General features: G+C 43.5%; 2 protein-coding genes and 2 long non-coding RNA genes across 15 annotated transcripts; 1 reads left to right on the top strand and 3 right to left on the bottom strand.

The window, feature by feature from the left end:
- Positions 1-8,727: 8,727 nt before the first annotated feature.
- On the bottom strand, positions 8,728-10,663 carry LOC125754999 (uncharacterized). The gene is made up of 3 exons (XR_007410360.1): positions 10,434-10,663; positions 10,051-10,257; positions 8,728-9,160 (listed from the first exon to the last, which is right to left on the bottom strand). It is a non-coding gene; the product is annotated as an uncharacterized LOC125754999 (long non-coding RNA).
- A 294-nt stretch (positions 10,664-10,957) lies between these two features.
- NIM1K (NIM1 serine/threonine protein kinase) lies at positions 10,958-75,215 on the top strand. 10 transcript variants are annotated; one of them, XM_025435427.3, is made up of 4 exons: positions 10,958-11,112; positions 58,493-59,510; positions 71,870-72,138; positions 74,441-75,215. In XM_025435427.3, exons 2-4 carry the CDS (start codon positions 59,219-59,221, stop codon positions 75,188-75,190), a joined length of 1,311 nt encoding a protein of 436 aa, XP_025291212.3. In that variant the 5' UTR covers positions 10,958-11,112; positions 58,493-59,218; the 3' UTR covers positions 75,191-75,215. The 10 variants fall into 10 exon arrangements, with proteins under 10 accessions (XP_025291212.3, XP_025291211.3, XP_025291215.3 ...); XM_025435426.3 differs by lacking the exon at positions 10,958-11,112 and adding an exon at positions 11,373-11,524; XM_025435430.3 differs by lacking the exon at positions 10,958-11,112 and adding an exon at positions 11,896-12,328.
- On the bottom strand, positions 50,621-63,100 carry LOC118354567 (uncharacterized). Its single transcript, XR_004815337.2, has 2 exons — positions 62,964-63,100; positions 50,621-51,772 (listed from the first exon to the last, which is right to left on the bottom strand). It is a non-coding gene; the product is annotated as an uncharacterized LOC118354567 (long non-coding RNA).
- Positions 75,216-84,019: 8,804 nt separating the features above from the next.
- Positions 84,020-104,727, bottom strand: HMGCS1 (3-hydroxy-3-methylglutaryl-CoA synthase 1). Of its 3 annotated transcripts, XM_035715513.2 has the most exons (13): positions 104,572-104,691; positions 103,524-103,702; positions 98,742-98,802; positions 93,624-94,081; positions 93,187-93,312; positions 92,503-92,667; positions 91,230-91,395; positions 90,115-90,285; positions 89,048-89,154; positions 87,696-87,821; positions 87,302-87,465; positions 86,312-86,415; positions 84,020-84,266 (listed from the first exon to the last, which is right to left on the bottom strand). In XM_035715513.2, the coding sequence occupies exons 2-12, from the start codon at positions 103,576-103,578 to the stop codon at positions 86,326-86,328; spliced, it is 1,689 nt and encodes a 562-aa protein (XP_035571406.1). In that variant the 5' UTR covers positions 103,579-103,702; positions 104,572-104,691; the 3' UTR covers positions 84,020-84,266; positions 86,312-86,325. The 3 variants fall into 3 exon arrangements, with proteins under 3 accessions (XP_035571406.1, XP_025291208.1, XP_025291209.1); XM_025435423.3 differs by lacking the exon at positions 103,524-103,702 and having other exon boundaries at positions 104,572-104,725; XM_025435424.3 differs by lacking the exons at positions 84,020-84,266; positions 98,742-98,802; positions 103,524-103,702 and having other exon boundaries at positions 85,818-86,415; positions 104,572-104,727.
- Positions 104,728-111,508: the final 6,781 nt, after the last annotated feature.

Raw genomic sequence — 111,508 nt, 5'->3', positions numbered from 1 at the left:
TGATTTCCCACAACTGGTGAGGTCATGGATTCAGATATAACAGGAATCGGAAGTTGAGTTTTTAAGATAAAATTTTATTAACATTTCTAAGTCTGTTCTGTTTGGTAGTTGAGTACTTACTACAAAGCTTACATACATATTTTTTTCTTTCTTTGAAGTTAGAAAATACTGATGATAGAGTTAAATTATATTATGTGGGATTTTCAGCTTGCCATAAGATGTCCATGTTCCTGAGTTGGTTGTAGTTTTTTGTTTGTTTTTTTTTTTAAGATTTTATTTATTCATGAGAGACACAGAGAAAGAGGCAGAGACACAGGCAGGGGGAGAATCCGGCTCCATGCAGGAAGCCCGATGTGGGACTCGATCCAGCGACTCTGGGATCATGCCCTGAGCCAAAGGCAGACACTCAACCACTGAGCCACCCAGGCGTCCCTGGTTGTAGTTTATTTTTTTTTTTTTTTCCTGGTTGTAGTTTAAAAAGAAAAAAAAATCCCTGACAGATAGTGGTTTCAAGTATGTAAATTACTAGTTAGTATCTAGTGAATTTTGAATGCTGAAAATAGCTCACGATGTGCCCTTTAAGCCAAGGTATGAAGTGAGATTTATTTTTAAACCTAATCTTTCAAGAGCTCTGACCAGAAGGGAGAGATCAGGGACAAGGCACAACAAAGTATTAAAATTAACATTTGAGTTCTCAGGTTTGGCAAGGCCTTTCAAAACTGGTTTAAGGGGTAAGTATAGATAATTTTACTTTCTTCAAAGGGTATAAAGGCCATATCAGTGTACCCTGAATACCAGTTAGTTTGATTGCATAAGAGGGAAGCTACCCACTGGTAGCTCCCATAAACCTGTCGATTTGCAGTTTGCAAAACATTTTACATATAATAAAACAACTATGAAAAACCACAACATATATTTAAGAACTGAACTGAATATTTTATTCCTTCCATTTTACTCCTAGTGGGGTTTTAGGTCTACAGTGACAGCTGGGCCTTGGAGTGCCAGACACACTGGTCATCACAGGAATCCCAAGTGCACTGCAGAACCGTAGGAGAGCCTCTTTTGTCTCCCCTATTCCACTGTTCTAACAAACAGCAGTACTTTTATTCTCTAGTACCAACTGGGTGTCCAACAAGTCACTTCTGACACCAGCCAGAGTTAGCATAGACTCTGTAAGTTAAATGAGCAGTGCCACAAGACTGCCCTCACTTCAGACAGTAGCCAAAAATGAGGTATCCAGGATATCTGCACTTGTGCCCTGTCAGCTACAAATTAGGGGTTCCCACCCTTGTCAGGTTCAGTACACTAGAACAACTTAAAGAACTGAGGAAAGTGCTACATTTACTAGTATAGTTTTACTCTAAAGGATACAACCCAGGGGCACCTGGCTGGCTCAGTTGGTAGAGCATGTGACTCATGATCTCTGGGTTAAGTTTGTGCCCCGAGTTGGGTGAAGGAATTACTTTAAAATGTCTTTTAAAAAATGCCAAATGGAAAAGATGTATAGGGCAAAGGGAGTTGGGGGAGGTGGGCAGAGCTTCTGTGAACTTTTGGTGCTCTACTCTCCCTACACAGGATGTGTTCACCAACCTGGAAGCTCTCTTAACCCTTTACCTTGTTTACTAAATTTCATTACCTAGATGCGATTGATGAAATCATTGGCCATTGACTATTGAACTTACTCTCCAGCCTCTCCCTGGATATCTTGGGGTGTGGCTGATTATTCCAGCCCCCTAATCATGTGGTTGCTTGCACTGGTGACCAGTGCCAAGATCACCTCATTAGCATAAACTCAGGTATAGGCAAAAAGGAGCGTATGACAAAAAACATCTCAGGAAATTCCAAGGATCTTAAGAGCTCTGTGCCAAGAACCAGGGACAAGACTGAATATATATATTTTTATTATACCTTACCTACAATCCGATTCAAAGGAAAACTAAACTGAACCCTAATAGGAATACATTTAAAACCCAGAAGTCAGGCAGCCCCGGTGGCGTAGTGGCTTGGCGCCTGCCTTCGGCCCAGGACATGATCCCACGTCCGGCTTCCTGCATGGAGCCTGCTTAAAAAGGCTGACTTCCTCATACACTATTGAAAGGAATATTAGTGTGGAAATATATGTGCTTCTGTTTCTGCTACATTCAACTTGAAATTAAAGATTTCAAGACCGAAAGGGTCTTTGAAGTTCTAGACTATTTGCCCATGTTATAATTGGAATAAGGCAACAGTACCGAGGCCTAAATGTAGATCAAGTCCACAAGAAAATCAAGTATGTTTTAATGTACATCTTCAATTGAACATGAGTTGTTTTAAACACATTATCGGAAGGTCATCAGTGTATTCACATGGAAATAATGTTTTATAACTATGTCATACAAAATTAAAAGGAAATGCCTGACCTTAAAAGTTTAGCCTGATTCTGTTGGAGAAAACTTAGCTTCACATTCCTTAGGTTTAACACTCTTAATTACATCAAGAGAGGAGGGGAACCTAAGCTTAATATTTTTCAGATATGATGTGCTGAGCTGTGCTATGGCTCTTACACCATTTGTCATAAAAGACTTAAAATGAGAAGCGGCAGGAATTAAAATTTAAACCCTCCCCACCACCACTACCAATTAATACAATCCTTTGTAGTTGGAGACCTAGAAGTATATTGCTTTAAAAAGGTAACAGGAAAAAAAAAATAATAAAAAAAGGTAACAGGGCAGCCGGGGCTCAGTGGTTTAGCACGGCCTTCAGCCCAGGGCCTGATCCTGGAGACCCAGGATCGAGTCCCACATCAGGCTCCCTGCATGGAGCCTGCTTCTCCCTCTGCCTCTCTCTCTCTCTCTCTGTGTCTCATGAATAAATAAAATCTTTTTTTAAAAAATTAAAATAAATAAAATAAATAAAGTAAAAAGGTAACAGAGGCTGTCATAAATGTATCCTGACCTTATGAGGATATCTTAAAGTTACTCTGCTGTATGAAGATTACTTCATTAATCCTGTTGACATGGTGAATAGGAAGGCAGGCTGTGAATTCAATATTTTTTCTTCTCACTTTTCCTAAAACCTGATGTCATACATAATTATTCACCTGAAATAATGCCCACCTTGATGGTCATTGTTACAAAAGACAGTCTAGGGGCAGCCTGGGTGGCTCAGCCAGCGGTTTAGCGCCACCTTCAGCCCAGGGCATGATCCTGGAGACCTGGGATCGAGTCCCACATGGGGCTCCTTGCATGGAGCCTGCTTCTTCCTCTGCCTGTTTCTCTGCCTCTCTCTCTCTCTCTTTGTATCTCTCATAAATAAATAAATAAAATCTTAAAAAAAAAAAGTCTAGGATAGAAAAATAGCATCATGGGCAGTCCCGGTGGCTCAGTGGTTTAGCGCCACCTTCAGCCCAGGGTGTGATCCTGGTGACCGGGATTGAGTCCCCCATTGGGCTCCCTGCATGGAGCCTGCTTCTCCCTCCGCCTGTGTCTCTGCCTCTCTCTCTCTCTCTCTCTCTGTGTCTGTCATGAATAAATAAATAAAATCTTTTTTAAAAAAGTAGCATCATTTATGAATCACTTATCATATGCTGAACATTTAATCATCTCAGTGACCTGAGGTAAATATAAATGAGGGAAAGTAAGAGAAGGAGATGAGAAACTGGTGAAGAAGGGAACCAGTATTTGAAACCAAGGAGCTTGACTGCACAGACTACAGTCTTGACTAAAATACAGTTAACCTTTGTATGAGCCTTCTTTTTGGAATCCACATCAGCCCATGATGGGGTTTGGGGTGCAGGGTACAGGAGATCAGAAAAGCTGGCAAGATACATGCAGCAAATTCTTCTGATGTCTCCTTGCCCTGACACTACACCATCTAGGCAGTGGTTCTCCCACTTAGTGCATGAGAATCTTGTTAAAACATACATCGCTAGACTTCACACCCTAGGCGGCTGATTTAATTGGTCTGGATTAGGGCTCTAAAAATTGCAATTGCATGTCTAACAAGTTCCCAGCTAATACTAACACCCTTAATCCTGGAACCCCTGTCAGTTGGGGAATAACGGACATAGGGCACTCCAAGGAAGCACAGGATGAGTAGTCTTTCTGATGGTCTTTTTCTATAGTGTAGACAGGTGCTACTCTAAAAATATTTTGTTACCTATTGCTCATGTTTATCATTCAAGTAAAGGACTGGACGAAGGCAGCTATCTTCGGTTTTTTTCATTTCAAGCAAGAACATTCTGCTTGTTCTCAGTAAATAATTACTTCTCTGTTTCTAAAATGAAAATGCCACAAAGACAAGAAGCACTGGAGAATAGAGAAATTAAAAGCCAAAGTATCAAAATAATTGGCTAGGAATACTTATGCTGCTTCCAAGTAACCCAAATATACGTAAGACACAAAATGTTAGCTAATATCTGCTGAGAAGTAAATGCCAATATATGAATTCACTTGAGAGAATAGCTGATCATTAGTTGTGGTTTTGCGGTCTGGTAGACTGCCTGCCTATATTTGTCAGGACATAAACTGTCCTGTGAAATAATTGTTACTAGATATAGCTGGGAAAATACTACTGAGGAAATACTATGGGTTCAGAACCCTGCTCCAGTTAAAACAGTGCTCATTAAAAACTAAAGATTCAGGGCAGCCTGGGTGGCTCAGGGGTTTTGTGCCACCTTCAGCCCAGGGTGTGATCCTGGGGACCCGGGATCAAGTCCCACGTCGGGCTCCCTGCGTGGAGCCTGCTTCTCCCTCTGCCTGTGTCCCTGTGTCTCTGCCTCTCTCTCTCTCTCTCTCTCTCTCTGTGTATTCTCATGAATAAATAAAAAACTAAAAAAAAAAACTAAAGATTCAGACAAAGGTAAATGATTTATTTTTTATTTTTATAAATTTTCGTAAGATAATTTTACTTAAGTATCCGTGGGCCCAGGGCTCTTACGCTGTTCTTCATTGCTGAGTTGTAAATAATACCCAAGTGCCAATTATAAGAACATATTACACTAATTACTACTACGGGGCTACACCTTCAAGAAAAGTTTGGAGTACAGTTGCTACTGTAAGTGAGAATCTCAGGGACTCAAATTTTATAGTGAAAATTACTTTTATAATGAAAATTTCTCAAGATCACAATTTGTTTTTTTATTTTTCTTATGTTTTTTGTATTTTACCTTTAGGAAGAAAGTTCAATATTGAACTAAAGGATGCAACGGGGAGATCTGAAGTGAATTAAATAAAAATATTGAGAATATTGGGACACCTGGGTGGCTCAGTGGTTGAGCGTTTGCCTTTGGCCCAGGATGTGATCCTGGAGACCCAGGATCGAGTCCCACATCGGGCTCCCTGCATGGAGCCTGCTTGTCTCTCTGCCTATGTCTCTGCCTCTCTCCCTCTCTGTGTCTCTCCTGAATAAATAAAATCTTTAAAAAAAAATTAAAAAAAAATATTGAGAATATTGATAGAACTTAGGCTCACTGGCAGAGGGAAATGTAGTGGCCCTTCACTCAGCCACTGAAATTTGCAACCTCTTTCTTTTTCGTTTTGTTATTTATTTTTTTTTAATTTTTTTTTAATTTTTTTTTTATTTATTTATGATAGTCACAGAGAGAGAGAGAGAGAGAGAGAGAGGCAGAGACATAGGCAGAGGGAGAAGCAGGCTCCATGCACCGGGAGCCTGATGTGGGATTCGATCCCAGGTCTCCAGGATCGCGCCCTGGGCCAAAGGCAGGCGCCAAACCGCTGCGCCACCCAGGGATCCCTTCGTTTTGTTATTGATGTTAAATTACACCTACTCAAGTAAAAGATTTACATATTTTAGGAAATAAAGTAAAAAAAACATATCTTAGGTAATAAAGTAAAAAAATATTCTTTAGGGACACCTAGGTGGCTCAGCGGTTGAGTGTCTGCCTTTGACTCAGGGCATGATCCTGGAGACCCAGGATCGAGTTCCACATTGGGCTCCCTGCAAGAAGCCTGCTTCTCCCTCTGCCTATGTCTCTGCCTCTCTCTTTGTGTCTCTTATGAATAAATAAATACAATCTTTAAAAAAAAATTCTTTAGGAAATAAAGTGAAAGTTATTTTACTGGTTATTTCCATTTATCAGAAATAATGATTGTTAACATTGCATGAATATTTGAATATCTAGCTCTACACACACACATATACACATGAAAGAGAGAGGAAGAGGAGGAAGGAGAGAAGGAGAAGAAAAACAGAATTTAAAAAGGAGGAAGGAGAGAGATGAGGGGAGAGGGTGTACTTTTTTAAACAGTATTGCCATGCTAGCTTTAATTCTTTCAGTTTAATCTTGCTTGAATTTAATAAGCTGAATAAAATGGTAAAGCTCAGATAAATCTTTCTTACTGCAAGAAATATTAGTTCTTGGGACGCCCGGGTGTCTCAGCGGTTGAGCTTCTGCCTTTGGCTCGGTGTGATCCTGGAGTCCCGGGATGGAGTCCCACATCAGGCTTCCTGCATGGGGCCTGCTTCTACCTCTGCCTGTGTCTCTGCCTCTTTCTGTGTGTCTCTCATGAATAAATAAATTAAATATTTTTTAAAAAGAAATATTAGTTCTTTAAAGATTCTTACAAAGTTGACAAAGGATTTTAATAAGTATCAATTTTGATTAAATTTTAACTTGTCAGTTGACCCCCATGCTGTGAAAGTATGAACTTGGCATTCTCATACTTCCACTCATTGATTTTGTTGTATTTGCGCTGTCAAGGTTTATAAAGTCAGTGTTCAGGTTAAGCCACTGTTGAGTTACAGCTCAAGAAAGAATTAGTGAAATATAAGATCTGAAGATATTAACAGAATATAAAAGAAGTTAAACAGAAGGTAAAAATTTGGAAAACATCAAAAGACATGAGCTAGAATGAGGTCTGACATACATAATATCCAATTAGAATTCTGAAAGAAAGGTAAAACATGGGATAGGGGTCATAGTCAAAGAGATTGAGAATTTTTCTGAATTGTTGAGAGATATGCATTATCAGATTTAGGTAGCACACAGATCCTAAGCAGTATAGAGAAGACAAATTTTCTTGGAATAAGATATGCCTTTGGAGTTGCAGATCCAACTCCACAGCACTATGAAGTCTTAGAAAACTTTTACTCTACTTCCTCTCCCAAAATTTGTCAAATATCCCTATGGGAGGAAAGAAGGAAGGAGACTAGGGGTAGGAAAACCCTAATTCAGGCTCACATTCAGTAGGATAGAGTATACCAGGTAACAATGCCAGAAAATGAGGACTGTCCCTATATGCCCTAGACTAGTAACTACCAAATATGGAATCAGAACTTGAAATAGTAATAATAGCTACCACTTATTAAGCACTCATTAGAGGAAGCACTGACCTGTTTGTGGCCCGAACTACTTAAAGACTGTGATGAAAGTTGTATCCTTTCACACGTTTTTAGTGGGGGCTCCTCCTGCGAACCACCCCAAAGCCCCTAAAGTCCAGATTAAGACAACCTAATTTAACTGTTTGCAAGAAACTTTGTCATTAATTCTCACAATTTCCAGAGTACAGATGAAGGACCTGACATTAGAAGATGCTTGAAACAAAAAAATAAATAATAAATAAATAAATAAATAAATAAATAAATAAATAAATAAATAAAAAAGATGCTTGAAACCAAAGAATTCATACAGCTAAGCTAATCAGTGCCAGAACTAGGAGACAAGGTATAATGTTATGACTCAAATATCTAAACTTTTGGCCATTGCCAGTGTTTCTCAAAGCATAGAGCAAGTACCTCCTGTGTTAGAATCACACAGGGCTGTTCCTAAGAATGTATTTAACTTATTTTCTGCCAAGACAATGGAGCAGAGCTTAGAAAACTGAGACTACCTGCATTGACTAGGTCTGTTTAATCAATTCTTTCAAAAAATGTTTTTTTCTCACATTAAAATATTTTTTCTGACACATATGCCCATTGTAGAAAATAGGAAAAAATGCTGGAAAATATTAAGAAGATCATTTAAATTACCTATGATTCCACTAGGTAACAAAAAAACATTACTAATATCTAGTGTATATCCTTCTACTCAAACATATCACAAATTTGTATCATTTGGCTTTGTAACTTTTGCTTTCACTTAATATGTTGAAAATACTTCCCCATACTATTCAAAATAAGAATTTTTAACTTCTAAAAAACGCTACACTGTAATCAACCTATTGAATGGCTCTTTCTAGAATAAAAATAATGCTTTTTTTCAAGTGGAGGGAATTGAATGAGCAGTCACTAGTCCTATATGGCTGGGGATCCCAGGACTTCCAAGGGAAGGGAAGTATGAAGGAAAGGCTCTGAAAGGGAATAGGCTCTAGCAGAATGGCTGCAAGAGAAATTGGGGTCAAGGGAGCTCCTGGAATGGAATCTGGCCAATGGACTTTGGAAGTGGTCTCTGATGCTGAAATTTTCCTGTTTTCTTTCAGTAACCTTCCAAGCCACTAGAATCTAGCATCTTTGGTGCTCTACAGGGGCATGATGGGAGGGTCTACGAAAGAGTCTATGTTAGGTTGTGAGTTTGAGGCTCTTGGCTTCCAAGCAGTTTCCTTAGGAACTCCTATCCTGTATATTATGTTACAGGATTCAAGTAGAATTTTATATTTTTAAACATGTAATGTCTTACCCTATGCTTTATTGCTTTAGAAAGAAAACAAGGGGGCAGCCCCAGTGGCTCAGTGGTTTAGCACCACCTTCAGCCCAGGGCCTGATCCTGGAGACCCAGGATAGAGTCCCATGTCGGGCTCCCTGCATGGAGCCTGCTTCTCCCTCTGACTGTATCTCTGCCTCTCTTTCTCTGTCTCTCATGAATAAATAAAATCTTAAAAAAAAAAAAAAAAAGAAAGAAAGAAAGAAAAGAAAACAAGGGGCACCTGGCTGGCTCAGTAATGCTCCACCTTAGTGGAGCAGGTGACTCTAGATCTTGGGGTTGTGGGTTTGAGCCCCATGTTCGGTGTAAAGAGTACTTTAAAATCTTTTTTTCATTTTTAAAAAAAGATTTTATTTGTTCATGAGAGACACAGAGAGAGAGAAAGAGAGAGAGAGGCTGAGACACAGGCAGAGGGAGAAGCAGGCTTCATGCAGGGAGCCCGACGTTGGACTTGATCCCAGGTCCCCAGGATCAGGCCCTGGGCTGAAGGCGCCACTAAACCGCTAAGCCACCCAGGCTGCCCTTTTTAAAAAAAAAAGAAAGAAAGAAAACAAACTGATGGCATGTACTATTTTTAAAATCGCTCTTCAAAGAAAAAAAAAACATTTTTTTTTTCTTTTTAGGAAAGGGCCTCCCTTTATTTTTTTATTTTTTTATTTTTTAAATAATTTTGAATTTGTCTTTTTTTTTTTTAATTATTTATGATAGTCACACAGAGAGATAGAGAGAGACAGAGATACAGGCAGAGAGAGAAGCAGGCTCCATGCACTGGGAGCCCGACGTGGGATCCGATCCTGGGTCTCCAGGATCGCGCCCTGGGCCAAATGCAGGCGCTAAACCGCTGCGCCACCCAGGGATCCCAGGGCCTCCCTTTAAAGACAAATCTTTCTCACAGAGAATTTTCCTCTTCCACAAGTAGATAACCACTCTCATCAACCAGGGATTGGTTGCTTGCCAATCTCAAGGGCCAGTCCCTGGAGCTGTCCAAGGTTTTGTTTCTTGCTCTTCCTGTTCGTGTCCCCCTTCGTCATACAAAGAGGCAGCAAAGTAAGAAGAAGGGCACGGACTCTGGAGTCCAACTGCCTGGGCTTGAATCCCAGCACCAGCGTTGGACCGCTATGTGATCTTGAGCAGTCAAGTAACATCTCTGGGCCTCAGTTTCCTCATTTGACAAAACAGGGATGGTAATAAGAATACCTAATTTATAAGGTTATTCTGAGGATTTAATCAGTTACCGTTGTGAAAGTATGCAAGCACCTGTCAAATAGCAAAAAAAGGAATCTCTGGCTTCCCTAATTTCTACCATAAATAGACTTTAACTTATTTGACTCCTTTAGCACTTTTGCTTTTTGTAATTATTACTCTGCAATGAGGAATACAGAAGAGTATGAGGAAGTGGCAAGAGTGCTCACCGAGCTGTGCCTTAGGGTGCCCGGTCTTGGCTTTGCCATCAACCAAGCTGTGTGATCCTTGTTAACTGACTTCTCTGACCTCACGTTCCTCCTCCGTAAAACGAAGGACGTGAATTTCAGTAAATAACCTCTATGCGTTGACTCTCCTGGGAATCTCATTTTCTGCTCAACGCTCAGTTCCGGTGACTCGGCTTCCCTGTTTGTAAACTGTAAAAATATCTGGCACCTACCCTTAGCCGGAGGTTTGCAGCTGGGGAAGAGACAGGCGCTTGCAGAGGCTCCCAGCCTCAGCGCTGCCAAAGCAACGGACCTGACGCGGGCGGGGGTCCGGGCAGAGGGGGCACCGCGCCGCTTTCTGCAGAGCCTAAGCCTGCCAGACTCACCTGGGGGAACGGTCACGGTGGTTTGCTCAAAACCCGGTTCTGTCGGGAAGGTTACGGGGTCGCGGTCTCCCACGGACCCGCAAACCTTTGATCGAGGGTCTCCAGCGGTTCCGCACCCGGCGTGAGTTGAGAGCCGGGTGTGGCCCTGCCGCCGCTTCCCATCCTTGCCGTGCGAGGGCCAGACCCCCGCCTCCGGGTCTCCGACGGGTGTCCCCGCGCCGCGCACCCCCTCCCCCCGGCGCCTCCTTCCTGGCTGCCATAGAAACCGGCCTACGAGGTCCGGGCCCGCGTCCCGGCGCCCGACCGGCCCCCGGCCACCACCCCCTCCCCCCCGGCCGGCCCCCTCCCCCCGGCCCCTGGCCCCTGCCCCCCCCCGGGCGCCCCCCCCCGGCCCTGGCCTCCTCCCCCGGGCGGCCCCCTCCCCCCGGGCGGCCCCTCCCCCGGCCCCTGGCCCCCTCCCCCGGGCCGGCCCCCCGCTCCCGATTGGTCCTCCGGGAGGCGCTGCGGGGCGCCTGGGTCCCCGCCGCAGAGCCCGGGCCCGGGCGGCGGGCGGGGCTTGCGGGGGCCGCCGTGGGTCCGCCGTGGGTCCGCCGTGCCTGACAGCCCGGAGCCTCCCGCGGGCCCGCGGCGCCCGCCACCCACGCACCAGCCGCCCGGGGCTCGCGGCCCCGCCACGGAGGTAAGCGGCGGCCGCGGGCTCGCAGCCAGCACCCCCGCCCGCGTGCCCTCCGCCGGGCTGGGGGCCTGGGGCCGCGCGGGGCGTCGGGGACAGGGAGACCCGGCTCCCCACGGGGGGCGGGCGAGCTGGGGTCCGCAGAAGGGCGCCCCTCCCCTCCCCTCCCCTCCCCCCCCTCCCCGGGCGGCGGGGCGCGCGCGGCCGGAGGGCGTTAGGCGGGAGGCGCGGGCGCGCTGGCTGCGCCCCTGGGCCCCGGAGCCCGCCCGACGGCGCCCGCCCCGCGCACACCTGGCGCGGGCACCTGAGCGCGGGGCACCTGCGCGACCCCGGACGCCGCCAGCGGACGGCTGTGGCCCCCACCGCCCCGCGCCACCACGCCCCCGACACAGTCGTGCTGCCTCGGAAGACTGTGCAAGTAAGGAAGAGCCTCGGCTCCTCCTCCCGGGGGTCCCCTTCGGGAATATTAGGAGCTCCGGGATGACCCGGAAAGGATGGCAACGGGGTCTTTGAAATGTCGTGTCTGGTCAGCGTCTGCGTGCCTGACCCAACATCTGGGCAGATGGACAGGTCAAGGCAACCCAAGGCAACCTAGGGCCGCCAGGATCAGCCGGCCCCACTTTTTCCTTCCCTTCCTCCCCAACCTCGTCCTCCTCCCCCACCCTCCCCCGCTGCCCCCGTCTTCGTCCTCCCGCGTTCACTAGACAAGGGGGCCCTCTGTGAGACCCGCCCCCCGCCCCCTTGCCCACCCCGCTTCAGAATGGGAGCAAGTGAACCACATTCTAAGCTCCCACCCGTGCGATTCAGACAAGTTTGGAAATTAAACAAATCGCGTTTGCGACCGGAGACTGCGGGAATCCAGAAGGGAAACAAACAAAACCAGACCCGAAAAAATCTATTGCAAATTAAGTCAAGATTTCAAGGGAGAATCTAAAAGGACTATTTGTTTATGGCAATATGGGGTGTGTGTGTGTGTGTGTGTGTGTGTGTGTGAATGTGAATGTGAATGTTTGAAAAATCTGTATCACTCAAGCTTGCATCATCAGTATTCAATGGGATTCACAGAAGCGCTTCAAAAGATGGTTTCTGTTAGTGTTGCAAAAGCACTTCCAATTTTGGTTGCCATGGTAACCGGAGAAGTCGCCCCGCACCGTTGAGACGCTGCCTGGCTGGAACCAGGAACTGTTCTTGAGATCTCCTCCCGTCCCCTCATGTCACCATGGTAATAATAATTGAGCTTATAAGACACTTGTTTCTTTTCTTTGAAGTACTAGAAGCCCCGGGCTTGGTGTCTTTAAATCTTTATCGTTTCAGAGTTTGCAATTTGTGGAACAGAGATCTTCCCTCCCAGACAACTGAGTGTAAACACTTCCCTCCAGCCGTGGGCCCTGCTGGCCCAGCTCGCTCCCCACAGCTCTCTCCTCTAACGGGAGAGGCTTGAAGGAGGAGAGTTTGATGTTACAGGAATCCTGGCCTGGCACCGCATCTCCCTCCCCATCCAGCATTTCAATTTGGAGTCCTAATTAGCTCTCTAATTAGGAGATGGGGGGAATGTGAGTGGAGGTACCAGAAAGACTAGAATGGGGGGAAAAGCTAAGTCCTACTGTCCTGGACTCTCCTGTCCTGTGGGCTGTTGAATTTGCCTCATGGCAAATTTATTTTTGGCTTGACCACTGTTCAGTGGTAAGCCTGGAAAACCCTTCAGAGAGGCCTCCTTCTGTGTTAGGAAAAAATGTGGGTTGGATATTTAGTTTGCGGTATGTGCTTTTTTCTAATAACTGAGCTGCATTTAAAATAAAGGCAGGTTTGTATGAAATCTAAATTTCCTGGTAATAACTACAGCTAGGCGGTGGAGCCCTCTATGCTCTTGGTTTAGCCTTAGGTTTTCAATGGAGATAGATTCATTTGGGGGCAGCAGTGGCATCATTCAGATACTTTCATTAGCAAGTGTTGGTGTCTTTAAAGAATCATAACTCTTGATCTATCCACAATCCCTGAGCGATGAATCCTATAAAATTAATTTTGTACGATGATGGCACATGACTGGGAAATTTGAAAACCTCTAGACTTAGAGTTTTAAAAGAAGGGAAAAATAAAAAAATATTTCATCCTAGTAGGTTAATGTTTTCAGGCAAATATATAGTTTCACTTTGAGAAATTTAAAGATTAAAATAATGTGAAATCCAACTTCATTTTTTGAAGTTCATTACAGTATCTCACTGTTAGAGACTAAAAAGCCTTAATTCGTTGGCTGATTTCTTTCAGTTCTTGAGAGGATCAGGTGTTTATAAAATTAGCCTCATTCTATTGTATTGTCATTTCCTATTGTTGTACTAGAAAAAAAATTTCTAGAATTGAAGTTATGTATTTTGAGAGAAGGAAATATTCAAATTTCTTGTGAAGACAATAGTCTACAATTTGAATTAAGCAGATCACAGCTTCTAAAATTATTTTCTCCCAAGAACTTCAAAATAGTTCAGCCAGTATTATATGGTATCCTGAGGAATATTAACCAGTTTTACAGATGGGCAAGTTGCATTCAGAAGTTTCAAGTCATTTCAGTTAATCATTACATGGAAAGTGAAGAGACAAAAATACACCAGAGTCAGCCAAGACTCAGAGAAAAATCAAGATGAGAAGAAAGACAACAGAGGAATTGTGAGAAGAATTTAAGATTAGACAGAAAAATAAAACTGTAGGGAAAAGGAGTCTTAACTGAGAAAAGAAAACGCACAGAATGAGGAAAAAGGAGTCAAAGAGAAAAAGTCAGGTGCAAAGAGAATTGCACAGAAACAAACTCAAAACCAAGACAGGGAGCAGGAAACTAAAAGGAACTCCTCATCTTTCATGGAGAACAGGGACCTTGATGTTTTTCCCAAAAGCCCAGGTATCTCATTTAGCAAACTCCTCTGACTTGTGTCACAGAACTATGGGAGGCCTGAGTGGCAGATTGGGGTGCACGCTGGCCCACTGCCTCCTGTTGCACCCAGACCTTGAGATGAGGCAGCTTTCCCATCTGCAGGCCTGTCACATGAGGTGCTCCCAATCCTTAAGTCACCAGGAAAGCCTGTATCTCCATTTATTGGGGTCATTTAATTGAGATAATCTGTAGATGCACTTGATTATGTAATTGTATTTTTTTACTTTAAATTACAAGTTTTGATCTTTAAAAATTGCCTATCAAGTAATGCATTCATCTAATTTTATGAATTCGAGCATTTTAAAAGATTCTAACAAAAACAACAGTCCCCCTCCTTGGATACAGCCACTCTCTGCTCTTGGCTGTTTGATTACTTAACCTCCCCATTTCTGAATATTTGCTTGTGTAGCTGGTCTTGATTTATCAGTTTTAGACAGAATCTATGGGCCTTCTCTTATTGTAGGAGTGGATATAGCTCTCTCCAATCCTTGCAAATTCCCCCCCTTTATTTTTGCAACATAATTGATGGAAAGAAATCAGCCAGGGCACCATTGACATAACCTTTTATTTGGTTTCCCATTGCCGAGCATGGGAAAGCTCTTAAGAGCATCTGGCTTGGGTCAGGTGGGCTAAATGTTTCCTAAGACTTTAGCCAGTGTAGCCAAAGTTCAGCTAGTGTCGGAAATAGTTGATCATGGGTGGCCCTCGGACAAGGGAGGAGTTGCTCCTGCAGATTAGCATCTATTGTTTGCCTAATTTGGGTTTTATACAAGGGAATGGGGAGGAAAAGTCAGTGGCTGAGTCTTTTGGGATGGTAAGGAGCCAGAGCTGCAGGGGACAAGGCCTTGTGCACATCTCAATGTAAAATTCTGTCCTACAACACCTCTGTCAAGTAATATCACAATTTTAATTAAATCGATGTTGAGTTAGCATTATGATTGTATAATTATTGTTCACTGCAGAGCCAAGTTGTAAACTACGATATTTCTTTTTTCTGTACAATTTTTTTGGAGAAAAGAATTATTTTTTATTTGCTTAATTTTTAGGAATCTATTGTTATTTCTTCCCAGATATGCTAATGGATCTGTAAAACACCTCTCGTATGTATTTTCTACACAACAAAATGCATCAGATAGTCGTTAGTTCCTTCTGGGCCGCCCCTCATCCCCACCCTCCAAAACGGAGCCCTCAGGGGGATCCCTGGGTGGCGCAGCGGTTTGGCGCCTGCCTTTGGCCCAGTGCGCGATCCTGGAGACCCGGGATCGAATCCCACGTCGGGCTCCCGGTGCATGGAGCCTGCTTCTCCCTCTGCCTGTGTCTCTGTCTCTCTCTCTCTCTCTCTGTGACTATCATAAATAAATAAAAATAAAAATAAAAAAATCAAAATGGAGCCCTCAGATCCCCAGTCTGAACCAGTTCTTTTGTAGCCTTGACACACACCCACATTGTGAGATTTCCCTTCACTTCACTTCTTTGCGAATTCCTTGTTCTCTTGTTTTTCTCTCTGTTGGTTTACTCTTTCATTTTGCAAAGCATCCACTGTGGTAACTTTTTTTTTTCTTTTGTACTGCGGTAGCGTCTTAAAGAGTTATGGGAAAGTTTTGAGACCTTGCATGTCTGAAAATGTCTTGATTTTACTCTCGCACTTGGTAGTTTGAGTATAGATATAGTTCTAGGCTGGAAATTAATTCCTGCAAATTTCTGAAGGCATTGGTCCATTGTTTTTAGCTTCCGGTGTTGCTGTAAGTTCAGTATCATCCTGATTCTTGATTCTTGGCCTGAAATCTATTTTTTCTGTCTGGACTTTGTAGGATTCTCTCATTGTTTTATGAAATGTCACTAAGTATGAATTCATCTTCTATGGATTATGTTCACATACCTACTGGGCCTTAGAAACTTGTATCCTGCCCTTCTGGAGAATTAATGATATAGGCATACTTGGAAAAATCATTCCATTTTATTGGTTACTTTTCCTTGCCATATATTGATTATTTTATTGCATCAACTCAAGACTTCTAGTTTTGAATGACTTGGTTGCTGCTCTTTGGAATCATGCATGCTTCCAGGACATTTTGCATTCCATTTGTTTTCTTACCACTTTTTGTCTTCTAAAAATGATCAGTGCTCGTATTCATATGGGTCATACCCGTAACTCTACTAATAGTTTTTATACTCTGTGCATTTGCTATATGGGACATGTGTGTTTTAAAATGTAAATTAAAGCACAAAGACAGCAAATTTGTTGTAGACTAAACAATGATGTGATGGCCAAGTCTAAAATGATGAGGGGGGCAGCCTGGGTGGCTCAGCGGTTTGGTGCTGCCTTCAGGCCAGGGTGTGATCCTGGAGACCCAGGATTGAGTCCCACGTTGGGCTCCCTGCATGGAGCCTGCTTCTCCCTCTGCCTGTGTCTCTGCCTCTCTCTCTGTGTGTGTCTCTCATGAATAAATAAATAAAATTCTTTAAAAATAAAATAAAATGGGCAGCCCGGGTGGCTCAGCGGTTTAGCGCCTGCCTTCAGCCCAGGGCGTGACCCTGGAGACCCCGGATCGAGTCCCACGTCGGGCTCCCTGCATGGAGACTGCTTCTCCCCTCCGCCTGTGCCTCTGCCTCTCTCTCTGTTTCCTCTCTGTGTATTCTCATGAATAAATAATAAAATCTTTTAAAAAATAAAATAAAATAATGAGGGATCTTTCATGCCAACTCTAGGTAATCTGCAACATAAATATTTCTCTAGAATATAGTCTTATTCACCCTCTCATTTTGCGGGTGAGGTAACAAATCCAGAGATATTAACTGTGTGGCCATTTCTCCTGACTCCCACCCCCTTTTTTTAAATAGGCTCCATCCCCAGCATGGAACCTAACATGGGGCTTAAACTCACCACCCTGAGATCAAGAACTGAGCTGCGATCAAGAGTCAGGCACTTAACCACCTGAGCCACCCAGGTGCCCCTCTCTTGACTCCCTTTTAAACATTCATTCTTTCAACCCTCTGTCTTTGGCTACCTTGTCTTCTATTCCTTTTCTTTTTTTAAACTTTTTTCTTTATTATAAAGAAGGATTATACTTCTTTATTATAAACTATGTATTATAAAAGAGTACATATTCCAGAGATAGCAAGAAGTAGTGGGTAAGTCTTACTTACTTTTACTTTTTTTAAAATAATTTTTTATGAAAGATTTTATTTGCTTATTTATTTGAAAGAGAAAAAGAGAGGGAGGGAGAGCGTGAGAGGGGGAAGGAGCTGAGGGAGAGGGAGTGGGAGAGAGAATCACAAGCAGACTCCAAACTGAGCCACTGAGTCCATCCAGCACAGGCTTGATCCCACAACCAAGATCATGACTTTAGCCAAAACCAAGAATCAGAACCTTTTACCGACTGGGCCACCGAGGCACCTTAAGTCTTATTTACTTTTTTAAAAACATTTATAGTTAATATACAGTGGGTTTTTTGTTTGTTTTTTAAATTTTTTTTAAAGATTTTATTTATTTATTCATGAGACACACACACACACACATACACACACACACACACGAGGCAGAGACACAGGCAGAGGAAGAAGCAGGCTCCATGCAGAAGCCCGACGTGGGACTTGATCCCGGGTCTCCAGGATCATGCCCTGGGCCAAAGGCAGGTGCTAAACCACTGAGCCACCCAGGGATCCCAATATACAGTGTTATATTAGTTTCAGGTGTATAATATAGTGATTCAGTAATTCCACATCATCCAGTGCTCATCATGACAAGTGCACTCCTTGATCCCCATCATCTATTTTTTTTTAAGATTTTATGTATTTATTCATGAGAGACACAGAGAAAGAGAGAGGCAGAGACCCAGACAGAGGGAGAAGCAGGCTCCCTGCAGGGAGCCCGATGTGGGACTCGATCCTGGGAATCCAGGATCATTGCCCTAAGCCAAAGGCAGGCACTGAACCTCTGAGCCACCCAGGCATCCTGATCCCCATCATCTAAATCACCCATCCCCCACCGCATCTCTCTGGTAACAAACCATCAGTTTGTTCTCTATAGTAAAGAATCTGTTTTTTGATTTGTCTCTCTCTCTTCTTTTGCTCATTTGTTTTGTTTCTTAAATCCCACGTGTGACCAAATATACAGATATAGTTAACAGCACACCAGCACTGCAGTGTTTGTAGCAGCAAAGCCTACTATAGCCAAACTGTGGAAGGACTCACGATGTCCTTTAACAGATGAATGGATAAAGAAGATGTGGTGTATATATACAATGGAATATTACTCAGTCACCAGAAAGGTTGAGCACCTACCATTTACATCAGTGTGGATGGAACTGGAGGGTATTATGCTGAGTAAAATAACTCAATCAGAGAAAGACAATTATCATATAGTCTCACTCATATGTGGAATATAAGGAATAGTGAAAGGGACCATAAGGAAAGGAGGGGAAACTGAATGGGGAAAAATTAGAGAGGAAGACGAACCATGAGAGACTCTTGACTCTGGGAAACAAACTGAGGGTGGCTGAAGGGGAGGTGGGTTGGGGATGGGTAACTAGGCGATGGGCGTTAAGGAGGGCATGTGATGTGATGAGCACTGGGTGTTATACTATATGTTGGTAAATTGAATTCATTTTTTTGAATTTTATTTATTTATGAAAGACACAGAGAGAGAGGCAGAGACACAGGCAGAGGGAGAAGCAGGCTCCATGCTGGGAGCCCGATGTGGGACTTGATCCCGGGACTCCAGGATCACACCCTGAGCCAAAGGCAGACACTCAACCTCGGCCACCCAGGCGTCCCGACAAATTGAATTTAAATTTAAAAAAGAGGAAGGAATTAATGAGCTCATAAAAACTAAAAAAAAATTCCACATATGAGTGAAATCATGTGCTATTTGTCTTTCTCTGACTGACTTATTTCACTTAGCATTATACTCTAGCTCCATCCATGTTGTTGCAAATGGCAAGATTTCATTCTTTTTTTTTTTTTTTAAGATTTATTTATTTATTTATGAGAGAGAGAGAGAGAGGCAGAGACACAGGCAGAGGGAGAAGCAGGCTCCACGCAGGGAGCCCGTCGTGAGCCCGACGTAGGACTCGATCCCGGGTCTCCAGGATTGCGCCCTGGGCCAAAGGCAGGCGCTAAATCGCTGAGCCACCCCGGGAACCCCGATTTCATTCTTTTTGATGGATGAAGAATATTCTGTTGTAAATACATATACCGCTTCTTCTTTATCCATTCATCTAATGAGGGACACTTGGGTTGCTTTCATAACTTGGCTATTGTAAATACTGCTGCCATAAACATAGGGGTGCATGTATCCCTTTGAATTAGTGTTTCTGTATTTTTTATTATTATTATTATTTATTCATGATAGTCATAGAGAGAGGAGAGAGAGGCAGAGACACAGGCAGAGAGAGAAGCAGGCTCCATGCACCGGGAGCTCGACGCGGGACTCGATTCTGGGTTTCCAGGATCGGGCCCTGGGCCAAAGGCAAGTGCCAAACCGCTGAGCCACCCAGGGATCCCCCCAGTGTTTCTGTATTTTGGGGGTAAATACCCACTAGTGCAATTCCTGGATTATAGGTTAGTTCTATTTTTAACTTTTTGCGGAAACTCCATACTCTTTTCCAGGGTGGCTTCACCAGTTTGCATTCTTATCAACAATACAAGAGGGTTCCTTTTTCTCCACACTCTCACCAACACTTCTTGTTTCTTGTTTTTCTGATTTTAGCCATTCTGACAGTTATGAGATGATATCTCATTGTAGTTTTGATTTGCATTTCCTTGATGATGAGGGATGTTGAGCATCTTTTCATGTGTCTCTTGGCCATCTGGATATCTCCTTTGGGGGATCCCTGGGCCGCTCAGCGGTTTAGCGCCTGTCTTCGGCCCAGGGCGTGATCTTGGAGTCCTGGGATCAAGTCCCACATTAGGCTCCCTGCACGGAGCCTGCTTCTCCCTCTGCCTCTCTCTCTCTCTCTCTCTCTCTCTCTCAATCTGTCTCTCATGAATAAATAGATAAAAGGTTAAAAAAAAAAAAAGTAAAAGGATCTCTCCTTTGGAGAAATGTCTGTTTATGTGTTCTGCCCATTTTTTAGATTGTTTCTTGGATATTGAGTTGTATAAGTTCTTTATATATTTTGAATGCCAACCGTTTATTAGACGTGTCATTTGCACGTCTTTTCCCATTCAGTAGGTTGCCTTTTAGTTTTATTGATTATTTCCTTCACTGTGCAAAAGCTTTTTATTTTGGGACCCTGAGTGGCTCAGCAGTTGAGTGTCTGCTTTCGGCTCAGGGCATGATCCTGGAGTCCTAGGATTGGGTCTCACATCACACTCCCTGTGGGGAGCCTGCTTCTCCCTCTGTCTGTGTCTCTACCTCTCTCTCTCTGTGTCTCTCATGAAAAATTAAATAAAATCCCTTTTTTTTAAAGATCTTGGAAATTGATTTGTTTTCTTTTTCTTTTATTTATTTATGATAGTCATACAGAGAGAGAGAGAGAGAGAGAGGCAGAGACATAGGCAGAGGGAGAAGCAGGCTCCATGCACCAGGAGCCCGACGTGGGATTCGATCCCGGGTCTCCAGGATCGCGCCCTGGGCCAAAGGCAGGCGCCAAACCGCTGCGCCACCCAGGGATCCCAAATTAAATAAAATCTTAAAAAAAAAAAAAAGCTTTTTATTTTGATGTAGTCCCAATAGCTTATTTTTGCATAGTGGTTAAATCTTAATTCTGAAAATAGCATGTTGCATTTGAATCCTGGCTCTGTGACTCACTTACTATGTATGTGGCCTTGGACATGTAATTTGATCGTTGTGCCTCATCTTTCTGGGGGTAATAACAGCACCTATATTCTAGGATTGTTTTAAGAATTAAATGAGTTGGTTCACATAAAGCTTCTAGAATGGTGCCTGGCACACAATAAATGTCATTGTTGCTAGTATTATTGTAATAAAATACAGAAATAAATGTTAAAATGAAAGAAATAATCATTTATAATTCTATCTCTAATCCTATTTTTTATTTATTTATTTATGATAGTCACAGAGAGAGAGAGAGGCACAGAGACAGGCAGAGGGAGAAGCAGGCTCCATGCACCAGGAGCCCGATGTGGGATTCGATCCCGGGTCTCCAGGATCGCGCCCTGGGCCAAAGGCAGGCGCCAAACCGCTGCGCCACCCAGGGATCCCTCTAATCCTATTTTTAATCCCAGCTAGAGAGATTACCATGGTTAACATTTCAGAGGGTTGTTTTTTGATAGTTAAAAATAAAGCAAAAAAAAAAAATTCTTGAGATATTGTACACAATTTTATTTGTTGTTCTTTTCACTTTATGTTTTGAGGTTTTCTCTCATGTTGTTGGATAGTCAGTATCATTCTGTATGGTATATTTGTTTTCTGTATTGATCCTAACCCAGAACCTTACAAATTACATTTTCAGTAAGCACTAATTGTCTGGGAAGACTACCCTTTCTTCTGGACCCTTTGGGTTTGGTTCAGGTGTAAAGAGAGATTCTTCCATTACGAATTTGTGAAGCCCCCCCACTCCCCCACCCCACCCCCGGTTGTAAATGCCACATTTCATTTGTTTTCCTGACCTCCATTTCCTTACCTTAGCGCTTGTTTACTCACAGGGGCAGATTCCTTCAGGCCTCTTCTGCTTCAGGAAATTTTCCTTATACATTCACGACACCCAAGATGTTCTCTGAACGCCCACTCTCCTGTACACATCTCTAGCCAAGCGCTTTGTACATTGTATTTAAATGACCTGGGGCACCTGGGTGGCTCAGTGGTTGAGCATCTGCCTTTGGCCTTTGGCTCAGGTCGTGATCCCCAGGAATCAACACCTCCCCCATCCCCACATCAGGCTCCCCACAAGGAGCCCACTTCTCCCTCTGCCTATGTCTCTGCCTCTCTCGGTGTGTTTCTCATGAATAAATAAATAAAAATCTTTAAAATATATAAACGGTCTTTGGCACAAAGTAAGTAGGCAGCACTTAAAAATAATGTTTGCAGGACTGGACGTTCCATTGATGCTGATGGAGAATTCCATTGTAGAGTGAGAGGGTAACAGCCTCACATTGCTTAGGGTGGGAGTGAGGGCAAGAAAGTAGGGGAGAATCATCTGTTTGTCATCCTTCGTCTTTCTAGCAACATCTGTTCAGTGGGATTTCTGTGACACGCACAGCTCCTGCTTGTGAGACCAGATGAAGCAACAGCATCTGCTGTGTGTGAGGCACAAGCTCTGAGGTCAGATGGGCCTGAGCTGGAAATCAAACTGATATGTGTTTTATTGCCTGGATAACTTTGGACAAGTCCCTAAGTTCTTAAGTTTAGTTTCTTCATCTGAAAAATGAGGGTAATTGCAGGCACCTTTCAGGGCTGTTGTAAGGATTAAAGGTAATACGTATCAATTAATTGGAACAAAACAATGATAGCTATTCTAAGTTAAAAATGCTTTTGGCTGCAAGGAATAAAAGAACTTGTCTGCTTAGCTACAAGAAGTTTATTTTCACATAGGAAAAAAGCTCTAGGTAAGGTGTATTAGCCCAGGCTGCTGTAAAAAAAAAAATACTATAAACTGGGAGCTGAAACAACAGAAGTCGATTTTCTCACAGTTCTGGAGGCTGAGATGAGGGTAAGATGAGGGTCCTGATGAGCGCTGCCTTCCTGGCTCTCAGATGGCCACATTCTCTCTGTGTCCTCACATGGCAGAGAGAGGGGTCAGGCGGGGGAGCTCTCAGATCTCTTCTTGTAAGGACGTTAATCCCATCATGGAGACCCAACCCTTGTGCTCTCATCTAAATGTAAATTCTGTCTCCAAATACCATCACCCTGGGGGTTAGGGCATCAACGTGTGAATTCTGGGAGAAGTACAATTCATACATAGCAATAGGTTATGTTAGCTTTGTTTGAACTGCCATCAGAGACCTAATTTATTGCTTTTTGCTCTGCCATTCTTCCTCTTGCTCTCAAAGTTATCATTTCCTTATCTTTAGGTGACCACTACACCTCCAGACAAGGTCCACACTGGAAGAAAGGGAAAGGGGCTGTGCTGCTTACTTGGTTTAAGGCCGAGTCTCCTTACTTGGCATTGTTGTATAGGAACCTTTAGGAGTGTTATACCCTATTTTATTTTAGTGTTATACCCAAGTTACCAGAAACTTCTTGTTAAGGTCTTATTCTCCAGAATTATGTCTCCTGGCCAGCCCCAGCTGTGTGTGGTGGGGGCAGGGGGGCTTTCCAGCTTTTTTTTTTTTTTTAAGATTTTATTTATTCATGAGAGACACAGAGTGAGAGAGGCAGAAACACAGGGAGAAGGAGAAGCAGGCTCCATGCAGGGAGCCCGAAGTGGGACTCGATCCCGGGTCTCTAGGATCAGACCCTGGACTGAAGGCGGCGCCAAACCGCTGACCCACCCGGGCTGCCCTGCTTTCCAGCTTCTATAGCAGAAGTCAAGGAAGGGAGAAAAGAGTTAGAAAGATGTTCATTGAACCAGCCTGTAACTTTTATTTTTTTTTTAATTTTCTTTTTTTTTTAATTTTTTTAAAATTTATTTATGATAGTCACAGAGAGAGAGAGAGAGAGAGAGAGAGGCAGAGACACAGGCAGAGGGAGAAGCAGGCTCCATGCACCGGGAGCCCGACGTGGGATTCGATCCCGGGTCTCCAGGATCGCGCCCTGGGCCTAAGGCAGGCACCAAACCGCTGCGCCACCCAGGGATCCCCAGCCTGTAACTTTTGTCACATTGTCACTTATTGATAGAGAGCCCATATGTCCCCATAGGCCAGGGACAGCCCTGGTTTACACCTGTTGTCCCAGTGTGATTATTAAATAGCAACTCCTTCTATTCTCAAAATTGTCCTGGATTGAATGACAAATTCTATGTTCCCTCTATTTATTGAGTACTTGCTATTTAATGTAGGCTCTCAGTAAATAGTGGTTATTAATAAAAAAAAGATAGAATGCAAGCATAAGATAAATAATAAGCCAAGATCACATGTGATGAATGCCTGTTTGGTACAGGCAGCCAATGTGTTGGGTTTACAGGAAAGAGAAATGGGTGAATCTGTAAATGAGTTGGGGTGAGCTGATTAGGGTAGAGATGAAGTATAGGGGGAAATGTGACACCATGGCATGGAAAATAAATGGATTGGGTACAGTTCGGAAGATAGGAAAGTTTATGTGCCAGAGTTTGCTTTGAAAGGATGAATAATAACAGGGGCACCTGAGTGGCTCAGTCGGTTGAGCATCCAACTCTTGATTTCAGCTCAGGTCATGATCCCAGGGTCATGGGATTGAGCCCCACATCAAGCTCCATGTTCGGTGTGGAATCTGCTTGTCCCCCTCCCTCTGCCTGTCTCCAGGCTCATGCTCATTTGCTCTTTCTTTCAAATAAATAAATAAATAAATAAATAAATAAATAAATAAATAAAATCTTAAAAAAAAAAGACTAGCAATAAATAAGTCTTAACACTGCCTTTGTTTGAGTGATGAACACCTTGTAATATATGGGATACAATACTAAGATATTGATTTGGCCTAAGAGTATTTTGAGAACTTATGACACAAAATATAAAACATTTATATATTAAGTCACATATACTTTTCTGCCATCACAAAATTTATCAGAGAAATTTTGCATATGTGAAGAAACATTTTCTAGATTATCATCTTTTTTTAATAATAATTGATTGAGCAGGAGTAGGGAGAGGCAGAAGCAGACTCCCTGCTTAGCAGGGAGCTGGATGCAGGGCTCAATCCCAGGACCCTGGGATCATGACTTGAGCTGAAGGCAGATGCTTAACCAACTGAGCCACCCAGGTGCCCCTCTAGATTATTATCTTGCAGAGCATATAGTAGAGTATGACCTTGAGCTGTTTAGTAATAAAACCCTCCTTCATCAGGAGAAAATATTTGTATCTTCTAAATTTTCTTTTGAGTTGATCTGAAAAGAAAATATTTACTTAGCTATTTTTTTTCCTTTGCTTGGTTTTAAAATCCCAATTTGTTTTATATATTCATTCATTCTGTTGGGCTGGGTTGGTTGGTGGGTTGACATAGCGGAAATAAGGTAAAGAAATTTGGTTCTTGTCTTATCCCTGGCCACCGACTAGTAAGTCTTTTTCCTCTCTGGATCTGTTTCTCAAATACAAAATAGAGATTAAATAATCCTATTTCCTCTCTACTTTGGGTTCCTAAGAGTCCATGAGTGGTTTGGGAAACCATGAGACAGCCAATCGTTTTACAGTCTCAGGTCACTTTGGTTTAAGGAGGTATTAAGAAGTAAGTTTGCGGGCAGCCCGGGTGGCTCAGCGTTTTAGCCCAGGGTGTGATCCTGGAGATCTGGGATCAAGTCCCATGTGGGGCTCCCGGCATGGAGACTGCTTCTCCCTCGCCTGTGTCTCTGCCTCTCTCTCTCTCTCTCTCTCTCTCTTTGTCTCTCATGAATAAGTAAATAAAATATTAAAAAAAAAAAGTAAGTTTGCAGAGGAAAACTGACATCAGGCCACGAAGTCCCTGAATGTCCATCTAAGCAACTTGCCATTCATTTTTGGCAGAAGGAAGCCATTTCCTAAACAGCATGGAAGATCAATGGCACTCTGATGGATTGGAGGGAAGAAAGACAAAGAAGGAAAAGACTTGTTTTATTCCAAGTTCTGAGCTATTTTACAGTGTTCAGTGACCTAACAACATGGTCCAAAGAGCAGAACACCAGTGAGGCTTAGCTCCCCTGTTGCTGGGTTGGTGTTCCGAGGAGTTCTAATGGCACATCACAGGTCTAATCACTGTGACACTCTTCTGTTGGTAGATCAAGGCCAGCCCTCCCATTCCCATTCTATTATAGCTATCTGCCACTTTTCAGAGTTCACGTTATACTATTCCACTTGTAAAAAAGATCTACGATGGTACCTGTTTTCCCTAACCAAAAGAAACCTGAAGAGGATTTTGGCTTTTATGGAAAAAGTCAAAGAATAAAAATGCATTCAGCATTGGTTTTGCAGCGAGCCCTTACAGAGGTAGTGCCCCCGGAGCAGGGACAGAGGCGCCACCAACCTCTGTCCCTGGGAGCCACACTGAGCATCTCAGCATCAGCCAGCAGAGGTTTGAACTGTTGTCTGTGAGCATCTGTGCTTTATCTCCATTTATTTATTGTTTTTTAATTTTTTTTATTTACTTATGATAGTCACACAGAGAGAGAAAGAGAGAGGCAGAGACACAGGCAGAGGGAGAAGCAGGCTCCATGCCCTGGGAGCCCGACATGGGATTCGATCCTGTGTCTCCAGGATCGCGCCCTGGGCCAAAGGCAGGCGCCAAACCACTGTGCCACCCAGGGATCCCTATCTCCATTTATTTTGTGCAGCTGCTAGCAAAATATTTCCTAAAGTATCAGAAAAGCCCAAGAGAGGGATGCCTGGGTGGCTCAACGGTTAAGCGCCTGCCTTCTGCCCAGGGTGTGATCCTGGAGTTCTGGGATCCAGTCCCACGTCGGGCTCCCTGCATGGAGCTCTAAGGGAGCTCTGCCTGTGTCTCTGCCTCTTCCTCCCTCTCTCTCTCTCTCTCTCTCTCTCTGTCTCTCATGAATAAATAAATGAAATCTTTAGAAAAGAAAAGCCCAAGAGGGGTTATTTTTGGGGTCTGAGAATGCTAAAAAATTAAAATCCTTTACATTATGCCATCAAAGCTCATGAAAGGTTTTGCAGAAACTCTATACTTTCGAAAAGTGGCAGAAACCTGTATTTCCTTTCTAAATGACATCGCCAATATTCTGCAACCTTATTTCCCTATTACTTTTATTTTTATTTTTGAAGGGAAAAATTTACAATCTAGATAATTTTTTTTAAGATTTTATTTATTTATTCATGAGAGACACACACAGAGAGAGAGGCAGAGATACAGGCAGAGGAAGAAGCAGGCTCCATGCAGGGAGCCTGATATGGGACTCGATCCCAGGTCTCCAGGATCACACCCTGGGCCAAAGGTGGTGCTAAACCACTGAGCTACCCAGGGATCTCCTACAATCTAGTAATTTGTCTGTCAGTCATCCAAACCAATTTTTGTTTAGATCTTCTCTTGGGAAATAATATTATTAAGTAGTTGAAGAGATTAGCATTCCAATATCATGCTGCCACTTTTAGGAGTAACCACACCATGGATTTTGATATTTAAGTTGCCTGTTGCAGTGATTTTCCCGTACTGATGTCTTCAAGTTTCCAAAGACTGCTGTTCCTGACCTGTTCCAAGATCCCATCTCTGATCACCACCTTTAATGTGGTTTGGAATTATTTTGGAATTTTTTTCTCCTTTTAAGTCTTCATCTTTACCTCCTCTCCTATCTTATCTTTCCCATTCCCAAAAACTCATTTCTTTTTTCTTTTAAAGATTTTATTTATTTATTCATGAGAGACACATACACACACAGAGGCAGAGACCTAGGCAGAGGGAGAAGCAGGCTCCATGCAGGAAGCCTGACGTGGGATTTGATCCCGGGACTCTGGGACCATGCCCTGGGCCAAAGGCAGATGCTTAACTGCTGAGCCATCCAGGCATCCCTAAAACTCATTTCCTTTTATGAAATCTTCTTTAGGTAGATTTTGATTCTCTCAACTTTTAACTTGTCAGATTTAGAATTATCTGCTGAGCACTTCTACTTTAGCTAACTGATGGAAATGTTGAAAAAGATTCCTCCCAGTTCCATACTCAGGACAACTCATTGCCCTATCCAAAATTGTTCAAATCTCTGGGCTTCTGTGGCTATTCTGACCCACTCCTATGTAATGACTTTGCTCAGACCTCTTTTAGAAAGTATGAAGATGTGAATCTACATTATGAAATTGAAACAGGTCTGCTTGTATGTGGGTGGCACGGAGTACAAGACTAAATATACCATTTTAAGCCTTTTCACACATAAAAACACAGAACAGTTCAGATTTCAACTGAAATCCATTAAACTTACAGATTCATTTGGGGGAGAGTTTATGAGTTTCTAATAGTATTCCCTTATTAAACATGGTATGTCTTTCCATTTATTAGATCTTGTTTTATGTTGTCCAATAAACACTCATAATTTTCATAATTTATGTCGCTCTCAACTCCTCTGTTGGATTTATGCTTAGGTATCTCATCAAAGTTATTGCTACTCATATCAGTGGACTATGTCTTATTATTTCCTTATTATTACCAGATTACTGTTGGTAAATACAAATGTTACTGAATTTGCACTAATCTCATCTCCAGCAACACTCACTGTTAAACCTACGTATTAGTTCTAACGGTTTATAAATAGGGGTTCTGGAATTTTCTATGTTTAAAATCTGTGTCGGCAAATAGGAACACTTTTATTTCTCCCTTTTCAATATTTAGTTATTGTCTTCTTATCATTGGCTGGAGGCTGCAATAACTATTGAATAGAAGAGTGTTGGCCGGATCCTCGTGTTGACCGGATCGTGTTGACTTTGTAGAGAATGCTTCTAATATTGAGCCACTTAAGATATTGAGCCACTTAAAAAGATGCTATAGGTTTTTGGTAGGTAGCCTTAACTTGCTTGAGCAAGTTCCCCTGTATGCCTCATTTGCTAATATTTTTATTAATAATGAGCATACAATTTTATCAAATGCTTTTTCTGCATCTCCTGAGATATCCTTTTGCTTTTCTCCTTTAATTGAATTTTGTGTTGAATTAAACCCACACATCTTCTATTGTTAAGCCATGCTTATATTCTTGGGAGAAATTTTACTCAGATGTGCTTTTATAGGGCAGCCCCGGTGGCCCAGCGGTTTAGGGCCACCTTCACCCTGGGGTGTGATCTTGGAGACCCTGGATCGAGTCTCATGTCAGCCTCCCTGCATGGAGTCTGCTTCTCCCTCTGCCTGTGTCTCTGCCTCTCTCTCTGTCATGAATTAAAAAAAAAAAAAAAAAAAAAAAAGTGCTTTTATAAACATATTGCTAGCTTTGATTTGGTACTACTATTTTTATTTTACATTTTTGGTATCTATGTTAGGGAGTGAAATTGACTTATAATTTCACTTTCTTGTACAGTCTGCCTAACTTTCATCATGTATTCTCTTCCAAAAAGGCCTGAGTTGTGGTTGTAACCTAAAGTATAGTTTTGTTTCTTCTATGGTGTGTACATATACGACAAACAATGCTATCCCTTCTTATTTATTACTTCCTTTGAAACATTTAAGTAATAATGATAATAATTATGACCCATTTTGGACTTTCTCTGTATAGTTGTCACTCAAAAGCACAATTATCGGGATCCCTGGGTGGCGCAGCGGTTTAGCGCCTGCCTTTGGCCCAGGGCGCGATCCTGGAGACCCGGGATCGAATCCCACGTCGGGCTCCCGGTGCATGGAGCCTGCTTCTCCCTCTGCCTGTGTCTCTGCCTCTCTCTCTCTCACTGTGTGCCTATCATAAATAAAAAATAAAAAATTTAAAAAAAAAAAAAAGCACAATTATCTAGAGTTTCATCAAGTCAGTTTGGATACTTGCAGTAGTTATTTCTTATTGTTATTACTTGTTATTACAAGTCCATTACAAAGTTGAGAATAAAGAAGAATTTAATTTGTATATTAACTATCACTGATGTTCATCAAGCCTAATGGTTTATCTAAAAACAAAGCACTTTAAAGAATATTACTTTCTCATTCCCCTACCTGCCTTTGCTACTGTCACTGATTCATGTCATACCCAAACTTGGACTTCATGGCACTTGCTGGTTCCTTAGAGCATTATGTTCCACAGTAGAATGCACCAAAGGAGGCAGCAAGTGGACTGGGGCAGGCTTGGATACCATGCTGGCACTGCAGCTTCCCAGCTCTTTGAGTTTGGACAAATTCCTTAACCTCTCTAAAATTTTACTTATGCCATCAGTCAAATGGGAATTTTAATAGCTGTCTTGAAGAGTTTGTTATAATGATTAAATCTATAATATAAGCAAGCACAGCCTGGTATATTGTAAATGCTTAATAAAAGTAGCTTTTAGGATTCTTTCACTGTAAAAATGAGTAAAATGCTAGCAATACTATGCTAGCACCAAATAAAAATATGGCTTCTCTCAAATGTCCTTCAAAAGGTGCTGTTGATTTGCAGATTTTAAGTTTATGTGACAGTGCCTTTCATATCGTATGTCTTAATTCTTTTTCTTTTGACAAATATTTATTTGGTGCCTCCCATATCCTAGGACTAGATGCGAGGGAATATTGAAGATCTGAGATAATAAGCAGCAGAGTTCAGCCTAGAGAGACCAAACATAATTAGAATATGAACTGATAGAACATAAGGTATGAAATATCAAGATGGGACATAAGGTAAAATGTGAGAATAGCAAGATAGGAGTTCAGTGGGACTCTTGAGAAAGAAGCAACTAACTGGCTAAGTAGAAGAAAACACAAAGAAAGTGATATTTCAGTAGGGTTGTAGAGGCTAAAAAAGGTAAGGAGCAGTGTGTTCCAGGCTGAGCAAACTGGATATATAAAACTATCCAGGCATGAAAAGATGTTTTATGTTAGGAAAGGTAAAACTTTAGGAATAAATTGCATAATTGATTCAGATGTCAGAACCTCCCTTCAGGGCTGGATATGTAGCTGTGAGTCTTTGAGCTTGAAGGAAGGGGGCCAGGGATGCTTTGAAACCTCTGCTAGACACTGACCCTCTGGTGTCCTAGAGGTAGGATTTAATTCCCTGCTAATTAGTGTTGGTTTTGGCTCCCCTGGGGAAGTTTAAACACATAAAGAAGGAAAGGAGTAGGGAGAAAGGCAAAGGCAAGTGCATGGATGTGTATGTTTGCTGAACTGTTTCAGAGGAATTGAGAAGTGCAGAAAAGGTCTTGAAAATAGAGCAGGGATTATTTTGCACGCTTTAAAATGAAGCAAATTTTGCTGGAGGCTGCTAACATCTCACACCCTAAAAATAAAAACAATGAGATATGGAACCTTTTTTTTTTTTTTTTTAACTCTTAACTGTGATCATTTTAACCTCGGTAACCTTCCAAAGGGAAGCCATAATTGGGTTGCTTTTATTGTCTGTGGGCTGGAGCAAATGCTGGTCTGTAAACATTCTGATGCTTCCAACTCAAATAGCCTTCTTAGGAATGTCTACCCACATTTGAGGTGTGCTTCACTGGGAACCGTAGAATGTTATATAAAAGCAACGGGGCATCTCACCAAACCCCACAGTTTCAGAAATTTTCCAGCCAGAGGTGCTCTGGTTAGGGGCACTTATAACAGAGCCGCCCTTGTTTCAGGAGAAAACACTTGAAAGAGATTTGGAGTTTTAACATTTTTTGCCTTTATTTTTTCTTTATCATAGAACAGTTGTTAGTAGTGCTGTTGTTTTTCCACCAGAGAAGGATATGAAAGAAATATCTATTTCTGTATCTTCCAGGATCCATACTAGCCTTTTTTTTTATTTTATTTATTTATTCATGAGACACACACACACATACACACACACAGAGAGAGACAGAGAGAGAGACAGAGACAGAGAGGCAGAGACACAGGCAGAGGGAGAAGCAGGCTCCATGCAAGGAGCCTGACATGGGATTCGATCTTGAGGCTCCAGGGTCACGCCATGGGCCGAGGGCAGACCAGACACTCAAGCGCTGAGCCACCCAGGCGTCCCTCCATACTAGCTTTTAAACTATCTGTACAACAGGAGCACCTGGGTGGCTCAGTCGGTGAGCGTCTGCCTTGGGTGCAGGTCATGATCCCTTTGGGCTCCCTGCTCAGTGGGGAGCCTGCTTCTCTCTCTCCCTCTGCTGCTCCTTCCTCCTTGTGCTCACGCTCTTTCTCATCAATTAAAAAAAAATCTTTTAAAAAAACATCTATACAACTCAGATCCACTCAGACAGCACTTATGAACTCCTCCTGGGTACTCAGTGTCCAGAATCCTGAAGCTAATAAGATTGAGGACATGCCCCATAGAAACCCGCATTCCAGTAGGGAGGACAAATATGTACACAAGTAGCACAAGCACTAGACGGAATTTGAGGATCTTCAAGGAAAACACAGAGTTCATGGAGGAAATATCAGGGGAAGCGCTGAATTGTGTGTGGACTATTAGGAAGAGAAGAGAAGGGAATTTAGGCCAAATTTGAATAGCAAGTAGACTTTTAATCATGAGGTGATTGAAATGAGGAAAAGAATGGAACTAATCTCCTGTAAAACAAGAATTTAAAGTAATTGTTGTGCTTAACAACAAAATACACCTGTTTTAATTTGCTTATTCATTCGTCTATTCCATAAACGAGTACTGACTACCTGTGCCAACTAGCTGTGCTGTGCCAGGCACTGCGCAGAGATAGGCGACGAGCACAGCCTTCCTCCCGGCCCTCAGCACCCTCACCGTCAGCAAAGATGGACAGAGACGTTCACACAAGAGACAGTATCCACAGAGACGCGTGCGAAATTCGCTGAAAGTCTCTTGGACTCAAAGGAGGTGAGGAAGCCTTCACAGTGGGATAGAGTTTTGAAGGTTCAGTGGGGGATGGGTTGAAGAAAACAGTCCTGGTAGAAGGAACCATTGGAGGCTACTGCTCCTCGTCAGCCCAACACACACTGTGGATGGAATTCAAGCAAAGATCGCCGAAGATGTCTAATGAAACACAGGTTCTGATTTTTCTTAGGAGCCTTGAAAAAAAATATATCAAGTATCAAAATATTTTAAGACTTGTATTGCCTCCTCCCTGCCAGTGCCCTAAAGCATGCATCTCCACCTATTGTGGGGTCCAGCCTTGCTGGGTTGAGGCAGCAGTCAAGGGTAAAAGGACTGGGGTGGTATTGACGCCGGAAGATTTAGGACTTGCTTCACCTTTAAGACTAGGAGAAGGCAAGAGAGAAGTCTGGGTTGGTGCTCAGATGTCTGACTTGGCTGACAGGGTGTTGGCCACACCCTGCCTTGGGATTTCTACTCCGCCATGTGTCATTCTGGTCATTCCCCATGTCTGGCAGAGGCCCCTCGGAGGCAGGCAGGCCTCCAACACTTGTTGCCCTTGCAGAGTCCCTCCATTTTTTGCACTTAGTCCAGGCTCCAAAGGGTGTTTTATAATGGCCCCCTCTGAGGGCCCCAAGCAAATCCTCACAGGCTTTCAAGTCCTCAGGACCAGATTCAGCCTCTGACATAAGTATCATTTCAGCACAGCTGTCAGGAGGCTCCTGATACAAGCTTGGCTCAGGACAGGAGGGCTCAGCAGGGGCTCCCAATCCTCTCACTCATCTCTTGTACTCCCTCCCCTGGCTAGTGCTCCTCCAAGCAAAGGTAACCTGGTCCCCTTACTCCCTGCGGGACTGTGGCTCAGTGACAATAAAGAGAAGATGCAAGGGATCCCTGGGTGGCGCAGCGGTTTGGCGCCTGCCTTTGGCCCAGGGCGCGATCCTGGAGACCCGGGATCGAATCCCACGTCGGGCTCCCAGTGCATGGAGCCTGCTTCTCCCTCTGCCTATGTCTCTGCCTCTCTCTCTCTCTCTCTCTGTGACTATCATAAATAAATAAAAATTTTAAAAAAATTAAAAAAAAAAAAAGAGAAGATGCAGCCTGATGGAGACCCATCCTTATCCCAGCGTCACGCATAATTAACCCACTCCCAGCCCCCAAGTCTGTCTGGGAACAAAGCCCCAGGCAACAGCTAAATATATCTCTGGGATTGTTCCTGAATATTCTGAAGTGTCAAAGACTGAAAGACTTTTCCATCTTATCCTGGGCCTACATTGTACTACATTGTTTTCTTCAGGATTCCCAAAGCCCCAGCTTCAAGAGAAACAAACAAAAAATATCTACAGGTACATTATCAATAGAGGTTTAGCTTCCTCTCCACATTCTCGCAGGCCCAGGGCAGGATACAGGCTCCCTACATGCCATGTATTTTCATCACCAATAATTGAGCATCTAAGTCTGCTTGGGAATCTATTCTGTAGTCGGATGGTAACTATGTCACCATTTCAAGTGCTTGATTTAATATGGTGCCAGATTTCATTTCTTTCTAAGTCATCCTATTTCTGGATTCAAAACTTTAAAAAAGATCTCATCTTTGGAGTGCTGGACTAGACCATCTCAGTCGGGGGGGCCAGTGTATCATACTGGGGATGAGTCACTTTTACATTCGTGGTCATCAGAAATCAGCCACAATTCCCAGATATTGGTGAAGATAAGTGTGTATTTTTAGCCCTTAAGCCAAGAAAATTTCTGTTGTAATCATAGTCAAAAAAGTATCAACAGCAAAGGTACACACAGAAGAATACAGAGTAAAATATGACAGAGCTCTTCGAATTTTCCCCCTTCACCCCAATTTCATTTCCCTCCTTGTCAACAGCTAGGAACCCCATACATCCAGAACCTTCCCTGCACTTTGCAGATATCTTTCCTTTTTTTTTTTTTTTTTAAGATTTTATTCTTTTATTCATGAGAGACAGAAAGAGAGAGAGACAGAGACACAGGCAGAGGGAGAAGCAGGGTGCATGCAGGGAGCCCAACATGGGATTTGATCCTGCGACTCCAGGATCACACCCTGGGCCAAAGGCAGGCCTTAAACTGGTGAGCCACCCAGGCATCCTGATATCTTTCCTAATACATGAATATAGATCCCTGCTTAAGTGAGGAGTGACTATTTCCATGAAGCTCTCAGAAATCTCATTTCATGGACCCTGTGGTCATTCCCCTATGATCTCTTATTTTTACAGTTATACGTAATTCATGAAATTCAAACTCAAGTAGTACAGGGTGGGGAGAGGGGAGTGTGGGCCGGGAATCACAGTGGAACCCTTGATGCATCCTTCTGAATCTTTGCATGTTCGGTCTGTGATCTTCTTGCAGTTTTTTTTTTTCTCTTCTTGCAGTTTTATGCATTGAAATAATATCTAGTCTCTAGAGCTCAAGCTTTTTTCCGAGCTGCCCTGTGAGATGAGAGATCCTCATTATCTACTTTGACTTGCCTCCTTGGGGAGATTGCTTCAGCCAGAAATACCGGTCAATTAGCAAGCACGAGGGAACAGTCTGTAATTCTCAGAACTGGCTTCCAAAGCCTCCAGGCTCCCTGGTGGGCAACACTTAAGCTGCCTCCTTAGCACTGTGTAATCACTTCTCCCATCAGCCCCAGAATGGTGGCTGCTCTGGGGAAGAAAGTGTCTCTAATTACATTTGCTTCTCTCTTCCTCAATTGCAAAGGTCCTCTGTGCGGAGGTCTGTGCCAACCGGTTCTTGGAGAAATAAAGGCACAGCCAGCCACGAGAAGGCCCTCCCTCCCCTTTTAGAGAGCAGTTTCTTTTGCTTTTTGTTAAGCCAGGTAGGCCCATGTGACCTTCTACTTCGCTACTCATACTCTTTTTTTTTTTTTTTTTAGATTATTTATGTATTCATGAGAGAGGCAGAGACACAGGCAGAGGGAGAAGCAGGCTCCCTGCGAGGAGCCCAATGGGGGACTCGATTCCAGGACCCCGGGATCAGGACCTGAGCTAAAGGCAGGCGCTCAACCACTGAGCCACCCAGGCGTCCCAACCATTCATGTTCTTAAATGGATTTACATCATTATTTACCAGGCTCTCTTCAGATGAAAGACCAGTTTGGTTTTGCTGTATTTTCTCTTCATGTAAAGTCCAGAGTGACTGCATGATTTATGAATTTCCTTCCCCACTTTAGAGGTTTTTCAGTTTCCCATCAAGAAGAACACTTTTTTTTTTTTTTTAAGAGTTTACTTATTTATTCATGAGAGAGAGAGAGAGAGAGAGAGGCAGAGAGAAGCAGGCTCCTTGCAAGGATCCTGATGTGGGACTCGATCCCGGGACCCCAGGATCACGCCCTGAGCCTAAGGTAGGTGCTCAACCACTGAGCCATCGAGGCATCCCCACTTTTTTGTTTTAAAAAAGCCACTTAATCTTTGATCCTGGTATATTTATAGGTATAAACCTATAAAGACAGGTAAATGCCCTTTATTACCATTTTCTTTCCTGAGAGCATTTAAAAATGTAGAGAGGCTATATTTTATATGGACTAAATTGCTCTGGTCTGAAGACCTCAGGAATGATTTTCTGTGAGATGAGTTGAGGGGGTGTCCTTTATTGGAAACCGGGCAGGGAGTTGTCACTGTGTCTGCTCCCAGCTGGCCCTAAGCCAGCCTCCTACCAAATTGCGAGTTGTTCTTCATGACAACGGATGAAAGGCTGCAGCAGCTGAGATCAGATGTAGTGGCCATGGATGTAAAAGAACGTCTTTTCCCCTCTGGTATGCAAGATTTGAGTTTAAATGTGAACGATGTCTTGAGATCAACGCATTCAGTACCTTTTAGTGATGCAGTAAAGAAAAGTATCCAAAATTGAATAGAAAGATAGGGAAACGTTTGCTTAATGAATGAAGGCTTTTTGGAAAAAATGAGCAAGGATAAAGTATTTTGGGGAAGCGTGGACAAGTCATGTAACCTCTCTGGGCCTTTGTCCCCTCATTCCTAAAACAAAGAGGTTAGAGGAGAGGAGCACTGAGGTGTCTTCTATTTCTAACATTCCAGGATTGCACAGTTCTTCCTTCTGGCCATTTTGGACAGTCTGGGCAAAGACCAGTAGGCAAGAAAGAGGAGTAAGCTCTTAAGAATGTGAGCAGGAATGGAAGTTGCAAGCAGAGATATGAATTACCGAAAAGGGAATATGAATGTTCTGGAAGCAGGTTTTTTAATCCAAAAACGTGGTCCAGGTTGTTACAGAAAAAGATTTGGAGGCAGCTGGCTGGGTGGTTTGTATTAAGTGAATATTTTCTAGTGTAACATTTTAATTCCTTTCATTATTTTAAATGTATTTAAAAGTACACATTTAAAGTATACAATTCAATGGCTTTTCATGTATTCACAGAGTTGTGCACACATCACCACAACCAATCTTAGAATATTTTCATTACCCTAAAAAGAAACATTGCTCTGCTTAGCAGCATTTCCAACCCCTACCCCAAACCGCAGTCAGCCACTGATCTGCTTTCTGGTTTTATGGGATTTGCCTATTCTGAACAGGTTATGTAAATCGGATCATATAATATATGGCCCCTTGTGACTGGTTTCTTTCACTTAGCGTATGTTTTCAAGGCTTGTCCATGTGGTGGTATATATCTAGTACTTCATTTCTTTTTATTGATGAATACTATTCTATTGTTTGTATATACCACATTTTATTTCTCCTTTCATCAGTTGTTGGATATTTAAGTGGTTTCTACTTTTTGGCTATTATGAATTATGTTGCTATGCTTGTATAAAAATTTTTGCGTAGACATATGTTTTCAGTTCTCATAAGTATATACCTAGGAGTAGAATTGCTGAGTTGTGTGATAACTATATTCAGCTGTTATTGATTGATTGTGCAAAAAGGTGATTTTATTAAAGCATGGGGATAACGATTGATTGTGCAAAAAAGGTGATTTTATTAAAGCATGGGGATAGGACCCATAGACAGAAAGAAGTGCTGCTATGCAGCTGTTTTAAAAACTGACAGATTGTTTTTCAAAGTGGTGAACTGTTTCATATGCCCATCAGCAGTGTACCAGGATTCCAGTTTCTCCACATCCTTGCTAACACTTGTTATTACAACTTTTTGATCCTACCCATCCTGGTGGGTCTGAAGCGGTGCCTTATTGTGGTTTTGCATTCCGTGATGACTAATGATGTTGAGCATCTTTTCATATGTTTATTGGCCATTTATATGTCTTCTTTGTTTTTGTTTTTGTTTTTTTTGAAGATTTTATTTACTTATTTGAGAGACAAAGAGTGGGAGGGAGGGGGCTGGAGAGCAGAGGAAGAAGGACAGGAAGACTCCATGCTGAGCTTGGAGCTAGACGTGGGAGTCAATTCTACCACCCTGAGATTATTACCTGAGCCGAAATGAAGAGTAAAATGTTCAACCAACTGAGCCTCCCGGGTTCCCCTGTATATCTTCTTTGAATATATATCTATTCAGATCCTTCGTACATTTTTAAATTGGATTATTTATCTTTTTATGATGGAGCTTTATTTATAGATTCTAGATACAAGTCCCTTACCAGATAAATGATTTGCAGAAAATTTTTTCCATTCTGTAGGTTGCCTTTTCACTTTATGGATGCTGTCCTTTGAAGCATAAAAGTTTTTGATTAATGATGGCCAGTTTATCTGTTTTTATTGTTGTTCTTGCTTGTACTTTTGTATCATAGCTAACAAATCATTGCCTAACCCAAAGTTGTAAAGATTCATGCCTATGTTTTCTTCTTTTTTTTTTTTAATTTTATTTATTTATGATAGTCACAGAGAGAGACAGAGAGAGAGAGGCAGAGACATAGGCAGAGGGAGAAGCAGGCTCCATGCAGGGAGCCTGACGTGGGATTCGATCCCGGATCGTGCCCTGGGCCAAAGGCAGGCCCTAAACCACTGCGCCACCCAGGGATCCCCCTTATGTTTTCTTCTAAGAGTTTTATAGTTTTAGCTCTTATAATTGGGTCTTTGAAGCATTTTGAGTCAACTTTTACTTATGGTATGAGGTAGGGGTCTAACTTCATTCTTCTTCTACATGTAGATAGCCTTTTAATTATTTTTAACTATATATATATATATATCAGTTATTTGAGTGGTTGCTCCAGGCTTAAAATATATTTTTTAACTGATCAGAAATTAGTTTAAATTTATACTAACATAATTCCAGTGAGATCTAGATATTTTACTCCTTTATAGCTCCCTTCCCAGCTCCCCTTTGTTTTGTTATTATTGTTATAACTATTACATCGATGTGTGTTAGAAATACAACATATTGTTATGTTACTTTGTATAATTTCATGTACTTTAAGAAAGTGAGAGAAGGAAGGAAGGATAGCAAGTATAGATAGATTTGGGGGTTATTATGAGCCCCTGAGGTGCAGAAATGCTCTCTGCTTTGCTCATCTTCATGTCCCCTGCACCGAGAACAGTATTTGTCACATAGTAGGTGCTTACCTAATACATAAATGAATGAATAATGATCTCCATACAGATAATATATAGACTCCCAGAGAGAGAGAGAGAGCGAAAGAGCATCACAACAAGATGTGGAGATGAGTAGTGAAGAGATAAGAGAATAAGATTACATGATTGTGGAGGTGTTGTGGGAGAGATAATAATCACACTAAAAAATATGAAGACCATGTCTTTCTCATTCAATGTCATGTATCTGATGCCTAGTGCAGTGTTGACATTTGGGAAATGCCCAGTAGAGGTTTGAATGAATAAATGAAGCATCCCATGACTAGTGCAGATCTTGGGGGAGGAGGCAAGAGTTTCAGCCTCAGAAGTCCCGGTGCTCTCCAAATGGACACATTCTCTGACTCTTCTCAGTGACCATGACTCTGCACTGGTGCTTCTTCTGTGGTTCTCACCTGTGTCCCACATCCCCACTAGACTGTCAGCTCCCTATGTGTGTTCTCAGCAGAAAGTCCAACCACTGAAGGATAAGAAGTACAAACCTGTTGGTTAGAACTTAGCAGAGGAAAGATGGTAAATTTATCGTTAACCAAGTTGGTAGGGCAGAGAGTGGGCCATGAGAAGAGGAAGAAGAAAACTATTGATAATAGAATGAGACAACTGAGAGAAAGCCTGTGATATTCTAGATTTATTTAACTCACTCATTCCTCCACAACACCTATATTGAAAGCCTGTTTTATACTAGGCTAGAGATGCATATAACAAAGTGTTCAACTTTTCTTATACCAAATATTAAATCCTAGACATAAAAAACTTACTTCATTGTTGTAAGAACATTCTGGAAATAACTATACAGCCCTTTATAGTGACTAAGATGTATAAGACTGGAGCCTTGCTCCCTTGGCTTGAATCCCAGCTGGGTGGATCACCTGATGACCTCCTTGTGCTGACTAGAGCTCCTTTTCCTGTAAAATTGAGATATCCAGACTTCTGGATTAAACGGTGAGTACACATAAAACACGTAGGACAGTGCCTACCACATAGCATATAGTAAATAAGAGCTAGCTATTATTATTGATATACAATTATTATTAAACAAAGACCATAATAGTTAATTGAGATCATCTAGTAAGTTTCTTTTTCTTACGAAAAGATTTTATTTATTTATTTGACAGAGCGATAAAGAGAGCCAGAGAGCACAGGCTGGGGTGGGGGTGGGAGTGGGGGTGAGGGGAGTGGGGGGTGAGGATGGCAGAGGAAGAGGGAGAGTGTAGGCTCCCCACTGAGCAGGGAGGCCAGTGTGGGCCTGGATCCCAGGACCCTGGAGTCATGACCCAGGCCAAAAGCAGACGCTTACCGGACTGAGCCACGTAGGCGCACCCATCTAGCAAGTTCTAATACAATTTTAGAGTTCCAATTTCATAGTACCTAGCTACCCAGAAATCTTCTTAGTAGCAATCATTTATGTACAAATGAATTTATTTATTTAGAAGCTTTAGCTATTAAGAAGGAACAATCCTCTCCTTATGTATGATTCATTTTGTTAAATGATTACGATGGCAAAGAGCTGTTTTCTATCTTTGAATACCAGCTCCATTCCAGAGGTTACCAGAACAGAGAGGAACCCGCTGGATGGATATATCAGAGGGCTGGAAAGAAGTTGCTTTATTTTTTAATTTTTTTTTTCAAATTGGGTTAATATGAATGAATCCCTGTCTGAGATTTCAAAGCTGTGGCAGATCAATGGGCTCAGGAATCAAAGGCACCAAACGTGATGTTGCTAATGTAAATGTATAAGCCATTCAGAACACTAATTAAAGACTGTTCCCAGTTGGTTTTATCATGTAAAAGAATAGCATCATGAAAGATTCTGAGGCTTAAAAAAATCTTCAGAAAGATACCGTAGAAAAAAAAAAAGATACTGTAGAAAGGTTGAATGATTTTTTTTTTTTTAAGATTTTATTGATTTATTCATGAGAGACACACAGAGAGAGAAGCAGATACAGAGGCAGAGGGAGAAGCAGGCTCCATGCAGGGGGCCCAGCGCGGGACTCTCAATCCCAGGACTGAGGGATCACACTCTGAGCTGAAAGCAGTTGTTCAACTGCTGAGCTGCCCAGGCGTCCCTGAATGATTTATTTCTATTACTGTATTCAAAAACCTCCTCCCTCTCCCCACCAAAGTGTTCCATAACCCACTATTGCTTGGAGTCCTAAAGTACAATTCAGGAGTACAATTCAAGAGTAAGATTTTTCTTACTGTAGAACTGCAGGTTCCCTCCTTTCAGTAGTTTTCTAGTAGAAGCAGAGAACTTACTTCAAACACTGAACATTAGTACCTGATGTTCTTTTTTCATCAGTAGATTGCCTGTGTTAGGTCATGCATGTCCAGTGAATGTCCAGCACTTTGGGTCCTGAACAAATACATCATGTGGAGAGGAAGTTGATGGCACATAATAAATGTTTAATAAGTGTTTGTTTAATGAATAAATGTGGTGAGGGCAAACTGAAAAAAAATTGATTATAAAGAGGAGTCTCATCTAGATAATTTCACCCTGAATGATTGCAAACAAGTCATATAACTGGATCATTCCATGCCTCAGTTTCCATGTCTTTAAAAGAGTTTTTTTTTTTTTTTTAAGATTTTATTCATTTATTCATTAGAGACAGAGACAGACAGAGAGAGAGAGAGAGGTGGAGACACAGGCAGAAGGAGAAGCAGGTCCCACGCAGGAGTCGGATGTGGGACTGGATCCCAGGACTCTAGGATCACACCCTGGGCCAAAGGCAGGCGCTAAACGGCTGAGCCACCCAGGGATCCCCATTTAAAGGGTATTTTTTGGGATCCCTGGGTGGCGCAGCGGTTTAGTGCCTGCCTTTGGCCCGGGGCGTGATCCTGGAGACCCGGAATCGAATCCCACGTTGGGTTCCCGGTGCATGGAGCCTGCTTCTCCCTCTGCCTGTGTCTCTGCCTCTCTCTCTCTCTCTCTGTCTCTCTCTCTGTGTGACTATCATAAATAAATAAAAATTTTAAAAAATTTAAAAATAAAGAGTATTTTTGATACATTGTGGTTTAAATTAAATTGTGGATTAAAATATTAATTAAAAAGTTGGTGCTTTTAGGAGTAAAATAGAACTATGTTAATTCAAAATCATAACATTGAAGACTCCCACTGCCCAGCTCACCTGGCTACAGTAAGGAGCAGGGAAACAGTCTAAACATCACGTCGTACAGTTGCTCAACCCTGGGCATACGTTGATCATCAGGAGAATGAGCACTCACTCTTATTTGCCCTGAGATTCCTTTGAAAGAAGTGACACTAACAAGTAAAACAACACAATGGGTATGCAACTGTATCATTATTCTTAGCCTCAGGGACTGTCCAGGGGAAGAAGAAAAAAAAACAAAGAGGAAGAGATAACAGACATAAGTAGGATGATCACATTCTATATCATGCAAATGAAGACACTTTTGAAAATGAAAAAGCAGCTAATATTAATTACATGGACAGTTAAGGAAACCGGAATGTCTGGTTAGCCTGGGTCTACACCATGCCCAAAACCCATTCAAGCATATAGGATCAATTCTACCCTTTTTACCTAACTAATTTTTTCCCTTCCTGACTCCATCTTTTCTGATAAAACTCCTCCCAGCTCCTCTAGGTAAACACTGGGAGTTCTACCTTCATTTGATAGTTACAGCATCTGTGGTTCTCATTATAGAATCATTGGCATCATAGAGGCAATGAAGATTGAGGTATATGCCTTTCTGCTCCATTTGGTGAAATTCCACCTGTATTTTTAGTTAATTTACTTACATGAATGCTATCCAGTTTTCCACACCTTATTTTGTCTGATAAACTATAAGTCCTTGTAACCTGTAGATAATCTCTTGAGTTTGCTGACCTTTGACTTTTATTACTACTAACAAACCTTGATACTTTTCTTACCTCCAGTGCAATAGGTTTTTCCTTCTAATTAGCACTGCCCCCTCAACAGTCAGAGTGTTGACATCTCTGCTGGCCATACCCATTAGGATACCTGTGTGTTGTAATGGGAAAGAGGCAGGTCTTTTATACATTTGGTCAACAAATATTTAATTGAGCATTTATTGTGTGCCAGATACTATTCAGAGCCCTCGATTTGCAGTGTAGTCTGTGATTTGTCTTTTGGTTTTCATATCTTTCGATATGCAGAAATTTTTACTTTCATGAAGTCAAACTTGCCAATTTTTTTCTCTTTTATGGCTTGTGTTTTTTTGTGTCTAGTCCAAAAAACTTGCCCTACTTCAGGTCCTGGATATATTCTATGTATACTTCCAGAAACTTCATTGTCCTAGGTTTTATGTATAGGTCAATGATCCATCTCAAATTCATTTTTGTGTGTGGTATAGGATAAAAGTCAAGGTTCAACTTTTATTTGCACAGATTATCCCCCTTTCTCCTTTCCTAGGTTGTCCGGTAATACTTCTATTGGAAAACCTTCCCATCGGGCTTTCTAAACTGTGAGGGGAAAGCAGTTGAGTTACAATATTTCAGCATGTCCATATAGGCTTATGGGTTTTTAATCTCATTCGTGTGAATGTTACAAAGGTCCAGAAGGGGGCAATGTGACACTTGGACTTCAAGAGGTTTTTTTTCCACAGATGCTTTGGAATTCATCCTATATCGTTAAAATCAAGAATCTTAGGTTAGGGAATGATTCTGTAGACATCACGGAGTCCATCACTCTCACTTGTCAGGAAAGAAACTGAAGCCCAGAGAGGGGAAGGGACTTGCTTAAGGTCATACAGGCGTTTAGTGGGAAAGTCTAGACCCCAATTTCATCCTAAGTTTTCTTCCTTCTGGCCTGTATACACCTATAAAGCAAAACAAATGTTACTGACTAAATACAAACAAAGCTTCAACCAATGAAATTTCGATTAACAATATCACTTGGGGGGCACCTGACTGGCTTAATGGTTGAGCATCTGCCTTCGGTACTGGTTGTGATCCTGGGGTCCTGGGATCAAATTCCACATCAGGCTCTCCACGGGAAGCCTGCTTCTCCCTCTGCCTATGTCTCTGCATCTCTCTGTGTGTCTCTCATGAATAAATAAACAAAAATTAAAAAAAAAACTCAACAACATTATCACTTGAAAAATATGAATAATTGTTTTGTTGAAATTAATTTGTTCCTTATAAGTAAATTAAATAATTACAGTGCTTTTAAAAACAATGTCATAGTTATTCATATCATACTTTAATTTCTTTCAAATGACCAGTCCTCAATAAATATTTGTGAATTTTCTTTGTATTGAAGGTATAAATAATTTAAAATATCTTAAGATCTCAGAAACCGTTATCTGAAGTCTCTGCAATTTTTATTCTCTCCTTGACCCAAGTACTTTCTCTCTATAGGTATCACATTTTTCAAATAATTATACATTACAAGACATTCAAATGATATGGAAACATAGGAAGTAAGAAATGAAACAAGCTCATTTAACATTATAAATATTGTATAACATCAGGTTGTAAAAATATTAGGTTGCTTTGACAAAGGTCAAAACAATGACCTTAAGGAAGGCTTAAAGAAGGTAGAATCTTAATTCTCTCACAACCAAATCTACAAGTGAGTGACCCTGGGCTGATACGGTGGCTCTGTAGTGAGGGAGGCCCAGGTTCCCCCCCCCCTCTTGTGGCTCTGCCATTCTCAGGCCATGGCTTCCATCTTGGTCTAAGATGGCTGTTTCCATCTACACCACCATGTCTGTATTCCAGCCAACAAGAAGAAGGGAAAAAAGAAGAGGAGGATGACACGCTTCTTTCCTTTCCTTTTCCTTTTGCCAACAACTCATGACCAGAATTCAGGTGCATGGCTGAACCGAACTAGAAGGGAGACTGGGCAATACACTAGCAGGATAACAGCACGCCCAGATAAGACTTCTTTGTTGTGGAATAATGGCTTTCAAATCTGGTTATGCAACACAGTCACCTGGGAAACTTAAAAACAGACCAAAAAAGTCTGCCCTCTCCCAAGATCACTGAAATCACAACCTTTGGAGGTAGGAGCCTAGGTTTCTGCATTTTAAAAGAGCTCTGTGGTGATTTTGATGCAGGTCAGGGCTAAGAATCAGTGCTATAACAAAGTACAGACAGGAAGGAAGGAAGGGAGGTAGAAAGGAAGGAAAGGAAAGGAGGGAGGGAGAGAGAGAGATAGAGAAAGAAAGAAGAAAGAAAGAAAGAAAGAAAGAAAGAAAGAAAGAAAGAAAGAAAAGAAAGAAAAGAAAAGAAAGAAAGAAAAGAAAAAATAGAAGGGGTACAAATAACAGCCTCTACAATACTCCTCTTTATTACCCCCAATTCTGCATCACCCTCTTCCCACCTCCACCCCTACAGGGTTGTCACCTACTACTTCAATCTGTATTCTTCAGACCTTTTCCAGTGAATCCACAAATGGACACATCTATCCATACATATGTGCGTGTCCAAACACCCAGTAGTGACTCTCAAATTTCTCTATGTATGGGTCTTGGGATTGCAATATTGTGGAGGTTTTTTTGCATGACAGTTTACGTTAATTTAAGAAAATATAGATATCAGAGAATGGGGAAATCCAATGGGAGAATTTGGGGTGTTGGGAGAGCGATAGCCTACCTGAGACACCTGCTGGCTCAGTCTCTACAAATATCACATTATGGAATCATTTATATTTTGCCAGTGATTGGAAATGGCATGTCTATTACATGGGAAATTTCCATAATCCGTGAGATTTTTTTTTTAATTCTCTATTCTGTTAGTTCAGATTGCTATTGTACACTGACACAGGTTCACTTTTTCATATTGGATAACTTCTCTCCTGTTCCCTGTCACCTTTACCTTCGCTTACCTACACTACTAGGTAAATATTTACGAATTCTCAGATTTGTTGTTTATACTGTGTGACGGGATCGCTGAGATATGGGAGGCTCTTAATAAAGGTATCAAATCCACCTGAACTTTTTATATGGTAAAAGTAAAAGCTTTTGTTCTGGAACACGTTTCTCCCTTTCCCAGATCCTAGTCCTCTGGCCTCTGGTCATGCTAGCTTTCTTGAGTTCTGCTCAGATAGAAAAGGACAATGTTTTCCTAACTTCTAAGGCCATCACTCAAACGTGGTTCTCTACTTCGTGAACGTGCTATATCAGAGTTGAAGTTCTAAGGCAGCAAAAGAGCAGTTTCTGTTTTGACTTGCAAATATTTTTAGCCCCCTAAAAATAAACGGTGAGCTGCAAATAGACACAAATGTTCCCACACTGTGTTTCCTAAATTCATTATTTTTGAAGAGATGAAGCATACATTTTGTTTTTCTGCTTAGGGCCACCTGCTTATCATTCAATCCATGATTCCATTCTGTACCTTAATGTTATTCCTTCTCCATCCTATACCTTAATGTCATTTCTTTATTTGTTTAGATGCCAGCATACTCCCTCAGAGGAGATGGGAAGATTTATGTTTTGGAAATGGATTAATCACACATAAGATTAAAATCCTTATGGGGAAGGCCTTGGGTTTCTGCTATGTCCTGACTGAAACATAATAACATTCTCTCCCTTATGTGTTTGAAATTCCTGATTCCACATGTTACAAGGCTTAGGTACACAGTCTTCTCCCTCATGGTGCTTATAGTCAAGACATCAAAACAACTTCTTTCTTTCTTTTTCTTCTTTTGACTTAAATACGTATTTCCATTTTAAAATCACTTTGTTTTGTTCCTTCCATCATGGTAAGTGTACTCTTTAATCCTCCTCCCCTATTTCTCCCACCCCCCACCCACCTCCCCTCTGGTCACCTCCCCTCCGGTTTGTTCTCTGGAGTCAAGAGTCTGGTCCTTGGGGACACCTGCCTTAAGCTCAGATTGTGATCCCGGGAGCCTGGACTGAGTCCTAAGTCAGGCTCCTTGCTCAGCAGGGAGCCTGCTTCTCCCTCTGCCTGCCACTCCTCCTGCTTGTGCTCTCTCTCTATCTCTCTGACAAATAAATAAATAAATAAAATCTTAAAAAAAAAAAAAGGCCTATTTCTTGGTTTGCCTCTCTTTTTTTTCCTCTTTGCTTATTTGTTTTGTTTCTTAAATTCCACATATAAGGGAAATCAGAGGGTAGTCTTTCTCTGACTTATTTTGCTTAGCATTATGCTCTCTAGCTTCTCATGTCATTGAAAATGGCAAGATTTCATTATTTTTTTATGGCTGAATAACATTCCATCATAGATATAGATATAAATATAGATATAGATAGATATTTATATCCACATCTTCTTTATCCATTCATCTACCAATGGACACTTGGGCTGCTTCCATAGTTTGGCTATTGTAATTAATACTGCAATAAACATGGTGTGCATGTGTCCCTTTGAATTGGTGTTTTTATATTTTTGGACAAATACCCACTACTGTAATTCCTGGATTGTAGGGTAGTTCTATTTTTAGCTTTTTGAGGAGCCTCCATACTGTTTTCCAGAGTGCCTGCCCCAGCTTGCATTCCCGCAACAGCGCTCAAGTGTTCCTTTTCTCTACATCCTTCACTTGTTGTTTCTTGTGTTTCTGATTTTAGCCATTCCGACAGGTGTGAGTGTGAGGTGATACCTCACTGTGGTTTTGATTTGCATTTCTCTGATGATGGGGGATATGGAACATCTTTTCATGTGTCTGTTGGCAAAAGCAACTCTCTTAACTTTAGTCAGGCTTAGTTTTTTTTTTGTTTGTTTCTGTTTTGATCTATGAAAAGGGAATGACAATACTCCACATCACAGGACTGTCATGTCATGTCATTCATTCATCTACCCATTTGTCACTGTTGCCTATTGTAAAATACCTAACATTTTAAAATTACATATATATTTTTGACCTAGTATGTTTTAACAATCTTTTTAAAAATAGCAATAGAAAATGTTAAACAGATACAAAAATGGTGCAAAGACTGTTATAAACTTCCATGTGCTCATCACCCAGCTTTTAAAATGATCAATTCGTTGCCAAACTTGTTTCATTTAAATTTTACTATTCCCTCCACTCCTGGTTACTTTGAAGCACATCTCAGACATATCACTTCATTTAACAATTATTTTTTCTGGAACTTTATCTTTTTTTTTTAATTGACTTATACTTGACACACAGTGTTACATTAATCTCAGTTGTACAACATAGTGATTCAATAAGCCTATGCCTTATGTTATGGTCACCACAAGTGTAGCTACCATCTGTCACTATATATTTTGACAATACAATTGACTGTATTTCCTATTTTTTAAGATTTTATTTACTTATTTATTCATGAGACACAGAGAGAGAGGCAGAGACATAGAGACAGGCAGGGAGAGAAACAGGCTCCATGCAGGGAGCCCAGTGTGGGACTCTATCCCGAGACTCCAGGATCACACCCTGGGCCAAAGGCAGCCGCTTAACCGCTGAGCCACCCAGGCGTCCCACTGACTATATTTCCTATGCTGTACCTTTTATCCTTGTGACTTATTTATTCTGTATCTGGAAGCCTGTATCTCCCACTCCTTTTCATCCATTTTGCCCATCCCCCCACCACTCTCCCCTCTGGCAACCATCAGCTTGTTCTCTGTATTTTTGGGTCTGTGTCCACTTTTTGTTTGTTTTGTTTTGGATTCCACATGTAAGTGAACTTGTAAGGTATTTGTTGTTCTCCATCAGACTTATTTCACTTCTCATTATACCCTCTGGATCCGTCCATGGTTTTGGTTTTTTCTTTTTAAAGATTTTATTTATTTATTAGAGACAGAGAGAGAAAGAGGCAGAGACACAGGCAGAGGGAGAAGCAGGCCCCATGCAGGAAGCCTGACGTGGGACTTGATCCTGGGTCTCTAGGATCAGACCCTGGGCTGAAGGCAGCGCTAAACCATTGAGCCACCTGGGCTGCCCTGGATCCATCCATGTTGTTACAAATGGCAAGATCTCATTCTTTTTTATAGCTTAGTAATTTTTATGGCTTAAATTTATTTTTTAAAACATTTTATTTATTTATTCATGAGAGATACAGAGAGAGAGGCAGAGACATAGGCAGAGGGAGAAGCAGGCTCTCTGCGGGGAGCCCGATGTGGGACTCAATCTCAGAACCCAGGATCACAACCTGAGCCAAAGGCTCAACCACTGACCACCCAGGTGCCCAATAGCTTAATAATTGTGTATATTCACCACATGTTGATCTATCAGTGGACACTTGGGTTGCTTCCGTATCTTGGCTACTGTAAATAATGATATAATAAACATTGGAGATGCATATATCTTTTTGAATTAGTGTTTTTGTTTCCTTTGTGTAAATGCCTAGCAGTAGAATTACTGGATCATACAATATTTCTATTTTTAGAGGAGCCTCATACTGTTTTCCACAGTGGCTGCACCAATTTATACTCCTACCAACAGCGCACAAGAGTTCCTTTTTCTTCATGTCCTCGCCAATACTTCTTATTTTTGTCCTTTTGATTTTAGCCACTCTGATAGGTGTAAGATCATAGCTCACTGTGGTTTTCATTTGCATTTCCCCAATGATTAATGATTTTGGGCATCTTTTCATGTATGTCTATTTGCCATCTGTATGTCTTCTATAGAAAAATGTCTATTCAGGTCCTCCGCCTATTTTTAATCAGATTATTTGTTTTTCTTTCGTGTTGGATTGTAGAAGTTCTTTATATATTTTGGATATTAACCCCTTATCATTTATATCATTTGTGAGTATCTTCTCTCATTCAGTAAGTTGACTTTTTGTTTTGTTGATGGTTTCTTTCACTGTGCAAATGCTTTTTATTTTGGTGTAGTTCCAACAGTTTATTTTTGCTTTTGTTTCTCTTGCCTCAGGAGACATATTTAGAAAAAGGTTGCTAAGGCCAATGTCAAAGAAACTACCTCCTATGTTTTCTTCTAGAAGTTTTATGATTTCAGGTCTTACATTTAGGTCTTTAATCTATTTTGAGTTTATTTTTGTACATGGTGTAAGAAAGTGGTCCAGCTTCTCCTCTAACAATCATTTTTAAAGATTAATGTTTGTTCCCACTTAAAACTTTAAACCTCTTTAAACATTTCAAACTGCATCTATAATTTAATTTATTTCATTTCCTTTTAAATAAGGTATTTTATTTCATTAACAAAATACTTCCAAAATACTAGTAATTTTTATAAATATAATTTATACATATAAACAGGGTAAGCCTTACACTTTTCTTAAATACATTCCTATGCTATTTATAAACAATGAAATTTCAACACAAAACCACAAATGTAAACCAATTTTTCAATTCTTTATTTAAAATTAGAATCATGGGTTCCTGGGTGGCTCAGCTGGTTAAGCATTTGCCTTTGCTTCAGGTCATGATCCCAGGGTTATGGGATTGAGCCCTGCATTGGGCTCCTTGTTCAGTGGGAAGCCTCCTTCTCCCTCTCCCTGTCCCTCTGCCTGCTGCTCCACCTGCTTGTGTGTGCTCTCTCTCTCTCTCATAAATAAAATCTTTTATTTTTTTAATTATTTATTTATTTATTTATTTATTCATGAGAGACAGAGAGAGAGAGGCAGAGACACAGGCAGAGGGAGAAGCAGGCTCCATGCAGGGAGCCTGATGCGGGACTTGATCCTGGGACTCCAGGATTACACCCTGGGCCGAGGGCAGGCACTATACTGCTGAGCCACCCAGGGATCCCCCTAAATAAAATATTTTAAAGAAAATAAATAAGTAAAACTAGAACCACAAAACTTTTTGTCACTTTATTCTGTTAATTTTTCTTTACAAGTATATAAAATACCAATTTCATACATCATCACAACAAAAGTATTAATACTATGGGATTTAAGTCTCCTAAACATCTCTGGTTTTGACAATAAATCCTCCCAAGGTTAAAAGATACTTGACCACTAAGTAGCTACTATGTCATTCTAGATGTCACAGAGGCAGGCATCTCCCAGCCAGTCTGCCACATTTGTGGATTAAACTCAACTAATCTGTTTCTATTCTCTACTGAATAGTTTCACTAATCTTCTTGGGACCCAAACTCCTACAGATATTTAATAGACAGTTGAGTATTTTATAGCTTTGTCTAACTCTGAGGTCAGAGTTGTAAGAAAAATGCCAATGACAGATATGCTGTGAGAATGAATTAGATGGTTAAATAAGCTTCATAAACACTGAATTGAACAAGCAAATGAACAAAACACAGACCGTGCTTCATAAACACTGAATTGAACAAGCAAATGAACAAAACACAGACTCGTGCATGTGCATGAGTGTGTGCTTTAAATATCACAAGACTATAAGGTACGAATGCAGAAAGCTGAGTGGTATCACATGTGCCTCTCCCAGGTGACCTCGACTGTGGACCTCTGGATGACCCTCCCCTTTTCTTCAGGAGATATTCCTAGAAAACCTGGAGCCGACTCTGTAAATTGGCAACCTGAATGCCAAATCTGGCCTGATGGTTCAGTTTCACTTGGCCACACGGTATTTTTTAAATCTTTAATCTACCATTTAAAAGTTGAGAGAGTTCACCAAAAACTTGATTTCCAGCTGTTTTTAAACAAAGGCCAGACAGAAATAAGCCTGCATTCTAATGTGGCTACTCTGGCCGGAACTGAGTGTGGGCTTCTTCCTCATGCTTGGGATGGGCATTAAGCAAGGTATGGGCAATGCACTGAGCCTCATAGAACACCTGCGTGGCCCTCTAGGTAAATTTGAGTTTGTGACCTTGATGGCTGAAGTTGACCTTGATGGCTGAGGAAACCTCAAGGGAAGTTGAACTCCATGTGGGAAGAGCTGATGTAATAAGTCATCAGACTGGGTGGATTGGCCATGGATGGTGGTTATAAGTGGATTGGGGGACACCGAAGCTGAGTGGCCAGAAAAGTAGCCTGTAAGGTCAAGCAGAGTGAGAGATAGTGTTAAGAACAGCCCTCTATTCATTGCTAGGGCACACCCAGTTCTCCTTGATTTTCCACTTGCTTCAAAATTTCCCAACTGCCCCCCATGGAGATCTTGATGTGTGTTGAGAAATAAAGAGCTAAGGCCAAAAGCTAAGACGGTGCAAATGATTTTAAGTGGTAAAATATATTTTTAAATGAAGCCTATTTGTTAAAGATTCTCCCTGAGGGTGCACCATGCCTGAGAAAGAATTACATGGGATTTGTCTATCATTGCATCTCGTTGCCACACAGACAACCCAGCTTTTCCTCTAAGCAAACCAGTGCCTGCCTGCCCTTGCCAGCCAGTGAAAAGGTTGTCTGAAAGCCTTGCTCAGAAATTTTGTAATTTAAACTCAGACAAAGAGAATAAAGGCCAGATGGTTTTCTTTGATATACTCTTCTTCACAGTGGGTTGCAAGTCAAGAGAATGAATTACTTAAGGAAGTTCTGTTTTCTTTCATCTTATTTAATGCATTGCTATTCAGCAACAGTAAGCTAATAATTAAGGATGGTCCTGCCTCCTCCAGAAGCTTTGATCTATACTGATGTGACTCCATGTTTTTGGCTGGTTGGGTTTCTAAGCTCTCATTTACAAAATCAAAAGGGCAAAAAGTAAAACCCCCAACAAATGTCTCTGAGAAAAGGGGGATTTCATCTGCAATTAGGTATGTCATCATTTCCATCATTTGCATGATGTAACTTGATGTTTCGGGGACACTACTAGAAAGTAATCTAGATAGAAGCTATTTATAGCAACCCCACAACCTGTAATCAGGACATCTATTTCCAAACATCTAAGAAAAGTCTTAGGTGAAAAGATTACGAATGCAAACAGTATTCATTATACACATACCCAAATGGGATTTATCTTTCCATTAGATTTTTTCTTCTATTTTTTTTATTCTATTGGACTGAGAATCATTACTACTTTTGAAATTTGTTGGAAATTCAGGGCAGTCCCGGTGGCTCAGCGGTTTAGCGCTGCCTTAGGCCAACAGTGGAATCCTGGAGACCCAGGATGGAGTCCTATGTCGGGCTCCCTGCATGGAGCCTGCTTCTCCCTCTGCCTGTGTCTCTGCCTCTCTCTCTGTGTGTGTCTCTCATGCATGGATAAATAAAATCTTTAAAAAAATTTTTTTGTTGGAAATTCAAGTACAATAGGAATCTAAATAGGAACCATGTCTCATTTTACTGGGGACACAATAGTGTGACTCTAGAAATTCTAATAATTAGATGTTGGACTTCCTGAGTTGATCAGCTAATTTTCTTCCTTTTTTTCTCTATTGTTCATGTCTTCTAGATTTTTTTCTTTTCTTTTCGTTTTTTTTTTTTTACAAATGTTCAATCAAATGATTTAATTTCACTTTAGAAAAGAGCTCTTTTTGGTTCTCTGAGGGTTTGTGTGTGTTTGTTTTAGCATTTTGTCCTTGTTTCTATAGATGCAATATCATTTCTTCAGTCTTCTGCTTCCTGCCTTGCTTGCTGTTTCATTCAAGTTCTTCTCAGTGGTTGTTTTGATTGAGTGCGGTTTCTTTCATTTTGGAACCTTTCCTCAGGTGGTGCTTCTCAATTGGACATTCATTCAAAGCAGGAGGCACTAGAATCTGATTGGAAGCCCCCTGGCTGCAAGTGAACCCCACACCTGGGGCCTTTGTGTTGAAGAATCTGCAAATACTGGTTTCCGGAGATCTTTTCTCTTGAGAGCTATTAGGTTTATCCAAAAGAGGAATCCAGGGCACCCAGCTGGCTCAGTCAGTAGAACATGTGACTCTAGATCTCAAAGTCCTGAGTTCAGCCCCACAATGGGGATAGTTTTTACTTAATAAAAAACAATAGGAAAAAAAAAAAAAAAGAGGAATCCCCTGCCTGAAGATTATATACTTATTTCCCTCCATTCTAAAAACTCAGAGTGCAGGGGTACAGAGAAAAGGGAAGGAGGAATCCCAGAACCCAGAGTCCGACCAAACCCTCTGTCCTGGGCCCTGTGAGTGGGAGGAGAAAGTAACCACCTGGCTTTGAGAAGGGGCTCCTGCTCTTACCGCTCCATATTTCAAACAATTCCTGTTGTATTTTGGTCTGCTTCATCCCTCCATACATGGAGGTACTTGGTCTCTCATAGTTTGAAGTGTTTTGAGCATTCAGATGTTGCAGTTTTTGTCACCGTCTTTGCCAAGTTACTCATTCTCCTCAATTTGTTTTCCAAGCCTGCAGAAACATGTTGACATTTCACTGGGCTGCTCTCCTTTCTTTTATTCTCTTTGTTTTTGTGAGTTTATACCCTTTTTCCTACTATTCCTATTGTGGATTTTTGGAAGGAAGTAGAAATAAATGAAAGTATAAATTTTTCAGTATTTAGTCAGAATTCCTAATTATGTTTTGACTTTACAAGCAATCCAATAGAGCAAGATTATTGTGTAAGATTGCAACACATTACATATTTTTGATTTTCTAAGTGTAAATACATGCACATGGAAAAAATGTACATCAGTTAAAAGAGTAAATAGTGAAAAGTACACTTTTCTGTCACTTTGATCCCCAGTCCAATTCTTTCCCCCCCAGATACAGTAATTATTGTCAATTCTTTAGGGATGCCCTCCTCTCTTACACTCCTGATACCACATTTATATACACTCTTCCAATCTCTTAGCCATATATGTTGGATATTGTAACTCATTCTTTTTCAAAAGTGCATAGTAATCCATTATGTACATATTATCATTTATTTAACCAGTTCCCTCTTGATAGCCACATAAAAAATTTCTAGTTTTTGCTGCAAAGCAATGCATTAATGAATATCAATCTAACAATCCTCATATTAGAAATAGGTATATTTTTATGCAGTGTGCATGAGTTAACCTCAGAAGTGGAATCACTGAGGCAAAGAGTATGTATGCATGCGCTTTACTAGTTACAGCCAAATTGTCCTCCAAGCACTTGTACCAATTTATAATCTCAGTAGCAATAATGACAGTTCCTGTTTCCCCAGACCCTCTCTCACCAGTGCATTATCAATGTTTCTTTTATTTTTAAGGTTTTATTTATTTATTCATGGGAGGCACACGGAGAGAGGCAGAGACATAGGCAGAAGGAGAAACAGGCTCCTTGCAGGGAGCCAGATGTGGGATCATGCCCTGAGCCAAAGGCAGAGGCTCAACCACACAGCCACCCAGGCATCCCTGTTTTAATGCTTTTTTTTTTTAAGATTTACTAGTGCATTATTTAAAACTTCTTTGTAGTTTCCAAGTTTATTGGTAAAAAATCTAATTTCAGTGTAGTTTCATGTGCATTTCTTTGGTTGTAAGTGGGGTTGAACATCTTTTTCTATATTATAGAGCCATTTGTATTTTTTGTGAAATGTCTGCTCATGTTATCATTTTTTTTTCTTTGGAGATACTTTATTTTTCTAATCAATTTGCAAAAATCACTTATCTAAAAATTAGATCTTTGTCTATCATGTGTTGGAAAGCTTTTCCTACCGGTTTATCATTTAATTTGCTTTATTTGGGGCGCCTGGGTGGCTCATCAATTAAGCGTCTGACTCTTAATTTCAGCTCAGGTCTTGATCTCAGGGTCATGAGTTCGATCCTCACATTGGGCTCCATGCCTAGCATGGCACCTACTTAAATAATAATAATAATTTGCTTTATTTGTTTATGATACCTTTTGGCAAACAGTTATCATTTTATGTAGTCAAATTTAATGTTTTCTTTTATGGCCTTCTCTGAGATCATAAAAAAATTTCTTTTTTTTTTTTTCTAGTATATTATGGTTTCATTTGTTTTACATTTGCTCAAGTGACCTATTTGGAACTTATTTTGGAGTAGGATGAGTTAGGGGTTCAAATTTTCCAGTTGGCTTGCTACCTGTTTCAACAAGTTGGAGTTCATCCTCAATACAAACCCACTTCAACGTTTTCAAAATTGCCAAAACTCCTTTATCTGATCTAAACAGAAGATTAACTATCTCCCTAGCCACTAAGGCAAGACAATTGGTTTCAAGGCCATTGTGCAAGAAATTTAATTTGCAGGTAGAGGGTATATAGTGCAAGATAAAGCCTGACACTTGATAATTGTGCCTAATCCTGTATTAGGAAGAAAGAAGGGAGGAATTCCTGGGGGCACCTGAAGTTAATCAAGGTAGCGAGTCAAAACCCAATTGTAAATCCCTGGCCTGAATGGAGTTCAAGAAACAGAGCCCAAATCAGGAGAATGGGGGAACCAGAAAAGCAGAAAAGTCCTGACCAAGCATGAGAAGTCAGAGAGCAGGGCAGCCCCTGTGGCACAGCGGTTTAGCGCCGCCTGCAGCCCAGGGCCTGATCCTGAAGACCCAGGATCGAGTCTCACGTCAGGCTCCCTACGTGGAGCCTGCTTCTCCCTCTGCCTGTGTCTCTGCCTCTCTCTGTCTCTCATGAATAAATAAATAAAATCTTAAAAAAAAAATTACCTCTACTAAATCATACCCAAATGCGACAGTTGATAAATTGGTATATTAATTCATTCCTTCTTCATCAAGCGTTTATCAGATAGATAAGTGGCAGGCAATATGCTGAGCTCTGGGAGATAGAGGGATAAGGTACAGGTCCTGGCTCTCCAGGTGCTTGTCTAGCTGGGGTACAAGTAGGTGAGGTGCAGAGATGGTGCAGTGGTGAGGCACCCCGAGCGAGACAGGCATGCCCAGAGTTGTGTGAAAGGCCCAGGAAGGACACAGAGCCAAGAAGTTCTTCATACAGCCTGCTGGAACATGAGATGGCCAGCACTGCTTTCCTGTCTAAAGTCTTTACTCTCTTTATATAGGTAAAGCTAAAGAATTATAATTTCCAAATTATAATTAATGCCACTCCTCTTCTCATCTGTGTGGTAACTTTCTGCCAGGGATCTGAGGAGACCTAGTGCCACTTGATCTTCATAGAGATTCTTACTCTGAGGTCGGGTTTCAAAGGGTCCTTAGCCCCTTAAAATTGGATGCAAATTGTGTGCGCATGCTTTTTATTTCTGGGGAATAGGGTCATAGATTCCCCAAGAATCTCAAAAGAGTATGTGACCCCAGAAAGCTAAAGAACCAGTGACTAGATTTTCTTCAACCTAATTAAAGATCTTTTATCTTAAAGACATCTTTTAAAACGTCTTCACCAGGGGCACCAGGGTGGCTCAGTTGGTTAAGCATCTGCCTTCTGCTGAGGTCATGATCCCAGGGTGCAGGGATCAAGCCCCGAGCCCCATGTTAGGCTACCTGCTTGGCAGAGAGCCTTCTTTTCCCTCTCCCTCATACCTGTCCCCCTGCTCGTGGTAGCACCTGCTCTCTCTGTTGAATAAATAAATAAAGTCTTTAAAAAAATAATAAAACATCCTAATCAGACTATAACCTAGAGATGTGTGTGGTTACTAATGCCTGGCCCCTTTTACGCCTTTATCCCTGATCTTCCAGCTTCCTCACTGTCCAAAAAGAGGAACAGAGCTGGGCGGCAGTTTACTTTCCCATCTTTATCTTTATTTGGCAACCCCACACATAGCATAATAATAGAAACATCTCTGTACTTAATTGTAATAATGTGATATCATCAAACAGAATCAGAATTCACATTTCTGGGGCACCCGGGTGGCTCAGTAGTTGAGCATCTGCCTTTGGCTCAGGTCATGATCCAGAGCCAGGGATTGAGTCCCGCGTGGGGTTCCTCGCATGGAGCCTGCTTCTCCCTCTGCCTATGTCTCTGCCTCTCTCTCTCTCTCTCTCTGTCTCATGAATAAATAAAATCTTAAAAAAAAAAAAAAAAGAATTCACATTTCCAAAGCAATCTCTCATGTTCACAAAGGTTTTGGTTCAGAACTCTCAAATCCAAAAATCAAATTCAACACTCTTTAGGTAGGACATTGTGTTCTGTGCTGAGGGAGTGAGGAAGGGAACAAGACATACAGATGAATTAAACCCAGTGCCCACTTTCACGGAGATGGAAAATGCACAACATGCTGTGGGAATTGAGAAAGTGATTATTTCTTACTGTACGTTGCAGGAGGAAAAGTCCTGAAGATGTTTATGCTGGACCGTATTGCTTTACTGCGGAGGCCACAGACTTAGCCCTCCTGCAACATTACCCTTGGCTTCTGCACCTTCAGAATGAGCTGACTGGCCTGGAGGCAAATACCCGATCAGAAATACATAGAAAATAAGCCTGGGAGAAAAATTAGCCTTTATCATGGAATGGCACATAAAGAGTGGGAACAACCATTATCAGAAAAATTGTGCAAGAACATACAGTGTAACAGGAAATAGAATACATTGTTATTTGAATCAATGTAAGGATTTTGGAAAACTGATATTAATAGGAAATCTTTATCATCATTAGTACTGTATTATTATTTTAAAAGTCTGGCTTTAAAGCAATTAAAGGCAATATGTATATTTTCCTTAATGTCAAGAAACAGAAAAATAGTATGGCTAAAAATATTAACAGGCTGTGAGGGCTTTTCTAAAATGTAGATCGAGGAGTGAGTGTATGTTCACTTTCTTCCTACTAAATCATATACAATCAAGCATTTACCACTGATAGTCACAACTGAAATTTGTGTGGTGCTTTTTTTTAGATCAATGCTTACAAGGCAGTTTCATGTTCGTTGTAAATCCTGTGCAGTACATTAGCATAGGCTAATAAATTTTCTTATTCTCTCTTCTTAGGATGAATCAGCACCTGCCAAATTTTTGAGACAGCTCACGGCTTAGAGGAAGGCTCATCTAAATAAAGGCCGGCTAAAGTGACATTGCAGGGACTTAATCCTTCTCGGGCAGCCCTTGTGACCAGAAGGCTGATTTGCAAGTTTCTTCTTTTCCTGGGGTCCAGATCATTGGGTCCCTGGGGCCCTGCTACTCGCCAGCAGAAGTGCAAAATGCAGGAGGTCAGAGCAGAAGGCCAGCGGCAGGGCCCCGGGGGCCTCCGAGGGGCTCTCACAGGCCAGTGTGAAAGATCCTCCAGCCATCAAAGGAAATAGCAAACTGGAGCCTTTGTCCTGGGACCAGCCGCCCACCACAGAGCATCAGACCGCATGGGTGGCCAGAGGGCTCCTGGAGGCTGAGCAGGGAAGTGGTTATGGTAACTGGCTGTGAGCGCGCCTGGACGGGGAGAGCTGGGAAGTGCGCCGTGAAGGCAAGTGTGAAATGTCCCGAGTGATGGGGGCAGCTCTTGGCTTGGCTGCGCAGGCCCTGCCGGCCTGTTGGCCTCTGCCCTCCTCCTACTGAAGCCACCGGGGGGGCCCCCTGGCTCCGCGGGCCACCTGTCCCGCTCCCGGGGCTCCCGCAGGCCCAAACTCCCGCCTCCCACCCCTGGGCCCTTTGCACCGCCCCGCACCCTGCCTGCCTTCCCATCGGTGCCTCTGGCCGGGCCGGACATGTGAGCCCGCGTGGACGATGACTGCAGTGTACGGGAATGGAGGCGGCCTGGTGACCCCCCACTATGCCAGGTGGGACCGGCGGGAGAGCGTGGAGAGCGGCTGTCAGACGGAGGGCAGCAAGGAGGACGGCGAGGGGCAGCCCCGCCAGCTGACGCCCTTCGAGAAGCTGACGCAGGACATGGCCCAAGACGAGAAGGTGGTGAGAGAGATCACGCTGGGGAAACGGATCGGCTTCTACCGAATCCGAGGAGAAATTGGAAGTGGGAACTTCTCCCAGGTCAAGCTGGGGATTCACTCCCTAACCAAAGGTAGGCGCTGAGCTTCCAGGATCCCCTCCTGTGGCACTGGGACAAGGGGAAAGGGTTAGGAGGCCAGGGCCAGGGCAGTGGGTGAAGGAGGCCCCATGGGACGCCAGCGCTGTGCCACACACCTTCCATCCTGACCTCGGTTAGTGTTCTCGGGAACCGTGTGAGGTCAGTATTTTTATTTCCATTACCAGAGAGGGAACCTGAGATCCAAAGAAATTAAATATGGTTTCAGCAATTCAATCTCGAAAGATTTTCACTCTAAACGTTCTCCTGCTTATGGTGTAGATGAATTCACTCAACGTTGAAGGGGCCCTGTCCTCTCCAGTTAGGCCTTGGAGAAGTGGAGTGGAGTGTGGCTTGGTTCGAGGCAACTCATCTTCCAAGTCCTTATTTGTAACTTCTGTGTATGTGCATCTGTGTCTGTGTGTCTATGTGTCTGTCTGTGTGTGTGTGTGTGCATGTGCATGTGTCAGTACTGATACACAGGAGACCTCCCAGGTCACTATTATCAGGGGATATAGCAGAGTTCAGGCTCCCCTCCTCATCCAAGGCTGCTCCTCCTGCTATATTTGGGGAAATGGCTTTTGATCTCAGGACTTCTCTGCTCCGGTCTACTCCGTACTACTACTTCTCACGGTTGCTTGACTCTTTGCTCTCTACCAGAGACCACGCTGGCTTGGCTCCGGACGCTCTGGACCCCAGACCAGCAAAGCCCACCGCTCTGGCCTCAGGGAGGACCGATGCAGAGCGCCCAGCTGCCCTTTGCTGTCCCAGCCCAGTGAGGGCACTTCCCTGTGCCACCTGTAACTTAGCTGAAGCCTGGAGATTGTAAGAAGGGAGGCGTAAGGCAGGAAAAGACCACTTGCAACTTGGTATCATTTACCAACTTCCTAAGGCCCACAGACTCCTCCCTGTCCTGGCGAGTATATTTCTCACCTGTACTGACATTTCTCACCTGCTACCATATCTCAGTGCTGCTCTTTTCTTATATTAGAGTTGCCTTTTGTTTTCTTTTCTTCTCTAACCCTCAGGCCCAACCCAATATCTGGCCCCTACATAAAAAGCACCCACATATACATACACGGAGGCACTCATACTCCCAAGTCACTGGAGCTCCAAGTCTCCATCCATCTTACTCGGAGACCAAGTGTCCAGGTGGGTCCACATGCTCACATCTCAGCCACTCACCGTACTCAGCCCACTACATGCCAGTACTTCTGTGAGCCTCCGCACCCCCACTCACACAATGCGGCCAGTGACAAGTGCTGACTTTACCCACAAAAGTAGATTGAGTGCTGTGACCTGAATCTAATTGGGACACGTGTTGCCTTTTGGTGGTGCCAGAGCAAGAATGAAAGACCAAGGTGTAAGACACAGGGAGAGGAAGGTTCAGAACCTGAGATAGAAGACGTGATTAGGGAGAAAGAGGACAAGGTGGGGAAAGACAAACCCGAGAGAGGTGCTCAGAAACAAGAGCATGTCCAGCGCAGCAGAGAGCCCACGAGGCCAGAGTCCAACCAAAAGGCCAACGTGAGCTGTTTCCTGAGTGTGGGTTCAGGTGTTAGATTCCAAGGGTGAGGAGGCAGCATGCGTGGGGCAGTGGAGAGAACAGGCACTTTGGGATCGGGCATATTTGCTTCAGGTCCTGGATCAGTCCTTTACGAGGCACTTCTTTGGCCCCTAGTTGCCTCAGCCATAAAATAGAGAGGATTCTTCTCTTAAAATTGTTGGAAAATCAGAATTAACATACACAAAGTACATGGCACACTCATTGGTACAACTTGTTTTGTTTTTTACTTAAATAAATTTACTTCAAAAGGAAATGTAGGGCACCTAGGTGGCTCAGTCGGTTAAGCATCTGCCTTCAACTCAGGTCATGATCCCAGGGTGCTTGGATTGACCCCCATGTGGGGCCCCCTGCCTGGCGGGGAGCCTGCTTCTCCTTCTCCCTCGCTTGTGCTCTCTCACTCTCTCTCAAATAAATAATCTTTTTTTTTTTTTAAGAATAGTCTTTTTTTTTAAAAGAATAGTCTTTAGAAAAAAAAGGAAATGTATTATTTAAATAATGAAAACTAGTGTCACTTGCTATGAATAGAAGGTAATGGTAAAAACATATAATGGACACTTAATTTTTTATTATTTTTTATATAAATTTTTATATAAATTCTTGTGCGTATGATGAGAACTTTTCAAATTTACTCACTTAGCAACTTTCGAAAAGTTCTCAAGGAAGATCGCCAAGTAATAGAGAGTAAAACACTCCAACAACCAGTCTGAGACTTTCTCTTTGCCTTACTTGGGAGAATTAAAGAATAACTCAAACAGGAATGATTGTTCCTGGGCTGTGATTCAGTGCTATTTAAGGCAGTTTCTCTGCAGGAAAATCAGTCGGCGCCCCATGAATGGTGCAGGCTCCACTTTGGGAAACACCGACTTCATCCAGTCCTCCCAATTTCGGGAGGCAGCACGGCTTCATGGGGCAGCCCGCGGTCTCGGGCCTTCTCCGGCCCACTGGCTCGGTGAGAGCTGTTCTCTAAGTAGCAGACGGTCATGCGATAAATACTGTGGGAAGACACTAGCTCTGGAATCCGTGAGACCTGGGGGGAATTCCTAGTCTTTCCAACTCTAGCTGTGTGACCCTGAACAAGTTACTTTATCATTCTGTGCCTCAATTTCTTCATGAATAAAATTTAAAAATATAACAAATGTCTACCATGTGCCTAGACAGAGCACACAGTAAGTATTCATTAAATGCTCCTTCTAGCCTGATGTCAAAGAAGTCTGGGTTCTTTGGGCCTCCTGAGTCACACAGCATTGGGTTCGCGGAACAGAAGCCTACTCAAATGAGCTCACGTGGAAAGGGGTGAATCATGGGCAGGGGAACCCTGGGCACCCACAGCAGGGAAGCAAGTGAGTTTCGAGATATGACCCTCTCCATCTCCTCTTTTTATCTGGGGCCTCACGGTTTCTCATTTCTACTTCCCTTGATGAAAGTGTTCTTCATACTTCTTTCCGCAGAGTGGCTTCCTCTGCAAAGTTATCAGAGGACTCACGGCGAAGAATGGTGGTTGCCAGTCCCCCATCTCTATGGTCTCCCAGCATTGTTACCCCTCTCCATCCCCTAGTGTCATTCTGCACCAGCTCACATTTTAAAGAGAGAGAATGTGATTGCTCCCTAGCCAACCGAGGACAGGCCACCGCGGAGCTCAAGGGCACCCCCAAGTCAAGTCAGCTGCGGCCTCTAGGGTCTCGCATCCCACAACCGTGTCAGCAGAGCCTGAGGTCCTAACTAGTGTCTCTGAGAGGGGAGGATAGAGAACACAGCAAATCGACGGACACATCTGCCCTCGAGATAATAACCAGCAGAGTAGAGAAATCAGCACAGGCCAGAAGCAAGAAAGTGAGTCTGGAGTCAGGCTGTGCAGTGAGGAGGGCAGGAGAAAGATGACTCACCCATGACTTCGATTCATGTGATTTCCTTCTCGAATGTCACAGGCTTCTCATCTCCCGTATGGCAAAATTAACTGATTCCAGTTCCTTGAGTTCCAGAGAACATGCCATTTGTCTGCTGTGCCAGTTGGGTGCCTCAGTGGCCTCAGCAACATGCTCTCCTCACTGCCGACCCGCTGCAGTGTAGCCCTGCTGTCAAAGGTTCGGTGTTACCCTCTGGCTGTGGGACATATGTACACAAGAGAGAGGAAGGCCCAAAGCACAGGCAGTGAGAAAGGCAGTTCAACCAGCAAAGTTAAGCAACAGAAAATGCTAATGGCAGGTCACTGAGCAACCTAAAAGTGAATCCTAGACCTCACTTGTAGGCCCATCCCATAGTGGCCTGATCCTAGAGCCTCACCCCACCTCTCTTCTATGGTTCTGCCCTCAGTGAGCCCCATAGTTAGGAGGGAGCAGGAAGGTGACAATGAAGGCAGCTGAAAAAGGGGGTGGAATGGGGGAGCAGGGAGCCCAGATGCCAACAGGTGTGAGGGCTCAGGAAAGAAAAGGGTGGCTCGGGTACCAGGAAGTAGAATCTCTTAGGGACTGGAGGACTTGGCCACCCCGAGCTAAATGGAATAGAAAGTTAGCTGCCACATACCTCCAAACTCTTTACCTCTGAAAGAGGAGATTCATCAGTGGGTGGCTTAGAAAGCCACGCTGGGCATTCCAAACAGTTGTCCCACTGCCCGGCCATATCAGATTGTGTAACATGGATGACAATTGTATAAATGTGGTTCCTGTACAAAAGCCAAACAGCCCAGAATTGTCATCAGGCTTTCTAGGAAATGTGGACTATCTAGATGAGACAATGGAGGGATTCCCAGGAAAGCAGAGGGTTTGGGTGCCAGGAGCAGCAATTAGGACGTAGTTTTAAAAGGGCACCAGCTGTTATGGATGCATCTCTAGAAAGAAGACTCCAGGAGAGGCCTCTGTTGGCTAGAGTTTATTTTTATAGCTAACAGCTCAGATTCCCCTGGGCCTTGCAAGCTGATAGGACAGCTATGAGTCCCCTTTTAAGCTGATTAGAAATTTCACAAAAGACATGATGCACTCAGCTTCTGAATATTTTATGTTCCATCTGCTTTCACAAACAAAAGTAAATGTGGCCACGAGGTGCCCATTCCTTCCTCTGTTGCTGCCCTCCCTGACCTGTTCTTCCCTGGTCTTCCTGTCACCCTAGTCTCACATTTCTAGAGCCTTTCTTTTTTCCCAATTTATTTATGCATCAGTTCATCATGTCCCCCCGCCCACCCCACACACCTTCCTTTTTTAAAAAATATAATTACCTCTCCTGTGCCCACATTTTGTTTTGGGCCTTAAAGAGATGAATGTGATACAGCTCCAACCTGTTAGGAACTGGCGGTAGGTAGTGGAGACAGGATGCGATTGGTAAGTGTTGCTGCAGAGTAAGGCCAAAGGGTGTGCCGTGCTGTGCCTGAGGGCAGCAGGAGAGGGTCATGTAGCAGGACGGCCTGGTGGTAGGTCCTGAGATATATGAAGTGCATGGAGGTATGAGCCAGTGAGGGGAGTATTTGGAGATTCAAAAGAAACCAAACCACGGGGACCCAGAGGGTGATGTAAGCAGGGCCTAGATCATGAAGAGTCTTCTTGCACTTTGGGGTTTGTCATTTAGGTATTGGGGAGTCACTGAGGAACTTTTAGCAGGCAATTAATACAAGTGATTAATATGATCAGCGTTCAGTGAGGAAAGCAAATTGAAGTTGAGGAGTGGCAAAAGTCAGAGAAGCCAGAAAAAATGTTAGTCTCAGGTCCAGATGAATGATGCATGTCCATCTCAACTAAAGAAGTGACAGAGGGTCACCTGGGTGGATCAGGTTGTTAAGCATCAAACTCTTGATTTCAGCTCTTTCTTTTTTTTTTCAGAGAGAGCATCTTTCCTGGAGGGTGATCGCTGACCTGAAAGAAAAAAGTCATTGGCTGCAGATGTAGGGGAGAGGTGGCTGAGCAGAGGGGACGGCCAGCCTAGGGAGAGAGTGCGCCGGTATTGGCCCTGGAATGGCCAGGGTGGTGAGGCCAGGGGCAGCAGCCACCAGATAGTGTGGGGTCATCATATCACAGGAGGGACTCTGGCTTTTCCTCTGAGTGAAACTAGAGCCCTTTGAGGGAGCAGAGAAGTGACATGATCTGGCTTATGCTTTAATAGGATCACCCTGGCTGCTCTGTTGAAAATAGACTGCGAGGGGTCAAAGGCAGAAAAAGAGAGATCAGTTAGGAGCCTACTGCAGTTATCCAGGCAGGAGACAATGGTGGCTTGGAGCAGGAAGGCAGCTGGGGTGAGGTGCTCGGAAGTGGCTGGATTCTGGCTGTATCTAGAAGGTAGGGATAACGGGATCTGCTGACAGATTCCAAGTGGAATGTAAAAGAAGATTCAAATACTCAAAGATTTTTGGTCTGGACAAGTGTAAGAATAGAGTTTCCATTTACTGAAATTGGGAAGACTGGAGGAAGAGCAGGTTTGGGGAGGCGGAGATCAGGAGCACAGTATTGAACGTGTTATGTCGTGCATACTTGTTACACATCTGTTACACTTCCGTGGCAGAGGCCATGGGTGCCTCACCCACATCTCCCAGCGCCTTACCACCTCGGGGCATGCAAGCCTGACCTCCCCATGCCAGGTTCTCCGTCTCCTTGCCTCTGGGCTTTCTCTGGCTGCTGGAGCCTGCTCTTCCTGCGTGCGTGGGAGGCCAGAAATAGAGGGAATTGATATCCCCCAGAGCAGCCAACCACCAATCACTGGCAGTAGTTGATGTATAAATACCCCAGGCTCCTGTGATATTTAGGCAGAGTAACATTTAGCAGGACTGACTGGTAACTTGCTTGGTAACACACTATTTATTGGCCGTCTTTCCCATCTCTGTTCCTTATTCTTGTGCCTGTATTTCCTAGGTTACCTCTTTTGTAAACTACTTACACCTAAATCCCTGCCTCAGGCTCTGCTTCACGTGGAACCCAAACTAACAACTAAGTGACAAGGTCGTGTAGGCGGACATGCTTATGCATCTGGAATCACTGAGGAAATGATTGTAGGGAAGGAGTCCAAGGACTATGCCTTTAGGTAGCCAACATCCAGAGGCTACGGAGATGAGAAGGACACAGCCTTGGAAGTAGAAGAGGCAGGAGAAAAGACAGATACCATGGGATTCACTTATATGTGGAATCTAAAAAACAAAACAGACATATTCTTAAATACAGAGAACACAGGGTGCCTGGGTGGCTCAGTCAGTTGAGCATCCAACTCTTGATTTTGGCTCAGGTCATGATTGAACCCTTTGTCAGGCTCTGTGCTCAGTGGGGAGTCTGCTTGAGATTCTCTCTCTCTCCTTCTGTTCCTCCCTCTGCCCAAATAAGTAAATCTTTAAAAATAGATAAATATAGAAAACAAACTGATGGTTGCCAGAGGCGAGGAGAGTGGGGGAATGGGCAAAATAGGCAAAGGGAATTAAGAAGTATAAACTTCCAGTTATAAAATAAGTCACAGAGACGAAAAGCACAGCATAGGCATATAGTCAATAATACTGTAATAATGTTATACGGCGACTACTTACCGAGGTGAGCATTAAGAATGTGTGGAACCTGAATCACTATGTGGTCTTCCTGAAACTAACATAACATCGTACTCAACTATGCTTCGGTAATAAAAAAAAAATAAAAATAAAAATAAATAACTAAAAAAAAAACAGGGACACCTGGGTGTCTCAGGTTGTGATCCCGGGGTCCTGGGATCGAGTCCCACATCAGGCTCCCTTTGGGAGGCCTGCTTCTCCCTCTGCCTATGTCTCTGCCTCTTTCTCTCTCTGTGTCTCTCATGAATAAATAATAAAATCTTAAATAATAATAATAATAACCAAAGAGAGATAGGAAAAATGCCAGGAGTGTGTGTTGCCCTGGAAACCAAGTGACAAAGGTGTTTCAAGGAGGAGGAATAAAGCCTAAGAAATGACCATCAATTTTAGCAACTTGGGGGTCTGAGTGGTCTCCAGAGTAGGGTGCACATTCCCTAAGAATTGCGCAAGATAATTCACTGATGAGGGAAGGCAATATTAGAATTTCCATTTATATTTATTTGTCCTATCTTTTCCATTTCTATGATTATATATATTTAAAATGTCTGTATTAGTAGTACATGTATATAATTTGTAAATGTATATAAAAGTAGTGCTCAAAAATATTTATTGATAAAGCCAATCAAAAGCCAATTTTTTTTTAAGATTTTATTTATTCATGACAGACAGAGAGAGAGAGAGGCAGAGATGCAGGCAGAGGGAGAAGCAGGCTCCATGCAGGGAGCCCCATGTGGGACTCCGTCCTGGGTCTCCAGGACCACACTGGCCTGAAGGCGGCACTAAACCCCTGGGCCACCGGGGCTGTCCCTCAAAAGGTATTTAGACCAATACCCTAAAGTATCAAGGTCTTTCCTGCTTCAAGACCTTCTCTCCTTCTCTCCTACACATCCTGACCATTAGAACCTACCCTCATCACTTCCCCTCTACTTTCCTCTAACAGTCAGATTTCAGGGAGAGCCTTCCAAGTCTTCCCTGATCGCCAGACTAGGGGTACACCCCCTTTATGCCTGCATTGCCTCCCACACCCTTAGCCTGTAAGCCAGAGACCTTCCACCTGCCTCTCCAGATCCACTCTCCACCCCTCATTCTGCTCTCTGCCCCGGGCTACAGCCAGTCTCCTTAGTTCTTTGGGTTCCGGTTGGCTTTGGTCTCTCGCAGAGGATCGGAGGAAGGAGCAGGAGGACCTGCTATCTGTTCTCCCAGCTTCTCGCTGTAAGGTTGGCTCAGCCTAGCTATGTGTCTGGAAGGAAGGTCTCAGCTCCTCTCACGGCAAATTTCTTTACACAATATTCTGTGTTCTAAGGTCTCTTTTCTTCCCTTGCCCCTTTGCTCCCATAGACATGTTTTGCTTGGTCCAATCTAGGTTTAAAATTTTGAATTTGTTGCTGACACTTAGTGATTGGAACATTTGCATAAATTCAGATGTCTGGCTTCTCTTGAAAAAATCAGATTTGACAACACTGGAGTTGTTTGCCCTAGGGCATGCACTCCTCAGACTCCATAGTCCCCACTACTCCCTATTGCCTTGCAGTAAGCTTGCTGCCCTCAGACTCTTCACTAGATTTGGAGAAAGGGGAGGGTTACTTTCAAATGTGTCTACACTTTCTCTCATCTGCCAGCACCAAGAGGGTCCTCAATCTGGGATTGCCATAGTCCCCTCCTTACCCACCCGCCTGCTCGCAGGCCTATCCTTCTATCAATTTCCCACAGTGCAGCCAGAGTACTCACTCTGGTACGGAAATCAGAGATCACACTCTCCCTTAAAACCATCTTCCACTCTCCTACAGATAAAGGCTGCATTTCTTAAAACAGTCTCCAAGGCCCTGGGTTTTCCGACCCTGCCTACAACCCCAGGCTGGTGTGGACCCACTCCCCTAAGTCTCTGTGTCAGCACAGCGGGCCCCTCTCAAGTCCGCAGACACACACCCACACGGTCCCTCGCCCAGGCCCAACACTCATGCTGCTCCCACAGCCACGTGCTGGGCCTCCCTCCTCCACCTCTTGTTCACAGTGTCCTTTCCCGGGGAGGCCTCTCTGTTCTATCTGTACTCCTCCTTCACAGTGCTACACTCGTCATCTGGGCTTTTTTCAAAGTCTTTGTCCCTCGCTGGACTGTAGGAACGGTGTCTTCTTTATCGCCTGGTACTCGCTTGTACTAGTAGGTACTCGCTTGTACTCACTGAACATTTGTTGAAAGAGTGGATGTGGAGACCTAGCTCTTCATGGAAGAGCAGTTCCTGCCACTCGGCAACAGTTCAGAATACTGGGCTTTTTTCTGTTTTTCATAAAGATTTTATTTATTCATTCATGAGAGACACAGAGAGAGAGGCAGAGATACAGGCAGAGGGAGAAGCAGGCTCCCTGTGGGGAACCTCATGTGGGACTCAATCCCAGGACCCTGGGATCATGACCTGAGCCAAAGGCAGATGCTCAACCACTAAGGCACCCAGATGCCCCAATACCAGGGCTTTTAAAAATGTTTCCTGTGATTACCCATTTATGTTACCAAGCATGGCAACAATCTGATTGAACGCAGAGTGGAGGAAGCAGGTCGGGAGAAGTGAGACCCCAGGGTCCCCAGGGCACAGGGTTTAAGGAAGCTCGTCCCCTTGCAGCCCTTCTCCTGCCTTTCTTGGGTCCAGGCCCTGGGAGGGCAGCCTTGCCAGGAACCAGCCAAAAAGAAGAAAAATGAAATAAGACGAGGACTATGCTCCAGGGAGGTCTGTGCTCCAGGGAGGTTTGTAACAGCAGCCTGACCGCACCACGACCTGGTCATCGGGGGCCTGCAATGTGGGCAACAGTGAATGGCAGAGGGGACATGCGTCCTCACGGAACCTCCCAGAACCTCCCAGAAGTCTGGGTCGGCTCTGGTGGGGGAACAGCAGCTGGCCCTCCCGCAGGCAGTCTGCCCGATTAAGGGATGGAGCTCTTTATTCTCACCCTTTTTTTTTTTTTTTTTAAAGATTTTATTTATTTATTCATGATAGACACACACAGAGGGAGGCGCAGGCTCCATGCAGGGAGCCTGATGTGGGACTCGATCCCGGGACTCCAGGATCATGCCTGGACCGAAGGCAGGCACCAAACCGCTGAGCCACCTAGGGATCCCCTTTATTCTCACCCTTAAAAGAGCAGCTCACCTAGCAGGCTGCCAGACCCGAAGTTTCTATTTCTGGTAAGCAGGTGGAGTGAATCTGCAGCCTGAAGCCTGCCAGGTAGCGGACACAGGACCCGGGAGGCCAAATGCATCGGGCTTGGCGGTGGTGACCCTGTCCCTGGGGCTCGCTGCCTGCAGAGGTCACATAAACCCCAAGGATTCTGCTCCCTTATGGCTGGGCTCCTCCTTCCCTAGTATCGCCTCCACCAGAGCAAGAGTGGTCACATCAGAGGCCAGTGGACCCTGCCCCTTTCCATTCCAGAAGCCCTAATGGGCCTACTTTATATACCGACAACGCTCTACTTGCAAGCAGCCCCATCTGTTTTCGTGCCCACACCCACGGTGCTAAAATTCTTCAAGGCAGTTGTTTGTAAGTGGGTCACAGGGGCCCTGCAACCCTGGTTTCCCATTTACTTGCCTGGAAATTTTTTTTCTTACCTAATCGAAAGTCTGGTCCCAATTCGAGGCAAAAACTGAATTGTTTTACTTTGGAGTAGATTCATCATTTTCAGACATTAACCATTTTTATTACATAATTGCTGTCAATTGTGTAAATTAATTGCAGGAAAATTAGAGAATACAGATAAGTAAAAATAACTTTTTTAAACCACCCATAATCTCCTTATTAATAAAATCACTATTCTAAATATTTTGATGCAAAACTTGCCAGATTTTTTTTGTATGCAAATGATATTTGTATTTTTTTCTCACTTGCTCTACATTGAACATCTCTTCATTTCAAGAAATAAAGACCCGCACCATTATTTTGATAGCTGCATGGTGTAGTGTCATAGAGATAGAGGAACCACACTTCGGTTAAACCCATCTCTCTTGCTGGATGCTGTTCCCAATAGCACAGAAATCTACATGTGTCAGATTATTTCTTTAAGATTAATTGCCAGGGGGCACCTGGGTGGCTCAGTGGTTGAGCATCTGCCTTTGGTACAGATCTTGATCCGGGGGTCCTGGGATCAAGTCCCACATCGGGCTCCCTGCGGGGAGCCTGCTTCTCCCTCTGCCTGTGTCTCTGCCTCTCTGTGTGTTTCTCATGAATAAATAACTAAAATCTTAAAAAAAAAAAAAGTAAATAAAAAAGATTAATTGCCAAAGGTGAGGGGCGCCTGGGTGGCTCAGTCAGTTAGGCATCTGCCTTCAGCTCAGACCCTGGGATCACATCCCACACTGGGCTCCCTTCTCAGCCGGAGTCTGCTTCTCCCCTTGCCTCTCCTCTGGCTTGTGTTCTCTCTTGCTCTCTCTCTCTCTCAAATAAATAAATAAAATGTTTTTTAAAATAATAATTGCCAAAGGTGAAATGGCTGGGCCAAAACATGCACTATTTTTAGGGCTGTCAATACATAATCGCAAACTACAGTCCAGAACAATCTGTACCAGAGAACCCTCACTCCCGGTGAGCATCACACGGCCTGGTCAGTCTGCTGGTGACTGCCCCCGCCCCGCCCTGCCCCCCAAGTGCCACTGTGGCTTGTACTGTTGCATCATGTACCTGGCACTGACAGAGTCAGACAAAATGTGAAGGGAAGGGGCAGGAGGGGCAACAGACAAGGAGTCAACAGTGTGCTGAGACCACAGTACAGAGAATACACAGAACCCGGATGTCCTAGAGCAGGGAAGCAGGGACGAGCCAGGCAGAGGAAATGATCCAGGGGGAGGAAAGGTCCCAGGCTTGGGTGTTCAGTCTCTTTTCAGGGAACAACAAACAGTTGTGTAACGGATTAAAGCCATGCATGGGGTGTTGGGAACTGTGGGCCAGGGGTTATGAGGCAGAAGAGGTGGGTTAGGTCTGAATGGGAAGGGTTTTCTGGGCTAAGCAAAGAAGCTTTAACTTGATCCAGAAAACTGGGTAAAGATCATCAAACTGAATCTTCCTTGGAAGGTAGGAGTGGGCACCAAAGTCTGTGCCTGGAAGACTCACACTGATCCAAGGGATGAGCACTGACAGCCACTCAAGAACGGCTGTCATCACCACTGACGAGCTCTGTGAGCTTGGGAACGGCCATTTACCCTCTGTGTCTAGTGAAATAAAGGGGCCAGTTTGGGTCCCTCGCAGTTCTAAGCTTTTGTGCTCCTATGAACACTGGCATATCCTTTGACTTTTTCCCTCCCAGAAAAGGTGGCCATTAAGATCCTGGACAAGACCAAGTTAGACCAGAAAACCCAAAGGCTACTATCCCGTGAAATTTCCAGCATGGAAAAATTGCACCATCCCAACATCATCCGTCTGTACGAAGTCGTGGAGACCCTGTCCAAGCTCCACTTGGTGATGGAGTATGCAGGGGGCGGGGAGCTCTTCGGGAAAATTAGCACCGAAGGGAAGCTCTCAGAACCAGAAAGCAAGCTCATCTTCTCCCAGATTGTGTCTGCCGTGAAGCACATGGTGAGTGGGGGTGAGGAATAGAGTTTTGCTCCCACATCACCCATGGTGGGAGCCTGGGCTCTGGTTCACCCATGTCCGAGCATCCCAGAGGCCTTTCGTCCTGCAGGGGCTGACGGGAGTCCCTTCTGGGAGAATCCAGAGTCTGAATTTGATCACACTCATAGCCTCTAAAGCAGTGCCCAGGGGTCTCCAGTGACATAGCGGCCCCCTGGCTTCTGGGGAAGTTGGCAGAGCTGCTCCCATAGCAGGAGCACCCTCACCAGTCCCCGGCTCTGGCCTTTCTCCGCACCCACCCTCCACAGCAGGAGAGCTGGCTCCTCGCAGCTTCTTGGCCCTGGCTACCTACCTGTGTGTGTAGGAAGCTCTCTCCCCTCTTATTATGTCTCATTCCAAATCCTTTCCACACTTCACGACTCCACTCAGTCCTGTCTGTCTCTGGAACTTTCTTCAATCTCACATCAGCTCACACAGATCTTTCTCTCCATCGGTAGATCCCCCCAGCTCTAGCTGCCTCGGTGCTCAGCGGATTAACACTTGCTTATGTCATTCTTACTTTAGTTCTCTGATTATTTCATTATGTAAATCTGGACTCCTAAAGCACCCCCCACCCCAGTTCCTTCAAGAACTGGTTTTCCTGTGCCTTCTCCGCCATTGGCCATATTGCCACAAACACAGAGGGGCTGGACACATGGGCCTGGCCACCACCCTTATGGCTCCGCTAGTCTACAAGTCTGGGCTGTCCTCTTTACCCAGTACAGTCTCAGTCCAGTTGGCAGAAAAGAGACACTTGCCTGGGGGTCTTTATGAGCTGAGAGGCTGTTTCTGGTTCATTCTCTGACTGAATGCTGTGGGGGCAAGGCTGGGGTCAGTGGCTTCCCAAATTACTAGCAGGGAAGTTAGTGACCTGGGGACCCAAGACAGGCATCAGGAGAGAGAAGGGGAGGGGGAGAAAGTGAGCAAGAGAGAAGAGCACGACTGTAACGGCAGTGGGTGTTTCAGACGTGTGGTGCCAAGCGTTGCCATTTAAGTGGCCCTATGCTGCCGCGAACTTTCCCAGGGCCAGGGAGTAAGCGACACCCACACTGAGCAAAGAGATGGGAAGAGTCTTCCTCATCCTCTGTAGGAAAAAAATCGGGTGGGAGAGCAGAAGAGAACCCAGGCTGAGTCCTCCGCAGCCCTCTGCCCCTGCCATTCCTCCCGGCTCTCTGGTCTCTGAGAAGAGGGCTGGTGAATCACGGATGTAGACCCGGATTCCCGAGCGTACCTACTGTGCGCAGGGCCTTGCTGGGCCCTGCAGATACAGCATCGAACACCGTTCTCACGGCAGTCTCGTGAGATGGCTCTCGATTTCTCATTTTACCAAGAAAGAAAACACATTGCACAACTGGTATCGTTGAACCTAGAATTAACCAAGCCGTCAGGCTCCCAAGCCTGGATTCTTACCCCAAGAAGCCCAGTGAAGTAACATTAAACCATCTCTTGGGACTAAGGAGGTTAGGGGTCCCAAGATGGTCTGTCTGGATCCATCCCGATCGTGAGAGTGGGGGTGGGACATGCTCTAGAACCTTACCAAATATAGCCTCCTAACTTCTACTGAATTCTGCAAAGATAAAGGAGCACCCCCCCAACACACACACACACACACACACACACACACACACACACAAAAGAGCGTGGTTGAAAAGTTGGGGGAGGCCTCTAAACCTTCTTGGGAGGGATCCCTGGGTGGCGCAGCGGTTTGGCGCCTGCCTTTGGCCCAGGGCGCGATCCTGGAGACCCGGGATCGAATCCCACATCGGGCTCCTGGTGCATGGAGCCTGCTTCTCCCTCTGCCTGTGTCTCTGCCTCTCTCTCTCTCTCTCTCTCTCTCTCTCTGTGTGTGACTATCATAAATAAATAAAAATTAAAAATAATAAATAAATAAACCTTCTTGGGGATGGTCCTTGCCAAGAGATTGCTCAGCCAGAAAAACCCATATATGGCCTCAAACATGAAGGTTACTGTTTGAGAACATTCAGTTTCGAAAGATCCAAGTCTCATGTGGGTGGGACAAACTCCAGCTGTTGCCCCACAGAAGAACAGAACCTTTGGTCTCTTTGGGGGGGGTGTGGCTGTTATGTGTGCCAAGGGTTTGAAGACAGGGCAGCTCTGGAGGCCTGCAGATGTGACTTAGGTTGACATGCATTGAACTCCTGCTACTACCCCATCATCATCTCCCTGTTTCAGAGCAACCCACGCATTGGTCTTTCCGTTAGTGTCATACCTTGAAAGTGATGACTTTTCCCTACGTCTCCTCCCGCAGCACGAGAACCAAATTATTCACAGAGACCTGAAGGCAGAAAACGTATTTTATACCAGTAATACTTGCGTGAAGGTGGGTGATTTTGGATTCAGCACAGTAAGCAAAAAAGGCGAAATGCTCAACACTTTCTGTGGGTCGCCTCCCTACGCTGCGCCCGAGCTTTTCCGAGACGAGCATTACGTCGGCGTTTACGTGGACATCTGGGCCTTGGGGGTGCTTCTGTACTTCATGGTGACTGGCACCATGCCCTTTCGGGCGGAGACCGTGGCCAAGCTGAAGAGGAGCATCCTGGAGGGCACGTTCAGCGTGCCTCCCCACGTGTCGGGGCCCTGCCTCCGCCTCATCCGGGGCGTCCTGCAGCCGGTGCCCACCGACCGGCACGGCATCGACTCCATCATGAGCAACGAGTGGATGCAAGGGGTGCCGTACCCCACCCCTTTGGAGCCTTTCCAGCTGGATCCCAAACATTTGTCCGAAACCAGCACCCTCAAAGACGAAGAAAATGAGGTCAAGAGCACTTTGGAACACTTGGGTATCACAGAAGCGCACATCCGGAACAACCAGGCCAGAGACGCCCGGAGCTCCATCACAGGAGTCTATCGGATCATTCTACACCGAGTCCAAAGGAGAAAGGCTTTGGAGAGTGTCCCGATAATGATACTCCCGGACCCTAAGGAAAGGGACCTAAAGAAAGGGTCCCGGGTCTACAGAGGCCTAAGACAGACGTCTAAATTCTGTTCAATTTTATAAATTGCATTAAACTGCTGGTAATTCACCAAGAGCATTGTTGCTGCTTTTAATTTTTTTTTTTTCATGGACAACTTGGGTGGAGACACTTTTGTAATTTTTAAATAAATTATAAACTGAAGATCTGCATTTCCCCCCCAAAAAAAATTTGTCTAGATTTGCTGTCTTATTCACCAACTCTAGCGTTCATTCATTTATTTAATCAAGGACTATTTATCCAGCACCTGCCGAGGGCCAGGAAGTGTTCAAGGTGCCAAGGAAAGAGCAAAGCATGAGAGAGGCCGGACCCTTGCGCTCCTGTGCAGGGGATTCTAGGGCTGGAGGAAGGCACTGGTGGAAAAAAACGTTTTTTAAGGAAAACCATCAGATAGTGAGGGATGCTCTACGGAGCATGCAAATCGGGGATGTGAGAGTAGAGGCTTGCTCCTTTGTGTGGAACCAGTAGGGAAGGTCCCTCTGAGTAGATGACGATCCGTGACCCTGGAGAGCCGGCCAGGGGCACAGCAGGCAGCGAGGGGTTCAAGGCGGCTTCCTGCCAGCGCAGGGCACAGGCTCCAGGCCGAGGAGCTTCTCTGGGGAATGATCCCGGGGAGGAGTGAGGCGCCGGGCAGAGAAGCAGGGTGCTGGGCCCTCGGCCTCGCGTGGTGCCTGAGGTGCCCCGTGAGCGCGTCAGGTGCTTGCCCGGGTGCAAAAGGGGAAGCCAAGGGGAAGCTGGCCAAGAGCGCCCGCCCGGGGCCACCCGCCTGCCGTGCCCTGCGCTGCGCTGAGTACGACCCGGCCACCCCGGCACCGGCGCGTGGTTGGGAAGGAGGGTGCAGACTATGCGGCGGGAGGGCCAGGGGCGCCCCTGGTGCTCCCCAGCCTCCCTGGGGGGAAGGGCACCCAGCCCTGGCTCTGGGCTGCAGGACGCGGTGCAGACCCGCACCCCACGGTCGCGGCCTCAGGGGCCGGAGGAGCGTGTGGCCCAAGGAACCCGAGGGACACAGAGGGGCTGTGGGACACGCTCCACCCCAGGCTCCCCGCAGCTCAGCCCCCGGTTACATGCAAACTGCTGGGGCCCCCGGGAAGGACCTCACGGGGTCGGATGGGTCGGCGCGTTACAGCGTGGCCCCCATCCCGGCGCATCAGGATCCCCTGGAAGCTTGTTCAGGCTGCCCGGAGGACCGGCGCCGCCCCCAGGCTTCTGATTCAGCACCTCTGGAGTGGGGCCCCAAGAATTCGCCAAGAGTTCCTGGGCATCGCTGCCGCTGCCACTGCCACAGAGGGACCCAGAGCCACAGGCCGCGCCGCAGCTGGTGGGGCTCAGCATCTCAGCTGGGCCCGAGCGAAGTAGGCATCCTGATCAGCAAACATTGGAGCCTCTGGGGCTGGCTCAGTTGGTGGAGCATGGGACTCTTGGTCCCGGGGTTGTGAGTTCAAGCCCCACGTTTGGTGTAAAGATTACTTAAAAAAAAAAAAAAAAAAAAAGCTAAAAACAACCTTAGGTGCACCTTGGTGGCTCAGTCTGTTAAGTGTCCACCTTGGGCTCAGGTCATGATCCCAGGGTCCCGGGATTGAGCCCCACATGGACTCCCTGCTCAGTGGGGAGTCTGCTTCTCTCTCTGCCTGCCCCTCCCTGCTTGTGCTCTCTGTCAAATAAGTTAATCTTTTTTTAAAACACACCTTAAAAAGCAAAAGATTTGAGCCCTTATTTGTCTTGCTACAATCTCTGTTCACTGGTATCACGAGGCCCCAAAATTACGCTCCAGTGAATCTCTTGGGTTCCAGACCTACTCCTCTATCTCCTCATGATAATCACGCCCAACAGTCTCCACCAGTATAACAGCTCCTTTCTTTGCCTGATTGGCCACTGGCACAGGGACCTCAGAGTGACCGCGTGATAGTCACGGATTCCAGTTCACTGGACCCTTACTGGAGCCCCTGCTGAAAGTATCCCCCTGCCCCCTGGAAACCCAGACCTCTAATCTAGCTGACCCTGGGCCTAGGAAAGAGAGGTACTAATTCTTCAAGTGGGTCCCTGACTGTGCTGGCGAGAAAAGGTTATTTGCTTTCTACCTGTTGGCGCCCAGGCCTACATTGTGTGTGTGTGTTTTTAAGATTTTATTTTTAAGTAATCTCTCTGCCCAATGTGGGGCTTGAACTTGGGACCCTGAGATCAAGATCGCAGGCTCCACCAACTGAGCCAGCTGGGCGCCCCCAGACCTGTGTATTTGAATAACAGGGGACAACATCCATCAGCCTTGAAAGACTGTCAGGACGCGACCTCAGGCCTACAGCTAGGGTCCTGTAGCACCGGTGACTTAGCTGACCCACTCCGCTGTCCTGCTCATGCTGCCTGCATCTCATGTCAAGGCGCATAGTAAGATGAGTAGATGCCACGGTCAGGGGCCCATCGTCTTTTCCAAAAAGTCTCCGAGGCAGTGTTATGAGAGATACCCCGAAAAGAGATGAGCTGCTCTCCGTGTCCTAGCATGATGGTGTTCAAGGATACGTTGCAATCAGGACAAGCAGACCCATGTCCCGAGTAGGTGGCCGTCCAGTAAGGTGAGTCGCTGTGGTGCCCATCTGAAGTTAAACCCCGTGGATCTGATGATGCCCAGCTCACGAGGAGACAGCTCCAGGGGCTTCGTCTCCTACTGCCCCGTGATCAGGTGCTGCAGCTCGCGAGGGCCCGGCGCACACCAGCACCCGGAGGAGTCCCTTGTGGAGAGCATGGCCTCTCCAGGCCCCTCCAGGCCCCTCCAGGCCCCTCCAGGCTGGGCTGTGACCTTGTCCTGGGACGGCCAGAGACGCCACACGGTGTTCCTCTCTGCCGTGTTTACGGCCACGGTGCCAGTGCCGTTTGCACCAAAGCCTGAACTGGATCTTTCGGTGCGTTTGTGGGGATCCGCTTGAGCCTGGCAGCCGTGACCACTGGGTGCAAGAATGTGCTAAGCACCATGTATGTACCTCCAGGACCCAGACAGACCTAAGCCCTGGGCCTGACTTCGCACCAATGGATCTAAGACCCAACGATCTATCCTTTGCTGCGGAAGGAATGTGGAGCCGTGCCCCCAGGCCACTGGCCCTCTAATCCTCCATCCGTGTGGCAGGGCCCCGATTCTTCCTGGAGTCTGTCACCCACACTCCGGCACACATGGGTCTTGCGAGGCCATGTGAGTTCCTGCCACTCCGATGCTACACCCCCTTGGCACACTGTCGCAGCTCTAGGCTAGACGTCCTGCAGGCTGCCAAGGTAATCAGGTCCTGCAGACCCTGTGGTGACCCAGAGTGCGAGACTTGCAATTGCCCGGAGCAGATGAGAATAGCTGCTCATCCCGGAGGAACCTGAACTGTTCTGATTCTCCTTTTGATGGAAATTGAGAAGAATGCGTTTTCCAAAGTAATAGCATATCAATGCCAGAGGTTTCCGGTAAAGACCCCACACCCAGGGTGGCAGCTACAACAGACTAACAACTACCCTCCTCTATTATCCATCTGCTCTCTGTAGCAGCCTGATGGAGAAGTTAAAGGAGGTGGTGATGGGGCCCTTTACCCTTGTGTCCTTAGAAATTTTTGATGATGAGACTGACTTTGAATGCTAATACTGATGGCTGCATTTCCTCATGTGATTGCTCATGATTTACTAACATGACCTCGGAGAAAGTACAGTTCCAGAGGTTTCCATGTGGCTCTTCCCCCACAGGTCAGTGGTCTAAACATAGTTATCCCAAATATATACTTGAAGATGGGGGAAAGAGCCCCAAGGTGGGACCCATTGTGAGGCAGACGTTGGCCTGAACTCCACCCGTCACCCAGTTTCCAAAGACCCCCATCCACACATGGGCCATAATAGCGTTTAGGATTCCCTGGTATTTCAGTTTAGACTTTTTAATCCAACAGTCCTTAAAACTTCTGGGTGTGTAGTTGAAGTACTTGTGCCAGCAGGGCTTTTCCTCAAGAAGACCTGGCCTCCCAGTCACTGGGCACTGGGTCTATAAATTAATCTGCATCTGGGACCATGATTTTCTCGTCATGACAGGCTACAGCAGTCTCTGCTCACCAGCTCTCCTCTTTTCATTCTTTTGTTGTTATAAAAGGAACACTCCAGCCAGCTGTCACTCAGGACTCTGTGATCTATTAGCCATTGTCACAAAGTCCTGCAGATCAAGACACCTTGATTTCCACTTCAGCCTGACTGTCCATTATATCATGTCCATTGCCTCTAACACTTAAATAATAATGCATGGCCTCTGCCGTTCTAGAATCTCATCATCTCCGCTGATAGTAGCATGCATTTCCCACTGTCAAGGCCTACCAGCAGTGGCAGCCATCACTGACCTTTTCAGAGCTGCTGGGACACCCCTCCCCAGAACATTCCTTGTTGCCTCCTGGGGACTGTAGGTAGGGGGTTCTTCAGTTGATGTTTTCCTTAACACTGCCATCTGTGACTCATTTACTGTGGGCCATACTCCCCTCCAGCTTCTCTAGCCAACCCAACTGCACATTAAGACCAGCTCCGGGTGTTCTATTGAACCAAGTGATGGGTAAATGCTCCCGTGATGATAAACTCTCTCCTTCCAGCATAACGGTCTCCCTTGGACCTCCACCCTGGGCCCCACACCCTCGGGATCCACTTGAACACATTTTGCCCCGGTTCCTGATAGTACACATTAGCCCGATTCTGCAATTCCTTCCAGGAGACCAGGCCGTTTCCTCCCACACACACAGAGGCTGCGCTGGCTGAAGCCATGTCGAGACCTGACCTGGCTCTGGCTTTACCTTTGGGGGAGGATCTCAGGGAGGTCATGCACCATCTCACAGGCGTCTGCCTCCCTGAGGTCTTGGCCGGGTCTTCAGGCAAGGAGGGACAAGCTGCTCCTGCCAACCCTATGTGAGGGGAACCTTGTTTTCAACACTTGCAGGTGCATCTACACTGTTGTTACCCACTGAGGTCCCAGGGTCCCACTCTCTTCCTACCAAGGCTCTGACTTTGATAAAGAATTGTCAGGATGGCATTTTATCTCGTCTGCAGCTCAGCCCATGTTACAATGAGACCCCAGGCCTCTTTTAGGTTCTCTACCCTCTGCCTGGGAAGGCCCCAGAGCTTCCACGGTGGGCCTCGAGTTGAGAGCTGGCTGTCTCAAGCCAGTATTTTTTCCCCCAGGCTGCCCAAGCACTTAATAAAAACTAGCCAAACCCACCATCTTCCTCATTGCCCACCTACCGCTCAGGTGCCAACAGGTACTGTAAAGTCGGGTCAGCACGTCATCCACCCGCATCTACAGCTGAGTCTGGGTAGCGATCGTGCCCTCCACGCGCCAGGGCTGGTCAGTCAGCACCTGCTCACCAACAGCGTTAGTGGTCTATTGTTGTGAACAATTACTACAAATGTAGCTGATTAAACAACACAAATTAATATCCGACAGCTCTGAGGTAGAAAGAAATCCCTCCCGGGGCTCTCTGGCCTAAATCAAGGGGGCACAGAGCTCCTTTGGGGAGCCTGGAGAAGAATCCATTTCCTTGCTTCTTCCTGCCTCTGGAGGCTGTCCCACATTGCTGGGCTGGTGGTCCCCCGCATCCACCCACAAGGCCAGCCACGCAAGGCCAGCCACGCCGCAGCTCCCCGGTCATCCGTCGACGCTCACCTTGCCCTCTAATCACAATCCTGCAAAGTTCTCTGCTTTTGAGGACTTACATGATTAGGGTGGGCCTATCTGGACAACGCAGCAAAATTTCCCCATCTCAAGACCCTTCACCTTAATTCCATTTGCTTTTGCCAAGTTGGGTAACCTCTTTGCAAGTTCCAGAGATAGTCATCTTCTGGGATGGGGGAAGTCGTGCCTACTACATTTGCCCCCTACAAATGGCAGTGTGAGCGGTTGCCATGACTGGTGAGCAAACCAGCTGCAACCTATTATCCTGAGGGTCTGCATCACAGAGCTATTCTGGGTACCGGTGGGCTTTGCCTGGATTCTCCAGAGGAGAAAAAAAAAAAAAAAAAGCCTGACATAAAAGCTTACATGCAGCTCACTGATTTGGGAAATGATCCCAGGATGCATGAGATGTAGATGCACACAAAGAAAACAGAAGAGGAAAGCCAGTGTAAGGGTGCACTACCCAACTGGCCGTGGCAATTGGTAGTTGGTTCTGCAGGATCTTCTGAGGAACCCGGTGGAATGCTTTATGCACTAGCCAAATGTCCACCACTGGTCCAGGGTGGCCCCATGGGAACTTAACTCATCTGTACATCCAGGCTGTGAAACTGTGAGTGCCAAGTGAGTTCTGTGGGAGTCCCACATCACAGTGAGGCTAAAGTGAAAGGTACTTAGCAGGAATCCAATGGAAGGTGCTAGCATATTCTCTGAGATCCTGGTCAAAGACCAAATGGAAAGAGTTGCCACATCTGTGGCTGAAGCTGAAGGCAGGGCAGAGAGCATGTGAAATGGGGCGCAGGGGTTCAGACACACGGAGCAAAGACTCTAAGACTGGAAGAATAACCTTGGCACATTTGAGGAATGAAGACAGGGTCGATGGAAACATTGTAAGCCTTGGTGAGGAGTGTGGTACTGACTTGAAGGAGGCAGACAACAGAGCCCCTAGGAGTTGGCAAGCCTGAATAAGAAATTTGCAATGTGCTTATTGCCGAGTGGGGCAGTCCAGGTAGTCTTCAAGGAGGAAGCAACTCTTGAGATAAGCCCTCAAAGATCAACAAAGTTTGGCTAAAATGGGTTGGAGATGCTAATTTAACAGCATCTGAAAGACATGGAGGCACAGCAATGCTTTTGCAAAGTTAGTCTAACAAAACTTTTATTCTTTTTTTAACAATAGATGCCTGCGCAGTGATGAAATAGGACAAAGATGGATTCCTTTTTTTCCTTCTAAACATTTAAAATAAAAATATTTTAAATTTTTATAAGCTGGAGCCCTCATGATCTATGAACTTCAGGAGGATTGGTATTCATAATCTTCAGCACCAAATTACTATCTTTATAATACTGTTTTTTTTGGGGGGGGGTGGGGGCAGTGGGGAAGAATCACAGATCACCTATTTTCTTTGACTACCAATAAGGAAAATAATGAGGAACCCAGGGTTAATTAAAAGTAGTTGCTAGGAATCTTAAAGAAAATTTTCATTTTTTTTAAAAGATTTATTTATTTATTTATGATAGACACACAGAGAGAGAGAGAGAGGCATAGACACAGGCAGAGGGAGAGGCAGGCTCCATGCCTGGAGCCTGACGTGGGACTCGATCCTGGGACTCCAGGACCGCACCCTGGGCCAAAGGCAGGAGCTAAACAGCTGAGCCACCCAGGAATCCCCGAAAATTTTCATTTTTATGTCAAGATTATCTAGCTCTAAATTATTTAAAGACCCAGGGTGACTGGGTGACAGGCACTGAAGGGAGCACTTGACGGGATGAACACTGGGTGTTATACTATATGTTGGCAGGTCGAACTCCAATAAAAAAAATATACAAAAAAAATTATTTAAAGACCTTTTACGTTCCCTGCTTTACTAACCTCTTTAGTGTTTCTTTCAGGGCATTTCCAATAGCAGACAAGACAGGAAGTGTTTCAACTGAGTCACAGGAAGATCAAAAGTAGCTGTTTGCATCTGTTTGAGTTTTATCTCCTGCTAATCTTAAACTGACTCATTATGTTCATAGAAACAAAAACCCAGAAGGTTCAAAAAAAGTTCGGTGCCCAAACAGAGCACAAATTCCAACAAGGAGTGAGGGGAAGGATAGCACTCCTAAAGCATATTAATTAGGATTGAAGGATTTGTAAAAATGACCTTAGAGAAAGAACACTAGCCCGTTTCCTAAATGATCCAGAGGGATAGACTGGTCCAGAAAATAAAAGAAATCATCACTAAGTATTGAATCTACACATGACGTATGAGCTGAACAGGGCTAGAAATAATCTGGGTTAATTTTTGATTTCTACAATCCGAAGAGTGGATAGGGCTCTTAGAGGTGATCTAGTTCAGTATTAATACCACTGCAAAAACTATAAAACCCCTAGGAGTGGGACACCTGGGTGGCTCAGCGGTTGAGCTTCTGCTTTTGACTCAGGGCATGATCCCAGGGTCCCACATCAGGCTCCCTGCTTGAAGCCTGCTTCTCCCTCTGCCTGTGTCTCTGCCTCTGATTCTCATGAATAAATAAAATCTTTTTTAAAAAAACAACCAACCCTAGAAGCACCAGCAACATGTGGCTCTTAGGGGCGCATAGGTGGTTCAGTCGGTTGAATGTCTGACTCTTGATTTTGCCTCAGATCATGATCTCAGGTTCATGGGATGGAGCTCCAAGTCAGGCTCTACGCTCAGTGGCCAGAGTCTCTCTCCTTCTGCCCTTTCCCTACTCATGCTTGCTTTCTCTCTAAAATAAATCTTAAAACATGTGGCTCTTGCTGACAGTAGGCCATTTTATATGGGCTGTAAAATTTGCTTTTAATCTTTATTTTTATTATTTTTTAAAGATTTTATTTATTCATGAGAGAAAGAGAGAGACAGAGACATAGGCAGAGGGAGAAGCAGGCTCCATGCAGGAAGCCTGATGCGGAACTCGATCCTAGGACCCCCAGGATCACGCCATGAGCCCAAGGCAGATACTTAACTGCTGAGCCATCCAAGCATCCCTGCTTTTAATCTTTAATTGCAACCCTTAATCTTAGGTTATTTTAAGGAAAATATAGTAATTTTCTTCATAAATACTTATGGCAAAGTTTATACATATTTACTACCCACTTGGGAGTTAATGTCTTTGTCTCCAGTTTAAGGATAACGTATTATCAGTACAAATTCTTCTATGTTAGATAAATAGCTCCCTGAAGGCAAGACCATATATCTTGTTTTTTTTTTTTTTTTTAATTAAGATTTTATTTACTTATTCATAGAGACACAGAGAGAGAGAGGCAGAGACGTAGGCAGAGGGAGAAGCAGGCTCCATGCAGGGAACCCGACGTGGGACTCGATCCTGGGTCTCTAGGATCACACCCTGGACTGAAGGCGGCGCTAAACTGCTGAGCCACCCGGGCTGCCGTCTTGGTAACTCTTTAATTCAGAGTGCCTTGCTTATATCAGGTTTTCAAATGTCTGTTGAATGATGAACAAATAAATTAGTGAATGAATGAACTGAAATGAAACAAATACCCATACTTTGAAATAGCACATTAGCTGATTTTTGCCTAAACTGTTAGTTCAAGAGGGAAAAAGAATACACACATATCTGAAATATTTCTCTAAAACTTTATTCAAAGTTATTCACCTCACTGTTAATAAGGTGTACAGTTAATGCTCTGTGCCAATATTACGAGGCTTGCCCATTGCCGGCAATGGACTTTGAGAAAAACCCATTTCCTGACACCCAAAAGTTAAATTACTCTTTTCAAAACATACCAAACTCCCAATACTTGTGAAAGTATTACATGCACCATTTTCCCATTAATCTTTAAATGTGAACTTACATTATTAATCTACATCAGTGGATGTTAAAATGAAGTCATTTTAACAAATGGACTGTACAAATCAAAATACCACTAGTTAATATTAGACAAGAGTATTTTACAAACACTACATTACATATTACCTTGCAATTTGAAACATTACAGTTCATGTTTGTGTAAGTTTATTTTAGATAACTGAAACTTCACAGAATTTAACAGCAAATAAAGTTTAAAAAATTTAGTTCTGTACATTAGTTCCAACTATCTCTATTTTACAGTCTATAAGGCTCATGTCATAGTTCAGCACCAAAAAGATCTACAAAACTGTCTAACCAGTCTTCTTATTCATTTCATGTGATAGTATTTTTTTAAGTGAAAGTCTGAAAAAATGCTTTATAAATCCTACTCCCAGACCTTGAAATGGAATACTTTTTTTGGCCGTTCATACTATATAAAACTTGGGTTGTCCTTTTATTTATTTTCATTGAAAAGATACCAGAAAAAGGGAAAAGAAAGGAAAATAACACTTATACCGTGAATTTAGGCTGTCAGTCTGTAAGTTGAATTTATAACACTGAAGCATCACAGGTAACCTAACAATGCCCTGTGCCCCATCCTTCTATTTTGTTTTAAAATTTTAAAAGGCAGCCAGAAAAAATTTTTATTTATTCTTTAAAATAAGGCGCAAAGAAGGATTGCAACAACTTCCTCATACACCGCTTCACTACCATCTCCACCTTGAACCAAGGATTCCAAAGCTGACCCAGAGCTATGTCCATAGTTTCCCAGTGTACCACGCGGTCTATACCAGACGTCTGCTCAATGCTAGCATCTCTCTGTTCAGAGGTCATTACAATAACTCGTCACTGCTGGCCTGGATTTAAAGCAACATTCCAGTTTCCAGAACCAGTGTTACCATCCCAACTCTTCTCCCTCTTTAGGATTTATAAATTATAGAAAAAGAGTATATTTGTCTTGCCATTTTTTTTTTTTTTTTTTTTTTTTTTTTTTTTTTTTTTTTTTTTTTTTTTTTTTTTTTTTAAAGATTTTATTTATTCATAGGGACACAGAGGGAGAATGAGAGGCAGAGAGAGAAGCAGGCTCCATTCAGGGAGCCTGACGTGGGACTCGATCCAGGGTCTCCAGGATCACTCCCTGGGCTGCAGGCGGCGCTAAACCGCTGCACCACTGGGGCTGCCCCTGTCTTGCCATTTTTAAACAGGGTTTGTGCATATCACATTTTAAGACTACATTCCATAAACTAGAAACTTTTTTTTTTTTTTCAAAAACCAGATACTTTCACTAAGCTTGTTGGTTCAAAGTACAAAAGTCTTACATGTTTAAAAAAATTAAAATTGGAGACTAGTACCTCTGCTTTCTTCGCCTGAAGCACACAATTCATGATACCACATTCAAAAACTAAGCTTCATGCATACGAATGGCCAGAGAGGTATGAAGTTTACAGAGCCCTTAAACATCATTCCCGTACATTAAGCACTGGCTGGACCACAACAGGAAGCGTGTGAGCAAATTGAGCAAAGAACTCTCCCAAGAACACGATAGTTTTCCAGGCTTCATGTCAGTCACATAAAAAGTTACACAACATGTAATCCTTTAAAACTGTCCCCAGACATCCCATTCCCAGAACTGTTCCTATACAGACCCCCCACCCCAACCCGCACAGAAGTTTTCCACCTCACAGAAGTATCTTAATGCTCCCCGTTACTAATGACAGCTGCTTCGGCTTCTGCTGCTGTGGCAGGGAGTCTTGGCACTTTCTTAGCAGGACTTGGGATATGCTAAAAATCAAAGGAAAAAAAACTTGTCAACTCTCATAGCAGTTTTTTTGTTTTTTAAAAAGTCATTGTGTTAAATTCTACTAAGAAAAAAACTGAGAAGGGACAACTTTGGAGAGGTTTATGCTAAACATATATATTCTATAGAACTTTTTGTGGAACTAAACAGCCATTCTTTACTTTATGGTGAAGTTATTAGACAAATATTCCTAGAACAAGGAAGAGAAGGAGGCCACAGAGACCCACCACACACAGCATTCTACTTGTTACTCTTGCATTCCCAACTCTGACTCAGGTGGCCCGACTAGCTACTTCATCGGTGTAATAACAAGAAGAAAGACTATGCATCCTTCACATTGGTGCTGAACAGATAAAAGAAACAACTTCAGGGTTATATATAAAGTTCTCAGTTCAAATTGGGGCCATGATCCTTGGCAAGTCATTTAACTTTTCGCAGCTTCGTCTCTAAAATGGGAATAATACCATTTACCTCAAGATGGATTTTTTAAGGATTAAATTAGAAAATGTAAATAAAATCCCTAGCATATAATAGGAATTCAAATCCTTGCTATTAGTGTTACTTCTTGATAATCTGCAGAGAGATTTGACAATGGCCTAAGATGAGAAGGGCTCCAAACTCCGCTCTCACCTAGACATGACCACAAATGGGCCTTCTCTCTACATCAGTCTTCCTTTCAATATTGGTATTATTAACAAAACCTAGTCTTTACTGCGTGTTTTAAAAATGTTAATAATTATAAATGCAAAGCTCATTCTTTATCAACATTCCTTTAAGCTGCTCAGTCTCAGGTCCTGAAGCCCTGAGATCTGAGGATGGAGACTTCTCAGCCTGTCCAAGGCCGAGCAAAACACGAGGAGCTTCACCTACCTCAGTGGCTGCACTTGAATGTACGAGTCCTACTCCTTCACCCAGAGTATCCTCACTGGGGGAGGGGCGCCGGGCATAGGTCCTCCTGTGCTTCTCATCCACTCTGACGAGGTACCAGGTCCCTTCGAAGAGGGAATCTACTGAACTCTGAGGAATATAGTTGACTAAAGGAAAAGCAGAGAACATGAAACATTAGTTAGGATACATAAGTCACTTGGTAATAAAACTAGAGAAAAGTTGCCTATTTCCCCACAATTTTCACTGATAACACATTAGTACAGAATAAAGCCTAGACACCCTTATCTTATATGTAACATGTTTCAGGTTATTAGAGCCTTCTCCAGTAGGCTTTGGGTGTATACCTCTATGTTTAAACACAACTTAATATTTTTACCCAAGTGATGAGTGTCCTCTCTGAGCTTCATGTTTTCAGCAAAGACATCTGGTGCCACACAAGTTCTTGAGTCAAGTCTTGATTTGAGGTCACATAAACTTGCTGTTATTTTATCAAGAGCAGACCCTAAAACAGTAAATCCCAATATTAAAAGAGAATTTTTTTTAAAGATTTATTTACTTATGAGAGACAAGGGGCGGGGGGGGGGGGCGGGGCGGGCAGAGACACAGGCAGAGGGAGAAGCAGGCTGCATGTAGGGAGCCCGACGTGGGACTTGATCCCGGTGATCCCGGGACTCCACCATCATGTCATGGGCCAAAGGCAGGTCTCAACCGCTGAGCCACCCAGACGTCCCAAAAGAGAATATTTTTATATTCTCTTAACTGACTGGGTGGCGCAGTCAGTTAAGTGTCTGACTCCTGACTTATGCTCAGGTTATGATCTCAAGGTTGTGGGTTCGAGCTCCACATCAGGCTCTGCACTGTGTGTGGATCCTGCTTAGGATTCTCTCTCCCTCTCTCTCTGTCACTCCTCATAGCCCCCCACAATCTCTATTGGAAAAAAAAAAAAAAAAGGCAAAAGTAGCACATCCCAAAACTTGAAAATGCTGCCAAAAAGAAAAAAAGCTTTCCATTTCTTGAAGTACCAGATACTACTTAGGTGGAAGAGAAAATGGTATCTGTTTGGCACAGCTCCCTATGGTCTCTGACTAGACATTTGTTCAGTATCAGCCAAGAGACAAATCAGGAAATAGATGGGATGTTAAACTACAAATAACTTATTGTCCATAGTCAACCTGACACAGTTTTAGATTAATGTCAAGTCTTCCATCAGTTTTTCTCCATGTTTTTGCTCCTTCCTGTTCAAGAATATAAGACAAGACCATAAACCTATAAAAATTAGGTATGTTGTATGAAACGAAACCACAAGAAAAGACTTGGTATTACTCATTCATATGATCAGGCTCCACAGCTGCCTGCATTAGACAGATCTGCTTCCCTTACCCTCCCGACTGCACCTCCCCTGGTTATAAACACTTTACAAATGAGAATAAAATAAAGTTACTTGCTGGAGACAGAAAAATCAGACATTGTGCCATAAAAAGATTTTTTCAGCTCATTATATATTTTTTCTGACTTGGAAAAAAGGGAAGCTCTCCCAACGCAGATAATCCTGCCATTTACCCAGTTAAAGTGGATTCTTAGAGAGTAAAAATCTGGCTACGTTGAAAGAAATGAAGATACAAATGTAATGGTCTATGGGGCAGATTCAAGTGCTTGCTTGAGGAGTCTGCTCAATCAACCTTAGCACAGTAGGTCACAACATGTTCTTGTTAGAAGAGCTGCGTTTACCTGGTGTGGCATCTTGTGTAACTCTAAGGGAGTACAGGGTGGCAGCCAAACCAGAACCGTAAGAGAACACACCAATCCTCTTTCCTGCCAGCTGCTGAGGGGAGTACCTGTGTAGGGGGAAGAAAAGTTATTAAAAAGTCTCACTGATCCTTTCTCTCTCTCTCTGCCCTTTCTCTTTCTCTCTCTCTCTCTGTCTCTATGAATGAATAAATAAAATCTTTAAAAAAAAAAAGGGTCGGGAGCCCCGGTGGTGCAGCGGTTTAGCGCCGCCTGCACCCTGGGGTGTGATCCTGGGGACCCTGGATCGAGTCCCATGTCGGGCTCCCTGCATGGAGCCTGCTTCTCCCTCTACCTGTGCCTCTGCCCCTTTCTCTCTCTCTCTGTCTCTATGAATGAATAAGTAAAATCTTAAAAAAAAAAAAAAAAAGTCTCACTGAGGGGCGCCTGGGCGGCTCAGCTGGTTAGGCATCTATCTGCCTCAGGTCATGATCCCGGGGTCCTGGGATCAAGTGTGGCATGGGGCTCCCTGCTCTGTGGGGGGTCCGCCCCTCCTCCAGCTTGTGCTCTCTCTCTCTCTCTCTCTCTCAAAAAAAAAAAAAAAAAAAAAAAAAGCCTTTATAAGTAAATAAATAAAAATTAAAAGTCTCACTGATCCAAAACTACAATGTGTGGGAAGACAGAAGTTAAGAGCAAAAATTCATCCGGTGGCCTTAGGAAGTGGACCTAAAGCTCTACAACAGACCAAAACCAAGAGTCTTTATCTTTTTGGTAATGATGGGGCTTACGAAAGTCATTATGCCATAAAATAAGTTACTTTGTCAACTAGGGGTTTATGGTTCAACTGTAGGTCAAGAATAAGATCATGAGAACAGCAGCCAGGGAAGCCAGCATGAAATGAAGTACTCAGGAGTAGCTTCATCCCATTTATCCTTAAATCAATGGACAGTAGCCTCAAGAATCTGGATGTCATCCTGTGATCTGCCACCAACATGCCTGACCCCAACGTTGGTCTTCAAAATCTAACATCCCCAAATAAGAGGAGATAGGCAGCTGAAATATGTACTTACTGTGCTAGAACAGAAGCGAGGGAGCCATAAACAGACGATGTGTACATATTTCCATTTTGATTTGACACAAGCAAAGATGCCTTTGTTTTCTGATTAAAGAGTTCAGCACTAGCCTTCATAAATGCCTTTTCCACATCTCTATCAAAGTAGGTATCTTCTAATTTAACATCCCTGAAACATTTAGAAAAAAGGCCATCTTACAATGTTCAAAGACTACATTTTTATTATAGTAGCCAATGTAACTAATATTCTAATCTGCCTGTATGATTTGCTTTCCCTATTTATTAAAAGCCAAGTAGTAACAGGTTAATTGCCGTGGAAGATGTAACAGTTGTACACATTAGGTCCTTTTTGTCAAATCTTTGTATAACCAAGTTAAGACAACTTAATTCTAATGGGTTAATAAATTCCCTAAAACTCTATTGTCACCAAACAGAATACACTATACTATTTCAAGTCCATCATAATGCCTATTTAGTTAGCAAAGTCAGGATATTGCAGAAGCTGAGTCTTAAAAGTTGAGTAGAATTTATTAGATGTAGAAGGGACAGGGTGACTTTAACAGGCACGGCAGGGAACTTTAAGTGGGGAAATGTGGAAGGAGCATGAAAGCAGACTTCAGTAGTGGCGGCGCATGGCATGGGATGGGACACAGGCGCTGGAGAGGAGATTTCAGAGGCTGGAGTAGTAAATATAGGCCCCATGGGGCTCTATTATCATGGTGACAGAGGGAACAGAACTAAAAGGAGGAAATCAGAAAATAGGAGTAGAAATGACTAAAGAATTCATGTAGATAAACTACCAGTTCTCTGGGACTCAGTTTCTTCTACTTTAGACTAGATGACTTTTAAGATCCAATTAACTTTAAAATGTTCATGTCTATAGGGATCCCTGGGTGGCGCAGCGGTTTAGCGCCTGCCTTTGGCCCAGGGTGCGATCCTGGAGACCCGCGATCGAATCCCACATCGGGCTCCCGGTGCATGGAGCCTGCTTCTCCCTCTGCCTGTGTCTCTGCCTCTCTCTCTCTCTCTCTCTCTGTGACTATCATAAATAAATAAAAATTAAAAAAAAAAAATACACAAAGAAGAAAAAAAACCCTAACAAACTTCTCTTACCCAAAGGCTTCCAGGCCACTATATATACTATTTTTATCTCTGTTCTGGTCATTAAGGAAGTCATTCAGCAACATCCGAGCTAGAGACTTCTGAACCAGCTTACAGTAGGGCGAGTGGAAGATCATGAAACCAAAATCATTCAAGGTAAAATCTTTATCATTTCCCTCTGCAAGAGAAATCCAAAGAAATTATGAAATTCACTTTAAAACACTAACTTTTGAAGTATGATTTTAGAACAAGGCTAAGATGTTCTTCTATCTTTAAACAGCAACCAAAAATAAACTGTATAATGAAATTATCTCTATGGCTTAAAATGCATATCAAAAAGACACCCAGAGACAGAACACTACCCATCACTACATCACTGTTTTCAAACCTCAGAGCTTAAGAGTCTGTAATTAATTTAGTGGGTTGGGCCTGTTTTTTGTTTTTTTTTTTTTTAACCTTACGGTATTTTTTAATGAAATAGAATAGAGTAGAAAATAGCTGTGTAACCTGTGGCATGGTAAGTAATTTCATGATATTTTTGTGTGAGTTTAGCACATACAGAGAGTGTAGAGTGTACTACTCACTGTGGGTCCCAGAAAGTTAGAAAATCACTGTCCTGTTAAATACCATCAAAAGTATGACATTTTACACACTGCAAGAATGCTTCTTCTCTAGGACTACTCAATCCTACTGTGTCATTCAATACTTTTTTTTTTAAACCTCTCTTACAGCCTATAGAATGCAGATCTATGAAAAAGCCTAATTTATATGATACTGTGTGTTTTAATGGCATTAATTCAAACATTGTCTTTTTGAGTATCTCAAGAACATTTTCAGGGTTAAAGACAGAGATTAATGAGGATACTGCAAAAGCAAGGATGAATTCATAGGTCAAATGCAAACAGGCTGTAGGGGGATGGGGGTCAACATCGGTAATTTATTTTCATTAGAGTTTGCTCTGGATCACAGTTGCAAACTAAAGCCTTGTAAAAACACCTCTCCCAAAAGATGAACAAAATTCAGGTTACTTTCTTTGCCTCAGTGTTGATTTTTTTTACTGGGGGTAAGCCTAAGCATTTCTGCACAGATACACCTCATTTTCAAAGCTTCCCTGTTTCCCTAAATTACACATTCCCAGAATCTGTGGGGAAATGCTATCTGGTGGAAGGAATGGTTCAAGGACACTAATGAAGGATGCCCACAAGGCAGTGTCTCACTGAAGACACTCAGCACATTACACTGCCCTCAACGGACGTCAAAACCAAGGGAAATGGATGAAACGCACCTTTCTGCCACTGGGCTCGGATCTTTTTGCGGTAGACAGAGTAGCAGCGGTCTAGTGCACTGAGGTAGCACTGTATGGAGAGTTTGCCATCTACTATAGGATATTCCGAAAGCATGTCAGGCTTGTAAAAGTCATAGGCATGCTGCATATGTGTCCCACGAAGTCCTATGAGAACAAGAAAGGAAGAGGACATGTATATCTGCAACCTGATGTTTGTATGTTAGTCAGCAGATTGCCTTGTTCCTAAAGCATCTAATCAACTCTTGCCACTTGCAGTATGGAAATCACAAGGTGGAACCAACACATAACTGAAAAGAAACATTACAGTATCCATGGACAGGCCTCAGACTCCTTTGATACACAACATTTTATACAAGTTTCCTACCTCTAACTGGAAGATCACAATTGCTCTACTGAACTGAAAACAAATGAAACTTGTCACTAATGAGTGACAGTGGGCAAGTTACTCCTCTGTTCTTACTTATACCCATTTTCTCTGTAAAATGAGAATGACATTACTTACCTCATAAAGTTGTTATAAAGACTAAATATGCTAACATGCATATTTAGCAGGTAGTAACTGCATTTAATGAATACTCAGTACTAGTTTCTATTTGTACTTTCAACTTTCTTGGCATACTTTGTTTTAATAAAAAAAAGAAATCCGCTCCCCCAAACACTCACCTCGGTCAAAAATTAAAGGCGCATTTGGCCCAATTAGCAGAGCAACAGCTCCCACTCCACCTGTAGGTCTAGCATTTCCTGTGGCATATACAGCAATATCTCCCGCAACTACCAGGGCATACCGTCCTGAAAAAGATTTTTGTTAATATGCAAGAAGGTGATCACCACTAAAAGTATCATACATATACACTGAAGTCTTCTGTTTTTCTAAAATATGCTTTCCCATCTTTGGCAAAGGAGAAAAAAAAATGTAAATCTTTATAATTCTGTCCTACATGTTAAAGAGAACCAGTTTATAATTCAGGTAAGTTGAAAGAGGTACATTTCTGACCATATTCAAACAAGCATAACTGGTAAATTCACATATGGCATTAATTAAAAGGTCATGTGGGCCTGCGCATCCTCAAGGAGAGTTTCTTTGGAATAACGTAACATACCATCCCAGGAGCTGGACTCAATCCAATTAACAGCATTGAAGACAGCGGCTGTGCCTCCATAGCATGCATTAGTTGTATCTATTCCTTCTATATCTGTGTTCCCAGACTCCTCAAAGAGCTGCATCAAATTAGTCTTCACGGATTTTGATTTGTCAATGATTGTCTCTGTTCCAACTTCTAAACGCCCAATGCAATCATACGAAAGGCTATGTCTCTCCATAAGGTTCTGAACCACAGTCAGGCAAAGAGAGTTGATATCTTCTCTATCCGTGCAGAAGCCCATCTTGGCCTGGCCCAAGCCAATAGTATACTTTCCAGCATCTACACCATCATATTTTTCCAACTCTGCTTGATCAACATATTGAGAAGGAAAATAGATCTCAAGGGCAACAATTCCCACATCTTTTGGCCAGCAGGCTTCTGCATTCAAAGGAAGTGACCCAGGCATGGTGAAAGAGCTTTAGAAAGAAAAACAGAAGAAAACATCATTCTAGGTTATAAATTCCAGACTGTCAAGTTCAAACTTAAGAAATCAACATTAGGAGTTCAACTATCACCTGAAATGTTAGTTTCTAAGTTTAGTATACTTCATCCAGGGCAATTTTATTATTATTATTTTTTTAACTGAAGTATCGTTGACACACAATGTTACATTTGTTTCAGATATACAACAGAGTTATTTGACAACTCCATGCATTATGCTATGCTCGCCATAAGCGTAGCCAGCGTCTGTCACCATATAATGCCATTACAATACCATTAATTATATTGGGGCAATTTTAATATGTGGAGGTAGCAATTATAGTATGAATGGAACACTATTATTTATAATTATTGTCTTAGAAAGATTTGCACTTTATTTAAAACCAGACCTCTTCAGGGGCACCTGGCTGTATCAGTCGGTGGAGCATGTGACCCTTGATCTCAGGGTTGTGAGTTCAAGCCCCAGGTTGGGTGGAGATTACTTAAAAATAAAATCTTTAAAACAAACAAACAAAGCCACCTAGACCTCTTTAGATTAAGACATGATACTTAAAGGTAAATATAAGAGTCTTCTACTATAAAGAGCTATAAGATATAAGAATACAATGACCATTTAGTAATATGGTCCACCAATCAGAATTCAAGTACCTGATCTATTCCCGGCCACCCAAGAAAGTTTAAATAAGTCAGCCAGTCATTCATCATGGATATATTCTTCATTGATCTAAACAATCTCAGCAAGTAGAAAAGGCACACTATGGAAGTCTACAAAGTCCATCTACACCAGGCCCCTGATACTGTAAAGAGCCCCTCTCCTCTGCCCAGAACCCAATGATTAAAATTTTACGCAAAAATAAGTTCCAGGACCCATAAGAGGGTCATATGCCAATATCCCATGCTTTCTACAGCTAAAATACGGGCAATAAATGACCACAGAATAACAAAAAATCACTTAGCTTCTAAATCAGGAGATAAACCCAAACTGACTCAAATTTGAAAACTGGTAATCCACATATTATTTGTGTGGCAGCTAGAGAACACCTCTTAAAACCAACTCTTCTATCTTAAAAAGGGCACTACAAAGACTGTTGCCACACTGTAAATACTTTCAGTAGTATCTAGATTTACCAACAGTAAGTTAAATGTGCTAGCCACTTAAGACCATTGATATGTGTGTATGAGCAAGTCACATAACTTATCAGAACCTCCTCAATTTGTTTAGAGACTGTATTAATCAGGAAAAGTTATTCTAGGTATTTCAAATAGGGGAGAATTTAATACAGGGAAATGGTTACAAACTTGTTGGCAGAGCTAGAGGAGCAAAGGGAGAAGGTGGCTATTCAGATCCCAAAAGCTCATACTCCTAACTAAAGCTGCTGGAGCACTTCTGCTGCAGAACTAGGGTCTACACATCTTCCCCCCCACCTCCCGCCTCCCCGCTCCTTCCTGCTGACAAAAACAAGCAGGTCTCTTCTTCCTAACTTCTAATCTCACTTTAGTGAGATGGGCAGTCCACCCAGAACCCAGTTGGCATAGGAGTCAGAAAATTCAGTTATCAGGCTTTGAAGAATGGCATAGCCTATTAGTTTTAGAGACAGAATTTTCCTCCCTTTTAAACTTCTACAACTTAATTTCCTTTTTAGGCATCACATAATTGGAAGGTGCTACTTAAGTGACAGGATTTCAGGTCTTCATTGACCTAAACGTCTTAGCTTATGAGAGCTACCTGAGTCCTACCCTTTCACCAACTCACTACTACTTCGACTCCTAAAAATGAAGTAAAATCCCATATTTATGTCATTTGTCCTCTGCCACTCTGAAAACTCTAGTATAGTATCGGTATGAAATTAGAGACTATTGCCTTGGTCAGTTGTTAATTACTGAAGCCTTGAAAGAACATTGAAAGCAGAGAAGTTATCCTTAAATCATGTAATCCACCCTTAGCCTATAAGTCATCAAGTATATTAAAACCTAAAAAATAAGCACCTAGAAATATAATCACAAAATCTAAGTTAAAGATCTTAAAGGATACCACTGAATCTTCCTTCCAAATATACAAATCTTATTTATGTTTTTTCATTCATTCAAACAATGACAACATGTTACACGCCAAACATGTGGGATAAGTTTCATAAGAGATAATCCTTGCCCTTTCAACTAGTCACCATTTTTATGTATAAGATATAAACAACTAATAATAAACAAGTGAAATAACAATCACATTATGTTCCAAGAACTACTTAATTCAGCCTGGAGGCCAGGGAAAGAGTAGGAAGGGAGGCTTCTTGGTTACTGGTACTGACTTGAGTCTTCAGAATGATTAAGGAGTAATCAGTAAAGCTCTGCTGAAGCAAATGGTGGTAGGAGATTTTCAACAGGGTGGACAATACACAAAAAGGCACAGTACAAAGAGCTACAAAAAGTTTTGCTAATTTACTGAAGTGAAATGTGAGGATCAGTGAATAGATCACGCAAGCAGTACGTCAGGAGAACTGGATCAGGGTCAGGACATAATGGTTCCGGTATGCTGATGTTAGGGAGCTTCAATTTCATAATGAAGACAATAAGGAGCCATCAAACCATTTTAGACAGGAATAACTTGGTCATATTCATGTCCAGATCAATGTTTCTCCAACTCTGGAATCAATTTGGTGGATGGCAAACAATGTATTTTAAAATGTAGTAGAAAAGGACAGAAAATAATCAGATTGCATGGCACACAGTAATTAAAGAATTTTTCCACGAAAATTCTGTTTCATTCATTCACACATATCCTAGGTTGCAATATAAAGTATATTTCTTACTGAAGGTCATAGTCAAAAAAGCTTGCGAGTCACCGTTTTGGCATAATCACTAGTGCCACCCAGAGAATGGATTTGGATTAGGGAGCAGATATGGAAGTCCAGTTAAGACAGGTTATGTACTAGAGCAATTACTACATGAGGGGTGAGGGAGCAGCTTCAAAAAATAGGGAAGCCAAGTGGCAGAAATTGTGATTGGCTAGAAGTTAGGAAAAGAAGGAAGTGTTTAGGATGGCTCCCAGATTTCCAGCCTCAACTGTTTCACAGCTTCACATGCTTACTATCACATCAGCTAAGTGAACAGAGAAGCGCCTCTTTACTCTACTCTTTCCTCTCTTCCACGACAACCTCTCAGTTTATGCTCATCTAAACTGCGCTACACTGAAGTTGAAATAAAGACATAAAGGGACTCAAATATCACTAGGCAGATTCTAAGTTTAGAATAAACTACGATTAAGTCCTCTGCATAATCAATAGAAAAGAGCTCTACAACTAGAGAACCAGTCCGTATCTTTTAAGAGGAACCTCTCCTATATGCTACCCTCTAAACTGCCAAACCAGAGGCAGTAGGATTACCCACCTTCCCAGCCTTTCCCACAAGGTTACCACCCTGGATCCTCTCTACTCTTCAAACTGCTCTAAACACACTGAGGATAGTGTGATTTTCCCTGCTTGGACCAGTAACTTGCAATGCTTTTAGAAATAAAATGGACAAGTATATACAATCTTCTGAAAGTATAAGCCAGTTTATTAAAAGCCACAATGCAGGGCTTTGATTCCAGAATTAATCTCTATTTACCATAATCTGACTAGCTCTGATCAGTTCTTGTATTATTGCACTTAAGAAATAAGGTGTAACTATTATTCTTAAACTCCAAGAGGTTAAAAATAAGTCCCTTGTTTCACTTGGGGCGGGGGAATGTAGCTTAACTAACCCACCCACATCACGTTCAAAGTGAATCCTGACTCTGATCGTGGTGTGGAAGAAATTTCTACATTATCTGACTCAGTCTTTATTGCTCATTCTCTGAGGGGTTTTGATAGCCAATATGTTCTCCCTATACTCCTGATAAAAAGCTGTCCCATTTGAAATATTTAGCTTTTGATTGAAATTAAGGAGGCATAAGATTAAGCAGGAAAAGAATGGAAAATTAATACAGGGAAATAACTGTTTCTATAGCATTTCAAGTAACAAAAAATTTGATACAGTTTCTGATCTGTAATCTTTACTTTTAACTATCCTATTAAGGTATGCTCTTATGCTGTCCTCTCAAATGCTCTCTGAAATAGACCAGATACAGTAAGAAAAAGAAAAAGGCCAACTAAAGATCTGAGATGTTCACATTATGGTGTTAACTCCATACACAATAGGGTATTCTAGTTAATTCACTATTCTAAATAATCACAGACAGAAACATTTCTAAATAAAATATAGTCTAAAAACCTGACAGCTTAAGAAATTATCTGCATATATTTTTAACTTTTTGCTGATAAAAAGCATTTTTCAGAGCATTGTATCCACAATTAAAAAAAAAAAAAATCTAAGCCAGATAATGGGATTCTGTATTTATAATAAAGTATGTAAATTTTCTCTTTAGAAAGGGTAAAAAAAATTAGTTTCTAGATTTAAAACAGTAGTCTAATAATCACAAAGTTGGACAGTCTCCCAAAGCACTACACCATTAATTAATATTTAAAGATAAAGTAACTCCATAATGGATTTTAAGAATGTGTGGGTCACATGAGTGGTTATTTGCCCTGGGATAAAAATTCAATTTCCCCCTTTCATTTAGAGAGGAAGGCTTTCCTTCAGCAGCATGCTAGGATGCCATACCTGTGTGAGGAATAAAGAACTGCAGTCTCCAGGTCTGTCCCTCTGTTTCCTCCTCCAGGCACTAGGAATTTCAAATAAGAACTTCTTTTAAAGTCATAAATCACCACAGAAATTCAAATAATGAATCCAATTCAGAGTTAAAATAAACATTTCTTTGTCCAATTATATTACTACATAGAACTGATTTTGACTTTGCTAGAAATATGGTAAAGCTCATAAAACTTTTTCCCCCTTTGAGATTCTCCCATTCAAGAGCTTGCTCTAGGGGTCCCTGGGTGGCTCAGGTCATAATCCTGGGATCAAACCCTGTGTCGGGCTTCCTACTTTGTGAGGACTCTGCGTCTCCCTTTGCTTTCCCCCCACTGGTGTTCTCTCTCTCAAATAAATAAAATCTTAAAAAAAAAAAAAGAACACTTAGGAGTTTGTGGCTTTAGCAATTTGTACCTCTGAGTTCATCTATAAAATGGAGTTAATACCTGCCCTCTCAGGTGGTTGAGAAGATAAACTATGTGGATAACGCTTTGTAATAATATAAAGCATCAATACATCATTATCCTAGTTCTTAGTATTTCTCAAACAAAACATGTATCTTTCTAGTAGTAAGACCTAATTACCTACATTTATTTGATCTTATGCTCCTGACCTTCAACATGTCCACCTTACCCTCCCCAACCTTTTAAAAGTGATTTTTCCCAAACTGTGCTGGTAATAAAAAGATAAGCATGTGGTATCAAAAGAAAAGAGCATTATGCTTTATCATCATTTAAGTTATGTGGAGATAAAATGGGAAGGTGACACCAGCGCACTCACCTCAGTCTATCTGTTCTGAAGGATTGTTTTTTGTGTTTTTTTGTTGTTGTTATTCTGAAGGATTGTTAACTTGAGACAACAACAGTTCTTGTGCTTAATGAAAACGCAATTACCTTTGCTATTTAACTACTGGCAAATTGAGCATCCGTGCTTGCCTGATTAGTCAGAGACTACATTCAGTCGTCTGAATTACTTTTAGTAAATAATTTAGTAAGATTTCTTTGACATGATTAGATCATTTGAGTGCTCTTTAGATTTCATCCCTTTTACTACATTGAGTTTACCCTTCCCCCCGCAAATAAATAAGCCCTGAACTTTGTAGGAAAAGAGAAGACTTCTACATTCCAAGAGACCTCTTTGATTACAGAATTATATATACAGGGGATCCCTGGGTGGCGCAGTGGTTTGGCGCCTGCCTTTGTTTTGGCCCAGGGCGCGATCCTGGAGACCTGGGATCGAATCCCACGTCGGGCTCCCGGTGCATGGAGCCTGCTTCTCCCTCTGCCTGTGTCTCTGCCTCTCTCTCTCTCTCTCTCTCTCTCTCTGTGACTATCATAAATTAAAAAAAAAAAAAAAAAGAATTATATATACACTTTGAGAAAATAACCTATATTTTGTTCTTTATTATCTTCAACTATGCTTTTGTAACCTGCAAATTAAGTAGACCACAGGGACTGGTTCTCACTGGTGGGGGGAAAACATGATTCCCCCTCCAGGTTGGGACTAAGTAACTTAGTAATATTTCTTCTTGAAACCATATTATATATATGCATTTGATGCTATTTCCATCAAGGAAATTTCCCCTGAACTGCCAATATTCCCTCTTTCAATTTTGATTATTTCAGCTGAGGAGAGTTTAGGTGGGGCAAGCAGGGGCAGAGACAAGAGGAGGAGGGGAGGGGAAGAGGGGGAAGAGAGGAGGACTTTAGAGCAAAGAAAAAAACAAAAGAAAGAAGATTCACGAGGACTGCCATGCCTAAGCTCTCGGGAGAGTCCTGGAGGAAAGGAAATGGAGGCTGTAAACGCCACTTTCAGGAACAGTCCATCACGAAGGGATTAGGCTTCCCTTTCTCTTCTGCAACTGCTAGAGGGTTCTTGATCCTGAGATGATCGAAACTGCACTGCCAAAGTCTCCAGCAGGTCATCAGTTATTTGTAACAGAAGGTCTTTTCAGAGCAATGATGGAGGGGGGGGCAGCACAGGTCAGGAAGCAGTTAATGAATGGCAAGCGGCTGGCAGGTTACCACACAGCATGTTTGGAGCCTCTGGAGCCACAATATAGGCATTTTTGCCAAACCTAGTTTGGCAAAGAGAAAAACTGAAGAATGCGGGAGGCTGCTAGCATCAACTAGGTTCATGCAATGAAGCTTTCTTTCTCCTGGGGTTTATTCAGAGTTCTAAATTCCTTCTTTGGGATCCCTCCTCAGCCTTGATTCAAACAAAGAGTCAAAGAAGTTCATCCAGCACACATTTAGGTACATGATAAACAGTAAGCGGTTACCTGCTGATCTTTTTCACTATAACAGGAGAGAAATACAGGACATCCTTTATAATGAGAAAGACCTTTCCTCCTTGGGAAGAAGCAAGCAAAACTACTGGTGAAGGCTTTGCCCATGCCTGTACACTCTGGTCTAGTTCTCTGTTAAAAAAATAGACATTCCGGCCTCTGCCCCAGAGTTCCTGGTCTGCTTATAAATTCTACTTCTATTGCAAGGCCCTACTCTAAGCTACCTCTTCCAGGAAGGTTTCCTCAAGTTTCTCATCAGGGCTCCGCAATTCTACAGCAGGTATAGGTCATTCACACAAAGTCTTCATATTCTACTCCCTGGAAAAATAGTCATGGGCAGTCTTTTGATCCATACTCAATTCCTAGAAGTCTCCTGGGAGAGGGGGCTGTATTTTGATCCTTTTTTGAAATCTCTCTAAGGGGCTCCTGGGTGGCTCAGTGGTTGAGCATCAGCCTTTGGCTCAGTTGTGATCCCGGGGTCCTGGGATTGAATCCTGCATCGGGCTCCCTATGTCTCTGTCCCTCTCTGTGGGTCTCTCATGAATAAATTAATAAAATCTTAAAAAAAAAAAAAAAAGAAAGAAAAAGAAATGTCTTTGAGATCTTGGAGAAAAGGGCATTCAACTGCCATTTTTTGAGGGGCTGAATTTGGAGTTATCATAGTTAGAGGACAAATCTTTTAGATTTAAGTACTTGTACAGCTCTCATCAGTAAGTTCTTTTTGCTATCACATTTTAAATGAGTTGCAGCACCAAACAGTGCCCGGAACGTGTTTAAGAAAACTGGCTTTCTACTAAAAAATGTAGGTGATCCAATGGAATAAGAGAACATGTGTTGCTCTTACCAACATTCCCATATGCACATATCCCCAGTCACAAAACCTGCAACGATGAAGCCTTTGAAAAATTAGCTTCTCTACTGCTTTCATTATACTCAGTTGACAGACAGTAAGTGAGCATCACCATATACCAAGAAGTCTCAGAATGAATAGATTGTTAAGAGTTGAGGGCTACTACCATTCCATTAGATTGAGTAACATATTTTTCAACCTTCTGAATCTGTACCATCATCTTGAGAAATATAAAAATGTCAAACAGGGTGCCTGGGTGGCTCAGTCAGTTAAGCATCTGCCTTCAGCAGATGTGATCCTGGGGTCCTGGGATCCAGCGGTCCAAGGGGCTCCCTGCTCAGTGGGGAGTCTACTTCTTCCTCTGCCTCCCCCCACCTTGTGAGTGCTCGTGCGGTCTCTCTCAAATAAATAAAATCTTTTAAAATAAAATAAAATAAAATTATAAGACTCAGTTCTTTACATGAAACTAAATATAGATTCTGATATATAGTCCATCAAATTCCTCAAACCAGAACCTCAACTGTATCTCCTCTCATTCAGTTCCATTGCCTTTTTTTTTTTTTAAAAGATTTTACTTATTTATTCATGAGACACACACACACAGAGAGAGAGACAGAGAGAGATAGAGGGGCAGAGAGAGAGAGGCAGAAGCAGGCTCCATGCAAGGAGCCCGACGTGGGACTCGATCCTGGGACTCCAGGATCACGCCCTGGGCCGAAGGCAGGTGCTAAACCGCTGAGCCACCCAGGGATCCCAGCTGTTTTATGGTTTTAAATTATTCTAGAGCACTGAGTAAATACACATTACATCAATTATCAGGGTTTTGCACTTCCTTCCATGAAAGCTATCTAAAATCTCAATCAAAAAGTCTTAAAGTCCATCCCACAGTTAAGAGAAACAAGATGTAAAAGCACTCTGGAGGAATACCTAAGAAAACAAAATCAAAAGCAAGGCCCTGAAATAGCCAGCAGATGACGTGGCCTTTTATGGTACATAAAACATCCTGTAATTTCTCCCCATTGGCAGCGCCTTCCTAAGAATTGGTGTTACCTATTAAACTAGAATTGGATAAAAAGGGCAAATCTACAAATTTAGGAGAGACCTACAAAGGTTAAACACCGAGAAAAGTGCGTCTTTCTCCTTCCCCGTAAAATATACTATCCCTGCCCTCCTTACCCCTACAAAAATAACTGAAATTTTAAAAATATAAAGTTTTGATCAAAGAAAGAACACAAACTGCTTAGAGGTCTCAAGATGCAAAGAACCATTTGGACAGATCCATGTTAAGGGCTTTCAATCTCCCTTCTAACAGAATCTGTACAACTAAAGTCCAAACTCCAACTCAGAAGGAAAAACCTGTTAACTACATGAGCGTCTTCATTTGTCGTGATTTTGTCATTTATCTTGCCATTGTTTTTCAGAATTCAGCAGTGTGATAGAGCAAACATCACTCAGCCACAGCCAGAACACATCATCCAACTGCGGCAGGTTGACGGGAGCATCAGCAGCTGTGGGAAGCGCTGCAGCAGAGGTGAGCGGTGAAAAGAAGCCTTTGATGGCCTAAGGCCAAGGCCACAGGGCAAACATGACAAGCAGAGATAACCTCCTTCATTACCTGTTGTCCACATTCCTCCTCCAGGGAAGCTCAGAGTAATCCTTTTCTCTACCATCCGTCACACAAGGACACGTTTTTTCGAAGACACCATACACTTAGCTTAATCCCCAATCCTCCGTGTGTGAAGGCCCTGCGGGTACCTGCCCACTACATCACAGCAGGTCAGACCGGCTCTAAAACTATTAGCAAGAGGGAGGCACAGGATTTCAGAACACCCAGGAAACCTTTTTTTTTTTTTTTTTCCCTTTAACAGGGGCATAGAAAATTCGGAGGCGGGAAGGTAGGTGGGAGGCAGGAACCTGTGATACCCGAAGCAAGCCGACGGAAGCAGTCAGCAGCCCAAGTACTCGTTAAATCACGGTTTTAGGGGGGCACTTGATGGGATGAGCACTGGGTGTTATGCTATATGTTGGCAAATTGAACTCCAATAAAAATAAATAAACATATAAATATTAAAAAAAAATAAATCCCGGTTTTGATGCTTCTCTGCACCTGAGCTAGGGAAGAAAGTCATGCTCGCCCGCTTCCCTTTCCCAGCAACTCTATGTGGCTGCAAGAGGACACACCCCCTGCCAACCTACGAGGCTCCATCTAACCAGGCGTGGTCTTCTCCATCCCTCGGCGTCCACCCTCACCCCAAAGCTCGGGGAACGCCCGGGCAGCCCAGCTCCGGGGGCGCCCCCCGCCCCCCGCCCCTCAAGGCGATCACGGCCGCGCCCCGGCCCCCCGGCTCCCCGGCCCCCGGCTGACTAGGTCACTAGAACCCTCGCCCTCAACGCCCTTTCGCCTTCTCCCTCCGCGACTCCCCAGCCCCCCGTCAAAGCCCCCGCCTGCGGGCCCGGGCGGCTGGCGGGGCGGCCCCGCACCCCGCACCCCGCGGCGCCCGCGCCCCCATCCAGGGCCAGGTCCACGCCTCCGCCCCCGCCCCCCGCCCCCCCGCCGGGACGGAGCTGGAGCTCCTTCGGGCCTAGTCAAGGACACCGCCCGCCCGGCCTTCATCCCGCCCGGCGCCGCGGCAGCCCGGCTCCCCCCGTCGCGGGGCACTCACCCAGACGTGACCGGGCGGCTGCCGGGAAGGGAGCGAGCCACGCAAGGGCAGTACGCGGCGCCTCCCCTCCGCCACCAGCTTTATAGCCGCCGACCCACCCGACTCCCGCACCGCCGGGAGTCGGGGGGAGGCTGGACCGCGCTTCCGGCAGCCAATCGCGGCCCGCAGAGCGGCCCGGCAGAGCCCGCCCCCCCGGCCGGCTTCCGCCAATCCGGAGAGACGTGGAGGCGGGCCCCGGCTAGGGCTTTCCCTCGTGGCTGGAAGGGCGGGGGAAGGGGCGGGGACAAAGCTGGAGGCCCGAGGAAGTGGGGTGAGAGAGTGACGTGCGGTGGCCCGAGAGCCGGCCTGCCAATCACAGAGCGGCGAGAGCCGGCGAGAGCCAACGGGAGCGGAGTGAGAGCCCCTCCGACCAATTGGGGTTCAGTGCGAGGAGACGGGAGCCAATGAGGCCTCCGCGTCCCACCACTGGGGAGAGATGGTCAAGTGTGGGAGGCAAGTTGGTCCCCACTCGAGAGGCTGTCAGGTTGCCTAGCAACAGAGCTGGGCTTCACCTGTACGATTTCTGCAATACTTTATTTGAATTCAATTTTAACGCTCTCTAATTTCCAGAGCGGCCAAAGGCGCCTGCATTACATGTTGGAGCAGGATGTCACCCCGAATTTGTAAATGTGTCCATGTTGTGAACGCTCGGTTTGTGAATATCTAATCCCTCTGTTCAAAGCTACCTTGACAGAAAGGGAGACTTCTGTCATAAATAAAGACTCCTAACTCTGGGAAACGAACTAGGGGTGATGGAAGGGGAGGAGGGCGGGGGGTGGGGGTGAATGGGTGACGGGCACTGGGGGGGGGCACTTGACGGGATGAGCACTGGGTGTTATTCTGTATGTTGGTAAATTGAACACCAATAAAAAATTTATTATTTTAAAAAAAACAATTACCTTGACTTTTTTTTTAATTTTTTTTTTTTAAGAGACTGCTATTGGGACAATTCTTCCTAAGTAAACTGGAAGCAAGTTGGGGTTAGACACACCAGTAAGTAGACAGTAAGGGGCCTTGCCTGAGCAAGGAAGTGGATTCTGATTCTAGGAGTTTTGCTAGCTCATACACTCCGAAGGAAGGGGCTCCATCTGGCCCCATTGTATCTTCTGAGCTTGATATGTGATAGGTGACAACCTAAAGATTGTTGAAAGAAGGAAGGGGCCCAGTAATTGTCGATATGGCAAATCCATAGGATATAAGCTGCCTAGCTCCCCCAGAAAATAGAGAGGAACAAGCTGGAGGAAATCACTGAAACATTGTTTGTGAGAACCCAAAGGAAGACATTTAGGGCTTTAAATTAGACTCTACCTCATCTCCTCCTCAGATTGAGAAACCCTAAAAATTAGCTTTGATGGGGACCCTGAGAGATGTCTTTCTCTCTCCTGTTTCATTGAGACCCAGGAATGCTGTTGATAAGAGGCCATTGATGATTCTGTGCATCACACAACTACTGTTACAGGAAATTTATTATCCACTATAGGTAATAACTTAGTAAGAGATATTCTCAGCAGCAAAGTGGCCAAATATATTGGCAATGGAACCACTGAGAGGTGGTGGCATAAGTTACTTGTGGGAATGGACCACTCAATAATTAGCACTCCATAGTAATGCCCATTTCATACTCTTGTAAAGCAACTAGGTGATAAAGAGAGAGAAAAATTGCCTGGTTATGATCAACAGCAATTTTGAAGGGGGAAATTCAACATTCTTGGCATATTAGAATGTACTGAAAGGCAGTACACAGAAAGAAGATACAGGGATGCCTGGGTGGCTCAACGGTTAAGCATCTGCCTTCAGCTCAGTGTGTGATCCTGGAGTCCTGGGATCGATTCTCACATCAGGCTCCCTGCATGGAGCCTGCTTCTCTCTGCGTATGTCTCTGCCTCTCTCTCTCTCTCTCTCTCTCTCTCTCTCTCTCTGTGTGTGTGTGTGTGTCTCATGAATAAATAAATAAAATCTTAAAAAAAAAAAAAAGAAGATACAATTTGTCCTTAGGGAGAGCAAATAGTTCCAACTCCAGGAGTTCATAGGAAATGATTAGCCAGAGAGCTATGAGGATGACCACCTTGCACAACAAGAAAGTCCCACAAGGCACAGCTTGTCTTTTTGATCAAATTAATCTTCAGTTAAGCAAAGTGAGCATGGTACTGGGAGGCTAATGAACGATGAAGTGGGTTAATAATTAGATATGGAGCATCTCAATCAAGTTTTTAAGAACAAGCCTCTGAGAGTCTGTGAAATATAATAGCAGATAATGCCAGCCTACAGAAATATTAGCTATGGCCCATGCAATTGAGGACAAAATACACATATACTTATTTTCAAAGGGGCTGTAAGTTTTTTGAGCTACAATTTTACACAAGCACAGTGAAGTCGATGTCATACTAGAATGTGCATCTTAAGATCTATGTTTTATTATAGTTTCTAAATTTAATGCTAACTCATGTTGGTCATACATTATAGATGCTATACATCAAAGGCAAAATACAGTTTATTGTTCTGTCCTACTTTGAAAGAAGCAAAAGTTTATTAAGAGGCAGGAAGATGTAATGATAACATTTAATAACATTTAATTTATAATAATAAATTCATCCATTGAACAAACATTTACGTTTTACTTGTTCTGTGGCAGGGATTATGCTAGACCTATGCTGTCCAGTAAGACAAGCATTAGCTGCATGTGGCTCTTGAATACTTGAAAGTTGGCTAGCAAAGTGAGATGAAATATAAGTGTAAAATACACACTACATTTTATTATGTTTTAAAAGATATTTGAGAGAGAGAGAGAGAGCATGAGCAGGGCAGGGAGGAGCAGAGGGAGAGGGAGAAGCAGGGTCCCCACTGAGCAGGGAGCCTAATTCAGGGCTCTATCCCAGGACCCTGGGATCATGACCTGAACAGAAGGCAGACGTTTATCCTACTGAGCCATGCAGGTGTCCCCACATCACATTTTCAAGACTTAGTACAAAACCAGGAAATATCATCTTAATTCTTTTTGTATTGATATATCTTATAATGATAATATTTGGATTGTATGGTTTATATGGCTCCCATTTGCACTAGATAGTGAGAAAACACAATTAAAGACTCTTTCCTCAAAGAGTTCGTAGTCTAAAGAATGGGGAAGAGAAAAGTAAATATAGCAAAAGGCTGGGTTTCCAGTCTTTATCTCACTAGGTAAAGAGTAGGAGAGGGTGGAGTAGGAGGAATTTTCAAATTTCCCAATTACAGGTCTCTCCATCTCTTCAGATTGACAAGCTTTATTTTGCCTAACTATTCCATAGATTCTGAATTTAATTCCCTATCAGGGCTGTCTCTCTACAAGCCCCTCTACTGGGCAAGATGGCATCTGCAGGAGTTTCCTGGGTTGTTGTTTACATCAGAGGAGGAGACTCAGCACTGATTGTGGGTTCTTTACTCTCCCTTTGCTGACCAGGACCCACATTGGCTCTGGCACTGCGGAACCCTGAGGCTCATCACAGCTTTCACTGGATGCCCTACCTGTCCACCCTCGGCAGTCCTATAGCAGATGTCAGCTCTAGGCTCCCTTAGCCTCCTTTGCAGAAAATCCCCTCAACACGGCCAATCAGTTTCAGCTCTCATCTGTCCTCTGCATGAAATAAGTAGCTTCTGTAATTCTTCCGTACAACTCAGGACCTGTCCCTACCTGACAGCACGATGAGACTAGTTCACCTCTATTGTTACACTTCAAGGTACGTTTGTGGTGCCCAGGGAGATAGTCTCCTCTCTCCAGAACCATCCCTCACTTCCTCCCCAGAGTGTTATTAGGGGGAACTTGATTGAAAACCCTACTGATTAAAAACAAACAAACACCAAACTACTGATAAAGCATTCTTACCCTAACAATCCAGTATTGTTTCCAATACAACTCCTCTCTAGGGTTTTTACCTTTTGCCCCTCCTCTTTCCCATTTTACCCCTGAAAGGGCTACTACTATGGGAGGATACATGAAAGGTATTTCTTAAATAGCACAATGAACAATCACAACATAGTTCAAGCACTACACAAAGAAGCCTGCCCAAAAGACACTGGAAGCTCAAAGGAGGAGTATCTAACCCATCCTGGTGGTCAAGGAAGGCTTTCCAGAGCAGGTGTTCCTTTATCATATTTAGGGACCTTTCTTGAACACAGCTCTGTGCCCGGCCCTGTTCTAGGCTCAGAGGTTCTATGTGGTATACAAGACAGATACAATTTCTGATCTAGTCAAGCTTAGTGGAGGAAACCTAAACATTAGGTAGGAAAATGAATAAGCTGATGTCTCTTCAGGCAGTGATAATGCTGTGAAGAAAATAACACAGAGTAGTAATGAAACAGAACGTGACTGTGGGGGTGGATAGGTCCATGAGGTGGTTAGGAAAAACCTCTCTGAAATGGATGGTGCTACGTGAAGGCTGAGAAGGAGCCAGTCTATGAAGCTCTGGGGGCAGAGAGATACAAGTGGAGGGATTAGCAAGGGCAACAGCTTGCCTGTTTGAAGAAAAGAAAACAAGAGGCCCAGGTGTCTGACCTTGCATTTTGAAGGAGTTACAGGAGATATCTGGGTTGCGGACCAGAGGGACCAGAGGGCAGGAAGAAAAGGAGGGAAGCGAGAGTCATTTTAGGGAAAGGGATCTATCAACTGTATAATGTGGGAACTGCAACCTCAATCAGGAATAAGAGAGTAAGTCCAAGCGATGGTGAGTGCCACTAAAACCTCCCTTGTCTAGGCTTTTCAGGTAGAAGGAATGTTAATAGAACAGCATACGATATTTTTTCCATACCACTGGGAGGAAAAAGAGTGAGTTCAATGGGATGTTCTTCCCACAGTGTAATCCTGGGGTTAATCTACTCACTCATCAACATTTGTCATAAGAGTTTCCTGAGTAGCTACTGTTTTTCAGAGATGACAACATGTGTCTTGTATACACTTTCCCTCCAGTTTACCACTGGGGAAACTGAGGTGCTGATAGGTTAGGTGACTTGTTTCAAGTTACTCAATTACAAGGTAGCAAAGATACTACAAAAATATGGGTCTTGTGATGTCAAAACCCATGTTCCTTGTACTATCCTATATAAAAAAACACAGTTGTGCCCAAAGAGGGTAGACTAGGGCAGGTGGTAGATGTTGGATAAAGGAAAGTAGGTAACTTCTCCCAGGAAGCCTCAGAGGACAGCGCTAACTACCTTGAGGACTCTTATCATACAACAATTTGGTGCCTGGCTCATGGGCTCAGCAGACTTCTTTTATCAGTTTGCGTAAAACAAGTCCATCATGAAGGGGTGCACTACACTCACCAAGTTTATGCTGCATTAAATCAGTTTACTATTTATAATACAAAAGAGACCACAACCCTTGAAGTCTACATGACTCACCCTCTAGGTTAACCAACATGGAAAGTCATGTCATCCTCAGAACATTGACTGGTAAACATGGACTTGGGAAGAAAATTAGAAATACAGTTCTTTCAAGCTCTTCTTCTCATCAGGTTAAGATAAGATTATGTATCCATTTTTCAATAGGATGGTCTTCCCAATAGGAGTGAAGATATGCCAAGGCCATGAAACTACCAATGAACTTCACCCATGCCACTTTACGCCTGTCTTTGCCGTTGACTCAAGAATACTTGAAATCTACTCCTAATCTCTTCTCTTCTGTGACCCATCCTTAACTGGACACTGTTTGTATTTGTATCTATGGCTCTCCTTTTTTATGAGTCCATGGCTGACCATCTCTACTTCTTCTGTCCGTTCTTTAAACAAGTCAGTATAATCGATCAGGTTAAAGTCTGGTCTTAACTGCCTGAGTAACATTTGGTTTCTTTAAAGTGATTTTCCTATCTCTGCTTCAGTGTGTATTAACTTTTTAAAGGTTACTTTTCAACAGATGACTCTATTTCCAGGTCCTAAGAGGGCACCTCACAGAAGACTCCACCTCCTGAAAGCACATAACAGCCCTCAGCACCCCCACAGTAGCGTATGGAAGAAATGTATTGAGACAGTGCCCAACTCACAAACAGCCTGGGTAATGCAGTGTGGTTACAAGTGAGTCACCCTGGATTTGGAGCACACAGACAGGCATGAATACAGAGGCCCAAAGCTGGGAAGGAAAGAAGCACTAGATACTTCACCCTCTAAAGAGCAATACTGAAAAAAAAATAAAATAAAATAAAGAGCAATACTGGAGCCAGTTTCATTCCTACAAAGGGCTTTTGAATTGGTGAAAGGAAAAGTCTTTCTACAATCAACCACCACCTGCTCTACCTCCAGGATGGAAAAGAAGAGGGCATGGTGAGGGTAGGAAGAGAGGGAGGTCAAGACACATCAGTCCAGAGAGGAGTTTGGGATTCTAGGGAGAGGACAATTTCTTCTTGCCCTATGGAGGAAGGTTAGTTCCTTCTCTATTGCTCCCAGGTTAAATCAAAGTTGAAGGTTGTTCAAAAGAAGAGGAGACTGGCATTCCCCTTCCTCGCTTCCTGATTGCTGAGCTGTGAGGGCTAAAGTCCTGTCCCACTGCTGCTTTAGGAACACCTTGTGGCATGCAGAAAACATTCTTTTTTTTTTTTTTTAATTTTATTTATTTATTTATGAGAGACACACAGAGAGAGGCAGAGACACACAGAGAGGGAGAAGCAGGCTCCTTGCAGGGAGCCCGATGTGGGGACTCCATTCTGGATCTCGGGATCATGCCCTGAGCTGAAGGCAGACGCCCAGCTGCTGAGCCACCCAGGCATCCCTACAGGAAACATTCTTTTTTTTTTTTTTTTAAGATTTTATTTCTTTATTTATTCATGAGACACAGAGAGAGAGAGAGAGACAGAGATAGTGACAGAGGCAGAGGGAGAAGGAGGCTCCATGCAGGGAACCTGATGTGGGACTCGATCTCAGGTCTCCAGGATCA

The sequence above is a fragment of the Canis lupus genome, chromosome 4 (assembly GCF_003254725.2).
Source record: "Canis lupus dingo isolate Sandy chromosome 4, ASM325472v2, whole genome shotgun sequence".
Taxonomy (NCBI): Eukaryota; Metazoa; Chordata; class Mammalia; order Carnivora; family Canidae; genus Canis; species Canis lupus.
The sequence above is the reverse complement of the archived record's forward strand: the minus strand, read 5'-3'. Positions and strand labels throughout refer to the sequence as shown.

Excerpts from the sequence above, each read along its gene's own strand:
- NIM1K (XM_025435427.3), top strand. The coding sequence starts at position 59,219 with ATGACTGCAGTGTACGGGAATGGAGGCGGCCTGGTGACCCCCCACTAT. Across the intron at positions 59,511-71,869 it reads GATTCACTCCCTAACCAAAG|AAAAGGTGGCCATTAAGATC; the intron begins GTAGGCGCTGAG and ends TTTCCCTCCCAG. Across the intron at positions 72,139-74,440 it reads TGTCTGCCGTGAAGCACATG|CACGAGAACCAAATTATTCA; the intron begins GTGAGTGGGGGT and ends CTCCTCCCGCAG.
- HMGCS1 (XM_035715513.2), bottom strand. The coding sequence starts at position 103,578 with ATGGTAGAGAAAAGGATTACTCTGAGCTTCCCTGGAGGAGGAATGTGG. Across the intron at positions 91,396-92,502 it reads CCGAGCCCAGTGGCAGAAAG|AGGGAAATGATAAAGATTTT; the intron begins GTGCGTTTCATC and ends TTTCTCTTGCAG. Across the intron at positions 87,466-87,695 it reads AGAGGACACTCATCACTTGG|TCAACTATATTCCTCAGAGT; the intron begins GTAAAAATATTA and ends CTTTTCCTTTAG.